Raw genomic sequence first — 111,543 nt, forward strand, 5'->3', positions numbered from 1 at the left:
TATAATAGACTGATTCTCTGAAAGAGGCAAAATAGTATAATTAGTTGCTAAAGATTTAAGGTCTCTTTTGATAACAGACAATGAATAAGCTATGTATTCAGACATTGCCTGTATTGGGAGAAACACGTCCCAAAATCATGCCACTAATATGTCCTGCCCAAAATCACGCCTCTAATCAATGCTACGTCCAAGACACACCCAGGTTACGCCTATGTTACGCCTATGTTACGCCTATGTTACGCCTCTAACCAATATCTTCTTTTTCTAGTATAAAAGTCATTACCCTATGAGTAATAAATGGAGACAAAAGATTTGAAACCTGGCGTGCGTTACGTTTCATTTCTTTCGTATTCCCGGGCCTGTAAGTTCAACAAAAATCGGAGATAACAAGTTGCAGGGCGTGAAAGCTTCCCCGGGAAGTCTGCTGCAATTGGTGCAGAATGTGTATCCAGTCACAAGGCCTTCAGATTTCTTGGCAGAGAAAGGGTTCCTCTCAGTTCTGAAGCCTAGGCGAGGAATAACGGTTTTCCTTCACTTACCTTGATTCAGACGCTCCTGGTGTCACGTTGCCATGACAACGTGACGTCATGATGCCAGGACATCTGAATTGAGGTAAGCGGGGGGGGGGGGTTGAGGAGAGGGGGACAGATGGCAGGGGGGCGCCCCCCTGGTCTAGTCTATCTTATTAATCCACCTCCTAGCAGAGCTAATAAGTACTGTAAGTAGCATGATATATTTATAAATACGAGCATCCAGAGAAGAAGACAGAGCACTGCTGTGAAAAATTGCAGGGGCTGACGCGTTTCAGGCAAGACGCCCTTTATCAAAGAGTATGTCCACGTCTAGATCATACTCACACTATTATAGGCGATCCCCCGCCCCCACGACCGGAGCAACACGCCGAAAAACGGCGCGAAACTGAGGGCACAAATCCCATTGGAGGAACCCATCAACCAATGAGCAACTCCCAGCAGGAGACACATCACGCGCGAGCGGAGGGTCACAAACAGGAGCGCGAGAACTGATCTATGATGTTAACAAAAGAACAAATAGAGTTTATACAAAATTGAAAAAAACTAGAAAAAAAACAAATATGAGAAAAGCAATAATAAATAAAGAACAACGAACTAGTGGATGGGAAGAGGGATAGTAACTAATCGCAACCCCTTCAAAATAGATAGAAAATCATAACTTTTAAATATCAATGCATAGATTATGGCAACAAAACTAATAATAGTATACTGTCAATAGTCTAATCATATAAAAAGTCCAGAGCAGAGAGCAGCAATATTAGTTTTGACAGCTCCCAAATGTGACAGAATCAAAGGGTGCAGAGAACTGATGAATCATTTCCAATATGATCCTAAGAGTATAAGTATCATAAACATATTAACATTTTCAGAGCATGACAATATAACAATTTCAAAATTCATAATGGGACAAGGACTGCATACTCACAAAATTAGTTGATATAATCATATTGAATAAATAATAAAATTTTAAATTGAGAAATATATATATGTGTATATAGAATGTTTAATATTTAATTTTTAATATTTAATTTTAATTTTTGATAAAAATACATGTGCAACTATTTCTATATTCAATAAGGTGAGTTGCATAATTAAATAAAATAATAAAGAGTGTCATGCATCCTTGCCCAAACCAGAAGTGTTCATCTATCCAATGATAACAATTATAACAATTATGATCAATATATTTAAAAAAATGTTTCAATTCCCAATTTAGGTGCATGCCCTTGGGAGCCAATGTATATATTTATAATACACAACCCTATTTCCCCTATTTATTTTGTAAATTGTAATATTATATACACAAGCCACAAGGTCAGGAATGAGGAATGTCACAAAGTAGCTTGAAAATCTTGCGGTTCTAGAGCAGAGTTTAGAACCGTGGCTAGTGCAAAGGAGGCCTCCGAAACCTCCGTGGTTGAGGTAGAGGGGTTAACAGCATCGATCACCCCAGTACAGAGGTCAGTCGCATCTTCCTCTGCTGGTTCTGGCCCTGGAACCAACTCTAGAACCGGATCAGGAACCGCGGTTAGAGTGTTCGAGCCCTCCGAAACGTCTGTGAGGGGGGGTAGGTTGGTTACCTGCATTGACCGGTCCAGTATTGAAGTCGATCGCCTCTTTCTTGGCAGGTTCCGTAGGCTGCAGCAGCACGGGCTTCAGAAACTGTGCGCCGCAGCAAGCACATTTAGGACCCCAAGTCTGTTTGCCACCTGGGAAGTCACACTGGTTACAAACACATCTTATGCACCTCTCTTCATCCACCACTGCCACCCGGTATTCTATTGGTAGCCTAAAGTGGTTAAAGTCCATACCACCAGACAGATTCAAGTCCTTTTGTAGGCACGGGCACACATGAAAGGATACTTCCCTCCTTTTGATCGCCATACTCCATACAACTGAGGGTGCGTTTCTCTGCACCCTGTACTTTCTTTAGTGGGGAACAGAAGTTGCTGATTGCTGCTCAATGTGCTCACTCCCCCTGGTGGAATTTAAAGGACTGGCACGCTCTATCACTGAGTGGTTCTGGCTCTGCCCTGAGTCACTCACATTGCGGGGGCGGGGCCCGGGTTTCCCTCCAGTCCCGGACAGATTTTTGCAACATTTTTCTGTGCAGGCTGGCAGTCAGCAGCACATGTGCTCTCCTGACTTGGCGGGAGACGCCATTTTAGGTGTGACTCACTGGATGAGGTAGCCTCCATTTTGATCACATAGATAAGGGAGTAGCCTTCTGGTGGGGCTTCTGTGGCCTTTAACATCCGAGGGGCCTTTTCCTGGCATATTTCCTGATCTACCGCCCATAGTATGGTACACCAGTAAAAGGTGGGGTCATACTTTTCTCCTATCGCTCGCACTTTGCCTAAGCCCAGAAGTTTCCCTAGGGATTCCTGCTGTGCACTCCCCTCCTCATCCATGGGCACATTCCCTACTGCTACCACGTGACTAGGCAGCTCTCCATCCTGATGGCCCAGGCATGAACCTCCTGGCTTGTGGGTAGTAACATGGTGGACAATTTAGCTGAACAATCTGACACAAAAATAGAATAGGGCACCCCAGGTCTGATCTCAGCAGCGCCTCCAAATGTAACGGGTATTCCCCCTACCCCAATCACATATAGTGTGCATGTGAGGGGGAATCTATATGTTACCAGGTGTGGTGCGTATACCTGCAAGTTCACAGGAGCCCTGAGCCTCGCTGATGGGAACCTGGGGTGCTTCTCTGGAACGTTCTCGTCGGTCAGCGCCTCCACCTATGTAGGATTCTATAGGAACGTAAAATGGCCCTAACATAGGAACCCACCCAGAAACCACATACACAAGGGTTATGGCTAAAAGGTTTACTGGACGAGCAACATAACACAATAGTATCATATATATACAGTGCAACAATATCAGCATACACAACAATATATGACACCCTCTGCCACTAGCTGGCAGCTATAACCTTGCCCCTTAACTGGGCTATAACCTTCTTAGCCCTTAACTGGGCTATACCCTTACAACCCCTTCCCAACCCCGTGTTCAAAGAGTCCAAGCGCACCCAAGTGTGTGAACAGGCCTGTCACATGTGAAGAGCAAGGTAAAGTTGGTGCACGTGTGGAAGGCTGTAAATACCTACCCAAGTGTCCCTGCACCTGGGTGTCTTCGCAAAGGGTCTACCGGCGTCGCTTGGTCCAGCGCTGATCTGTACCTCCGCGTGGGATGGGGTCTAGCCGGACGTCCCACCATAAGGACAGTCTCGGGATCAGCAACACAGCATACAGGAACATGCAGAAAACACTATCACTGAGTCCCTGCACTAAATTAACTGCAGCAGGGCCTCTCTCTGTCCCTGCACTTAAGGAAACGTAGCAGGGCCTCTCTCTGTCCCTGCACTAAGGAACTACAGCTGACTGGGCACAGGTTCCTTACCTAAGGGCCTGTCCCTGTGAATACCCACCCTCACTAGTGGGGAGTCAGAGCCTCAACTCTAGCCCGGGGTACTTCTGGCCTAGGGCAGAAGCTCGCAGCTTTCTGCCCCCTTTCCTTCCCCCACTGTCTCCTCAGCCTGACTGATTCATAGCACATTGCTCATACAATGTATCTACTCTCTGCAGGGAAAACTGCAAACATTAATGGCTGCCTGCAATCATCTTACTCACCAGCCTCTAAGCCTGCTGGGAGTTGTTGTTCCCCAGGAAGCTCTTGCCTATGAAGACCGCATGGGTGCCTCTCTAATGACTGCCTACGCCTGTTTCTGTGCCTGCGCTACCTGTAATGGCCGCCGCAGTTCCTCTCTGCGCCTGCGCGAAATATTGAAGCCTGCTGCGCCGCGCGCGCTCTTCCGCTCCTCTCCTACTGGTACTAAGATGGCCGCCGCGGCTATCTGCGCATGCGCAACCCTTCTTGCATGCGCGAGCATCCCCAACGTGGTGACGCCAACCAACATGGCGGCGCTTGCCAGTGGAGATGCTCCGGACCCTCCCGCCACCTTCAAGATGGCACCCGATGTCGCCCGCGCATGCGCACGCCTTCGCGCATGCGTGAGCACCAGGAACCCGACGGCGCCGGCCAAGATGGCAGCACCAACCGGGAGAAGTCGATGTTCTCTTCCCCCACTGCCACAGGGGTAAGGCAGGGGGCAAGGGAAGATCAAGGGTACCGGTAGTGACCCCCCTTACACAAACAACACATGACATATTACACCGTGTCATGATTTACTGTATTTAACAAAAATAAACCAAAATGGAGAAGCCATGCATGCCTCAAACTGCAGACCGGGGAAAAGTTAAAACACAAACCACATCACAGCCCACACATAATTAACTAGCTAACTTTTGATAGGAAGGTCCTAGCTTTCTAATTTTTGTTATGCAGAGTGCTAGGGGGCAAACATGTCATCAGGTATAGTTATGAGACTCTAACATTTATTTTAAGGCATAAATGAGAAGTAGCTCTGAGGTTAGTATTTTAAAGTTATACGAACTGGGTCATTTACAGAGAGAGTAATCTGGAGGATCACAGCAGAGCACAACTGTAGAAAAGATGGGGGCTAAACACCAGCAATGAAGTTAAAAAATAATCTTTAATCCAAGATACTGTATGGTAGAAGATACGGAACATTTACATTTCAGCCATGACAGGGATGAGTCATACATAATGTAAGTCCGGACTTCTGAGACTCCCTGTGGAGCTGACTCCAGAGTGCCTGCAGTCCGGGGCTTCAAAAGATACCGACCTGGTAAAAGTGCTAAATGTCAGGAAATGTATATAAACAGTTTGCCTAGCAGATGTCCGGGCATCCTGGAGAAAGATAGACATTCTGCCACCGTTCAACGGGGCTTGGTCAGGTATGCTAAGCGGGTTAAGTGTGAGGTTAGTGCATGACCCATAGCATACCGTGAAGCCCTTTGCCCGGCTGCAGGAACAGTTGGCAAACTTGCCATTGGGTGGAAATTTGCTTCCTACACCAAGATTGGCTGTGTATTACCCAGATAGGCTTGGGAGGGTGTTATAAGCCCGTGCAGAAGTCCATCTGAAGGTATAGCGTGCAGTACAGAGACGATTCAATCGCAACCAAGGATTGTACCCCGCTACAAAAGTTCGTTAGAACTAAGGACTTGTAAACTAATTCTGCAAGCGCAGAACGAAGATATTTCTTTCGGCGGAGAATCAGGGTCTGCAAGCGGCGCCCCTAGCCAAAGACGGTTTTGCGTCTCTTGTTTGCGTATCAACCCCGCTCCTGGGAATAGATGCCTAGAGACTGTATTTTGTGGACTTTCGTTCTGGAAACCATCTATTTCGTTCTACATTATTCCGTAAGTGTTATTTCGTGTTATCTTGTAAATTAAGCTGTGTGTGTTTCAATAAATTACAATTTATTTTATCTCACGTTTTGTTCAATCAAAGGATCCAGGTATTTTTCTGTGATAAGCACTGGCCTCCCGTGACTGGGGTGGGAAGTTTTTTTTGGGGGGGAAGGAGTGGGGGAACTGTAGTCCTGGGCCCCGGGAAATCTGTCTGCGGCCCTGATTACAATAGCTGCTGTATGTCAGTGTTACAGTGTGTCTGTGTATTACAATAGCTGTGTGTGTCAGTGTTACAGTGTGTGTCTGTGTATTACAATAGCTGTGTGTATCAGTGTTAGAGTGTGTCTGTGTATTACAATGGCTGCCGTATGTCAGTGTGTATTACAATAGCTGCTGTATGTCAGTGTTACAGTGTGTGTCTGTGTATTACAATAGCTGTGTATGTCAGTGTTACAGTGTGTCTGTGTATTACAATAGCTGTGTATGTCAGTGTTACAGTGTGCCTGTGTATTACAATAGCTGCAGTATATCAGTGTTACAGTGTGTCTGTGTATTACAATAGCTGTGTATGTCAGTGTTACAGTGTGTCTGTGTATTACAATAGCTGTGTATGTCAGTGTTACAGTGTGCCTGTGTATTACAATAGCTGCTGTATGTCAGTGTTACAGTGTGCCTGTGTATTACAATAGCTGCTGTATGTTAGTGTTACAGTGTGTCTGTGTATTACAATAGCTGCTGTATGTCAGTGTTACAGTGTGTCTGTGTATTACAATAGCTGTGTGTGTCTGTGTTACAGTGTGTCTGTGTATTACACTAGCTATGTGTATCAGTGTTACAGTGTGTTTGTGTATTACAATTGCTGCCCTATGTCAGTGTGTGTGTATTACAATAGCTGCTGTATGTCAGTGTTACAGTGTGCCTGTGTATTACAATAGCTGCTGTGTGTCAGTGTTACAGTGTGTCTGTGTATTACAATAGCTGCTGTATGTCAGTGTTACAGTGTGTCTGTGTATTACAAATTGCTGCTGTATGTCAGTGTTACAGTGTGTCTGTGTATTACAATAGCTGCTGTATGTCAGTGTTACAGTGTGTCTGTGTATTACAAATTGCTGCTGTATGTCAGTGTGTGTATTACAATAGCTGTTTTACAGTGTGTCTGTGTATTACAATAGCTGCTATATGTCAGTTTTACAGTGTCTGTGTATTACATGTGACTGTGCCACCCTTCCCCGCAGATAGGGGCCATTACACAGTGTATGTGGTGCATACCTGCTGGCAACAAGAGGGCTGAGTCGTCCACGATGACTTTGAGACACAGGAACAGGCTTCTGGGACCCAGATAATACTTAGCAGTACAACGCCTCCATCTGCAGTAGGCTCCAGGGAAATGGAGGTGATCTCCCACAATAGAACTGGTTACCCCTCCCCCCAGTTAGATTACACACCAGGCCGGAGGTATATTGCAAACAGGAACGGTTTATTACTACAGTCTTGCAGTAATACACAGCTACTCAGCAGTCTTCTGTCGGTTACAGTCTCTTTACTCTCAGTTATCACTGGAGATGGTTCCTGGACTGCCACTACAGGCCAAGGGCACCCGCAGCCGTCCTAGCTCTTCCCCATCTCCCTAGCGGAGGCAGAGGTATAATCACACTCACTCCTCCCCGCAGGGAAGAGCACATGGGTAGGCCCAACTCTCAGGCTCCCAGTCGTGTGACCTTCCTTCCTCAGGGGGAAAGAACAACCTCACTTTTGGGCGGTCCTGCCTTAAGTACAGCCAGAAGGCGGGCACCCCGTTGTCCCAGCTACAACAGGATGTACCACCCCCTGCTGTCACTCAAGTGCAGTACCAAAGGTAAAGGGTAAAAACCCATGATAACTACTGGCAAACCTGGAAATACTAGTGTAGCCAGGTCACCTTTTTCCCCCTGCGACCTCCCAGGGAGCCTCCGTGGTCAGGAGCGATGTTGGGTACTGCCGGAGGCCAGCGGCAGACCCGATGGCCATCCCAAGGGTGGGGGCCATTGCAGGGAGCGGTGCTCTGTCTCCGCGATGCGGCCGGTTGCCGGGGACGCGATCGGGCCGGGGACGCGATCGGGCCTCGTATGTTCCCTTGCACCCCACACTATATCTGCGATTGGGGGGGGGAAACCTGTTACATTTGGAGGCGCTGCTGAGAGAGACCTGGGTTGCCCTGTTTCATTTTTCCAAATTGTCCTGTTTCTATTTTTTGGTCCACCATGTTTGTCAAGTCCGGACGCGAGGTCGTTGCCTGGGCTTTGAGGCAAGATTTTAGTCCCTGCCGTGTGGTGGCCGTCGGAGGCCTTCCCACACATATAGCATGTCAGGAGGTCTGGAAGCATATGCGTGCAATCCCCGGGTGGTCGTACGCTTGTCCAGTAGATGAAGATCAAGACCCCACCTCCCAGTGGCGTTCGATGCTTTTTGAGGTGTCCTCTGAGTGGGATATCTGCCTAAAAACAAACAAACAAAAGATACCTCCTTGAATGCACTCAGAGTGGCTAAGTGGGTGATGTGGTAATCATAGTTAAAAACCTTTTAATCACATAAGAAATTTAAAACCTATTTGTATAGAGGGGTGTGGTATAAATAGTCCAGGACCAGCCCCTTATAAACAAACCAACAGAATCTTCAACATAAGTAGGAAGATAGTAGCAGTACACCGCCCTAAAGTGGGCTTACTCGCTTAGAGAATCCCCTGTATGTAACTCCAGACTGAAAGGCCCATAATGCCTATGGAGTTCCTATTATCAATAATTCAATAAACCTGGGATGATCCAGGTCTAATGAAGCTAAATCTGGAGGGGTGATAAACTAAAAGCCGACTGGACAGATAGTATAAATCTGTGTGTAATCACTAGACCACTTTAAAGGTGGGTATAGAATAACTCCAGAACAGGGTGAAGTCAACAACAGAAAGAAAATAAAGTGAATACATAACCACACATAAAATAATGTATGAATATACAGAATATAATAAAATAATTTGCTAGATGGTGTTAATGCTCTGCAAAGGGCAGGCACAAAATGTGCTCTTATGGATGCCCACAGGCACGGTTCAAGGACCGTATCCAGTTATACAGTAGCCTCATTAACATGCTAATAATTTAGCGCAGAGATCATTAACATAGTCACCTTACTTGAAACCAGTAAAAATCTCTGAGCAAACAGGGTCAATATTGGTTATTGATGAGTACACAGATTGTAGGACTCACTGAATTAGTATTATAACTCCATACATGTGAGCATATATAGACAATGAGTAGCTAATGCTGTACACATTAAGTAAATAGTACCCCTAACTCAGCCCCTTAGTGTAGGGGAGTAAACCATTGATCCCTATGCCCTGCACGGGTGATGTGATGGTAGAATGGTGGCTATATGGGGAAGGAGGCAGAGTATATAGTGCCGTGTAGTCCCAGTTCCCTAGACATAGGCATCTAACAGGCTATTAAAGTATTATACTTAGCTCCTGGATGCTGTCTAAGTTCATAGCCCCTTCGTTGCTTCCCCGAGTGGAAGGGAAAGCAGGCAGGATGCCCAGGAAGAAGTGTCCCGGTTTCACAGTAGCAGCTGCAGCTGCGGAGGCGCCATCTTGGGTGCGGTGACGTCACCACGTTCTGGTCACCTGACGCACGTTTCGCGCGTGATCGCGCTTTCTCAAAGGCCTCTTTGCAGCTGCTACTGTTTATTCACTTTATTTTCTTTCTGTTGTTGTTGACTTCACCCTGTTCTGGAGTTATTCTATACCCACCTTTAAAGTGGTCTAGTGATTACACACAGATTTATACTATCTGTCCAGTCGGCTTTTAGTTTATCACCCCTCCAGATTTAGCTTCGGTAGACCTGGATCATCCCAGGTTTATTGAATTATTGATAATAGGAACTCCATAGGCATTATGGGCCTTTCAGTCTGGAGTTACATACAGGGGATTCTCTAAGCGAGTAAGCCCACTTTAGGGCGGTGTACTGCTACAGCACCGACAATGTTTATTCGACTAAAAACCGCACGGCTGGATGCGTGGCGGCAGCGTGGAGAAGCGTTGGGAAGCGGCTCGTTCGCGTGACGTCGGTGACGTCACAGTGACGTGCGCGCCCGGCTTCCCCGGCTTCCCCGGCTTCCCCGACTCCCCTGAAGGTTTGAAATGAGGTAAGCGGGGGAGCGGGGATGCAGAGGGGCACAGCAGGAGCCGCTAGGGGGTCGGGAAGGTATTTAAATTGCGCGCCGATTGGAGGGGGGGGAAACGGAGGGGACGCGGCTGGATGCGGCTGGCGCACTGACTATTCTCAGCACCAGACGGAGTAAGTCCTGGTCAACCGGCGGCTTTTGCTTCAATAAACATTGTCGGTACTGTACTATCTTCCTACTTATGTTGAAGATTCTGTTGGTTTGTTTATAAGGGGCTGGTCCTGGACTATTTATACCACACCCCTCTATACAAATAGGTTTTAACTTTCTTATGTGATTAAAAGGTTTTTAACTATGATTACCACATCACCCACTTAGCCACTCTGAGTGCATTCAAGGAGGTATCTTTTGTTTGTTTGTTTGTTTATAAGTATCCCTATCCTCTTTTGCACCAGAAACTGGCACTATTTACTTATCATCACTATTGTTACTTTTTGCTGATGCGGGAGCATCCCCCACCCATCTCTCCCCCCCCCTTTTGATATGGGATATCTGCCTGTCAGAGTCCCCCTCCAAGTTGTTTATGCCCGGGTGCCCCCCTGAGGGTTACCCTTTAGTATATGCGGACCCCGCACCCTGGCAACTTCCCCCAAGTGAGCAGCCTGCACGTGGTACCGCGCTCAAGGTGCACAATAACTTTCCAGAAAATTGTCCGGGATTGGTGGGAAATCCTAAGCCCCTCCCCTGCAGCACGAGTGGCTTAGCACCAAGCCAGAATGAGTCCTTGATAGAAAGCGCCCCTCCTTTACCGTCCACCAGGGGGAGCAAGCTCAGTGAGCCCGAACCAGTAACTTCTGTTCACCATAAAGGAGATACCGGGTGCAGTTATATACCCCCTTTGCAGTTTGGAGTCTGGCGGACAAAGGCCGGGAAGGTATCCATGATTTTGTGTCAGTGCTTACAAGATGACGTTATCATGTATGGTGGCAGGCTTGGGATCCGTACCTGTTGACGACGACAAGGGTGAGTTGACTGCCCCAGGGGTGTCGGGTGTGAGCCTCCAGGTGACTGCGGAGCACGATAGCTTCTTAAGTCTGGACACCAGGGCGAATGGCTCCACTCGACATCGCGTCCTGGCGGAGGTGTCCCCCCTAGAAGACAGCTGTCCCGCAGTGCGAGTGGACCAGTACCAACCGCCTATTGTTCCAGAAGAAGAGAAACCCATCGCCAGCCAGATGAGTGGTAAGGAACCCCCTTGCTCCCCACAGGCTCCGATGGAGGTGGCCGTGAAAAAGGCCAGAGTTACGGTTCCTTTACTGTGCGAGCCCGTGCGCTCCAACCCAAATGGTCCCAGGACTGGGATCCAACGCTCCCGAGTTTCAGGACAGTGAGTGGACTGTCCCAGACGTGTTGTGGACAGGCCCCAAAACTGCAGAGGTGGGAACTGACAGCGTCCCCGAGGACCTGTTGGCCACCGTGAATCACCGCAGTGGTAAGGTATCTACCCTTTACCCCCTGCCAGGTGAAGCAGAGACTTTGAGTAAAGAGACATTGTCCATTTCTCGCTTCCCAGTGGAAGCCTCGCCAGTAGGTAGGGACAAGGACTGCGAGGCAAAGGTACTAGTAGGAGTTGCCCCCTTTACGCCCAAAAAGAAGTGGCCCATTCGCCAAGTAGTGGACCGAGGGAAAGGTCCTAGTCGCTTGGCATGCTGCTTCCAGGCCATGGATGACCAGGTAAAGGCCGGTTTGAAGGACACTGTGCTATTCCTTCCACCAGGGGGAGGAAGTAGCACTGAACCAGTGACTGTTACGCCAGAGTGTGCTCTCCGAGAGATTCACACCGTGGAGACTCACGGACGCAAAAGTGAGGTAACCCCATCTGATCAGTTAGGGGCACCCCACAAATGGTCTCAGCAAGCAGCTGATACTCAGCTGGCCTCGGGTAATAATGGGTGTGATGTGTCAGGTTTCATGGATGTTGCGGCCGATCTGTTAAGTGTACGGGTTATGCCATGCCATTTTAAAGTGTGTAAAATTGTGCCATGTGATGTCGTTCCCCAAGCGAGGGCGTTGGGTGTTTCACCAGGGGGAGAGTGTAGCCAGGTCACCTTTTTCCCCCTGCGACCTCCCAGGGAGCCTCCGTGGTCAGGAGCGATGTCGGGTACTGCCGGAGGCCAGCGGCAGACCCGACGGCCATCCCAAGGATGGGGGCCATTGCAGGGAGCGGTGCTCTGTCTCCGCGATGCGGCCGGTTGCCGGGGACGCGATCGGGCCGTTGCTAAGGTCGCGGTCGCGTCGCTAGGGTCCCGGCGGACGGCGAAGAGGGCGCCGCCATTGCCCGGATACTCGCGCATGCGCAGTGATCGCGTATGTGCAGGGACTGTCCCAGAGTTAGGGCAGAGTCGCGCGAGAGTAGGGATAGAGAGGGAGATGTTGTGGCGGCCATTAGGGGTTAGTGCAGGCATAGGGAAGGCGCGCACGCGGCCCCAATGTAAGTACAGCCTCCAAAAAGGGACTGGTCACACACAGTGTCTCACACCATTTTCTTTTATATCACAATAAGAGCCCCCTAGGTTTACGGTGTCAAGCCATTGAGGAGGTGCAGGCGAACCCTCGAGGTGGGAACAGACTCAAGCATGCCAGTATGCGTGAAGCATACTGGATCTATGAATTGAAAACACTCTCACCAAAGGGGTTAAACATAGATTTTGAATTGAAGGCCTTTTTATAATTCATTCTTGTTCCTGTAAGCTTCACTCATTATTTATGTTTTTAGATTTTTTAGTAACTTTTATATGTTTTTAATGTTTTAATGTTTTTGTTGTGTAGGTTTGTGATGATTATGTGTTATGTAGGTCAGCCAGACTTTGTAGCTAGCTACCCTTATTCTGGCACTCATGTGGTTAATGATCACCATGTTTAATTGTTTAATTAATTTTTTGACCAATCAGAAGCATGGACCATGGGTATTTAAACCACCCAGACTTAGGGGCAGAGACATCCCTTGAGAAAGTGCGCGCATGCGCATGAAACGCGTTGGGAATACTGATTTTAGAGTTGAAGATTGTGGTTCCTGGTATTAGCAGCCCAGTATCCTGAATTGTGCTGTGGGGGGACGAGAATCACGAAAGGACAAGATTTCGGCAGAAGGAGGAAGGAGGAAGGAGCGTGACGTCACGTCCGTTTGGTGCTACAACTCCTGCGACTCCTGCAGCCCGTGCGGCTTCACACTGCATCCCCGTCACGTGGGACGCCAGCAAGAAGACTCTGGTTGCCATCTTGGGATCACTAAAGACTGTGTCTTTATCCTCACTGCTTGAAAACTTCCTTATTGCGTGAGTAGGGCAACGATTTTACCCCCCACCCTTGGATTGAGGTCTGCATACCACAGAACCCTACAATTAGTTGCTAATAAATTGCTTTTCATTATTTTATAGTCTGGCTTGTGTTAATGTTAGTTTGTCTAGTGTGTCATGTTTGTACTGTGTTGTTAATGTTATATGTTCTATGGTTTTATATCTGCATTGACTGATATACTGCACCATAATATATTTTCTTTTATTTTCACATATTCCACTACCCCTTGGAGAGTTTCCACAGTCCGGTTGATTACCCACTGACCATCTAAGGACATCAATTGGACTATCACTTATTTGGTTTGGACTTTATCATATCACAATATAATATATATCTAATAGTCACTGTTACGGTTGGCGCCGGCATTCCTCTTTCATCATGTCTTCTCACTGACTGTACTGTCAGTTTTTGTCTGGCTGCCATTATATTATATATTTTTTGATTGTATTTCACGTGTGTCCCATCAGGGTTTTTATTTTTAGCGCTGTTTTGCACCGTCTTTCTTTTGCTTTTGGGTTTTGTTTTGTACAAATTGGTGTTAGCTGCTTTTATTATTTAATATTTATTCATTGTTTACCAAGGGTTTTAGCATGAGTTCTTTATTTCATTTGAGAACACTTAGAAACGTCAATGTAGATCATATTTTTAGTGATCCAAGTTCTGTGCAGTTTGTAGAAAATGCTACAGATGATTTTTATCCAATACTTGCTCGATTAGAGAAAACACTCTTGTCAGAGAGTAAGCAATGGTGGGAAGCCACCACATTGAGCAAGTATCTGGAGAATCATCGTATCCCAAGGGGTCTGAGAGTTCGGAAAAAAACAACCGCCGATGCACAAAATGAACTTTTCATGAAAGAGTGGAATGAAATACTTGACCAGTGTTCATTCGCTCTTATGAAATTATTAGTCCATCAGCGAAGAAAGACCCTGGTGGATTTAGATGACCAAATTTCTGAATTGAAAATTCAATTAGATCCGTATAAGGACAATAATGAATTGCTTGCACTTGAGCCTACTATCAAAAAAAGGCTAGATCAGGCAGAACTGGAACTAGTCCAAATTAAACAACAAAAGTTTTTTAGAGATAAACAGGACTACGATTCAGGCTGCCAGAGAGATTGGGCAAAAAAATCAAAGGATACAAATCAAATTGAACAAAAACATCCTAAGATAATATCAGGCACTATAGAACCTAAAGCTATTAGGAGTAAAAATACAAATAGGGATCCGAAGAATGGTTCTAGGAAACAAAATACCAACTTGTTAATTCCAACACCATTTGTACCTGCCAAATTACCAGTGCATGATAAGAACCTTTACTTACAACAAAAGAGAGCCAAGGAACGTTATGATGCACTGGTATTACCCCAGTCAGTCCCTGTTGCAGTTAGTAATAGATACACAATACTGTCAGAGATAGGCTCCGAGAGTGATGCAGAGAGCACCTCCTTTACACCTCTCCCCACACCTGCCATTAAATCTAATTTTTCTTTTTTAGAATGGAGGAAGGAAAGAGAACACATCTTCCCATAAGTGGAAATTGTGAAACCACCATTAGAATCTCGCCTTCCTCCAAACTACAAAAAAAGAAAGACAGGCCCAGAGGGAGAAGAGGAGGTGCTGGTAGAAATCGGATAAAGAAGAGTACAATCTATCCGAATATATTCAATATCAGCAAATATCCTCTCACCAATATTGAAAAGAAGGTACTCAGTAAGGGTCTTACATTTGCTCCAGTTTGTGGGCCAAATAGTTTTAATGTATTCATAGATGTTCACAAATTTGCACGAAAACTAGCCTTAAAAAAATATTTTGCTAGAGATGCTATTTCTGCCCAAATTATTAAACCTAGTATAACGTGCAGCATAGATAGCCATCCACAACAACAAAATTTTTTTAAAAAACCATCTACTTTCTATCCTAAATTTTCACAGGGACACTTGGTCAGTTCCTTTGTTGAGATGGTTAACACAGATCTTGAAAATTCATGTCGGACATATAAAATCAAGCACGACAATTTTAATATACAAGAGAAGGAAGCTGTTTTTGGTTTGGAAAAGAATGATTCAATAGTCATTAAGTCAGCAGACAAGGGGGGAGGTATTGTGGTTATGGACAAGGATTACTACATTAAAGAATCCATGAGATTATTGGGTGATAGGACCACATACCTCCCACTCGCAGGTGACCCTTTGGTTCAGTTCAAGGCCGAATTAGGTGATTTGTTGGCCACTGGCTTGGAAACTGGGGCTATATGTGAGGATGAATTTAATTTTTTATCTATACAGTTCCCACGCACACCTTTATTTTACTTTATACCTAAAATTCACAAAAATTTGACAGCACCACCTGGGAGACCTATTATTTCGGGTATTTCATCCCTCACTTCTAATTTATCCCAATTTATTGATTATCACCTTCAACCAATTGTCACGAATATCCGGTACTACTTGCGAGACACGACCCATGTATTACAAATTTTAGAAGATCTTACGTGGCAGCCAGGATATATACTAGTTACAGCGGATGTCACATCACTGTATACAGTGATTGACCATCAACTGGGCTGCCAAGCCGTGTCCCGCAAGTTAGAAACAACGGAACATTTTGCACTGAATAAAAGGAATTTTTTGGTAGATGGTATCAAGTTTATTTTAACGCACAATTATTTCACTTTTAATGAGAATTATTATATTCAGCAATGTGGCACCGCCATGGGCACGAGATTTGCTCCTAGTTATGCCAATTTATTCATGGACAGTTGGGAGGAGGAGTTCATTTGGAACAACTGTCCACTAGGGGCAAGTCTCGTTCTCTGGCGGCGCTACATTGACGATGTGTTTTTTGTCTGGTCAGGCAGCCAAACTTCACTTGACGTTTTTTTCACCTATCTTAATCACAATCACCTTAATCTTAAATTCACTTGCAATTCTAGTTTGGAGCATATTGATTTCCTGGATCTTCACATTTACATTAGAGAAAATAAAATACACACTAAGACATTTTTCAAGCCAGTACAGGCCAACAATTATGTGCGTGCAGATAGCCAACATAACCCACAATGGCTGCGGAACATTCCAGAGGGTCAGCTGGTGCGTCTTAAACGCAACTGCACTGATGATGAAACTTTTAAGACACAGGCTAAAGATTTAAAAGATAAATTCATTATGAGAAAGTATCCAGAGGATCTCATCGATAGGGCTTTTGAACAAGTTAATAATCTACCAAGGGATACTTTACTTAAATACAAAAATAAAGAAAAAGATATGGTGGAGAGAAGCACAAAACAGATTGCATTTATAACACAGTACAATGAGATGGCCCCAAAAATTAAACAGATTCTAAATAAACATTGGCCTATTTTACTTAAAGATGAAGTGTTGGTGGATATTCTTCCCAATAAACCAAATATAATATTCACCAAGGCCAATAATTTAAAATCCAAATTAGCCCCCAGCTGTCCCATTAAACAGCACAAACAGAAACAAATAGGGAGTCTAAAGGGTTTCTTTACTTGTACCAAGTGTGTGGCCTGTTCCTTTGGCATAAATGCTAGACAATTTACATCCACAGTCACCTCTAAGAGTTACCCAGTTAAAACATTTATTAACTGCCATTCAACATTTGTCATTTATTTGCTGCAATGCCCTTGTGGCTTGCAATATGTTGGCAGAACTGGGAGGACTTTTCAGAGACGTATTTACGAGCATGTGTATAATATAAAAAAGGGACTGGTCACACACAGTGTCTCACACCATTTTCTTTTATATCACAATAAGAGCCCCCTAGGTTTACGGTGTCAAGCCATTGAGGAGGTGCAGGCGAACCCTCGAGGTGGGAACAGACTCAAGCATGCCAGTATGCGTGAAGCATACTGGATCTATGAATTGAAAACACTCTCACCAAAGGGGTTAAACATAGATTTTGAATTGAAGGCCTTTTTATAATTCATTCTTGTTCCTGTAAGCTTCACTCATTATTTATGTTTTTAGATTTTTTAGTAACTTTTATATGTTTTTAATGTTTTAATGTTTTTGTTGTGTAGGTTTGTGATGATTATGTGTTATGTAGGTCAGCCAGACTTTGTAGCTAGCTACCCTTATTCTGGCACTCATGTGGTTAATGATCACCATGTTTAATTGTTTAATTAATTTTTTGACCAATCAGAAGCATGGACCATGGGTATTTAAACCACCCAGACTTAGGGGCAGAGACATCCCTTGAGAAAGTGCGCGCATGCGCATGAAACGCGTTGGGAATACTGATTTTAGAGTTGAAGATTGTGGTTCCTGGTATTAGCAGCCCAGTATCCTGAATTGTGCTGTGGGGGGACGAGAATCACGAAAGGACAAGATTTCGGCAGAAGGAGGAAGGAGGAAGGAGGAAGGAGCGTGACGTCACGTCCGTTTGGTGCTACAACTCCTGCGACTCCTGCGGCCCGTGCGGCTTCACACTGCATCCCCGTCACGTGGGACGCCAGCAAGAAGACTCCGGTTGCCATCTTGGGATCACTAAAGACTGTGTCTTTATCCTCACTGCTTGAAAACTTCCTTATTGCGTGAGTAGGGCAACGATTTTACCCCCCACCCTTGGATTGAGGTCTGCATACCACAGAACCCTACAATTAGTTGCTAATAAATAGCTTTTCATTATTTTATAGTCTGGCTTGTGTTAATGTTAGTTTGTCTAGTGTGTCATGTTTGTACTGTGTTGTTAATGTTATATGTTCTATGGTTTTATATCTGCATTGACTGATATACTGCACCATAATATATTTTCTTTTATTTTCACATATTCCACTACCCCTTGGAGAGTTTCCACAGTCCGGTTGATTACCCACTGACCATCTAAGGACATCAATTGGACTATCACTTATTTGGTTTGGACTTTATCATATCACAATATAATATATATCTAATAGTCACTGTTACGGTTGGCGCCGGCATTCCTCTTTCATCACAGCCTCCACGGGACTACAACTCCCATGAGGCTTAGGGCCAAGCACACCAGGTGCCTCATAGGAGCCAATAGGGCTGCAGGACTGCCAGGAGAGCATGTGGATACATTTCGCGGGCAGAGAGCCTGCTAGTCAGTCAGAGCAAGGGGCAGACAAGGGAAGGAGGTAGGGTACCGGAGAGAGGGACCCTGTACTAGGCCAGCACCCCCTTGGCCCAAAATAGCTATAAGTTACCCCATGATAGTGAGTGTTGCCAGGGACTGCCCTAGAGTAAGGGACCCTGTCACTCAGGTTAGTCAGTTGTTAGTGGGAGTCAGGACTGGGAACCATTAGGGGAGTAGGTAGGCTATTAACCCCTTAGGTCCCAGATAGGCTCTCACTCCCCAGTTGTGGTGCGACAGGGACAGGCCCTAGGTTAGGTTACCTGTCACGTTAGTGCCTAGGGTAGTTAGGGACTCAGCGGATGCTGTGGTTCCAGTGACGGAGTTCGGACCCACGTTGGGGTCCACCGAGACTTTCGTCAGAATAGGATCGCCCCTTGCGGTCCGCGCGTGCCAGGAGTTCGGTTGGAGGATCAGACGGATTCATCACACGTCTGACCCTTTGTGAAGAGTTGCTGACCCGAGCACCGGAGTGCTCGCCAGGTATTATACATTCTTAAGTGCACCACCGGGCCCTTAGCATAAATAGTGACTGCGCAGTCACCCACGTTCCCTCTGCAAGAGTGCGTGACATTGGGTGGGGGTTCTTTGGACACTGGGTGGGATCACCTAGTGTTGGGGAGCGTCCTGCGAGACGTCGCAGTAAGTGTCTCCTCGTGAGAGGGACACAGGTCATTATGAATGTGATGAGTTGTTATGCATGTTAATAAAGCCCTTAGTTATTATACCCCACTGTGTATGTGATTATTAGTGATTGTCCTGCGAGGAACCACTCCCCCTCTGGTGGGAGCCATCGCAGGTGGAGGCGCTGCATCGTGTAAGTGATCACCCCTAGTATTGTGTTATGTCCCAGGTTCCCGTGGCGGAAGCTCAGCCCTCCTGTGAGCCAACAGGTAATGCACCACACCTATGGTAACATCGTATGTTCCCTTGCACCCCACACTATATCTGCGATTGGGGGGGGGGGGAAACCCGTTACACTAGGGTTTATTGCCAGCCCATAGGGTAGAATAGTAGCCAGGGGGTACCCCGCTACATACAAAGCTGTGTCTGTATTTAATATGAATGACGACCAAACTACTAGAATTCCTATTGCAATGTCTCTTTTGATCCTGATTATTATAACTATTCTGTGCTATCAGCTCTGAGACAAAGTCCCATCTCCTTATTCACAAGGCTCAGCAACCGCTGCAAGGATCCCAGGCTTTATTTATCCCTGAGAGTTACTGGGAGTATGGATGAGAAACTGCTTATGGATGTGACTAATATCTGTGATTAGAGAGAATCATTATACTGAGGGTTTATTAGAAATGTTTCACTTTATATTATTATTTATCTCACAATCACTGATATAAATCTGCAGGAAATGATATGAAGATCCTGTGACTGCAGCCAGAGGCCCCGCCCCCTCTCCCGCCTCTTCCTTTCCCGCCTCTTCCTTTCCCTTTATCTCCTCTACAGCTGCACGCTGATTGGCTGCTACTTGCCATGTGATCTCTCCCTACCTGCCAAAGGTTTCTGGGAGCTGTAGTCCTTCTCTTCCAATATTGTATGTACTGATAAATGAACTACAATTCCCAGAATGCATTGCGACAAAGAAATGGATCATTACTCCCACACATGGCTGCAGGTAATGATCTGATCTTCTCTGTTATTATTCACATTGTATACACACAGCTATTGTAATACACAGACACACTGTAACACACACACACACACACACACACACACACACACTGTAACACTGTAACACTGTAACACTGACACACACACACACACACACACACACACACACACACACACACACACACACACACACACACTGTAACACTGACACACACACACACACACACACACACTGTAACACTGACACACACACACACACACACACACACACACACACACACACACACACACACACACACACTGTAACACTGACACACACACACACACACACACACACACTAACTAACACTGACATACAAAGCTATTGTAATACACAGACACGCTGTAACACTGACACACACACACACACACACACACACACACACACACACACACACACACACACACACTAACACTGACATACACAGCTATTGTTATACACAGACACACTGTAACACTGATATACACACACACACACTGTAACACTGACATACATAGCTATTGTTATACACAGACACACTGTAACACTGACACACACAGCTATTGTAATACACAGACACACGGTAACACTGACACACACAGCTATTGTAATACACAGACACACTGTAACACTGACACACACAGCTATTGTAATACACAGATACACTGTAACACTGACACACACAGCTATTGTAATACACAGACACACTGTAACACTGACACACACAGCTATTGTAATACACAGACACACTGTAACACACACACACACACACACACACACACACACACACACACACACACACACACACACACACACACACTGTAACACTGACACAAACACACACACACACTGTAACACTGACACACACACACACACACACACTGTAACACTGACACACACACACACACACACACACACACACACACACACACACACACACTAACACTGACATACAAAGCTATTGTAATACACAGACACGCTGTAACACTGACACACACACACACACACACACACACACACACACACACACACACACACACACACACACACTAACACTGACATACACAGCTATTGTTATACACAGACACACTGTAACACTGATATACACACACACACACTGTAACACTGACATACATAGCTATTGTTATACACAGACACACTGTAACACTGACACACACAGCTATTGTAATACACAGACACACGGTAACACTGACACACACAGCTATTGTAATACACAGACACACTGTAACACTGACACACACAGCTATTGTAATACACAGATACACTGTAACACTGACACACACAGCTATTGTAATACACAGACACACTGTAACACTGACACACACAGCTATTGTAATACACAGACACACTGTAACACTGACACACACAGCTATTGTAATACACAGGCACACTGTAACACTGACATACAGCAGCTATTGTAATACACAGGCACACTGTAACACTGACACACACAGCTATTGTAATACACAGACACACTGTAACACTGACACACACAGCTATTGTAATACACAGACACACACTGTAACACTGACATACACAGCTATTGTAATACACAGGCACACTGTAACACTGACATACAGCAGCTATTGTAATACACAGGCACACTGTAACACTGACACACACAGCTATTGTAATACACAGGCACAATGTAACACTGACATACAGCAGCTATTGTAATACACAGGCACACTGTAACACTGACACACACAGCTATTGTAATACACAGACACACTGTAACACTGACATACAGCAGCTATTGTAATACACAGACACGGTAACACTGACATACAGCAGCTACTGTAATACACAGACACTGTAACACTGACATACAGCAGCTACTGTAATACACAGGCACACTGTAACACTGACACACAGCAGCTATTGTAATACACAGGCACACTGTAACACTGACATACAGCAGCTATTGTAATACACACACACACTGTAACACTGACACACAGCAGCTATTGTTATACACAGACACGCTGTAACACTGACATACAGCAGTTATTGTAATACACAGACACGCTGTAACACTGACACACAGCAGCTATTGTAATACACAGGCACACTGTAACACTGACACACAGCAGCTATTGTAATACACAGACACACTGTAACACTGACACACAGCAGCTATTGTAATACACAGTCGCACTGTAACACTGACATACATTAGCTATTGTAATACACAGACACACTGTAACACTGACACACAGCAGCTATTGTAATACACAGTCGCACTGTAACACTGACATACATTAGCTATTGTAATACACAGACACACTGTAACACTGACATACAGCAGCTATTGTAATACACAGACACACTGTAACACTGACACACAGCAGCTATTGTAATACACAGACACACTGTAACACTGACATACAGCAGCTATTGTAATACACAGGCACTGTAACACTGACACACACAGCTATTGTAATACACAGACACACACTGTAATACTGACATACAGCAGCTATTGTAATACACAGACACACTGTAACACTGACATACAGCAGCTATTGTAATACACAGACACACTGTAACACTGACACACAGCAGCTATTGTAATACACAGACACACTGTAACACTGACATACAGCAGCTATTGTAATACACAGGCACTGTAACACTGACACACACAGCTATTGTAATACACAGACACACACTGTAATACTGACATACAGCAGCTATTGTAATACACAGACACACTGTAACACTGACATACAGCAGCTATTGTAATACACAGACACACTGTAACACTGACATACAGCAGCTATTGTAATACACAGTCGCACTGTAACACTGACATACATTAGCTATTGTAATACACAGACACACTGTAACACTGACACACAGCAGCTATTGTAATACACAGTCGCACTGTAACACTGACATACATTAGCTATTGTAATACACAGACACACTGTAACACTGACATACAGCAGCTATTGTAATACACAGACACACTGTAACACTGACACACAGCAGCTATTGTAATACACAGACACACTGTAACACTGACATACAGCAGCTATTGTAATACACAGGCACTGTAACACTGACACACACAGCTATTGTAATACACAGACACACACTGTAATACTGACATACAGCAGCTATTGTAATACACAGACACACTGTAACACTGACATACAGCAGCTATTGTAATACACAGACACACTGTAACACTGACACACAGCAGCTATTGTAATACACAGACACACTGTAACACTGACATACAGCAGCTATTGTAATACACAGGCACTGTAACACTGACACACACAGCTATTGTAATACACAGACACACACTGTAATACTGACATACAGCAGCTATTGTAATACACAGACACACTGTAACACTGACATACAGCAGCTATTGTAATACACAGTCGCACTGTAACACTGACATACATTAGCTCGCTCTCTCTCTCTCCCCATGTGTAGGATAATATTACTTTGAAGGAAGTATAATATATATCACTAACTGCAGAGGTCACCATATTGTGAAACACTTCCACATTTTCCATTCTTGGTGCATCTGAATATCTCACTGATAATGAACATGGACAAGAAGCAGATGACTGAGAGGATCTTGGATCACACCCTGGAGATCATCTACCTGCTGACTGGAGAGGTGAGGGCTGCTGGAGAAAGTGATAATGACACCACTCTTATCTCCCTCACTACAGCAGGGACCGGCATAGTGTTATATGGGAGGTACTTGAGAAGCAATATCCAGGGACACATGTAATTAGAGAAAGCAAGAACCCAAGGGCAGGCAAGATGTTTGGGTATATGGAGAGTAAAGGACCACATAAGGACACGATCGGGCAGCAGGAGAGCACAGAGTCTGATAGGATCAGAGAAGGATGGAGTTTGGCAGAGGGGACTGACCCTGTGATAGAAACTACTTGGATCCAGGAAGAGACATGTGTGTGCAGAGGGGGGACTTTGGCATCCTAAATATATTATAACATGGATGTTTTGTGTCTGTGCTACATTATTTTGTAATATCCACAGTGTCGGAAGTCCTGTAATGATTACATACACTTTATAATGTAATATCTGTACAATCCATGATCTTTGTGCTCATATAGGCACATTGGAGACAGTGAGTTTGGTGCAGACATGTCAGTGATACAATAGACAGTTTTGGTGGGGAGGGCATTGAATAGATTGAGTATAGAGCTGTTAAGAAGAGACGTGTCCCTCTTACTGCAAAGCAACAAACCTGCAGGAACATGAGACATATCAACTGTTGTCTCTTACTCTGCACAGTAATATTTATTAAAGTCTCTCAATATGTAGGATTGTATTGTTGTGAAGAAGCACGGTGAGGATGTCACAGACAGCAGCTGTCCCTGTGTGCCAGAAATATTCTGCAGGACCCAGAGACCCATCATGGAGAATCCAACTAACTCCGTAATACAGGAGAGAAACAATGACAAGAAGCGGATGTCTGAGAAGATCCTGGAACACACCAACATCATCATTCACCTGCTGACTGGAGAGGTGAGGGCCGCTGGGCAGCGCTATATATTACCACCATTCACCCTTTTCTTGAGCAAACTGTTCTATGTATCTGTATTCTCCTCTCTACCTTGCTCACCTGACTTTCCATAAGGAAGAGATTCTTACAGGACCAATTATTATATCTGGATCCTGAGTGGGGGATTCTCTGTGTTTCAGGTACCTATAAAGTGTGATGATGTTGCTGTGTATTTCTCCATGGAGGAGTGGGAGTATTTAGAAGGACACAAGGAGCGTTACAAGGACGTGATGATGAAGAATCACCAGAACCTCAGCTCACTGGGTAAGAGGAGATGTTCTGTTATTCTAATAGAGATGTCAGTCATGTTTTTATCCAGAAAACAGGAGCTCAAGTTACACTTTGTGTTTTTGTTGGGAGGTTTATATCTGGAACAAGAAACAAGTTACAGAGCCGGGCAACCAGAGGCTCATCTCTGTCACTCAGGGCGGAATATTTTAGAGCAGAGGATCCCAACCTTTTTTCCTCAAGACTCTGTATTCATAATGCTCAGTTTCCGAAGCCTTTACAATTGTGCGAACAGCACACACACACTAGACAGAGCACTACACACACACAAACACACACACGTGTCACAGAAAAAAGACAGACACACCAGAGAATGAGAGATACACATAGTAAAGAGAGACACACACACTACAGATACATTCCACATAACAGATACACACAGGACAGGAAATTAGATACACACAGGACAAATACACAATATAGGAGGAAAGATACACACAGGACACACACTTATTAACAGATATACACACACACAGTGGAGAACAGATACACATAAGACACACATATATACAACACAGGTCCGATACACCGAACAGAAACACACACTACTGGAGAACAAATACATACAAGAGAACAGGTACACACAGAATAAATACACAACATAGAAGAACAGACACACACAGATGAGAACAGATACCCAGACAGGACAGATACACACACACAAACACACACACACCGGAGGGTACATACAGTGGAGAACACATACACAGACCTAAACCACAGGTCAGATATACACACACACACACACACACACACTAGAACAGATACATCCATGACGCACGCACGCACAAGAAAATATATACATACACAAACACACATGCGAGAACAGATATAGACAGATACACACAGGGCAGAAACACACACACTTGGAAGAACAGATACACATAGGACACCCACCCACACACAGGAGAAAAGACACATACACAATAGAAGACTGAGACACACAGGAGATGATGTGGCAACATATTCCGTAGTGCTGTACAATAAGGTTGGAGGATGAAAATAACAAACATATACACATACATTGTTACAGTTTGTAAGGAGGACCCTGCCCCAAGGAGCTTACAATCTATAAGGGAGGGGCTGACGAAGTCCAGGTCTTTGATGTTGTGTGTCTCTCTTCCTCATGATGTTAACCCTGTCCATGCTGACTTGGCGGACAGGACCAGATAAGGCGTATTGGAGACCCCCCGTTAGGGGGCCGCCTTAGCGAGACTCAGATGTTATATCCAAGAGAGTCTGAGGTAGAGTGAAGGTTCATGCTCCTGGTGCTGCCTCCTGTTGGCTGCTGCTTGGTAATGCAGTTATTCAGAATGGAGGAAACTGCTCAGCCCCCTAACAACTCCGCTGCCCTCTTCCTGCTCCTCGTCCTTTTCATCCTCCCACGGCTCCTGGAGTCGTTCCACATACCAAACACGGGTACCTTTTACCACTGTTACATGTATGGGAATAAGATGAAAAAGGAGGGATTGAAATTCTATTAATTACCCATTTATGTCTGAAAAACAATACAAAACTTTCTGAAAGGTGTAACTCCAGTGGCATTTACAGCACACAAATGCATTGTCAGGGGTTCTCTCACAGTATATATTCTTATCTGATCCCCACCACAAGGAGTCAGGACATCCATTCTGCTTGTTATTTACTCTGTCCTTGGTATTTGATGTTGGCCCCAGGGTACCATTTCTGAGAGTCAGTTATACATCTGGGACTTTTATTTTTTGTATTTTTTTTTTTTTAGCTCAGCTACCTTAAACCATTGTGTTCCACGAAGGACTAGAACATGTCAGTTATCAAAACCTATTTTGAGTGTAAGCTCTTCAGAGCAGGGACTCCTCTTCCCAAATGTTATTTTTTAAGTCTGGTTAGGGGCTGATGGGTCTGGTGTGGCAGGTGGGGAGAAGACCTACAGAAAGAATTCTGGCCTCTGACATGCTGCTTCCCTGCCAGAGCACTGTGCTTCACAGCCCTACAAGCTACTGTCATCATAAAAAGACGGGGCCTGTACATAATCCTTAGAACGTCTCCCACCAGTATAAAAACTTACCTACCTGTGGCTGACACGCAGGACCTGAGGAGTGGAGCGAGGTGGCAATTTTCTCCCCACGGATCCGTTGAGACAGCGCCGGAGTGGAGGAGTGCACTTTCTGGGTGATAGGAACCTCTGCTGAGCTGGGAGGAGTTCCACAGGCGATTGGAGGTGTCATCTGCGGGCAGAGGCGAAGCAGGGGCACCGGTCGGAGCCCGGACATGGTCAGGGTCGGTAGCAGGAGGGCCGAGAAATGCTGCGGTGGATCAAAATGGTAAGCGACGTCGAGTGGGACTGATCCGGAGGCAGCGGCGGATAGCCAGAAACGCAGACCTGTGGAGGAGGTGAAGGGTTGGTACAAGACAGGGGGCTACCGAACCTCGCGTTGCTTGGGGCGGGTGGCCGCCGGCTGTCGGGTGTGCCATGTGGAGACTGTCGGCAACGAGGGACAGCCACCTTGTGCAGGAGCTCCAATGCAGCATCGCCGATGAGTGAGCGAGAGCTGATCCCCCTGCACAACATAATAACCCGGTAGTTCGGAGCCTCCGCCGGATGGGAGGGATCCCACAGTAATCTCCCAAGCAGATGCACACGGGCTTACACAGCAAGACAAGGCGTAAGTTCACACGGGACATTCCCATACCCCAATGTGGGCGCTGTGTGTCCCTGAGCAGTTACAAAACTGAATACCATCCAGACACTGCAGCTAAAAATGAATAATTCTAGACGGACTGTCCCCTCATCCTCACATCCCCCAACCCCACATAAATTAATAAAAAATAATACAATCACCTTCCCCCAGATCCTGGTGCACTGCGAAGAGGCAACAGGAGGTCAGCTTACCCCCCACATACAACAAGTAAAATCAAGCCAAACTTTTATTTATACTATTCCTTGATCATATCTGGAGACACTGGTAGGGAGCTGCTCAGGCAGCTGGGAATGCTTCCCCCACCAGGCAATATTTCCAACCTAGACAGAATCCTACCTGCAGGGATAGAAGTTCTTACAATGACATTATTACATTAAAGTTTCTGGCCGGAGGCACATGCGCGATGGTTAAGGGTATGGAGGGCTAGCTTATGTGCTCTGCTATACCCCAAGACACTTTAAAATAAAACTAACCATTAATAAACACGAAAACACCTAAAAACAGAAGATTCCCCAACAGGAATATATAAAGATGACAATGAGGGCGCAGAAGAAATGAAGAGGCCCGAATTTAAAAGATTACTGTCAAAAAAAGGGGTTGATGCGCAAAGACAGAGCGGGGCATTAGATTCCGAAAACTATTTGGTCATGGACAAAAATGTTGACCTGCTATGCCACATGGTCACTAAAAGTGACATGATGAGACTTATGGGGGACATGAAGGCATTCTTTCAGGGAGAAATGAAGGAACTTAGGAAGGACATTGCCAACATAGGGGAGAGGACAGATACCCTGGGGGAAAAAGCTGGACACAACTATCAAGGCACTGCAAAAAACGAGAAACGGACAAATTACCTGAAAGAGCAGAAGACGTATGGAGGGTTATTCCTGCAGCACACATCTATTGGATTTATTCTGAGGAGCCTTAGAATGCCCACAACATTATTTGCCCAACTACTTAGGTAATGCGCAAAGCATGGCCACAGTGCGCTCCAAATTCAGAACACTATACAGTACTAAGGGAATTGTTGGGAATGACAGTGGAACTGGGAGACAGTAGTGTGTTATCACCCTAGTCTAATGTTTTACTGAATTGCATGGAATGTTCATTTAATAATTATCCACTGTCTCATGCTGTTCTATTATCTCGGCTGTGGGTGATGTCTCAGGAATCCACTAAAGAACACTAAATCTGTGAAGTGCTGAAGGAAAGAGGTGTTTAGAGTGCAGCACGGAAGGACCTACCCCAAGGTCTAGTTTAACTTAGCAAGAAGAGGTGGTTGTGTTGGTGCATAGTTGGGAGTTAACAGTCATACATAAAAATATAGAAATTATATAAATAAAGAAGAGAGGTAAAGGAAAGCAGGTTCTGTTTAATTAAAGCAGGTTTTTGGTGAGCACACAGAGAAATGGAAGAAGGAAGAGAGAGGGATAGTATGGTAGGCCCTAGACACAGACAGACTATCCAGGCTAGGGTAGTGAGGGTATAGACTAAGGAAGGAACAGTTGGCTCTGAAAATGAGGGATCAATCAGAACTGATAACGCTGCTCTGGTTGATTAACAAAAACATACTTAAGATTATATACAGATTAGCAGTTATGCAAAATACAAATAACAACAAACTATTAAGAGTCACACATACTACCCAGGAGAAATTGCTTCAATGTGTGAATTTTAGTTTATATGAAATTGAGGGTCCCCCTAGGTGATTTATTATGTTTCTGGTTAGTCAAGTTCTTATATTCTATGTATTAGTTATGTGTTTTGGGGGGAGGAGAGGAATGGGTGCCCCAGCTGTTCACATGCTTCTTCATGAGTGTCATTGGAGTAACCCAAGACACCAAGTCCTTTGGGTCCCCGTGGGGTTTACCCACCCAGGGACACAGAAATAGCGCCCACACTGTTCCGAGGGGTGAGTCCTACCCAAGGGCATCTGAGTCAGGGTCTCATCCGACCACGACTTGCTCACCTTAGGTTTCTGGTTCAGATTTTTTTTTTTTTCACCAAAGTTTAGGCTTCTTCCCCTATCCCCCACCTACCTCAAAGCTCAGGTCCTCCAACGCAAAAGGAGTGATTGATTGAATACACAAACAACAATAATAATTTATGAACAGATAATATATCGAAAAACGGATAACATATAAAAAATATATATGTATCGAATTAGTAATACTGAGAAGGGAATGAAGTATTGAGGATGATCTAGATGGAGACAAATAAGTATTAGTAAACCGATAGATACTTTGTAGTATGGATCACTTTTTATCTATTATATAGATAAGCATATATACTCATTAAAATATAAATATATATATAAATACAGTACTATACATGAGTATGGATATAATTATAAATATAAAAATACATATATACATATATATTTATAATATCTCCCCCCCCCCCCACAAAATAAATAAAAATAAATCAAGTGTATTTAAAAATACATTAAAAAATATATATATATATAAAAAAATATATATAAAAAAATAGAATGAGCAGTGCAATATTATTTCAAAAAGAAACGAAATCTATATCTATATTCAAACCAAGGGGTTTGAGGGTTTTTAACTTATGTATCCAGAAAGTTTCTTGTTGAGAAACGTCCTGTATACGGTTATAATAAGTCTGTTTCTATGGCGACCACTTACCTTTAAATTCCCAGCTGTCCACCTCTGCAGGTACACCTTTGATAAAGCGGTAACACTATATGCGAAACGTACGTCAGATGATCAGGGCGCTATGATTTCACCCATTGGGGTGGAACAACTGGAGCAGGTCTGAGACCTCATAAATGGACACACTGTAACGCTTGACTGCCCGCAGACCTGACCAGTCCCCAGTACTGAGGTGGGTAAGGGTATAACACGCACCCACAGCAGTGAGGGCGTGAACCGGAGTGTGGTAAGATGCGTTGCCGGGTCTGGTGAGAGAGGGATAGCCAGACACTTGCCGCGTCTGGGGCACCAGAGGTCCAAAGGTATAGATCCGAAAGCCGTAGGTCAAGGGCAGGAGAGAGCAGCGTAGTGAGGTCCAAAGCCGAGTCCAGGGGGTAGCGAGGTACACGAAGTCTAACAAGAGTCTAGATCAAATCCAAGGGTATCAAACGAGGACAGGGACTGGAGCGAGAGCTGCAAAACACAAGAGAGCCAGGCATAGACCTCTTTACTACTAGAGCCACAAGAAAACTATGCAGAGCGAGGAAGGAGAGGGCAGACAGGGACTATATATGTGGGAGAACCAATGGGAGCAAGAGATGGAGCGGGGGCTTGACTGAGCGGCCCCATGGATAGGCTTAGATGCCTAGTGTGGTGTTCACCAGTGGGAATAGCCTCCAGCTGATGGGACGTGGAGCCCAGGCTGCATGAGGAGTGCAGAAGAGAACGGGTGCGTGCGCGCCCTGTAACAGTCCTGCGCGAGCGCCCTGTAACAGTCCTGCGCGCGCCCCGGCAGCATGTCAGCGGAGGCGGCGTGCGCCGCGGAGGACAGGAGCGGCGCCCGACCAGAGCAGGTAAGGAGCCAGCGGGGAGGGGGCCTGGACCGCTCAGCATTGCTGGGAGCCGAGGTGACGGGGACCCACTGTAAGGCGCGTGTCCCCCGATCCTTTACACACACGATACCACACGTGGTTAGGGACGCGCAGCATAAGCACAATACAGCTACAATTTCTTTCAGGCAAGTGCATTTAAACACCGAAGGCAAGGCTGAGACTTTCAGCTGTAGCTATAACTATGTTCTGTAGCCATGTGCTCATGTGGCAATAAGCAAGTACCACATATAATGTGATGTTGTATTCGCCAATCAATTTACTAACAGCTGAGGCAGTAACTCCATGGAGCTTTATCAAAGCTTTGATAACTTTGATAAAGCTGCACGTAGCAAAACATGTCAGTGTAGTTTTCTCCCGGTTTTGCTCTTAATAAATGAGTTTATTTTTCACCCTCTTTGCTCATTTATTGAAAGTGGTTCAGCGCTTTTTGGCTTTTTGACAGTTTTTTCCTCAGGGCTTAGAATTCTTGGAACACACATTGAATCACACCTATGGGATGGTGTCTAGCTGTCTTATACACTTCGGGACACAGTCCCACCAACCCCGTGCGTGGGAATTTCATTGCTGACCAATTACACATGTTGCCAGTTTTGTGAAAGCTGGCCCCTATGGCTTCAGAAAAGTATGAGGGTATGTGCGCAGATCGCCATCTGGCTCACTTACTATTCTAAGCCCCCCGGAGGCTCAATGCCCGAAAGTCTGGGGCAGGTGACAACTGGCCTGGATAGCTTGCCTTCATCACAGGATGCTAGCACTCAACCTAGCTTTCTGGCCCATCTGGCTGCTCACACCTATGGAACAAGTGTTACTTTGATCTATGGGACTTCCAGGAGACTACCTGGCACCAAAACCTGGGGTGGCCAGGAGTTCTCCTTTCATCCCGAGATGAAAAGACCCTGCCTTATGTTACATGCACAAAGCAAAACATATTTTTTTAAACCACTGCTGCTTAATAAAATATACTTCCATACATGCTTCTGTTAAAATAACACTTTAAGACCCCAAAACACAGTTCAAGGGCAACCAAGTGGGCTTAACCTTTCCTGGTGAGCCTGCTTACCCCCTCCCAGTCACAGTAATCAAAGCATGTTTTGATACTCTTTAAATAGCTATATGATGCAGAGTGCTGTCAAGCTGGCTATTTAGTATCAGCATTACAAGGTTTTGACCGGTGCTAGGCATCAGATCAGCACATTTAATACTTTAGATATGGCTGAGGTTTTCAGCCACAGCTACAATTTAACAACACTTTGTTGCAACACACCTAAGTGGCAAGAAGTGAGTATTAAATGTGAGGTGTCCTTCTATTCGTTGTCCGTTTTATTAATGCATGAGGCTGTAATTAGAAAAGGGCATTAGATCCATGTCTTAAAGCAATCTAACATACTTATTGTGACTCTTGTGTAACTGTGGTTTGCAGCTGTCCTTTCCAATTATAGTTCAAATGCTAACCGCCCCATGTGTGTTTGTGACCCTACACCTAAATTCCCTAGGATGTTTATATGCTAAATACAGTTTTTAAGCAAATTTTGTTAATAGTTGTCCTTATCAAGGGATTTAGTGCTCAAGGTTGTTTATTAAATTCTGAGTTTATGAAATTAGTCACTATTTATGTGATTTCTCTGTAAGCCTATTCACACTATATTATGTGGGCTACAAATTATGAGTTGTTCTCTTAAGATATTATTTTAATAGAGAATAATAGGTATTCAATAGAGTCAATGTACTAATATAATTCTAATACTGCATGATTCTGGTATGTTTCAACACTTATGTCGCTAGTTCCCAGAGTTGGTCATGGATTTGAATTTGCCAATTATTTTTTCATTTTTATTGTTCTCAGTATTAAAAGTTATTTTTAATTATATTAATTACCATTACACCTTCACTGATAGTGAGTTCATTCTGGAGGGATCTTCGCTCTTCTGTATGTTGACAATTCTTTGAGTCAGGAAGGAATTTTTGTCCACCTTATGATATCATTAGATGATATTTCACTGGGATTTTTTGTTTGCCTTTCTCTGGATCAATATACTGTAAGTACAAATATTGGATAAAATATCTGTTGTCTAAATTTAGAATAGGTTGAACTTGATGGATGTCTTTTTTCCACCTCAACTATGCATGTTTATGCTAATAATGAACTTCTTTTCACATAGTGCATTTCTTTCCAACAGATAAATCCATGAACAGACGTAAACCTGCAGGATGTCACACTCCTCTTTGCTCACCAGGTTGTGTGAATGAAGATAACAGTGTTGTTAAAAGTGATCAAGGAGCAAATTACTTAAGGCAAAATAACCCAACTAAGAGACAGAGAAAATCTGTGAGAACTATGGCTAAGGAATCAGGCTCACGTGAAGAAAAAGATCCCAAAACCTCCCACATTTATACACAGAGAAAACATACTTTGACTGAACATGCATCTACTGATATTAAGAAGTGCGACAAAGGAAACACTAATGCACAGAAAATTCACAAAAACGTGTCCGTAATGAAGTATGAGTGCAGTGAATGTGGTAATAAGTTTAATAATAAATCCGCTTATACAATTCACCAAAGAACACACACTACAGAAAGGCTGTATAAGTGCTCTGAATGTCAGAAATGCTTTACTAGTAACTCAGCCCTTGTTAGACATCAGAGAATTCACAGAGCCGAGAAACAATTCTCTTGCTCTATATGTGGGAAATATTTTTTCAATAACTCACAACTTGTTAGGCATCACAAATCTCACACAGGAGAGAAGTCATTTGTTTGCTCTGAATGTGGGAAATGTTATTTCACCAAGTCTCATCTTGTTGCACATCAGATTATTCATACAGGAGAGAGACCATTTGTTTGCTCTGAGTGTGGGAAATGTTTTTCCTACAGCTCATCTCTTGTTACACATAAGGCAATTCACACAGGAGTGAAAGCGTTTGTTTGCTCTGAATGCGGGAAATGTTTTTCTTATAGATCAGCTCTTGTTGCACATCAGACAATTCACACAGGAGTGAAAGCATTTGTTTGCTCTAAATGTGGGAAATGTTTTACCAACCGTTCAAATCTTGTTCAACATCAAGTAATTCATACAGGAGAGAAGCCATTTGTTTGCTCTCAATGTGGGAAAATGTTTTCCCATAAGTCAAATCTGATTAAACATCAGGTAATTCACACAGGAGAAAAAGCCTTTGTTTGCTCTGAATGTGGGAAATGTTTTTCTCAGAACTCAAGTCTTGTTAACCATCAGAGATTTCACACAGGAGAGAAACCATTTGGTTGCTCTGAATGTGGGAAATATTTTTCTCAGAGGGCAAGTCTTGATCAACATCAGAGAATTCACACAGGAGAGAAACCATTTGTTTGCACTCAATGTGGGAAAATGTTTTCCTTCAAGTCAAATCTTGTTAAACATCAGGTAATTCACACAGGAGTAAAAGCATCTGACACAGGAGTAAACGCATCTGTTTGCGCTGAATGTGGGAAATGTTTTTTTCAGAGATCAAGTCTTGTTGAACATCAGAGAGTTCACACAGGAGAGAAACCATTTGGTTGCTCTGAATGTGGCAAATGGTTTTCTCAGAGCTCAAGTCTTGCTAAGCATCGGAGAATTCACACGAGAGAGAAAAGATTTGTTTGCTCAGAATGTTGAAAAAGGTTTAACAATGGTTCCAATTTTGTTAGACATCTGAATTCACACATGAAAGAGACTAATTGCTCCTAATGTGGGAAATCGTTTACCGAACATTCAGAGCTTTTTAAACTCAGACACCACAGAAAAAATATATAGTATTAAAAATGTCACTGTGAGAATCATGAACTTTTGCTCTTAGAAAGTTCAAGACGTTAAGGTCCTTAAGTGATGGAAGAGGCCCTTAAAATAAAGGTTATATCTGCATTTTGGAGGGAAATAGAAGTAAAAATGTATTTATAATAGCGTAAAGCTTTGTGGTAGACTGTATACCCACCCCTTCATCACATCCAGCAAAAGCCTCCTGCAGTGTTTCCTGTGTCCTGTAACTGCCGCTGATATTTGAAGCATGACACCTGCTGAGATGGGCTAGGATGTTTGGCCATGACAGATGCTGCTTGCCATTTCTCCATGTGCACTCTGGCCCTGAATGTCCTGCGTGACTACTGCTCATGTGAATGTTCACGCGCAGGGGACGTTGATGAAGGTGTGTGGGACATTCGATAGATTCAAGGGGTTGAACAAAAATATCGTTTAAAACGTTTAGGAATTGCAACCATTTTCATACAGAGATCCCTTATTTCAGGGGCTCAAATGTAATTGGACAAATTAACACAATCATAAATAAAATGTTCATTTTTAATACTTTGTCGAGAATCCTTTGCAGGCAATGACTGCTTGAAGTCTAGAACGCATGGCCATCACCAAACGCTGGGTTTCCTCCTTTGTGGTGCTTTGCCAGGCCTTTACTGCAGCTGTCTTCAGTTGTTGTTTGTTCGTGGGTCTTTCTGCCTTAAGTTTTGTCTTCAGCAAGTGAAATGCATGCTCGATCGGGTTGAGATCAGGTGATTGACTCGGCCATTGCAGAATATTCCACTTCTTTGCCTTAAAAAAACTCCTCGGTTGTTTTCGCAGTATGTTTTGGGTCATTGTCCATCTGTAAAGTGAAGCGCCGTCCAATCAATTTCACTGAATTTGGCTGAATCTGAGCAGACAATATATCCCTATACACTTCAGAATTCATCTGGCTGCTTCTGTCTTCTGTTACATCATCAATAAACACTAGTGACCCAGTGCAATTGGAAGCCATGCATGCCCATGCCATCACACTGCCTCCACCGTGTTTTACAGATGATGTGGTATGGTTTGGATCATGAGCCTTTCCAAGTCTTCTCCATACTTTTTTCTTCCCATCATTCTGGTACAGGTTGATCTTGGTTTCATCTTATGAATGGTTTGCACCTTGTGGTGAACCCTCTGTATTTGCTCTCGTGAAGTCTTCTCTTTATGGTAGACTTGGATAATGATATGCCTACCTCCTGGAGAGTGTTCTTCACTTGGCTGGATGTTCTGAAGGGGTTTTTCTTTACCATGGAAAGGATCCTACGATCATCCACCACTGTTGTCTTCCGTGGACGCTCAGGCCTTTTTGTGTTGCAGAGCTCACCAGTAAGTTTTTTTTTTTTTTTCAGAATGTACCAAACTGTTGATTTGGCCACTCCTAATGTTCCTGCTATCTCTCTGATGGATTTCTTTTCTTTTTTCTCCAGCCTAAGGATGCCCTGTTTCAATTGCATTGAGAGCTCCTTTGATCGCATGTTGTGGGTTCACAGCAACAGCTTCCAAATGCGTATGCCACACATGGAATCAACTCCAGACCTTTTACCTGCTTAATTGATGATGAAATAACGAAGGAATAGCCCACACCTGTCCATGAAACAGCTTTTGAGTCAATTGTCCAATTACTTTTGGTCCCTTGAAAAAGAGGGGGCTACATATTAAAGATATGTAATTCCTAAACCCTTCCTCCAATTTGAATGTGAATACCCTCAAATTAAAGCTGATAGACTGCACCTTAGCCATAGTCATTATTTAACTGTTACTTGAATTTATTTTGGTACACAGGCAAAATAACAAAACTTGTATCAGTGTCTAATTATTTCCAGACCTAACTGTATATAACAGTCCCATAAGAAAGTCTTATCTGTTTCTTGTAGCTGTAGGGGAAGGCCTCTCTGCTCTACTAGGTCAACACCCTTGTGTGCTAAGGCAATGTCTGTCCAGGTATGTCAGGTCCCCTTGTCTTGCTATCAGCATATATTCCAGTCCTTCTGCAGCTCAAGACATCTGTTTCTCTGGTCAGTCCAGTGTGGACTAAGGAAAAATCTGGCCTGTTTTTCCTTGGGTCAGCCCCCAATGGTGAGACTAAGGAATCTTCTCTGTCCTCTCTCCTTTCTCCCCTCTGCAGTCTGTCCATCTCCCCCCCAGCCAGACTCTCTACTCTCTCCCCACTCCAGCCTGTCTCTCTCTGCTCTCTCTCCACTACAGCCTTTCATTCTCTTTATTAATCTCCCCATTCCCCTCCCCCCATGTCTTTTCCCCATCAATTGTCATCCTCCCTGCATTTTCTTTCCCCTTCATGTCTCTCTTTTCCCACTTAAGTATTACTCTTTGTGCTTTATTTTCTCAGTGTATCTCTCTTCCTTTCTGTCTTCTTCCCTTTCAGGTCTGTTTTTCTTCCCCAGATGTAACCCTTCCCTTTCTCTGAAGTTGCAGCTTCACACACCACACTCACGCTGCTGTCCACGAGGTCCCGCCCCCCTGCAGAGACAGGGATTCCCACTCTGTGATCTTCCTGCTGTACCTCAGTGCCTGCTACAGGGCAGGGCCCCTTAAAAACACTGAGTGCGGAACAGCATTCCTGACTGGCCCCTCCCCCTATAGGCGGCCCTGGATGACAGCAGCACTCAGGGACACAAGCCTGAGTATCTGTTGAGCTTCTGTGATATCTCCAAGATCGCACGAGAAACACAATCACAAGGGGAGTTGATGAGTGGAAGATGACACTAGCAGATCCCAACCAGACTCGGCCCTGAATGCTGCTTTTGTGCAACTTTAATCAAGGGCCTAAAGATTGGGCAATATGTCAGTGTGATCCCTACTGGTTTATGTTTTGCTGTATTACACTATACACAGTCTCTCTTTTGCCTGTATGTGGAGCACTCCCTAACAGAGTGATTAAAGATCCAGAGAGAGTGGAGACAGAAAACCCAGCTTCACTTCTACAGGCTGAAAACAAAGACACAGAATTTGTGAGTGTAAACTCAGGAGTCCTCTGACAAAAAGGGCAGCAGGACGGTAACAATGAAGGCTAAGCCCGGTCCTGCTGCCCCTTTCTTCACGGTTACTGCCTGTGACCCTGGCTGGGTGCTTGGCGTCCTTCCTTTGCTTCCTTCCACTCGATCAGCGGCGTGCTTCCGCGTCACGTGCCTCGTGATGTCAGCGTCTGGATCGGGGGTTTGGCTTGTGGAAGACACTAGCTCCCCCTGCAGACCAGACAGGCAGGGACTCTATCTGATTGCGCAAAATTCAAAGTATCCTTAGCACAAACACAGGCAACCTATAGCAGGAACAGCCCTACGCGTTTCAAGGACCTTCAGAAATGTTTCACTTTATATTATTATTGAAGTGAAACTTCTTTAGTGGCACCTCTGATGGGATAAAACTGGATGGATGTGGGGCGAAATGTGAAACGGAAGTGACGTCACGTAATGGACGCCGCTCCGCTCACACCGCCCCTGTCACACTCCTAATCGCTCCTAATCACCCCCCACACCCCCCCGAGCCCCCCACCCCCCACACACCATGACATATGCGGCGGCAATAGCCGCTGCTCCTAACGGCCGCTGCCATGCCGCGCAGCCTCTCCTCCCTACCTCCGCTATCCTGCGTCCCGCTGACTGAGCGCCGCCGGGGTCGGAGGAGGAGAGGAGCCCAGGGATCATGGAGGGTAACCGGGAGGAAGCAGAGCGGTGTGTGCGGATCGGGCGGGCGGGCAGCGCTGGAGGCCGGAGATTGGAAGAGAGAGCCCGGCGCTTCCTGAGTGTGAGGGCATTTGTGGGTGAAAGGGGAGGGAGCTGCTTACCTTATGGCAGACCGCAGCAGCTCCCTCCCGCAGCCCGAGGGGAGGGGGGGAGGAAGGGGAAGAGTAGCGTGTCCCGGGTCCCTTCGCTCAAGCCACGCCCTCCCGCTGACTGAGGGAGCGGGGCCTGATTAGCCTCACGGAGCAGAGCAGGAGGAGGCCGGCGTTCTGCTCTGCCGCCGTGATCTGATGTGCAGGGGTGAGGGGAGGTGATGTGAGGTGAGGTGGTGCAGGGGGGGGATGTAAGGTGCAGGGGGGGTGATGTAAGGTGCAGGGGGGGGATATGTGATGTGCAGGGGGGATGTGTGATGTGCAGGGGGGATGTGTGATGTGCAGGGGGGGGATATGTGATGTGCAGGGGGGATGTGTGATGTGCAAGGGGATATATAAGGTGAAGGAGGGTGATGTGCAGGAGGGGTGATGTGGAGGAGGGGTGATGTGCAGGAGGGGTGATGTGGAGGAGGGGTGATGTGGAGGGGGGGTGATGTGCAGGGGGATATGCAAGGTGCAGGAGGGGTGATGTGCAAGGGGATATGTAAGGTCACACTCAGTCACAGTCGCACGCTCGGTCACACGCGCGCACTCGGTCACACGCGCGCACACTCGGTCACACGCGCGCACACTGGGTCACACGCGCGCACTCTCGTTCACACGCGCGCACTCTCGTTCACACGCGCGCACTCTCGTTCACACCCGCGCACTCTCGGTCACACGCGCGCACTCGGTCACACGCGCGCACACGGTCACACGCGCGCACACGGTCACACGCGAACAATCCGTGCAAATAGCTAATACAGGGGATGTGTGTCGAGCACGCGCATTCTGTCAAATTTATTTGCGCTTTGTCAATGAAATTGTATTTAGATTTTTAATTAAAACATCACCAATACAAATACAATTTCTGTGACAAAAGTCAAAGAAGTTTCACTTACTATGCGCGTGCACAGCACACACAGCTTTTTTTATTTCACAATCACTGATATAAATCTGCAGGAAATGATACGAAGATCCTGTGACTGCAGCCAGAGGCCCCGCCCCCTCTCCCGCCACTTCCTGTCTCCTCCTCTACAGCTGCACGCTGATTGGATGCTAGTTATCATGTGATCTCTCTCTCCGTGCCAAAGCTTTCTGGGAGCTGTAGTTCTGCTCTTCCAATATTATAGTATTTACAGATAGATAAACTACAAGTCCCAGAATTCATTGCATGAAAGGAATCACGAATGGAGCAGCCAATCATTGCAGAGTTTTTCTAACCACACCCCTCCCCCTCATGGCAGCAGCAAGGTCATAATATGATCTTCTGTTATTATTCACATTATATACACACACAGCTATTGTAATACACAGGCACACTGTAACACTGACACACACACAGCTATTGTAATACACAGGCACACTGACACACACACAGCTATTGTAATACACAGGCACACTGTAACAGTGACATACAGCAGCTATTGTAATACACAGACACACACTGTAACACTGACACACAGCAGCTATTGTAATACACAGGCACACTGTAACACTGACATACAGCAGCTATTGTAATACACAGGCACACTGTAACACTGACATACAGCAGCTATTGTAATACACAGACACACACTGTAACACTGACACACAGCAGCTATTGTAATACACAGTCACACTGTAACACTGACATACAGCAGCTATTGTAATACACAGGCACACTGTAACACTGACACACACAGCTATTGTAATACACACACACACTATAACACTGACACACACAGCTATTGTAATACACACACACACTGTAACACTGACATACAGCAGCTATTGTCATACACAGACACACACTGTAACACTGACATACACAGCTATTGTAATACACAGACACACTGTAACACTGACATACACAGCTATTGTAATACACAGACACACTGTAACACTGACACACACAGCTATTGTAATACACAGACACACTGTAACACTGACACACAGCTATTGTAATACACAGGCACACTGTAACACTGACACACACAGCTATTGTAATACACACACACTGTAACACTGACACACACAGCTATTGTAATACACAGACACTGTAACAATGACATAAACAGCTATTGTAATACACAGGCACACTGACACACACACAGCTATTGTAATACACAGGCACACTGTAACAGTGACATACAGCAGCTATTGTAATACACAGACACACACTGTAACACTGACACACAGCAGCTATTGTAATACACAGGCACACTGTAACACTGACATACAGCAGCTATTGTAATACACAGGCACACTGTAACACTGACATACAGCAGCTATTGTAATACACAGACACACACTGTAACACTGACACACAGCAGCTATTGTAATACACAGTCACACTGTAACACTGACATACAGCAGCTATTGTAATACACAGGCACACTGTAACACTGACACACACAGCTATTGTAATACACACACACACTATAACACTGACACACACAGCTATTGTAATACACACACACACTGTAACACTGACATACAGCAGCTATTGTCATACACAGACACACACTGTAACACTGACATACACAGCTATTGTAATACACAGACACACTGTAACACTGACATACACAGCTATTGTAATACACAGACACACTGTAACACTGACACACACAGCTATTGTAATACACAGACACACTGTAACACTGACACACAGCTATTGTAATACACAGGCACACTGTAACACTGGCACACACAGCTATTGTAATACACACACACTGTAACACTGACACACACAGCTATTGTAATACACAGACACTGTAACAATGACATAAACAGCTATTGTAATACACAGGCACACTGTAACACTGACATACAGCAGCTATTGTAATACACAGGCACACTGTAACACTGACACACACACAGCTATTGTAATACACAGACACACACTAACACTGACATACACAGCTATTGTAATACACAGACACACTGTAACACTGACACACACAGCTATTGTAATACACAGACACACTGTAACACTGACACACACAGCTATTGTAATACACAGGCACACTGTAACACTGACATGCACAGCTATTGTAATACACAGGCACACTGTAACACTGACACACAGCAGCTGTTGTAATACACACACACTGTAACACTGACATACAGCAGCTATTGTAATACACAGACACACACTGTAACACTGACATACACAGCTATTGTAATACACAGACACACTGTAACACTGACATACAGAGCTATTGTAATACACAGACACACTGTAACACTGACACACACAGCTATTGTAATACACAGACACACTGTAACACTGACATACAGCTATTGTAATACACAGGCACACTGTAACACTGACACACACAGCTATTGTAATACACAGACACACTGTAACACTGACATACAGCTATTGTAATACACAGGCACACTGTAACACTGACACACACAGATATTGTAATACACAGACACACTGTAACACTGATATACAGCAGCTATTGTAATACACAGGCACACACTGTAACACTGACATACACAGCTATTGTAATACACAGACACACACTGTAACACTGACACACACAGCTATTCTAATACACAGACACACTGTAACACTGACTTACAGCAGCTATTGTAATACACAGACACACTGTAACACTGACACACAGCTATTGTAATACACAGACACACTGTAACACTGACACACACAGCTATTGTAATACACAGGCACACTGTAACACTGACCCACACAGCAGCTATTGTAAGACACAGACACACTGTAACACTGACACACACAGCTATTGTAATACACAGACACACACTGTAACACTGACACACACAGCTATTGTAATACACAGGCACACTGTAACATTGACACACACAGCTATTCTAATACACAGACACACTAACACTGACATACAGCAGCTATTGTAATACACAGACACACTGTAACACTGACACACACAGCTATTGTAATACACAGACACACACTGTAACACTGACACACACAGCTATTGTAATACACAGACACACTGTAACACTGACATACAGCAGCTAATGTAATACACAGACACACTGTAACACTGACACACACAGCTATTGTAATACACAGACACACTGTAATACTGACACACACAGCTATTGTAATACACAGACACACTGTAACACTGACATACAGCAGCTAATGTAATACACAGACACACTGTAACACTGACACACACAGCTATTGTAATACACAGTCACACTGTAACACTGACACAGCAACTATTGTAATACACAGACACACACTAACACTGACACACAGCAGCTATTGTAATACACAGACACACTAACACTGACACACACAGCTATTGTAATACACAGGCACACTGTAACACTGACACACACAGATATTGTAATACACAGACACACTGTAACACTGACACACACAGCTATTGTAATACACAGACACACACTGTAACACTGACATACAGCAGCTATTGTAATACACAGACACACTGTAATACTGACATACAGCAGCTATTGTAATAACCAGACACACACTGTAACACTGACACACAGCAGCTATTGTAATACACAGACACACTAACACTGACACACACAGCTATTGTAATACACAGACACACTAACACTGACATACAGCAGCTATTGTAATACACAGACACACTGTAACACTGACATACAGCAGCTGTTGTAATACACAGGCACACTGTAACACTGACATACACAACTATTGTAATACACAGACACACTGTAACACTGACATACAGCAGCTATTGTAATACACAGGCACACTGTAACACTGACACACACACACAGCAGCTATTGTAATACACACACACACACACACACACACACACACACACACACAGCAGCTATTGTAATTCACACACACACACATATACACACACACACACACACACACACACACACACACTGTAACACTGACATACAGCAGCTATTGTAATACACAGACACGCTGTAACACTGATATACAGTAGTTATTGTAATACACACACACAGCAGCTATTTTAATACCCAGACACACTGTAACACTGACATACAGCAGCTATTGTAATACACAGACACACTGTAACACTGACACACAGCAGCTATTGTAATACCCAGACACACTGTAACACTGACACACACAGCTATTGTAATACACAGACACTGTAACACTGACATCCAGCAGCTATTGTAATACACAGACATACACTGTAACACTGACATACAGCAGCTCTCTCCCCATGTGTAGGAGGATATTACTGTGAAGGAAGTATAATATAGATCACTAACTGCAGATGTCACCACATTGTGAAACACTTCCCCAAGCACCAGAGCCCATTCTTGGTGCATCTGAATATCTCACTGATGATGAATAAAGACAAGAAGCAGACGACTGAGAGGATCTTGAAAAACACCCTGGAGATTATCTACCTGCTGACTGGAGAGGTGAGAGCTGCTGGATAAAGTCATAATGACACCACTCGTATCTCCTTAACTACAGCAGGGACATGCAGAGCGTTAATATGGGAGGTACATGAGAAGCAATATCCAGGGACACATGCAACTAGAGAAAGCAAGAACCCAAGGGCAGGCAAGATGTTTGGGTATATGGAGTGTAAAGGACCACATAAGGACACGTTCGGGCAGCAGGAGAGCACAGAGTCTGATAGGATCAGGGAAGGATGGAGTTTGGCAGAGGGGACTGACCCTGTGATAGAAACTACTTGGATCCAGGAAGAGACATGTTTGTGCAGAGGGGGGACTTTGGCCCCCTAAATATATTATAACATGGATGTTTTGTGTCTGTGCTACATTATTTTGTAATATCCACAGTCAGAAGTCCTGTAATGTTTACATACACTTTAGTGTAATATCTGTACAGTCCATGATCTTTGTGCTGATATAGGCACAGGGGAGTCAGTGTTAGTGTAGACGTGTCGGTGATACAATAGACAGAATTGGTGGGGAGAGCACTGAATAGATTGAGTATAGAGATGTTAACAAGAGACGCGTCCCTCTTACTGCAAAGCAACCAATCTGCAGGAACATGAGACATATCAACTGTGTCTCTTGATCTGCACAGTGATATTTATTACTGTCTCTCATTATGTAGGGTTATATTGTTGTGAAGAAGCACGGTGAGGATGTCCCAGACAGCAGCTGTCCCTGTGTGCCAGAAATATTCTGCAGGACCCAGAAACCCATCATGGAGAATCCAACTAACTCCCTGATACATGAGAGAAACAATGACAAGAAGCTGATGTCTGAGAAGATCCTGGAACACACCAACATCATCATTCACCTGCTGACTGGAGAGGTGAGGGCTGCTGGGCAGCGTTAGATATTACCACCTTTCTGTCTTCATTCAGCCTTTTCTTCAGCTAACTTTGTTCTATGTATCTGTATTTTCCTCTCTGATCACCTGGATTTCCATAAGGAAGAGATTTATTATATCTGGATACTGAGTGGGGGATTCTCTGTGTTTCAGGTACCTATAAAGTGTGAAGATGTTGCTGTGTATTTCTCCATGGAGGAGTGGGAGTATTTAGAAGGACACAAGGAGCGTTACAAGGACGTGATGATGGAGAATCACCAGAACCTCAGCTCACTGGGTAAGAGGAGATGTTCTGTTATTCTCATAGAGATGTCAGTCATGTTTGGATCCAGCAAACAGGAGCTCAAGTTACACTTTGTGTTTTTGTTGGGAGGTTTACAGTATGTCAGGAACAAGGAACAGGTTACAGAGCCGGGCAAACAGAGGCTCACCTGTCACTCAGGACGGAATATTTTAGAGATATTTTTCTCTCAAGGCTCCGTATTCATAATGCTAAGTTATCGAAGCCTTTACAATAGCACACACACACACACACACACACACACTACACACAGTAAAGAGAGACACACACAATACAGATACCACACACACACTCCACATGATAACAGATTCACACAGGACAGGAAATTAGATACAAATTAGATACACACAGGACAATATAGGAGGAAAGATACACACAGGGGACACACACTTATTAACAGATACACACACAGTTGAGAACAGATACACATAAGACACACATACATACAACACAGGTCCGATACACCGAACAGAAACGCACACTTCTGGAGAACAAATATATACAAGAGAACAGGTACACACAGAATAGCTACACAACATAGAAGAACAGGCACACACAGATGAGAACAGATACCCAAACAGGACAGATATACACACACACACAACGGAGGGTATATACAGTGGAGAACACATACACAGACCTAGACCACAGGTCAGATACACACACTAGAACAGATACATCCATGACACACATTCGCATGCACGCACACGAAAATATATACATACACAAACACACATGCGAGAACAGATACAGACAGATACACACAGGGCAGAAACACACACTTGGAAGAACAGATACTCATAGGACAGACCCCCCCCCCGCACACAAACACACACAAGTGAAAAGACTCATACACAGTAGAAGAGATACACACAGACAGAGACACACAGGAGATGACGTGGCAACATATTCCGTAGCGCTGTACAATAAGGTTAGAGGACGAAAATAACAAACATATACACATACATTGTTACAGTTTGTAAGGAGGGCCCTGCCCCAAGGAGCTTACAATCTATAAGGGAGGGGCTGACGAAGTCCAGGTCTTTGATGTTGTGTCTCTCTCTTCCTCATGATGTTAACCCTGTCCATGCTGACTTGGCGGACAGGAGCAGATAAGGCGTATTGGAGACCCCCCGTTAGGGGGCCGCCTTAGGCGGGACTCAGGTGTTATATCCAAGAGAGTCTGAGGTAGAGTGAAGGTTCATGCTCCTGGTGCTGCCTCCTGTTGGCTGCTGCTTGGTAATGCAGTTATTCAGAATGGAGGAAACTGCTCAGCCCCCTAACAACTCCGCTGCTCTCTTCCTGCTCCTCGTCCTTTTCATCCTCCCACGGCTCCTGGAGTCGTTCCACATACCAAACACGGGTACCTTTTACCACTGTTACATGTAAGGGAATAAGATGAAAATGGAGGGATTGAAATATTCTTAATTACACTACAGTGTGTCTGCAGCAGTGTGTATCAGCAGCAGTGTTTGTGTGTGAATGTGTCAGTAGCAGGGTTTGTGAGTGTAAGTGTGGCAGCAGCAGTGTTTGTGTGTGTCAGTAGCAGCAGCAGCAGTGTGTATGTCAGTGTGTCAGCAGCAGCAGTGTTTGTGTCAGTGTTTCAGTAGCAGCAACCATGTTTGTGTCAGTGTGTCAGCAGCAGCAGCAGCATTTGTGTGTTTGTATGTGTCAGTGTGTCAGCGGCAGTGTGTGTGTGTGTCAGAAGCAGCAGCAGCAGCATTTGTTTGTGGTGTGCTGTTGTGTATATGTGTGTGTGTGTGTGTATGTGTAGCAGCAGTTTGTTTTGTGTAGACCTGCTGTGTATGTGTGGAGCTGGTGTATGTGTAGTGCTGCAGTGCGTGTGTTTGTGTGTCAGTAGCAGCGTGTGTGTGTGTGGTGTGCTGTTGTGTTGTATGGGTGTAGCAGCAGCAGCAGAGTTTGCATGTAGCAGTAGTTTGTGTGTGTGTGTAGACCTGCTGTGTTGTGTTGTGTGTAGAGCTGCAGTGTGTGTGTGTGTGTGTGTGTACATGCACACAGAGGGGGCGGCAGTGGGTGGATATAGATAGCTGTAGTGTAAGGCTAAGGCCCCGGTAACTCCGCTGCATGCGCGCCCGAGAGACTGGCGGCGCGTGCAGCCAATTCCCCGGTCTGCAGGGAGCTACAGACCAAAAGACAGGGGGGGGCGTGACGCGGGAGGGACGGGGGCGCTGCCGTGACGTCACCCGGCAGGTTCACCCTCATTGGCTGAACCGCCGGGGGGCGTGGCTTAGCGCTCCGTCGCGAGCCCTGCTCTCAATTCTATTGAGAGCAGGAGCAACTCGCGCCACAGCGCTGCGGCCCCCCCTCGCAGCGGGTCCGGCGCTATTGAGGGGAGAGCTTTCGTCCCTGCAGCGTCCGCCACAGCGGGCGCTGCAGTTGCCAGCGGGGTCCAGGCCTTAGTATTTATAGAGGTGCTTTAATGTATTTACCATTTTATTTTATTTAAAAAATCTATATAACTATTCAAAAGTGTCTATTATTTATGAAAAAGCCTACATTTAGCCTATAATAGCAATAATCCCCTCAGCACTGGGCATTACTGGCCAATAATGCCCTGGCTGGGTTAAATTCCCTCGGCTTGGCCTCGGGCCAACTTAGGTAATGCACAAAGCATGGCCACTGAACGCTCCAAATTCAGAACACTAGAAATCAACACAAAGGGAATTGTTGGGAATGACAGTGGAACTGGGAGACAGCAGTGTGTTATCACCCTAGTCTAATGTTTTACTGAATTGCATGGAATGTTCATTTAATAATTATCCACTGCCTCATGCTGTTCTATTATCTCGGCTGTGAGTGATGTCTCAGGAATCCACTAAAGAACACTAAGGGCCTCATGCAGAGAGCAGCGCTATTTTAAATCTCGCCATTTTTTGGAGAAATTCGCGCAGAAAACAGCAGAAAATGGCGAGTTACGAAAAACGCGCCAATTTTTTTTTCTATTTCTAAAACTCGCCTCGCGGCTGGCGAGAACCTCCATCTCGCCAGTTTTAAAATTATCCTAATGCAGAGAGGCGCGAACGGCATCTAGCGGCTGTTCGCGCCAATAAAATGGCGCGATTTTCTACTATTTGCCTCGCCAGGAAAAGTTGGCAAGAAGCTGGCGCTCGCGGCCATAGGAAAGGAAAAAAAAAAGGCGCGATTTTTTTTAACACATTTCTGCAGCGCGCATCTCTCCAATTTAAACTCGCCACACGCATTCATGCTATACATTGCAGAATTCGCACTTTTCTGCATATGGAGAATAAACTCTCCAATTTTTAAATTCGCTGCTCTCTGCATGAGGCCCTAAATCTGTGAAGTGCTGAAGGAAAGAGGCGTTTAGAGTGCAGCACAGAAGGACCTACCCAAAGGTCTAGTTTAACTTAGCAAGAAGAGGTGGTTGTGTTGGTGCATAGTTGGAGTTAACAGTCATACATAAAAATATAGAAATTATATAAACAAAGAAGAGAGGTAAAGGAAAGCAGGTTCTGTTTAATTAAAGCAGGTTTTTGGTAAGCACACAGAGAAATGGAAACAGGAAGAGAGAGGGGTGGTATGGTAGGCCCTAGACACACAGGCTATCCAGGCTAGGGTAGTGAGGGTATAGACTAAGGAAGGAACAGTTGGCTCTGAAAATGAGGTAAGGGATAAGTCAGCTAGTAACTATGGATGCGTAATGCTAAAGACCAGTAACAGAAAAATGATATGCATATAAATGGATACCTGTAAGATGACCCCTTGATAATACTTGATTGAAGACAGTTACTGGGTGTAGGGTCCTGGATGGTAAAATCACAACTCCTTGATAAGAATGTGTACACCATTAGTCCAGAGACCATGACAATATAATTCACCCTAGATTGTACCAAATGTCCTTAGATTCATATAGGGAAACATGTAGCAAGCAAAAAAACTCAGTGTTATGCTGCAGCGTCCATGTATATCCAGATTCCAAGGGATCTTGGTGTGCCTCCGTCCGAATGAAGCAGAATGTAAAAACAGAAAAAAGTGGCAGAGCACAACAAACAGTATCTAAGGTTGAATAAAGAGGAAAGTGCGTTATCCATAAAAAAATGATTTATTTATCATAGTGGACAAAAAGAGCAAGGCGTAGCCCTACCAACGTTTCACGCTTCCAAGAGCGCTTTGTCAAGGTATTTTATATTATATATTATATTATGTATTATATATTTGTTTTACGGATAACACACTTTCCTCAACTTTGGATACTGTTTGTTGTGCTCTCCCACGTTTTTCTGTTTTTACAAGGGATAAATCAGAACTGATAAAGCTGCTCTGGTAGATTAACAAAAACATACTTAAGATTATATACAGATTAGCAGTTATGCAAAATACAAATAACAACAAACTATTAAGAGTCACACATACTACCCAGGAGACATCGCTTCAATGTGTGTACTGTATTTTAGTTTATATGAAATTGAGGGTCCCCCTAGGTAATTTATTATGTTGCTGGTTAGTCAAGTTCTTATATTCTATGTATTCAAATGTATATGTGTTTTGGGGGGGAAGAGAGGAGTGGGTGCCCCAGCTATTCACATGCTTCCTCATGGGAGGAACCCAAGACACCAACCATGTCCCCACTCGGGGACACGGAAATAGCACCCACGCTTTTCCGAGGGGTGTCATACCCAAGGGCACCTGTGTCAGGGTCTAATCCAACCACAAGGAAGAGAACTGGCCGAGCACTACTATGAGTATCCAGAAAAAAGTAGAGAGGAAAGTGGGTATCCCATAAAGAATTATTTATTGGTCGTGGAAAAAAGGGCACAGGAGAGCCCCAGCAACGTTTCACGCTTCTCAGAGCGCTTTCTCACGGTATACATATCACAACTTATATATATATATATATATATATATATATATATATATATATATATATATATATATATATATATATATATATATATATATATATATATGTGTGTGTACAGGATAACATAATCAACCAATACTCACAGCCTCAATGTGGTCCGTCCTCTCTAATTGCTAATACTCTCCTGGTGTATGTATGTATGTATATATATATATATGAGGAGTGCGCTTGCGCAAAACCAACCTTGACGCACTCCTCCTATGGTCCGCGGCTCGCTCCGGCTGCGGGGAGGGATTAATGCTTAGGTAATATCGGAGCCCCAGTGACGTGCGCACTTAGGATATTATGATTACGCACTTCCCTCGCGTCCCGCAGCCTCCATTGACATAGAGGACTTCCCCTTATTTGATTACTGCGCATGCGCGTACCACGGGGGGTTGATAGACCTCATATGCCTCCGGATTGGTAGCTCGGGGCGGGGCTAGCCATCATCAACCTTGTGCACGGACACAGGATATATATATATATCCTAATGTATATGTTAATAAAGTTGTGATGTGTATACCTTGAGAAAGCGCTCTGAGAAGCGTGAAACGTTGCTGGGGCTCTCCTTTGCTCTTTTTTAGATGACGATAAATAATTCTTTATGGGATACGCACTTTCCTCTCTACTTTTTTCTGGATACTTATAGTAGTGTTCGGCCAGTTCTCTTCCTTATTCAGCTTACCATTCGGACGGAGGCACACCTGGGGACCCCTTACTTGCGGATCGCCTGGACGTTGCAGCACTCAGAGTGAGTTAACCGCTTGCTACATGTTTTCCTGTTCAGGACTTTATTTTGACACTTGGTACATCATAGGGTGTGATTATACAGTACTCATTGTTCCTGGTTTTATTGTTCACATCAGCGTCACTTATTAGTGAGCTTACTATCCAGGATCTGCAACCCAGTACCTGTCTCCTATCAAGTTTATATTTAGGGGTCCCCCCACGATTATCTGGTTATTCATTCATTTACCCATCTCACTGTTGTGGTCTTTAGCATTACGCACTCACATGGTCTAATCCAACCATGACTGGCTCAGGTTTCTGGTTCAGTTTTTTCACCAAAGTTTAGTCTACCACCCGCCTACCTCAAAGCTCAGGACCTCTGAAGTGCCCGATGTATCTCTAAGTGAAGGGGCGAGTCCCCTGTGGGGTCATATAAGGTGGTCTGCTACATTATGTGGGAAATTATTTAATGCAGGATTTCGGTAACCATTTCATCACATAATGTGAAAGGTTTTAATATCCCGGTAAGAGGCGGGTAGCCCTGAGGGACTATAAACGTAAAAATGTAGATATTATTCTGTTACATGAGACGCATTTCAGCGCGAAAAGTTTCCCTAAATATATAGATAAGCATTTCCGCCAATGTTTCTTTGCCTCAGCCAAGGTCAAAAAAAGAGGAGTAGCCATCCTATTTCATAATAGAAACCGATTTGTGGTGGAACTGGCCAAAAAGGATAAAGAAGTTAGATTTCTGATCTTGATTGGCACTATACAGGGTCAATATCGATCGATCGCAAACTTATATGCCCCGTGTGAGCATGAACCTGTGTTCTTCTCTTCATTCTTCAATACATTAAGCAAGGAATCTAAGGGTCACGTGATTCTTACAGGGGACTTTAATACAGTGATTGATCCTGCTCTAGACAAGTCAGCCCAACCTAAGCCCCTGAAGAAAAAGAAAGGTACGGCGGCTCTCCTTAAAGGGTTAAAATAAGATGTCGGACATCTGGAGAGAGTTGCACTCCAATGAAAAATGTTACACGTTTTTTTTCTCATCCCCACTCACGTTATAGTAGAATAGATTACTTCTTTATATAAAACAGATTGGTTACAAAGATCTCCTCTACGAGAATCCATGATATCTCATGGTCAGATCATGCACTTCTAGAACTACGGTGTACTCAATTGAACCTAGACAAACCTGGAGCAAACTGGAAATTGAATGGATCCATTATTAAAGTCCTGCAGATAACTCAAACAATTAACAATGATATTCTTTAACAATTCTTTAGTATTAATCAAGGCAGTGTAGATTCCCAAACCACACTATTGGAAGCCCATAAGGAAGGCCAGCACAACATACGGCCCGCCCGGCCTCTCTGTGCGGCCCGCGATGAGATTTAAATTTATTAATTTTTTTAAATAAAAAAAAATGGCGGCGATTCTTCGCGGTCCCGGGGGTGAGGTGAGGTACATGGGAGATGAGGTGCAGGAAGGGTGATGTGAGGTGCAGGGGGGTGATTGGAGGTGCAAGGGGGAGAGTGATGTGAGGTGCAGGGAGGGGAGAGTGATGTGAGGTGCAGGGAGGAGAGTGATGTGAAGTGCAGGGGGGGAGAGTGATGTGAGGTGCAGGGGGGGAGAGTGATGTGAGGTGCAGGGGGGGAGAATGATGTGAGGTGCAGGGGGGGAGAATGATGTGAGGTGCAGGGGGGGTGGGATGTGTGTGGTGTGCAGGGGGGTATTGTGTGTTTGATGTGGAGAGGGAGTATTATGTGTGTGGGTGAGGGGGAGAGATGGGGGTATGAGAGATAGATGGGGAGTATCGCAAAGGTTGATAGTGAGGGGTTCTGGGGGAGATTTGAGGATGATGATGAGAGGTGCTGGAGGAGAGATGATGATGGTGATGATGATTTTACCCGTGCGGCCCAAATTTTTTTTCCTTGGAGCAGTTCGGCCCTTCTCGCTTTACGAGTTGTGCAGGCCTGCCATAAGGCAACACTTGGAGGTTCTCTTATTAGCATTGCTGGCAGGAAGAAAAAAAGCAAAAGAAGCAAAAATTGTGCAACTGCAAGCAAAGCTGGCAGCAATTTCTGACCTTCACAAAAGTAATGGTGGAACAGACACGTTAAAAAAGCTAAAGGATGGGGCGTGTCCGGCACGCCAGAGAAGATGGACGTGTGAGAGCTGAGCTCCGCCGACCTGCGCGCATAAACCAATATACAAGCGCCCTTCACCCCCCCCCCCTGACCCCAAAAAAACATACCCCTAGCAGGATAAATACCCCGCAATGGCTGCGAAGCAAAAAGCGCCGCCCGGCCAGGGCTCAATAAACTTTTTTTCGCCATCTCAGCGGAGCTCGGAGCTCACCCCGAGAAACCAAGATGGCGCCGGGCCAACAAATACACGAGGCCCTAAGCAGCAGGCCGCGGCCCGAGAACAAAGGGAGCGAGTGCAAAGACCAGAGACTATCCCAACAAGGGAATTCATGCAAGACTTGATGAAGGGCATGTTAGACAAACTGCACTCTTCAATACAGCAAGACCTGAAGGCAGCCGTAACAGAACTGAGGCACGAAATAGGCGGCCTCGCGGAACGGACGACAACACTTGAAACTAAAATGGAGGAATCTCTACAGATACAAACAACTGCAGACAATGAAATCTTCCGGCTAGGAATGGAGATAAGATATCTGAAAGATAACCTCGAGGACCAAGAAAACCGCGAGAGACGACAGAACCTGCGGATCCGCGGAATTCCAGAGGCGATCCAGGCAGACCAACTACAGCCATACCTCCTGGGGCTCTTCTCCTCGCTGTGCGCAGACCTGGACAAAAAGGACTTTGAGATGGATAGGGCCCATCGCGCCCTCGGGCCAAGGTCAGCCGACCCAAATAAGAACAGGGACACCATAGTCCGGCTGCACCACTACACCACCAAAGAGAAGCTTATGGCAGCCTGCAGGAAAAAAGATCCGCTCACCTATCAAGATGACCATCTGCAAATCTACAACGATTTAGCAAAGCAAACTATCAACAAGAGGATGGACTTAAAACCCCTGACCACCCTCCTCAGAGACAACGGGATCAAGTACTGTACAAATGGGGGTTCCCATTTAAACTAATAATCATCAGAAATGGGAAGACATGTCATTAGACACCCTGCTGAGATGTCCAGACTGGCGAAAGCAGTGGGCCTGTCTCCCCCCCCCCCCCCCCCGTCGTGGGATGCTGATCCACCCGACTCCCACGAACAGGAGAGTGAGGGTCCCTCAGTGAGGACCTCAGAGTGCCTCGCAGGTCGAAAACAAAGAAAATAAAGACATACAAAACGAATCTTTCTGTTTTCTGTTCTCCCAGTTTCAGCGCAATAGTGTCACAAAAACGCCACACGAGGACTCAGCAAGATTCCTTGCCATAAGCCAAAGCGACTACTAGACAGCCAGCCACAACGAGGACCATGCATAACAGAGGGAGATGCCGTACCTACCTGCAGTAGCGAACAAAGAAGACCGCCTGCCAGGCCGGAGTGTCCACAGTGAGAGGCTGCCCATCCGCCCAAGAGGAGCCGACCGCAAGATCGACACAAAGCTGCCAGCCGGAGCTGTATTAAAGAGGCCTTCTATTTGGGAAGGGGGGGGGCTCACTGTTGCGGGAGGGGGGAGGGATGAGAATCCCACATGAGGAGCAAGATCGATGGGGAACCCCATGGCCCCCTCTGCCCCCGACGCCCCCACTCCTCACCAACCCCCGAGTAACAGCAGCAAGCACCTCAGGGCAATAAATCCTATGAGAAGCTGGCAAACAGGTCCACACCAGGTATGGCATTGCCCCCCCCCCGAAACTGTAAGTACACTACCCTTACAAGTGCGGCATCCGCATCCCCTGGAACAACGCCCCATGCGCAGGCAATCCCTGAGTCCCCAGAGTCCTTAAAACCTAGCCAATGACACTAAGCTGTGCGTAAGGACTGAAGCGAGAGTGACACTAGCTGTCCCCCATCCCCACAAGTTCAAAATTGCTAGGAGTTTATAGTAGCGCACCCCCTATCCCACCCCTATCCGTTTCCCTCCTGTCCCCAATCCCCCCACCCAGCCCCCTACATCTCCCCCCCTCCCCAAGTCTAACCATAACCCCCCCCTTCCCCTCCCCTCCCCCGTACTCCCTCACTCAACCCCCCCCCTCCCTATCCCCCCCCCTTACTAACCTTAAACGGAATCACTGCAAGAATCGCTGAATCCGGAGCTTGCCTCCAACCCCTGCCATTCCAACAGACAGACTGAGAACAGAGATGAAACGAAGCAGCAGGTTCCAGTGACATCCGTTGCGGTCTGTGTCTTGCCTGAATGTCACTATATTATCATATGCATACCATATGTCAAAAGACAGACATCGGCTATGCTGACCTAATTGTACTCACCGTCAGCCACTTCCCCTCTCTCCTCCCCCTTCCTTGTCCCCCCCACCCCCCCCACCCTCACCGGTTCCCCACCCCACCTGAGTTCCCCCCCGCGCACCCACTACTAACCCGCGAAAGGTAATAAAACATACAGCCTAACAAAGGGAATACGTGGGGCCGTGACAACCGCCAGGAACCACGGGGTGATAAAAGCAAAGCGTTATACCAATGGCATACCATCTACGTAAATCAATGTACCCACACTGAAATGATAAGTGCATGTATTACCAGAAACGTACCCAGGCAGAAGGTTCCCTCCCCCCCTCCCCCCCCTCACCTTCCCCGGTCACCCCACCCCCCCCTCCACCCGCCGGAGACACCCCCCCCCCGACCTGCCCAGAGGTGCACCCGGGTTCCCCCCCGCGCTTCCACTGCTAACCCGCGGACGATAATAAAACACACAGCCTAACAGAGGGAATACGTGCGGCCATGACAACCGCCAGGAATCACGTGGCGATAAAAACAAAGCGTTATACCAAAGGCATTCCATGTCCGTAAATCAATGTACTCACACTGAAATGACAAGCGCATGCATTACCAGAAACGTACCAGGCAGTAGGTTCCCTCCCACCCCCCCCCCCCACCTTCTCTCCGGGCCCCCCCCCCACCTCCACCCGCCAGAGACACCTCCCCCCCCCGCCTCCAATCCCCGGAGTGGCAGAGCCCAAACACCACGAAAGGGACAGTACCTGAGAACCATTACGATCCCACACAAACAACTTCGATGTGACTCACTGTCCCCATACTGAAGACATAAATATAGGCACTACTTGAAACCAACCCCCCCTCCCCCACCCGTCACTCCCCTTCCCCCCCTTCTCCCCCCCCCCTTTTTTTTCCACCCCCTCCTCCCCCCCCCCCACACCTTTACCTTGACCCCCTTCCCTTGGTCCCCCCCCCATTCCTCTCCCCCCCCCTCCACATATCCACCCGTAACCAAGGGTCGAGGGGTCGAAGGGCAACATACGCAGCAGAGGGCCAGGACCTCCCTGTTGCACTCCGGCCTCGGGCTCCGGACCCACCCCAGAACGGGCAAACTTGTCCGAATGCCGGTCTCCAGGAGACATGGCAATATCACTTTAGGACCTGTACAAGGCCTAATCCTACTTCTCTTCCATCTGCTGACCCAGCCCCAGCAGACCTTCCCCCTCCCTCCCCCCCCTCCTCTACCCCCCCTCCCCTTGGCAGCTCAACAGCAAGCCACAAAAGACCAATAAAGAAGTCACACCTTTCACCCACCAAGCCCATAGACGAAACTATGTCACACGCCCAGGAAACAGGAGCAAGGTCTCAACTAGTGGGAAAGATGAGACCCCGAGTCCACGACCCACAAAAATAAGATATTACAATGGCAAATACAGCCCCGATTAAAGTGAGATCCCTAAACGTCAAAGGGTTGCAGAACAACAGGAAGCGGAGATTGGCCCTTCAGGACATGAAAAAATCAGGGGGGGACATCATATTCTTACAGGAGACACACTTCACATCTCAAGACCCCCCAAATTTATTCAAAAAAACATTCCCAACAAGCTTTTTTGCTTCATTTAGTAGTAAAAAGAGGGGTGTGGCTATCCTAATCAGACAAGGCACCCCATTCAATCATATCAAAACGACAGCAGACCCAGAGGGTAGATTCCTTGTGGTGTATGGCTCCTTAGCGGGCTCGACAATTGCCCTGATCAATGTATACGCACCAAACGAGAACCAAACAGAATTTCTCCAAACTGTTCTCGAGGGCGTAGACCCGGGATATCTATCATCGATGATAGTAGGGGGTGACCTAAATATGGTCTTAAACCCTACCGAGGATAGATCAACCACGATGGGTCCCCCCCGTACAACCTACTCCCAGATCAAGGGGAAAAGGTTTAGGGGAATCCTAAATTAATTTTTACTAGTGGACATGTGGAGATCCCAACATCAAGGCCAGAAAGACTATACCTTTTTCTCAGCACCTCACCAGACTTACTCTCGAATAGGCTATTTCTTGACCACAAAAAACGTGATGGCGGCAGCCATTGAATCAGACATTGGCTCAATCACCTGGTCGGATCATGCCCCAATCACCTTAACACTATCACTCCCCTTCGAAAAAACAACAAGCTATTCCTGGAGACTTAATGACTCGCTATTAAACCACCCAGAGATAGAAATAGAAATTAGAACCTCACTTAAGGACTATTTCTTTTTCAACGCGGGCACAGTCTCCTCTCCAGCAATCCTATGGGAAGCCCATAAGGCAAACATCAGAGGGAAATTCATTTCCATCGCCTCCCATAAGAAAAAAGCCCACCTAACACAAATCAAGGAACTTACAGATAGCATTAAAACCATAGAACAAGCCCACAAGGCCAACCCTACAAAGAAATTATATAAAACGCTGGTTACAGCTAGAACAAAACTTAGGCAGATTCAGCTGGAGGAGGTAGAAAAAGCCCTTAAATGGACGAACCAACTCTATTACGACAAGGGAAACAAGGCTGATAGACTCTTAGCAAGTAAACTAAGAGGGGTGCAAAAGAGATCTCAAATAACAGCTATCAAAAGTAAATCTGGTGAGATACAATATAGTGACAAGAAAATTGCAGAGGAATTTACAAAATACTACACTGGGTTATATAATTTAAGATCTAAAAATGACCGCCCCGCACCAATAGCCATAGAGGCCATAACACAATATTTGAACAAATGTCAGCTCCCCACTTTAACGGAGGAGGAAAACACAGTCCTCAATGCTGAGATCACAAAAGAGGAACTGGAGGAGGCGGTCAAATCACTAAAGATCACTAAGTCTCCTGGCCCTGACGGTTTCACCAACGTCTACTATAAAAGATTCTTGCCCACACTTTCTAAGCATCTTCTAAAAACATTTAACTATTTCATGGAAGGGAACCATATCCCCACATCAATGTCTTTAGCCAACCTGGCCATTATACATAAGGAAGGCAGAGACCAGATGCAGTGTGGAAGCTATCGTCCAATCTCCCTCCTCAACAGTGATCTCAAATTATATAGTAAAATTTTAGCAAACAGTTTAAATCCCATCTTGTCGAGATTAATTAATATTGACCAAGTCGGATTTGTCAAGGGCATACAAGCCTCGGATAACATTCGGAAGATAATTAACATCATCGAACATGTACACCTCACAGGGACCAAAGCACTTTTGTTAAGCCTAGATGCAGAGAAGGCGTTCGATAGAATAAACTGGCAATTCCTGGACCAAACTATGCGCAAATTTGGCTTCAAAGACGCATATCTAGAGGGGGTCCGTAGATTATACCAAAACCCATCGGCAACGGTTAAACTACCAGGGGGCAATAACCAGAGGTTTGAGATCACCAATGGTACTCGACAGGGATGCCCCTTATCTCCTCTCCTCTTTGCACTAACCATAGAACCGCTGGCATCAGCAATACGACTCAATAGAGACATCCAAGGAATAGAAATTGGACACAGGCAGCACAAAATATCCCTATTCACGGACGATGTCATTCTCACCCTTTCCAAACCCCAAATCTCCCTGCCCAACCTCCAAAAAGAGCTCCGAGACTTTGGACAAATCTCGGGATATAAGATAAATAACGACAAATCGGAGGCCCTGAACCTTAGCCTGCCGGAGCCAGAGGTGGAACTCCTCAAATTAAATTTTAACTACCGTTGAAGCTCCTCTTGTATAAAATACTTGGGAGTTAAGATATCGAGGACCTACCAAACACTATACCAATATAACTATCCGACCCTGTTCAAAAAAATTAAACAAGACTTAGATAAATGGGGAGGATACCAGATATCATGGATCGGGAGGATGGTCTCGGTTAAAATGAACATACTCCCTAGGTTACTATACTACTTCCAGACCCTCCTGGTTCCCATCCCTGGCTCAGAATTAAAAAACCTTCAAAAACTAATCTTCCACTTTATCTGGCAAGGCAAAAAGCCTAGAGTCGCCAAAACGGTTCTTTTGGCCTCAAGGGGGAGAGGAGGACTAGGAGTTCCAGACGTAACAAGATACTACCTAGCCGCACAACTACGGCAAGTAGTGGTATGGAACGCCAGCCCAAAACAATATTGTTGGCTAGGTATAGAAACACACTATGCCGGGACGCCTTCACTACCAGCTTGCCTTTGGTCCATGAGCAGGGAAGACATGCTAAGCAACAAATTCAAACTAGGCCCGATGAGACACACTTGGGAGACCTGGACGAAATGCAGATATAAATTTAAGCTCACGACACCTCGCTCCCAACTCACACCAATCTACAAAAACCCAAAATTTCCACCTGGATGTGAGCCCAGACAATTCGATCAATTTGAAACCAAAAATATTAGAGCAATTGTCAACCTCCTGAGCTTCGGGGAGATCCTGAGCGACCAAAACTTGCAAACCAAATATGAGATAGTAGGGCTGAATGTCTTCAAATACCTACAAATTCGGCACTTTACCCAAACATTATCCCCAACGTTGGAATTTCCCCCTCTCACTGGCTTTGAAAGGCTCTGCAGGGAGTCCGGCCATCAGAAAGGTCTAATAACTCAAATCTGTGCAGAACTGGAGAGGGCCTCAGAAGCCCCCCACACATGACTATATGCTGCATTGGGCAGCAGAATTGGACATCGTTATAAACCGAGAGGACTGGGAAAGTATTTGGGAAACAGCTTCAGGAACTTCCATATGTACCACAAACAAAAAAGAGAATATATATAAAATAATGTTTCGCTGGTATCTCACCCCAGCCAAAATTAACCAAATCTACCCCCTGGCCTCGGATCTGTGCTGGAGAGGCTGCGGTCAAAAGGGGGACATGGCCCACATCTGGTGGTCATGTCCAGAAATTCAGAAATACTGGGAAACTATACACAATCTTATAAAAGAGGTCACAGACCTCACAATCCCGGTTGAACCGCTGACCTACCTATTGGCCAGGCCCCTAGAAACACTGGACCGACCAACAGGCAAATTGAACTCCTTTATTCTCACTGCGGCGAGATGTGCGGTGGCAGCCGCCTGGAAGAAGGTGCCCCCCCCCTCCAAACAGACAGTAATAAAGAGAATTAACGAAGTAAAGGAAATGGAGAGGCTGTCAGCGTTTCTGAAACGGTCCACCACTGCCTTCTACAATATATGGGACCCGTGGTTCACTAGAATGGCCCTGACACCAGGAACGCCACTTAAGGATAGAAGTAAGAGCCACAATGGGTGACGGAGACTAAATGCACATGCCAAGGAGAGGGGGTGGTACAACTACTCCCCCCCCTCCCCCCGCTCTCTCTTTTCCCCTCCTGCTCTTCCCTTTTCTATTTCAACTCTCGCATCACCCCGACAGACCCTGGAGGAACAGGGGGACGCCGAGACTTTTCTTTAATATGTTAAAAATTGTGTTAGGCCACAAATGGACTGTCATAGAAAATATGTTGACTGTTATAACTGCCTAAATAAAAAAATTGAAACAAAAAAAAAAGCTAAAGGATATTTGAATAGCGAATAATATGCTCCTAACCTCCCAGGCTGAGAATGCCTTGAGTTGGTCAAAGAGGACATTTTTTTGAAAAAGCAAACAAACCAGATACACTTATAGCTAACAAAATTAGAAATATGCAACTAAGTTACAATATACAGTACAAGCTATTTGTAATGAAACGGGGGACACGGCCCCAGCAGCGTGCCCCCCCCTACCTGGACGGACTCCCGCAGCTGCCACCCCCGCATGTCTCTATCGGGTCTCCGCTTCCGACTGCGGCGTGCCGCCATTCTCTCCCTCTTCGGCAGCACACGCTACCGCGCTTCCGGGTCGCGCACGCACAGGGCTTACAGGGCGCGCACACACCCAGCCTCCTATCTCCCAGCCCCACACAGGTGGCCCCGCCCCCCACCTCTTACGGAACACCACACCTCCCATTCCAGGCACTCAACTGGCATCCTCCTCTTCTCGGCCCCTGAACCTATCCCTGTATCCGCCTGGACGCACCTCCACTCCGCCTCTGCCCTCTATTGGTCAGCTGCACTTTATTACCCCAGTTCTTCCTCTCCTTCCTCGCTCTGCATAGCTTCTTCTAGCCTTGTGCTATTCGGAGTTCTGTGCCTGGCTTTCCTCTCTGTTTCAATTCGTGTCTCTGATCCTGCTCGTCTGCGTACCCCCTCTGGATTTGGAACCTGGTTTCCCTCTGACTGACGTGTACCTCTCTGACCCGTGGACTTGGTTACGGACTACGACCTTGCTGCTCTTTCCTTCCTTTGACCCACGGCTTATGGACTCACTATTCGGACCTCTGGCGCCCAGGACTCGGCAAGTATCTAACCATCCTTCTCTGACCCGACCCGGCAACACACCCTACTACACTCCGGGCACGCCCTCACTGCTGTGGGTTTGGGGTAAACTCCCTTCCCACCTCAGTACTGGGGACTGGTCTGGTCTGCGGGCAGCACAGCGTTACATTATGCAGAGTCCACCAACAGCAGACTCCCCTGCCCAAGCAGTGACTACGGAGCACTGGCAGTAACTGAGCAACCAAGTATCAGCCGTGGTGCAGCAGCTTTCCAATCTCTCTCTCCAGGAATCCCAGGCGAGGACCCTTCCTGCCCAGGAAGGGTCGTCCGCCTAGGAACCACGCATTCCCACGCCTAACCGATACGCTGGAGATTCACTCTCTTGCCGAGGATTCTTGAATCAGTGCGACATCCAGTTCGAGTTTTCCCCATCTCGTTTTCCCATGGACCGCTCCATGGTGGCCTACATCTACGCCCTTCTGACCGGTAATGTACTTGCCTGGGCCTCACCTATATGGGAACTCAGACCTGAAATTACCCAAGACTTTCCTAGGTTCTGGCGTGAGTTTTAACAGGTCTTCGACACTCCAGCCTGTAAGGAGACCGCTGCCTCCTCCCTGTTCCATCTTTCTCAAGGCTGCAGGTCCGTAGCAAGATACGCGCTAGAGTTCCGCACCATTGCCGCGGAGACTCGCTGGAGCGATGAAGCCCTTTCGGCAGCCTAAACCCCTAAAGGATGATCTGGCAGCCCAAACACGACCCTCCTCGCTGGAGGACCTTATAGCTCTGAGCATTCGTGTTGACCACTGGCTCTAGGAGAGATGCCAGGAACGCCAGCGTCCCAGGTTCATGATGCCCATCTCCGCTCCTTCAAGGCCTCTTTCCACTGCCATGCTGGCTCTTGATGCCCCGGAGCCTAGGCAGATTGGTAGTCAACAGCCCCGGTCCGCTGAAAGAATTCGCCGTTGGAACAAAGGTCTCTGCTATTATTGCGGCTCTCCCGACCACCTAGTACGACTCTGTCCCCTGAGACCGGGAAACGAGAACGCCCAGTGAGATCTGAGAGGCTTCCCGTGGGTACCATCTCTTCTCGCCCCTCCTTCCAAGAAGAACTTCCCAAGAGAATATTACTCCCCATAGTCCTCGAAGCCCCCAACGTCTGGTTATCGGTCCCCGCATTCATTGATTCCGGGTCTGGCGGCAATTTCGTGGATCAGGAGTTCACGGGCAAGAATCATATTCCCTTCATCAAGAAGAGGGTACCCATCAGGATTGAGGCCATAGACGGTCGACCTCTACAACCGGCATTCCTCTCCTTGGAGACCCCCTTCTCAAACTTTCGACCACGGACGGCCACTCGGAGCAAATCTCCTTTGACGTCTTCCTCTCCCCCACAACCCAGGTCTGGGATTGCCTTGGCTCCAGCTTCACAATCCACGCATTGACTGGATGGACCGATTGCCCATTCAGTAGACTTCCCCCTTGAAGGGTTCTGTGGGGCCTTCCGTGACTACTCTCGCGGGTCTAGAAACCTCCGTTCCGTCTTCCTCTTCCCTCCCTGAAGTATACTCCGATTTCAGGGATGTCTTCAACAAGACAGTCTGAGGTACTTCCGCCACAACGCACATTTGACTGTCCCATTGAGCTGATCCCCGGAGCCACTCTTCCTAAGTCTAAATCATACCCACTCTCCTTGCGTGAAACTGAAGCCATGTCTTCATATATTCAAGAGAATCTCAAGAAGGGATTCGTCTGGAATTCTACCTCCCCGGCCGGGGCCGGATTCTTTTTCGTAAAGAAAAAAGATGGTTCTTTGAGACCCTGCATTGACTACCGGGGACTCAACAAAATCACTATTAAGAACCGGTATCCTCTTCCCCTCATCTCGGAACTGTTCGACAGGCTTCAGGGAGCCACAATATTTTCCAAACTAGACCTCAGAGGGGCGTACAATCTGATTCGAATCAGGGAGGGCGATGACTGGAAGAACGCCTTCAACATGCGCAGCGGTCATTATGAATATCTTGTGATGGCCTTGGCCTCTGTAACACTCCGGCTATATCCCATGACCTCATGAATGAGATCTTTCGGGACGTTTTGAATATCATCGTTATTGTGTATCTGGATGACATTCTTATCTTCTCCCGGAACATGCAAGAACATATCCGCCACACCAAGGTGGTACTTTCTCGCCTCCGCGCTAACAAGCTCTATGCTAAAATGGAGTAGTGCCTCTTCCACCAATCTTCCACAGCCTTCCTTGGCTACATTATTTCTAATAAGGGGTTCACCATGGATCCGGAGAAACTGAAGGCAGTTCTGGATTGGCCGCAAGCCAACTCCCTGAAAGCTATTCAATGTTTTCTCGTGTTTGCGAATTATTACCGGAAGTTCATCCGCAATTTTTCTACTTCAGTCGCACCCATTACCGCCATTACAAAGAAGGGGCCAATCATTCCACATGTACCCCCGAGGCTACTAACGCCTTTGTGGTACTCAAAAAGGCTTTAGTTTATGCCCCTATTCTCTGCCACCCGGACACTTCCCTTCACTCTCGAGGTCGACGCCTCCGACACAGGAGCCGGTGCAGTACTGTCACAAAGGTTCTCCCCCAAGACAAGCTCCACCCCTGTGGTTTCTTTTCCAAGAAATTCTCCCCGGCCGAGAGCAATTTTGACGTCGGTAATAGGGAGCTCTTGGCTATTAAGTTAGCTCTACAAGAATGGAGGCACCTCCTTGAAGGCACGAGAGAGCCAGTAGCCATACCCACTGACCATAAGAACTTGTTATACGTCGAGGGGGCCCGCCGTCTGGGGGTCCCGCCAAGCTCGCTGGGCATTATTTTTTTCTCGCTTCAATTACACTATCTCATACATTCAAGGCACCAAGAATGTTAAGGCCGATGCCCTTTCACGTCAGTTCATTACTGAGGAGAAGTCGATGAAGTCTCCGAAACTATTTTAGCCTCTAAGTGCATAACACCTGCCAATTCATTTAACATCTTGGATAAAGTCGTCAAAGCCCAGTCTCGCATCCCCTGCGGGTTAGAGGTTCCAGAGGGACTCCTGTATGCCGTCCCACACTTTCATCACAAGAACCTGAAATGGGGTCACTCTTCTAGATCGGCTGGTCACCCGGGTTTCAAGAGGACTCTGGATTTGATCAGATGTACCTTCTGGTGGCCAAATATGAACAGGGATATTCAAGACTTCACGAAAGCCTGTCCGGTATGTGCACAGAGTAAGTCCGCTCGACAGAAGCCGTCGGGTCTTCTTTTGCCCCTCCCCATCCCTGAACGCCGTGGACACATATATCGATGGACTTTATAGTGGAACTCCCACCCTCCAAGGGTATGAATATGATTCTCGTAGAAGTGGATAGATTCTCAAAAACAGACACACTTCATCCCCATCAAGGGTCTTGCTAATTCCTCCACTTTGGCCGATGTATTCACGAAAGAGATCTTCAGGCTTCACAGTATCCCTCATTCTATTGTTTCGGACAGAGGCACACAATTCATCTCAAAGTTCTGGCGGGCATTCTCCCAAAGGCTCGGCATCTCCCTCCTGTTTTCCTCGGGCTATCACCCTCAGACCAACGGGCAAACTGAGAGAATGAACCAGTCATTGGAACAATATCTGAGGTGTTTCGTGTCGGAATCTCAAGACAATTGGATGGAATTATTACCATGGGCAAAGTTCGCTATCAATTCCCTCAGGAACGAGTCTACTCAGGAGTCCCACTTTTTCGTTAATTACGGTTTTCACTCCAGCCGCCTTCCCCTCTCCCCCACCTCATCTGGTGTTCCAGCGGTTGATGCTCTGGTTGCTAACTATAAGCTTCCTGGAGAAGGATTCAAAGGGCTTTGCGTGGCGCTGTTCAGAGACAGAAGATTCAAGCAGATCGGCGTCACCAAAAGGAACTGGAATATAGGTCAGGGGACAGAGTCTGGTTTTCCTCCAGGAATATCAAGGTTAAGTCACCTTCCCCCAAATTGGCACCCCGATTCTTGGGACCTTTCAAGATCCTTGAACAGGTTAACCCGGTAGCTTTTCGTCTCCAGTTACCTCCATCCATGAAAATATTCACAGTCTTTCACGTTTCCCTTCTGAAACCCTTCGTTCAGAGTGCTCACTTTCCTGATCGCCCCCTCAGACCCAATCCTGTCACCATACAGGGACAGCAAGAGTTCATGATACAGTCCATCCTCGATTCCCGACTCTAAAGAGGCAAGCTTCAGTTTCTCGTGCACTGGAAGGGTTACGGACCTGAGGACCGATCTTGGGTGCCTCTTCACCACATTCCCACTCCAGCTTTACTCAAGCTCTTCCACTAGAAGTTTCCCCACAAGCCATGGGAGGATCGTCCTGAGTTCGATCCTCAGGGGAGGGGGGGGGGGGTACTGTAAGGAAATGGGGAACATGGCCCCGCGGTGTGTTTCCCCCCCCCCCCCCTACCTGGACGGACTCCCGCAGGTGCCGTACCCCCGCATGTCTCCATTGGGTCTCCGCTCCCAACTGCTGCGTGCCGCCATTCTCTTTGGCAGCACACGCTACCGTGCTTCCGGGTCGCGCGCGCAGGGCTTACAGGGCGCGCGCACAACCAGCCTCCTATCTCCCAGCCCCACACGGGTGGCCCCGCCCCCGCCTTTTACCTCAAATTAATTGTAGAAGAATTTAAGAAATACTATGAGAATCTTTATAACGGAGAAAAGGTTAAGCCTAATGCAAACACGAGTCAGGCCATAAGGGATTTTCTGACAGACTCTGACTTACTTAGCATACAAAACCCGGAAGTGACGTATCGGCATCCAGTTTGCAGCACAGACAAGATACTGGTGGAGAGGGCGGACGCGCTGGAGGTTCACGAGGTCGCGACTCGGTGTATCATCTTTAACCTGTACCAACGCCCGTTATACTCTGGTATCTTGTAAGCCAATCTTTTTAATATCTAAATTCATATGGAACTACAAAAGACCGAAGGTAAAGAAGGGGATCCTAGGTTGACTGACACTGGTGGATGGCTTAGCAGTAACTTGTTGTCCTATTACAAAGTGGCCCAATTATGTTAAATTGCTCAATGGCATATAGACCCTAATTTGAAAAGATAGGTAGAAGTGGAAAAAGAATCCTGCTTTCCGCTAGAATTACACAATCTAATTTGGTTACCAAAAGTGAAAGTCAAAATTGACTGTAAACCGCTTTCCTCAATGACCAATTCCTTATCAATCTGGGAGGCCGCAAAATTTAGAGGTGCTTTAACCACTAAAAAAATCCTTGATGTCCCCCCTATTGGACAATCCGGATTTTGCTCCAAGTATGGATAGTAAAGATTTTACAATTTGGAAGCAGCAACGCATTACGAGATTTGAAAGATCTGCAGGGTAGAAATAACATTAAAACATTTGAACAAATTAGGTCAGAAAAGGACATACCCCATTCTGAATTCTTTAGATACCTCCAGATAAGAGCATTTTATAACAAATTTAGATCCCGGCCCCATTAACACATTTTGAAAAGATCTGTATTTTAGAAAGAGACACTAGCGGACTTGCATCTCAAATGTATAAGGAAGTAACCTGTTCTAGACCTTAGTACTCCCGAAAAATGAAGTATGTCTCAGTGGGAAGCAGACATAGGGGAATTATGGAAGAAGAAGAGTGGGATGATGGGGGAGGGGTGCCAAGCGAGTAATAAAGGGGTCACCCCCATTAGGTACCCCCTCCCACCGTCTGGGAAGTGAGGGGTTAACCCAAAATGTACTTACAATACATATGTTCCCCTGCTTCACAACCAAAAGGTACGTCCCTTGGTTATCCTATTCCCACATTTAGAGGGAATTAATGTATTTTTATTCCCCTGCGTCATGGCAAACTGTTTTATTTGCTAGATGTGTATATTGGTACAATTATTGGCGTTTGCTGCATACACTGCAAAGGTACAACCACATACACTGGGATCCAGGTGGGAGGGAAATGGTTAATGTTAATTTGGTGTTTATAGCCCTTTGTTCCTTTTCCCGTCTTTGCAGGCTCCATTTTGCAGTCTCTCCATAGGTCGCCATTGTAGCCCCATGTAACCCTATGGAGATTCCGGCAATTTGGGCCTGATATCGTAGAAGACCTGCAGGTTGCGCCAAAGAGGAGGCGCGGCGATTCCCCATTGAAAGTGAATGGAGTAATGCATTTCAATGGGGATTCCTGGAAGCCGACCTCCGGAGACGAGCTGGCAGCCAGCCAGACTGTAAGAGCGGAAACAATCCCTAAAAAGAGCTTTGATCAGGTCTCGGTCAAGTTCACGTCCAATTGGCGTGGGAACTTTTGTTCCCGGGTACCCAGAAATAAAATTCGTTTTGCCCCTGGCCCCTAAGAACACCCTCACTCGACCCCAACTGGGTCCGACAGTTAATGGCGACAAGAAAGGGTCCCGCCGGCCATGAGGGTCCTACCATTGACCGTAATGTCGGAGAAAACCACATGGCTTTCAAACACTCAGTGGAAAAAAGGGTAAACTGAAAACCCATAACTCTGGTTCCGTGGGGACCAGAGGGCTGGGATTTGGCCAGGATGTAGTCACTGCGCCGACATGACTGCTTAGCAATTTCCAACCCTCTCCCCTCAACTGAACGGAGTAGGGTTAACTGTAAAAAAGTGTGGGTTCCCCATTGACTTCAATGGTAGCGGAGGTCCCATTGAATCCTATGGCGGCGCCGGCCCATGCATTTCCTATGGAGGCGCCGGCCCTATTGATTCTAATGGAGGAAAGCTGCGTGGCTTTGAAACGGCTAAGTCAAAATGGTCAGAAACATGAAACCCATAACTCCGGTTCTGTTCAGCCTAGATTTGGCCACCATGTAGTCATAGTTCCGTCATGACTGCATGGCAAATACCGACCCTCTTGGGGCAATAGGACGGAGTTAGGGTAATGGTAAATTTTAGCTTTCTGCCATTGACTTGCATGGCAGAAAAAAGTCACTTTTGTAAATGTGCTTTTAAAACTGTATTTGTGTATCTCCTGTTCTGGGGGTCGTGGAAGGCTGATATTTGGCCACTATGGCAAGGGTCCTCCGGCATGAGGACCTGGCAAATTTCAGTCTCCACAGAACAGATTATTTTAATATGTGTTTAATATTAAAATGTTACTCGGCATCCCTGGTATTTTGAAGCCGGGGAAAGCTAGAGCCCATATGGTATGTTTTTTTTGTTTCAATTTTATTACATCTTATAACAAGTTTTAACAAATAACTGAAACACCTTCAACCTTTACAGCAAGAATCCTTAATAAACATTCCATTACAACATCTATTGTTTTTTGCTCTCTTCATTTCTTACTTTTTTAATTTTTGAGCGTTGTATCTTACAGAACTTTTTTTCTTTTCTTTACTGCCTATTAGGGAAGCAGCCGCTTCCAGTCATTTCTCTCTTAACGAGATCCAAGGATAGTAGAGAGAAAAGTAAGAAAGAATAGGGGGGGGGGGGGGAGAGGTGGGGAGTGGGCAGAGGGGGGGGGGGGGTAGGTTCTTATTTCCAAATTTATATGACCCATTTGTGCCTCTGCTAATTGTCTGGCCATACTGACCAAACCTTGTGGAACTTATCTACCTTTTGACTTAACTGCGCTGAGAGGAGTTCCATTACTCTTACCTCTCTGATGTGTCTCAGCACTGTCTGTCTGGAAGGGGCGTTTATTTTTTTCCATGCTGCGGCAATCGAGCATCTGGCTGCTGTTAGGACGTGGCTTATCATTTTCTTCTCGTGGGATTGTAGGTCCTCTATTGGTTTAGACAGCACCAGGATCAGTGGTTCAACCTCTATCTCCACCCCCAGGAGTTCTCGTATCATTGTTTGTATCATGATCCAGAACCCCTGAATTTTTGGGCATTCCCACCAGATGTGAGCCATATCTCATCTGTGTCCACATCCTCTCCAGCACAAATCTGAGGATCCGGGGAAAATCTGACTCAGCCTACTCGGGGTTAGGTACCAATGGAAAATAATTTTATATATGTTTTCTTTTGTTGTGGTGCAAATTGACGTTTGAGAAGCTGCTTCCCAAATATCCTCCCAGTCATCCCTATCTATATCCAGGTTTAAATCTGCTGCCCATTTTTGCATATAGCTGTGGTTAGAGTGTGTAGCTTTAATCGCCAGTCCCAGATAGATCTCCGAAATCAGGCCTTTACAATAATAGCCTCTTCTGCATATTTTCTCAAATCTTGTTAGTGACGAGAAAGCTGAATTTTTTGTAATTGTTTGTAAGTAATGGCGAATTTGCAAGAAGCCGAAGATTGGGAGGTTAGTGATTTGATATTTCTTCTGAATCTCATTGAATGGTAAGATCTTACCTTCAGCTACAAAATCGTCGGCCATTACCATATTTAGCTCTTTGTATCTCTCAAGGCCCCTTGGAGTACAGCCTGGGGGGAACTCTGGGTTATTGATTAAAGGGGTCAATAGAGAGGGAAGAGGAGATGATAACTCATGCTTCCCCTTGTTTCTAGACCATAGCCTCCATGTACATCTCATTGCTCCCAGTTTTAATTTTCCCGCTAGGGTCTCTTCCCCCCCTCTCGGTCCATAACGCGGCCAGCAGAGAGAGAGGACTCGCATAGGTAGACTCAATCCCAAGCCAGCAACACATGGCCGGATTATTGTTCCACATTATGGCTTGCTTTAGTTGGGCCGCCAGATAGTATTTAATGATATCCGGGGCTCCCAGACCTCTGCATCCTTTTGGTGCTAGCAAGATTGATCTAGCCACCCATGGTCTTTTATTTCTCCAAATAAATTGGAAGATCCTGTTTTGGATATTTTTAAGTTCATTTAGTGGAATGTCTATTGGTAGAGTTTGGAAGTAATATAGAAGTCTTGGTAGAATATTCATTTTAATTGTGGCTATTCTTCCTAACCAAGAAATCTGATATTCATTCCAGCTTTGAAGGTCTTTTTTAATCTTCTCAAATAATGGGGGGTAATTATACTGGTATAGGGTTTTGTAGGAGCTAGATATCTGTATTCCCAGATACTTAATTCTTGTTGCGCTCCATTTGTAGTTAAAATTTATTTGTAATAATTTTACTTCGGGTCTTGTCAGTGTAAGATTTAATGCCTCCGACTTATCCGTATTGATTTTGTAGCCCGATATTTTGCTAAATTGATCCAATTGATGTTGTAAGTTTGGGAGGGAGGTCAAGGTGTTGGCCAGGGTTAGAATAATATCATCTGCAAAGAGAGATATTTTGTAATTTGTCTCTCCTATTCTTATTCCTTTAATGTTTTCTTCATCTATAAGTGTAGCCGCCAAGGGTTCTATGGAGAGGGCGAACAGGAGCGGAGATAAGGGGCACCCCTGACGAGTACCATTTTTAATTTGTATAGGGGTTGAATCTCCTCCTGGGAGTTCATGACTGCCGTGGGAGTTTTATAGAGGGCTCTTACTCCCTCCAAAAACTGGCCCTTAAATCCAAATTTAGTCAATGTTTGGTCTAAAAAATCCCCCCTTATTCTGTCAAATGCTTTTTCAGCATCCAGACTCAATAAGATAGCTTTCGTGCTTGAGAGATGTACATGTTCGATAATATCAATGATCTTTCTAGTGTTATCAGAGGCCTGTCTTCCCGAGACAAACCCTACCTGATCTATGTGTATTAGGCTGGGGAGAATTGGAGTGAGTCTATTTGCTAGTATTTTGCTAAAAAGTTTTAGGTCCGAATTAAGACGGGCTATAGGGCGATAGCTACCACATTGTAATGGGTCTCTCCCGTCCTTGTGGATGACGGCTAGGTTTGCCTTGGACATAGATGACGGAATGGTCTCTCCATCTAGGAACGAGTTAAATACATCCAGCAAATATGGTGATAATATCCTCTTAAATTTCTTATAATACTGATTTGAGAAACCGTCTGGGCCTGGCGTTTTACTCGCCTTCAATTGGGCAATAGCATCTAATAGTTCCTCTTGAGTTATGTCTTTATTCAATTCCGTAACATTTCCTTCTGACAGTTCAGGGAGCTTACATTTTTCTAGATATTTAGAAATGGCTTCCAAACGTGATGCTTGGTTCTTCGGGAAATTCAAGTTATATAATTTATAGTAAAAATCTGAAAACTCTTTTGCTATTTGCTTCTCGTCAAATGTTTTTCTCCAGCCTTAGTTCGGATGGCTGAAATCTGAGATTTGGTTCTGAGACCTATTAATTTAGATGCTAATAGGCGATCTGCTTTGTTTCCCTTAACATAGTATTTCTGCTTTGTCCACCTTAACGCTCTCTCCACCTCGTCCAGTTGGACCTGTTTAAGTTCAGATCTTGTTTTATCCAATAGCTTGAATACTTTTTTAGAGGGATTATTTTTATGCTTTTGTTCCAGGAGCTGTACTTTCTCCGTCAATTCGTTATATAATTTTTGTTTAGCTTTTTTCTTATATGATGCTATGGAGATAATCGTTCCTCTTATTGTCGCCTTATGGGCTTCCCATAACATAGCTGGTGACTCTACTGTGCCCTTATTCAGCCTGAAATAATCTCTTTGTTTTTGTTTAACATCCTTCACTATGTCTGCTTGATTTAATAATGAGTCGTTTAATTTCCAATTGTACTGAGTAGTTTTAGAGAAGGAGAGAGAGAGTATCAGTGAGACAGGAGCATGATCTGACCATGATATTGTCCCTATATCCGACTGGGAGGATGCTTGTAGAATGTCTTTGGTACCTAATAAATAGTCAATCCTCGAGTAGGTCTGGTGCGGGGGCGAGTAAAATGTGTAATCCCTCTGTCCCTGGTGCTGTGCCCTCCAGATGTCAGTTAGTGAAAATTCTTTTAGTGTATTTTTAAATTCCTTGGCATTTTACACTGTGGTGCGTGTGTGCGGGGTACCTGTTACGCTTGCTCTATCCTGCTCTGGAGATACTACCATGTTCATATCTCCTGCCAGGAGTAGTGTGGTGTTGGACTGCGCAGGCAGGCTCTCACATATGTCTCTCAGGAATTTTGGCTGGCCTTCATTCGGTGCATTGACGTTGATCAGAGTAATTTTAACTCCTGAAAGAGAACCATACAGGATTAGATATCTACCCTCTGGGTCCGCCACTTTTTTATCCAAAATAAACAGGATGTTGTGTTTAAAAAGTATTGCTACTCCTCTTTTTTTAGCTGAATATGAGGCGTAGTGCGCTTGTGGGAAAATTCTAGCAAACGTATTATTGGGCGATGAGGTGTTGAAATGGGTCTCTTGTAGAAATAATATGTCTCCATTCGTTTTTTTTAAGCTCTTGCAGGGCTAGCTTTCTCTTTACTACTGAATTTAACCCCTTAACGTTTAGGGACACTATTTTTAAAGTTGTTTTACTGGCCATTATTTTCTTTTGTTTTTGAGGAGGATAGTTCTACTTCCCTTCACTTTCCCAAGGTGAAAGGGGATCCTACTCTTTTCCTTGCTGGGATTTCCTAGATTCAACTTTTGTGGGGAACAGGAACTCTTTAATGCTCTAGGTCTTCCGGGTCTTACTCGGATGTTGTTAATTTGGATAGAAGGGGCGGTGGGGACAGGGGATGACATGGGGAGGGTAGGGGAGAGAATAGGTAAGAGGAAAAAGAAAAGAAAAGGTGGACTACAAACGAGCCCTAAAGTAGAGACCTCCACCACGCTAAGGGTGAGAGAGTTGGGCATATTGCCCTCTGGAGACTTTCCAATTTGTCACGTCCTGGCAACCGCCGGGGCAAGCCCAGAGCCCTCTGATAGGGCTAACAACATCAAACCATACATATAAAGCATAGCTTTTAACGCCTAGTGGTACACTAATTTGGCCCGTCGCAAACTCTGTGAACCCCCCAGGGCCTCTAAGCCCCTGGAAGCTATCCCTCCATTCCTCCGTATCTCTTTACTTGTAGAGACCTGGGTATACCACTTCCTCCGTTTGGCCACGGGGTGGTGCCAGAGTGTCAGGGATAATCAACCTGTTGAAAAAAACACACTGAAGAGATATAACTTTGCATTAACATAGCAAATTTTGTCCCCTTCTGTTTTTAAAAGACATAAACATTTTAACGTTTTAACTTTAAACTTGCTTTGAAACCTAAGCACCCCGGCCTTAGCTGTCCTTATTTTCCCCGTTCTCCCTCCCTCCTCCCTGTTCATCTTCTCCCTTGTCCCCCTCCGGGAGTTTTTTCTCCTCCTTGTCCAAGTCTCTTTGCTCACCAAGAGTCCTAATGTCCAGAGCTTGCTCAGGCTCTGTACTCTGAGGCTTGGATGCTGTCCTGGGAAGAGGGTTCTGCTTAGTCTGGAGCTAGTCAGGCTGTAAACTGTGTAAGGGGATTCTTTAGTTCTGTGGGACACAAGATAAGAAAAAGTAGAAGCTGCTCCGCTGGTTGTCCTCACTCTTCTTCCGTTAGGGTCTTCTGGGAAGCCAAGCATTGCGAGGCCCTTGGGGTTTTCGCCTGCATCCGGCTGCTCTGTCCCTCCTCAGGTCTGTCGGGCTCCGCTTCCTCCTCTTCTTCTTCTCTGTGCTGCAAACCGAGACCCCTCAAGAATCGGGGACCATCCTCCATGTAAGATACCGCATGGAACTTCCCTCCTCTCTGCACCACCAATTTGAAAGGAAACCCCCACCTGTACCTCACTTTATGATTCTGCAGAGTCTGCGTCAGGGGTTTCATTTCCTTTCGTCTGTCCACTGTGGTTTTAGACAGGTCGCTGTCAATTTCCAGTTGGGAATTGTGGAACTGTATGGTCCCCCTTTCTCTGCTAGCTGTGAGGATTTTTTCTTTTGTCATGTAAGAGTGAAATCGGATTATTACGTCCTTGGCTCTTTTGGGATCTTCCGATTTTTGACCCAGAGTCCTGTGTACCCGATCCAACTGGTCCGGAGTGAGATCAGGGACCAGGTCTGTGAACAGTTCTTTGAGGTAGGGCTGTAGTTGGCTCGGCTCAACCGACTCCGGGATGTACCACTCTCGGAGATTTTGGCGTCGGTCCCTATTCTCCTGTTCCTCCGCATTTTCTTTTAGGGCCCGGATCTCACAGTTTAGTCTGTTTATCTCGTCCTCCGCGAGAGAATAAGACTGCTCCACATCCTCCACCTTTTTCTGGATAGTGTCTGTTTTTTCCTTTAAGGTATTCATTTCAGACTTGAGCTCTGTAATAGCTCTGGCCAGATCTTCCTGAAACCCCGTACGCATTCTTATGAATAGTTCTTCCAGATACGCTTTCGTTGCGTCCAGAAGCATGTCATGCGCCTCCTTCTCACCGCTGCGTTCTGATCTTTCTGGGGTGCCTGCTGGGCTTCGCTGTGGGCCTCCACTTTTACTCATTTCGGCTCTAGCAGGGGGTTTATTTGCCACCTTGAAATAACTACCCACACTCTGCTGGGCAGGAGCTTGCCTTCTTGCTCATAGCCGAGTAGGGGGGGCTCCGCTTTATTCCCCCTGACTTTGAATGGGGTTCACAGTTCCTTTATTAGAGGCTCTTTAGGCACCCCTATGGGACTCTGGGGCCTCCACGTGCTGACTCTCCAAGATGGCCGCTCCCTCCCTCTTCACCTTGCCTCTGGGGCCTGTGCCTTCTTCCCCTGCTTTCTTCACCCCTCCCCCCCCCTGGCAGGGCTCTGAGTCTGGGTATTTAGGTATTACCTTTTTGCCTCCTGCCGTCCTTGTGGGGAGGAGATGGGTTTGTTTCTGGGGGGGTCCGCGTGTCCTCCACTTAGCCTCCGGCAGCTGCAGCTGGGAGTCCCCGCACTCCACAGGAAGGGGGGGGGGCGCCGCACGTGGACACCGCCGCCTCCTCTCTTCTCCCAAGTCCTCGGGGCTATTGGAGGCTCCCTCCTCGCTTCTCCGGACACTCCGGGAAGCTATGCGCCGCGATCGTCGATTCAATGCGCTCCGCTCTCTTCAGGGCGCCGGACCAGACCCAAAGTGAAACCGGAGCCAGCCCACAACACTGCGCTACGGTATTCTTCCTTTTTTTCCGCTTTTTATTGATTTATTGCCTTTCTATGCATATATTCTATCCGGAGGGCTCAGGAGCTCTTTCCCTAAGCCGCCATTAGCGCTGATGTCACCTGAAGTCTCCGCCCATATGGTATGTTAATGCTCAGGGGGGCGACAAGCGGTCTACAATAAGCCCCCTGATCAAAGGCTCCCCCACCCTGCTTGTGTATGCTGGAACAAAGCAGAGCAGGACGTGGGTAGTTGGGATAAGTGTTGTGTTTCACACCTTGAGACAAAGGTTTTCCTGTCCCAAGCAGACTAGGCGATGCCAGTCTTGTGGGAGGGGGGCTAGAGAAATGAGCCCCTGATTAGAATAATGCCCATCCTGTGGGCAGGTACTACCTTGCTTCTCACGTGAGGTGGCAAGGGGTGATTGGGTGCAGGTAATTGTTAACCAATACCAGGCACCCAATGTTGGGATATAGGGCTGAAACTCCATATAAATAAGTGTAAGCTGTATGCCCAGTGTCTTCGTTTTTGGTCGTCATTGTGACTTCGTTTTGTATCCTGAATGAATTGTCAATCCTGTACCTGATTGCTTCATTGTCCAACCCATAAGTAAGTGTCCATATTCTGTGTGTTATTTGTATATTTTGTGTGTTCACCTTATTTAAGGAATAAACTATATTTATCATATCATATAGTCGTGTTCAATTCAACCCAGATATTTTGGTGTATATTATAACCCTTCACAAGTTACCGTGACAGATGAGATTTTTGTTTTGGTAGCCAAAAGCTCAATCTGCACAATGTTAAGGGAGAACGCTTATAAGGTAATGATGAGGTGGTATCTCACCTCACTAAAATTATCACAATTTGTTGCAGGTTACTCCCCATTGTTTAGGGCACAATGTGGAGAGATAGCAGACATGTTACATATGCTGTGGTCCTGCTCTCGGATTGCCCCACTTTGTGGAAAAATCAGAGATTGGCTACAGAGGATTTTGGGCCTCACCATTCCATTAGACCCCTGGCTGTTTCTATTAAATAGAAAACTCCCAGGCATCTCCAGGTCTGAAAGTAAATTAATTGCACATTTTGCAACAGCAACAAGGTGCGAGATCGCAGCATTATGGAAACAGTTGGAGATTCCAAACATTCCCAAGATTCGGAACAGAATTTGGTTTGTCTGCCAGATGGATAAGTTGACGACTCTGGCACTACATTTCTTAAAGTGTGGCTACCATGCCCATCCAGATATGCCTGGGGTGAGTATAGCTACAATTAGCTTTAATAGAACAAATTGTGTTCTCCCTTCAGGGAGGTGAAGATGATGTGTGATATATGTTAGTAAGTCAATATGAGATTATGTTGGTCATGTAAACAGAGGTTAGGGAAGAGCCCATACTGGGGACAAGATCCTGGGCATATCTGAAGATGATCTAGCTTGTTCTAGAAGATACTGTCAGTGTTCCAAATTGAGAAACGGGGTTCAATTGATAAGTAGTTTATTGTACAGTATCATAATACTCATTCAAAATTCTACAAGACTCTCTGCCAGGGAGTGTCCAGGCAGCAACCTTTATACATGTTTGGTTCCTTCGTCTAAAACTGTTACTAGGCAGATTATACTAACCACTCCTTAATTCTTAAACCAATCATCTTACAGCTCATTAAACCTGGTTAAAACTGGCCTCAAAACAGCTATGAATAGGTACCTGGTACACACTATCACAAAAATGTGGGCGTTACTTTAGGCACAGTCGTAAATAAACTTAGGAGCGAAATCTCTCATTCACACCAGACACATTCTTAGTCAAAAACTCCAGGATCAACTTGACAAGTTTGAAAGCATGCCTAATTTTGTCAGCAATGACAAACTTCTTTATCAAAACATAAGCAAACTTGACAAAGAGATCATGGAAAAGAAACAAATAAAATTTGATCGGGACCGTTTGGATTATGAAGGGGGACAGGTTTATGTTTGGCAGAAACCACCTCGCCCCATTAGGAGTGCAAATACACCACACAAGACCCAAACAAAAGAATTAACAACATAATTCACAGGCACCCAAAGAAAAATCCACTCCACGTCCCTCTATATTGAAAAAGAAGTCAGAGGACCAGTCCAGTTTCTCAGATGCCTCAGATAGCGATTACCGTTCTCACTGAGTTTCTTTCACTACAAATAACGTTTCTAATCAATATGACCACTCCAGTGATCATGAAACTGAATATGGACAAGGGACACAAAGGGAACAGAGATATGTACCTTCACTTTTTGGTAAACAACAACAAAAAAACGATCAAGGACTAGTCGCTCAAAGAGACGAGGGCACAGTCCCCAAAAGAAAGAAATACACTTAGAGCAACCAGATAATGTCATTAATATCTCGGGGGTCCCCTTCTCAGGAAGTGAGATATCATTACTCAACAACGGACTGAATTTTGCTCCCTTTGAAAATTTCAAACTGTTCAATACAATAATTGATTTGCAATGTTTTGTTAGAAAATTGGTATTGAAAAAGTTTTTCCATAGAGATGATGTAATTGGAAATCTGGAGATAAATAATTCTCTTACTAATATATCTTCTGAGACTGCACAGAACTTGGATCTATCTTCTGTGGAATTTAATCCCATAGCAGATGATTTAACTTCATTCCGTGAACTATGTACCCTACAAGATATGAATAGCTTATTGGATGAGCAAATTATAGGGGAGGAGGTTGATTCCGTTTATTCATTTCTGGTAGGCTCCAGAGAGCCAGGATTGAAGAATAGATCCAATTTCTATCCATTATACATGAAGGGCCCACATATATAGTAGCGACGTTTGAAAAGTTGGTTGAGAGAGAGCTTTTATTGTTGGCAAAGGGTTACAATTTCACCCCCAATCTCGGCAAAAATCTGACCAAGGAGGAACGGTCCAGTATTCAAAGTTTGATGAATAATAAACATTTGATTATAAAAAATGCCGATAAGGGGGGTGCCATTGTCATCCAAAATAGTGTTACATACAAAAAAGAGGCCCTTAGACAATTACAAGACAGGGGTTCATATACAATTTTGAAATCTGACCCTACAGATATGTTTCTGGCACAAATTAAAAACATCTTAGATTTTGGTGTAATTCTGCAAGTGCTGAGTGAAAAAAAAAAAGCTTCCTTTACGTCAATTATCCGGTGATCACCATTTTTCACCATCTCCCAAAGATCCATAAATCTCTGGTTGACCCTCCTGGTTGACCAATAAAATCGAGTATTGGATCTTTGGGAGATGGTCTGTCCAGATATATTGATATTTTTTTACAGCCATTAGTCCACAAACTTCCGTCATACCTCCGGGACTCTACTGATTTACTTAATTCACTTTTAGAGTTTACTTGGTCTCCTAAATTTCTTTGGATTACCCTTGAGTCACATCCCTTTACACAATTATTGATCACACACATGGTATCACTGCAGTTCAACACTTTCTTAATAAATCACAATTATCACGTGCACAATCCACATTTATTATTGAATCCATTTTATTTTTATTAACACATAATTATTTTTTGTTTGATTCACTTTATTATTTACAAACACGCGGCACCGCAATGGGCACTTCATTTGCACCATCATACGCAAACTTATTTATGGGCTATTGGGAGTTTTTGCACATTTTTAGTCATGTAAATAATTTCCGTAATAATATTATTTTTTATCGTAGATTTATAGATGACCTGTTTATGATTTGGGAAGGTGACACGAGGTCCCTGACGGAGTTTATGGACTATTTAAATAACAACAATTATAATTTACATTTTACATTTGCATATGATGCTAAAAAGATTGAATATTTGGACTTGTTATTATACATTGATTCAAATCAACGTATTCAATCAGACATTTTCAGGAAATTAAACTCAAGAAACACATTTTTGAAGGCGGATAGTGGTCATCCGAAACCACTAATTAGAGGTATCCCAAAAGCACAATTTTTAAGACTCCAACGTATATGCTCAGAAAAAGAACATTTTTTACAACAATCTAAACAATTAGCTTCTAGATTCCGCCAGAGGGGATACACTGAATCGGACCTACAGAAGGCTTTTGAATATGCTTATCATACTCCACGCACGGATTTGCTAAAAAAAACGGAATAAAACTAGAGGAGATAATATCAAGACACCACTATATTTTATCATTCAGCACAGCAGACAAGCAAACTCGATCCGTACCATTGTGGCTAGACATTGGAATATCTTGAGTCTAGACAATAGGTTAAAACCATATATCGAAAAATTACCCAAATTTGTCTTTAAGAAGGCAAAAACATTGTCAGGCTATGTTTCACCAAGCATGTTTGTAAAACCCTCAGTAAAAACTAGGGGTTTTGTTCACCTATAGGTTTCTTTAAATGTGGTTTTTGCAAGGTATGCACCTATGCAAAACCCATTATAGTAATGTATTCAAAAATGAACAAAGATAAAATAAAACTTAAGAGTTTTATCACTTGTAACACCAACCACGTAGTCTATATTTTAACATGTGGTTGCGGTAAGAGCTGTATAGGTAGAACAATACGCACATTAAAAAATCGTATATTGGAGCATATTAGAAGGATAAAAAATAAGGATCAGAGATTTCCGGTGGCGAGACATTTCTCAGAATGCCCTATGGGCAAATTAGAAATGTTCACTTTTAGTGGGATAGAATATATTCCACCCCCAGTCAGACGCGGTGACCGACAGAACATCCTTAATCAAAAGGAAATGTTCTGGATATTTACAATGGACACATTGTCACCAGGAGGAATCAACGTTGACTGGGAGTTAAAACACTTTCTTTGATATGTCTCCCCACTTGTAATCTCTGTCTTGCATATCGTCATCCTATTTAGCTCTGTAAATAATATCTGTGGTATAAGACTATTATGTTTATTATTAAGGATATCTATTGTCAGAGCCTCTATTAATTAATCTTATCCTCCATATATTTGGGTCACTCTCCAATATTAAAATTAATATATGATTATTTATGTGCATAATCTAGACATTACCCAGGTTGCTCTTTATAGTGGTTTCCACTCTTGAGACCTTGATGGCTAAATATTGATGAACATCTACATGCAACCAGTAATGATTGAAATGTTCAATACACACAAATAATCCAAGGATTATAAATGGCCCCCTATAATTGCACTCAAGGTAGGTGACAAAAAAATCTATTGTCTACTAATAACTGGCTAGATAGTAGCCAAATCCTAGCATAGGATACACCGCCAAAAGGTCACACTCAGAAATAAAAATAAAAAAGACTTTAATAGTTATACTGTAAAAAACGACGAAACACTATAAAAATGCACAACAGTGCATAGATAAAATCCCCAAATGTGTCTGGTCATGGTACTATATGAACAGATAGTGTTCCAAACATATCGCTGGTAGTGAGTCAAATGCTATACACAGAGCTGCACTATTGCATAGACTGTTGTAGTGAATGGTAAATGGATATTGAGGGAAGATAGCAGTGGGCTCAATGCAACTACTATGTGGTAGAAGATCTAACCTGCAAAACCACTGTGTAGGGTACTCAGTAAACTCAGCTATCTAGCCAGTTATTAGTAGACAATAGATTTTTTTGTCACCTACCTTGAGTGCAATTATAGGGGGCTATTTATAATCCTTGGATTATTTGTGTGTATTGATTTGGGCTTTCTCCCTTGCACCAGGTAGACTGTTTTTTGTTAAAGTGTATGTGTGTTTGGTGTAGCGACGTGCCCTCTCCGTGTATATTTAATGATTGAAATGTTACAAGTATTGTGTTTTGAAAGAAGAACCAATTCATGTTGTTGTACATTATTGTTTATTCATCATTGTTCTTTCTTGCTCTCCTCCCCTTTTCCCCCTCCCCTCCCTTTTGTTTTCCTCTTCTTCTCTTCATTCCAAGGGAATCTGTAACCAAAAAAAGCTGTCTTTAATACTGTGGTTTGTGACATATTGAAAGTGTGTCACATAACCCTTTAAAATCTAGACACAAATAACTAGGTAACAAAAAAGTGTTACAAGCACATACACAGTGTTCGACAAATCACCCAAAAATCTACTCGCCCAACCAAAAAATCTACTCGCCACCTAGTCCTGCCCCCAACTCCGCCCCTAGTCCCGCCCCTAGTCCCGCCCCCAACCCCGCTTTAAAATAAAATATATAAATAAAATACATTTAATAAATTCCTAGTCAGAACATATTAGTTTTTGACATAAATGTATTTATTGTATTACATTATACTACAATTAGTCCTTGTTACGTGTGTGTGTGTGTGTGTGTGTGTGTGTGTGTGTGTGTGTGTGTGTGTGTGTGTGTGTGTGTGTGTGAATGTTGGATCTAGAAATAAAAGCCAGGTGTGAATGACTAGTTTCCTGAACCCCTTAACCAGTGTCTGGACGTCCCGCTTCACAATATCTAAAGCAGCAATCCCGCCTGGGATCTTACCTGATCTGCAGTCCCTCAATGTCCAGGTACCCTCATTCCCGCAATGTTATACATTGGAGGGAATGTGTTCCCTACCTGTCTTCTGGGTTAGGGGGGGTTCCGATGTCTTCCGTGTGAAGCTTGAATCAGATCTGGAAGAAAGCAGTATAGGTTATTTCGGTAGATACTAGGAAACAGCGTTCCTAGAACACCGTGCTCAGCTGTAGGAAATCCCTAGATACCAATCTAGTATGGAGCCACTGAATAAGAAAGACAGGGAAACACCACTCTCTGCAAACATATGTGTGGTCTGTGTCTCATAGCATATCTCCTAATGTGAGGGGAACCTGTGCAGTAGGGTGAGTGTCAGTCAAAAATCTCTGACCTCCCAATGACACAATCAATAATGTCCCCCTGGAGAAAAGACACCAATAAAATATAACCTCCAGCCCGTAGTGAACGGACTGGGGTACTCACAGTTGAGAGTTGTCCTGTTTGGGTGAATCCCACGGCGTGCGTCACGTAGAAATGAACAGCAGAAGTATCCTCACGGGAAAAACGGAGCACAGCAAGTGAAAAATGAGGGGGCTAGATACCAATAATTAAAAGTCCTTTAATCCATGGTAGACATCATGGCACGGGATATGTAAAAACCTCGAACGCGTTTCGGGCCGTCGCCCTTTGTCAACGAGAATGTTTCACAGACTGCGGCTGCCGCAGCTGATATAGGAGTTCCCCTGCCTCCAGCTGATTAGTGACGTTTTAGACCAATGGCGCGAAATCGTCAAAGTACGATCTAGGATAGGGATCCTATTGGTCCAGGGCTTGGGCCAATCAGATCGTACTTTGACGATTTCGCGCCATTGGTCTAAAGGACTTTTAATTATCGGTATCTAGCCCCCTCATTTTTCACTTGCTGTGCTCCGTGTTTCCCGTGAGGATACTTCTGTAGGTTATTTCGGTGTAGTATAGAGAGAGAGTGGGGAGAGAGAGAGAGAGTGGGGAGAGAGAGAGAGAGTGGGGAGAGAGAGAGAGAGAGTGGGGAGAGAGAGAGAGAGAGTGGGGAGAGAGAGAGAGAGAGAGAGAGAGAGAGAGAGAGTGGGGAGAGAGAGAGAGAGAGTGGGGAGAGAGAGAGAGAGAGTGGGGAGAGAGAGAGAGAGAGTGGGGAGAGAGAGAGTGGGGAGAGAGAGAGAGAGTGGGGAGAGAGAGAGAGTGGGGAGAGAGAGAGAGAGAGAGAGAGAGAGGAGAGAGAGAGAGAGAGAGGGAGAGAGAGAGTGGGGAGAGAGAGAGTGGGGAGAGAGAGAGTGGGGGAGAGAGAGAGTGGGGGAGAGAGAGAGTGGGGGAGAGAGAGAGTGGGGGAGAGAGAGAGTGGGGGAGAGAGAGATAGTGTGTGGGGGGAGAGAGCTAGTGTGTGTGGGGGAGAGAGAGATATAGTGTGGGGGGGGAGAGAGAGATATAGTGTGGGGGGGAGAGAGAGAGAGTGTGGGGGGAGAGAGAGAGTGTGGGGGTGAGAGAGAGTGGAGAGACACAGAGGGGAGAAACGGTGGGTGATACACAGAGAGAGAGAGGGTGGGTGACTGACTGGTGCGGGGGTGACTGACTGGTGCGGGGGTGACTGACTGGGGCGGGGGAGACTGACTGGGGCGGGGGAGACTGACTGGGGCGGGGGTGACTGACTGGTGCGGGGGTGACTGACTGGGGCGGGGGAGACTGACTGGGGCGGGGGAGACTGACTGGGGCGGGGGAGACTGACTGGGGCGGGAGAGACTGACGGGGCGGGGGAGACTGACTGGGGCGGGGGAGACTGACTGGGGCGGGGGAGACTGACTGGGGCGGGAAAGACTGACGGGGCGGGGGAGACTGACTGGGGCGGGGGAGACTGACTGGGGCGGGGGAGACTGACTGGGGCGGGGGAGACTGACTGGGGCGGGGGAGACTGACTGGGGCAGGGGTGACTGACTAGCTGACTGACTGGGGCGGGGGTGACTGACTGGCTGACTTGGGTGGGGGTGACTGACTGGCTGGGTGACTGACTGGGGGGGTGACTGACTGGGGGTGGGGTGACTGACTGGGGGTGGGGTGACTGACTGGGGGTGGGGTGACTGGGGGTGGGGTGACTGGGGGTGGGGTGACTGACTGGGGGTGGGGTGACTGACTGGGGGTGGGGTGACTGACTGGGGGTGGGGTGACTGACTGGGGTGACTGGGTGACTGACTGGGGTGACTGGGTTACTGACTGGGGTGACTGGGGTGGGGTGACGGGGTGACTGGGGTGACTGGGGTGACTGGGGTGACTGGGTGGGGTGACTGGGTGGGGTGACTGGGTGGGGTGACGGGGTGATTGGGTGGGGTGGCGATTGGGGGGTTGGGTGATGTGACACTTCTGGTATCCCACCCACACACACCCATGCACACAAATACTCTCCCATGCATGCACACACACACTCCCATGCATGCACACACACACTCCCATGCATGCACACACACTCTCCCATGCATGCACATGCACACACACTCCCATGCATGCACACACACTTTCCCATGCATGCACACACACACTCTCCCATGCATGCACACACACTCTCCCATGCATGCACACACACTCTCCCATGCATACACACACACTCTCCCATGCACACACACACACACACACACACACACACACACACACACACACACACACACACACACACACACACACACACACACACACACACACACACACACACACACACACACACACACACACACACACACACACTCCCATGCATACACACACTCCCATGTATGCATGCATGCACACACATGCGCGCGCACACACACACTCTCCCATGCATGCACACACACACACACTCCCATACACACACACACTCTCCCATGCATGCACACACACACACACACACTCTCCCATACACACACACACGACAGGGGGAAGAAGAGGAAAGGCCGCGCGACCGAGCACCACCACCACTGCCCCGCTCACCCCCCCCCCCCACCGCGACCAACTTCCGCCCTGCGCAACAGCCACGGGACAGTGGAGAAGCGAAGACAAAGTAGCTAAACCCCCGCTACCATCTCCAGCCCCGCGCGGGGATCAGGGGAAGCGGCGCGGGAAGCCGGGGTAAGCGGGGAACACCCCCACTACCATCACCAGCCCCCCAAGGATATCGCGGGAAGCCGGGGTAAGCGGGGAACACCCCCACTACCATCACCAGCCCCGCGCGGGTATCGCGGGAAGCCGGGGAACACCCACAAGCGGTAAGTGTCGCGGGAAGCCGGGGGGGGGGGAGAAGGAGGGGGACACTTCCGCCCTGCGCGGGAAGCCGGGGTAAGCGGGGCCGGGGAGAGAAGGGGGAACACCCACGCTACCATATCCAGCCACGCGCGGGTATCGGGGGTGGGGGGGAGTAAGGGGGAACTGCAGGAGGCAGGGAAGGAGCAGAGGGGATGGAGGATTGGAGAGTACTTACTCTCGTACTCTCCAACAGATCTCCGGCCTGAAAAAATGGCCATTCGTTGGGGGACGGCTCATATAGAGCCTGGCCGCGCGCCCACAAAGCCTGGGAGCGCGCGCCATTCAGCAGTCAAATAGGGGGAGTTTTTTTTGTTTTTGTTTCAGGCAGCGCGAGCAGGGAAAATTTCAGCGCGAGCAGGGAAATTTAAAAAAACAAACACGTGTGCTGCTTGGGCCAATATTTACTCGCCCGGGGGTTAAATTCACACGCCCCGGGCGTGTAAATGTATAGGATTGTCGAACACTGCACATACATATGTTGTTTAGTTACTTTTATAACACTTGTGTCGTATGTATTACATTTTGTAACTGATTAATAGTTTGAATAACATTTCATATGAATATACTACATATGACACGTAGTTATCAAAATGAACAAAAGTACATATATTCCTCATATATTCCATTCCCCCGTTATTACTTGATTTTATTCATAGTTGCATTTTTTGTGCAATGTTTCATTTTTATTCATTCTTTCTAATCCAATAAGGTTGAGGTTTATCATGTTCGTTTATCATACATTATTACCAACTCACCTCCCTTAAAGGTTTATGTGAATAAGTATTAAGAGAAATGTATAAGTGTTTTTAAATTGTTGTTTCATTGGCAAATCAATTGCCATTAATGCCCGCAGTTCTATAACTGACTTATCATGAAGGTGGCGTCACTCACCGGGTGTGTAGGCTCCCTCCATACAATTCTTGGGAGATCCTACAAGCACTGGTTGAGTGACGTCACTTCCGGGTTTTAGTCGGTATATCAGGAAGTGTGGCAGCAAGTAATTTTAACTCTTTGAGAAAGACCCAAGTGGGTGAAACGCGTAAGAGTTGCGGGGGGTGTTATCCCCTCTCTCTTTTTTAATACATGCATAAATAAAGTACCTTACAGCACAGTCCAGCCTTCGCTTTATTGCTGCACGGTTGTGCCCGCTGTTTCTCTCTCCTCCCCGGTGAGGACATCCCTCCTGTACCTTCGCATCAGCTGGAGCACGCCAAGCAAAGACAAAGAATAAGAAAGACTGGAAGAATTTAAGACACAGTGAGTAATTCATTTATTGTTGGAGCTTCCCCAGGCGATATGGTTGATACATAGAAGCGGGACTTATGTATGGGGTCTGGGTGGGTCCTAGGACTTCCTCCAGACAACCCTTCACAGTCGCCGCCAGACCATATCCCTATTAGGGGTCATTCATTACTCAGCTCCTTTACTCCTGTCTCCATCCGGATAAGCAGCTTTTACATTATTTACTGTATGTGGACTGATATACACTGCAGCACTGGTCAATTGAGGGGGTCATTTACCTCAATATTCCCTCCATATGGATACTAGACATAACTGACTTTACAAAATGTAAATGGAACATCACTTTCAATCCTTCTCCAGAGACCCCCCCAGTCCATTTCAGTAATATATCAGCAGTATCTTCATTTTAGAAATATTTTTTCGTCAATACTATACATATTCCAAACAGTTAGGTATTTTTCCTTTTCTTAAGTGAAGATGTTGAAAAAAGCATACATAAATATTGTGATATGGAATTTTTGTATGTTGTGCCAAAAAATCAATAAAATGTTGAATTATAAAAATAAATAAAGTCAAGTAACCCCTTAGTTGCTTTCAATTTTGCCAAAGTACTTATTTAGCTTACAGTATAGACCAAATGCAATTTGGGACGTGTTTTTTTTTCTCAAACAATTTTTATTTGTTTTTTGAATAACATAAAAATAGGGAGGTGGTACAAAAGAAAAAAGGGGAAATGGTGGGGGGGTACGGAAAAAAACCCCCAACATAATCAAATCAACAACATACTTGACAAAATAGTAACTTTAACAATACTAATAGTAAGGTAAAAAAGAGAGATATGGGTAGGAGATGAGGAAGGGGGGAGGAGGCAAGAGATACTAGTGGTAATAACCTTAATAATTTTCTTAATTTTTTGGGGTTTTTTTGGTAAAGTTTGGTTTACCATGTTTGAACAATTTATCCATTAAACAAACACATTTTTAATGATTAATTTTAGTATCTTCCAATTTGTTTCAATTTGTAAATCTTGTATTGATGCTATATCTTCTGGAAACCCATTCAACCAGGGATTCCATATTTGTTCAAATCTCTCCATAGTGTTATTCATAAATGCCGTCAGTTTTCCATTTCTAAAACATGTTGCACCTTTTCCTGAAAAACTTGATAGGATGGTATATTTGTTTGCTTCCATTGAAGTGCTATTGTACATCTAGCTGCTGTCAACAGATGTGCAATTGATTTATTTGTATCATATGACACATTGAGCACAGGTTTCCCCAGAATCAATGTTACAGAGTCCATTGGTATAGCTACACCATATACCCCAGTAATCTCTCTCTTGATTTTACTCCAGAAAGGAACAACCTTTGGACAAGTTTGGGACGTGTTTTATACTAATTGAAATGTTCAACTAGTAATGTTACATTATGTTTAAATCAGAGCAGGCTGTAATTTTTCTCCAGAATGACTTGGATAGACTGGAAACTTGAGCAGGTTAATGACAGATGAGGTTTAATACAGATAAATGTAAGGTTACGCATTTGGGAAACAAGAATAAAAAGGCAATTTACAAATTAAATGGTGATAAATTGGGGGAATCCTTGATGGAGAAGGATTTAGGAGTGATTGTAGACAGCAGGCTTAGCAATAGTGCCCAAAGTCATGCAGTAGCTGCAAAGGCAAACAAGATCTTATCTTCCATTAAACAGGAAGGGAAGTAAACATAATGATGCCTCTTTATAAAGCTTTGGTAAGACCAAAGCATGAACATGGAGTATAATTTTGGGCACCACTCCATGGAAAAGACATTACGGAACTGGAAAAAAGAGCCAACAAATTAATAAAGGAGATTTTTGAGGAGAGGCTAGCTAAATTAGATTTGTTTACATTCGAAAAGAGGTGTCTAAGGCTAAGGCCCCGCTCCCTCCGTCAGCGCTCCCGCACTGCAGAAAGGCGGGGCGCTGACAGACACAGACCGCGATATGTGGTCTGTAGGGAGCGGGAGGTGGGCGGGAGTGGGAGGTTTGAGCAGGAGGGGGGGCGTGGCTTGAGCGGAGGGACCCGCTACTCTCCCCCCCTCCCTCCCTCTACGGGCTCGGGCTGGCACTCATACACACACGCAGACACACAGACACACACATACACACACACGCAGGCACTCTCACACACGCACGCACGCATACACATACACACACACACACAGAGGCAGGCACTCGGGCACACACATACACACACACAGAGGCAGGCACTCACGCTGCTTTCCCCTGGTGGGGAACTCGTGTGTGGCTGCCCGCGCCGCCGGCCGCACCGAGTCCCAGGCATAAGAGGGGATATGATAACTATATACAAATATATTTGAGGACAATACAAATGGGCTTTCAAAAGAACTATTCATTCCTAGGGCTGTGCAAACGACACAGATTACATTGTGGAATTAATTACCGATGGAGACACTTATGGCAAATACATCAGATATCTTTAAAGAAAAAAAAAAAAAAAAAAAAGGTCTGACATCTTCTTAGAAAGGAAAGATATACAGGGATATACCAAATAAGTAAATATGGGATGGATGTTGATCCAGGGAGTAATCTGATTGACAGTTCTTTGAGTCAGGAAGGAATTTATTTGTCCCATTTTGAGATAATTAGATGATATTTCACTGGGATTTTTTTGTTTGTCTTCCTCTATCAATATACTGTAAGTAAAAATATAGGATAAAGTATCTGTTGTCTAAATTTAGAATAGGTTGAACTTGATGGATGGATGTCTTTTTTTCAACCTCATCTACTATGTGAAAATGCATGTTTATGCTATTAATTAACTTCTTTTCACACAGTGCATTTCTTTCCAACAGATACATCCATGAACAGACGTACACCTGCAGGATGTCACACTCCTCTTTGCTCACCAGATTTTGTAAAGGAAGATAACAATGTTGTTAAAAGTGATCAAAGAGAAAATTACTTAAGGCAAAATAAACCAACTAAGAGACAGAGAAAATCTGTGAGAACTATGGCTAAGGAATCAGGTACACATGAAGAAAAAGACCCCACAACCTCCCACATTTATACACTGAGAGAACAAACTTCGACTGAACATGCATCTGCTGATATTAAGAAGTGTGACAAAGGAAACACTAATGCACAGAAAATTCACAAAAACGTGTCCGTAATGAAGTATCAGTGCAGTGAATGTGGTAATAACTTAAATAATAAATCAGATTATACAATTCACCAAAGAACACACAATACAGAAAGGCTGCATAAGTGCTCTGAATGTCAGAACTGCTTTACTAGTAACTCGGCTCTTGTTAAACATCAGAGAATTCACAGTTCTGAGAAACAATTCTCTTGCTCTATATGTGAGAAAAGTTTTTACAAGAACTCACAACTTATTAGGCATCAAAAATCTCACACAGGAGAGAAGTCATTTGTTTGCTCTGAATGTGGGAAATGTTATTTCACCAAGTCTCATCTTGTTGCACATCAAAGAATTCATTCAGGAGAGAAACCATTTGTTTGCTGTGAATGTGGGAAATGTTTTTCCCACAGTTCATCTCTTGCTACACATCAGGCAATTCACAAAGGAGTGAAAGCATTTGTTTGCTCTGAATGTGGGAAATGTTTTTCCAACCGTTCAAATCTTGTTCAACATCAAGTAATTCATACAGTAGACAAGCCATTTGTTTGCACTCAATGTGGGAAAATGTTTTCCTTTAAGTCAACTCTGATTAAACATCAGGCAATTCACACAGGTGTGAAAGCATTTGTTTGCTCTGAATGTGGGAAATGCTTTTCCAGCCGTTCAAATCTTGTTCAACATCAAGTAATTCATACAGGAGAGAAGCAATTTGTTTGCACTCAATGTGGGAAAATGTTTTCCTTTAAGTCAAATCTGATTAAACATCAGGTAATTCACACAGGAGTAAAAGCATTTGTTTGCTCTGAATGTGGGAAATGTTTTTCTCAGAGCTCAAATCTTGTTAATCATCAGAAAACTCTCACAGGAGAGAAACCATTTGGTTGCTCTGAATGTGGGAAATGTTTTCCTCAGAGGTCAAGTCTTGCTCAACATCAGAGAACTCACACAGAAGAGAAACCATTTGTTTGTACTCAATGTGGGAAAATGTTTTCCTTTAAGTCAAATCTTGTTAAACATCAGGTAGTTCACACAGGAGAGAAACCATTTGGTTGCTCTGAATGTGGGAAATGGTTTTCTCAGAGCTCAAGTCTTGCTAAACATCAGAGAATTCACACAAGAGAGAAACGATTTGTTAGCTCTGAATGTGGAGAAAGGTTTAACGATAGCTCCAATTTTGAATTTCACAAATGAGAGACTAATTGCTCCTAATGTGGGAAATCTTTTACTGAAATTTCAGAGCTTATTAAACATCAGAAACCACAGAAAAAATAGTATTAAAATGTCACTGTGAGAATCATTACTTTTTGCTCTTAGAAAGTTCAAGACCTGAAAGTCCTTAAGTGATTGAAGAGGCCCTTAAAATAAATCTGCATTTTGGAGGGAAATAGAAGTAAAAATTTATTTATAATAGCGTATAGCTTTGTGGTAGACTGTATACCATTCCTTAATCACATCCAGCAAAAGCCTCCTGCAGTTTTTCCTCTGTCCTGTAACTGTGCCGCTGATATTTGAAGCATGACACCTGCTGAGATGGGCTAGGATGTTTGGCCATGACAGATACTGCTCGACATTTCTCTGTGCACTCTGACCCTGAATGTCCTGCACGACTACTGCTCATGTGATCGTCCGCATACAGGGGACCTTGACCAATGTGTGTGGGACATTCGGCAGGTGTAAGCGTGGAAAAATATCAAGCAGCAAACTGCCCAGCAGTGAGTTGTATCAGCAGCGGACCGCTGGCGCTACTGTGGCCGCAGCCAAATGTCCCATTCGTGAAATGTCCCATTCTACTGATTGGGGCATTTCATGCTTTGTGGATCTCAGACAAAGTGGCACCCTTTGTTAGGAAATCATCTCCTTCCGGCCTGCATTCCCTCTTTTTTTCAAATGTATGTTGTATGCTGGCAAACCCTATGTGTAGCTGAAGATTATCAACTACCCCGAAAAGCCCATAGGGAACAATGGGGCAGAACATCTTTAAAATTCCCTTCCTGGCAGTTTTGCTTTCAAACTTAGTTGGGGAAGCCATTCAATGCTGTTTTGTTTCTTCTTGGACATACTGGACCATGCAGTAACCCCCTACCTCAGCACCTCTCCCACCAGCTCCACGGATTAATTTCTCTTATACTGTAAATTGTAGGAATTTTTACTACCCTCCCATTTATATTACTGCTGCTTGCTGTTGAATATGTATGTTAACCCTTTGTGGTCTGTACCTCCCTTTATTAAATCTATTGTCGTGACTGAGTGTTAGCGTATGTGGTTGCTTATTTTGTTGTATACTGTATTGTGTGGTATTTGCTTACTGTGAACCATGTGACTGGCGGTGGCTTGAGTCCCATTATCCCCAATAACTGTTTAAGGATTGTAGAGACAGATGCTGATCTTTCGAGTGGGACTGACTCCTTGTGTGATTCAGGGATTATCGAGAGTGGGTTCTAGTGTGCCCTGTATTAGGTGGGTTCCCCCTCATAGCCTGATTGGTAGCAACCTGCAAGTGAGTTTATACTAGGATTGTTACATTGTATGCAGTGTGTTATTGCCTAATTTTGCAGTGTAGGAGCCTTGAGACTTCTTGCAATCGCAAAGGACCCATTACCCACAGAAACCACCAGGGCATATTAGTAGGCTTTTAACTCCCACTGAGAGCCTGCGGTTTACAGAAGTGGTTGGGACGTACTGTACCCCAGTGTTAATAGAACATACTGTAGCTCCATGTGTCAGTGTCACGATGGACGGAACTTATAAACAATTTTATATTTTGGGGAACGAGATTGAGCACACAATTTGAGCAAAATAAATTGACATTTATTTCCTTGATAGATAGACACACAACAACCTTAGAATACACTTAATAAAAACAATTACTGATGAAGAGAACGGGATAGAATGTCCAGAGATAAAACAATGTGCCGGAATATTGTCCGTTAAAGCGCAGTCCTGTTGCGAGGGGCGGCCTTTGCCAATCCAATATGTCCTTGAATAACACAAAGTTCGTTCTGGTCCTAACCCCCAGCACTAACGAAATCCTGGAGCAGAGTTCTGTACTTGGTTCCGATGTAAATATTTTGTTGCATTCTGGATTCGTTGCTCCTGCTCTTATCCGCTGTTAGAAGCGTGATGGAAGTCCGCTCACATTGTAGAATGAAAAATGAAAGACAACGGGGAGAGCTCAGGGAGCATGTATATAGGGTCTGAGAACCTATCTCCAACATACCCACCCAATCGCTCTTGTGGGAATTCTCCCATTCACCAATCCCCGAATTTGCCCACAGTTTGCAGAGTGGGCACTATAGGGATTTCCTGTTAGCACAGCATCTGTGCCACATGGCCAACTTGGCTACTTAGCATAGGTGCACTCCCCTTTTTACCTGGCATCGTCCAGGCTAGGGTTTGCCCACAAGGTGTGAACTAGCCCAGGATCTCTCATTGAGCAACCATCCTGGCTGCTTCACACTTGCGGCTCTGGGGTCTTTCAACTGCAAAGCTTCCCCAGACCCATAGGCGTCGCCTCAACGGGGGGGGGTCTGTGAAGTTTAAGTAGGAAGTGACCTCCAGCTCATGTATGGAAACATTTGGTCACTAGTTGCATTTCAAAGACAAATAGAAAAAACGCATCCTGCCTGTCCTTTTAAATCTGCAACCAAAAAATACACTTTGTTAAAAATATATGTTCTGCTTATGTCAAAGTTATAATTTTAATATGTGTCTGCTTGGTGTTACTCTGGGGCTGCACACCAAATTTCAGGTTGCTAGCCCTTTCCGTTCCCAAGTTATAGCTTCTCCTTGAACTGGCAATGCTGGGCTATGGGCTTCTCACGTCAATTGTCTTGCGGTTACGGAGTTCTCACGCCAATTGATCGAGTTCCCATGCCAATTGTCTGCCGCCATTCAAGTTACGCTATTAACCGGGACGGAGATACATTGTATCCGAGAATCACTTGAGATGAAAACCGCAGCCCTTTGATTCAATTGACTCTGCGGTTACGGCTTCCAGTCTCAGTAATGGATACCTATACTTGGCAATGGAACAAAGAGACTGCGCCACGCTTATCCAATTAACTCGTGGTTTAGCGCTTGCGGCGGCCTCGTGTCCAAAACCAGTAATGTCAGTATACTATTGAATCCACTACTGCAGACAGATATAATTCTGCAAAATGGGGACAACAAGGGACAGAGGGAAAAATAATACATGTACAGGGCATATAAAATTAACCCCTTCATTCCCAATACGAAATAGGGGTAACCAACCGATTAATGCGCTGATTACTCTCAATTTTGTTACAGTCAGAATCCATTCCACAGCACCGAAGCAGGTAAACAGTGTGTGTGTGAGAGCTGCCAGGGAACCACGTGACCGGAGCAGGAGACTGAGTGTTCCTATGGGAAAGATGGCTGTCTAATAGAAATGCTCCGTCTTCTGCTCTGGTCACGTGGTTCCCCGGCGGCTCTCACACACACTGCTTACCTGCTGCGGTACTGTGGAATGGATTCCTGCTGTCCCACGCCGGCTGAAGACACACTTCTGATGCTGCCACAGGTAAGTGATGTGATTATTTTCGGCTACCCTGATATTACCCGGCGCCGGGCCCACTTCTCAGTTGCCGGGTCTGGGTAATGGTCGGGAACTCGGCACATCACTAATCTGCATATATTAATGAGGAGTGAAGTGGTTAAAGTAATTAATAATGGCAGGTGTTTAAGAGGGTGCAGTAGCTCATTAAGCCCAATAACCGTGAGGAGGCAACCAGAAGTTGTAAAACACGTTGGGTGGAGCCAGGGCCACCAACAGAATTTTTGGGGCCCAGGACAGACTGGAAGAATGGGGCCCCTGCAAATGTTACAACATAATCACATACAGTCTACTTTGCCCCCTCATGTCTCTCCCTCCCTCCCCAGTGTCTCTCTCACCCATTTGTCATTCCATCTTTTTCCTTCCTCTTTTGTGTCCCTCCTTTAGGTGTCTCTCCCCCCCCCCTCCTCTCTCGCATGTCTCTCTCTCCTCTCTCCCACACCCAGCCTGTCTCTGTCCTCCATCCCCAGCCTGTCTCTCTCCTCTTCCCCCCCCCCCCCCCAAGCCTGTCTCTCTCCTCTTCCCCCCCCCCAAGCCTGTCTCTCCTCTCCCCAGCCTGTCTCTCCTCTACCCCCCAGCCAATCTCTCTCCCCACCACAACCTGTCTCTCTGCTCTCTCCCCACACCAGCTTGTCTCTTTCTCTGCTCTCACCACCCCAGTCTGTCTCTTTCTCTGCTCTGTCCACCCTAACCTGTTTCTCTCTCTAGCCTCTCTCCCCACCCCTGCTGTCTCTGCTGTCTCCCCGCCCCAGCCTCTCTCTCTCCCCACCCCAGCATCTCTCTCTGCTCTCTCCCCACCCCAGCCTCTCTCTCTGCTCTCTCCCCACCCCAGCCTCTCTCTCCCCACTCCAGCTTCTCTCTCCCCACCCCAGCCTCTCTCTCTCTCTCTGTTCACCCCACTACAGCCTCTCTCTCTGCTCTTTCCCCAGCCTGTCTCTCTTTCTGCTCTCTCCCAACTCCAACCTGTCTCTCTTTCTGTTGTCTCCCCACTCCAGCCTGTCTCTTTCTGTTTTCTCCCCACTCCAGCCTCTCTTCTCATCTCTCCCCACTCCAGTCTGTCTCTATCGCTCTGCTCTCTCCACACCAGCCAGTCTCTCTCTGTTCTCTCCCCACCCCAGCCTGTCTGTCCGATCTCTCCCCACCCCAGCCTCTCTCCCCACCCCAGTCCGTCACTCTCTGCTCTCCCTACTCCAGCCTGTCTCTCTCTGCTTACCCCACTTCAGCCTGTCTCTGCTCTCTCCCCAGCATGTCTCTCTGCTCTCTCCCCACTCCAGCCTGTCTCTCTCTGCTCTCTTCGTACTCCAGCCTGTCTATCTGATCTCTCCACCCCAGCCTCTCTTCCTCTGCTCTCCCCACCCCAGCCTATCTCTCTCTCTGCCCATCCCAGCCTGTCTCTCTCTCTCTCTGCCCATCCCAGATGAGTGTAGATATACACACCCCACTCTGCCTATTACCAAAGAATAGAGGTGCACAAGGGTAAATATATAACTTGTAAACAAAAAAAGAGTGGTGAGTGTTGCACAACGATTGTGCTATCCCTCCACTAAAGTACCCCTTTTAAGTGCACTTGTGGCGATGAGAGGGTTAATCAGGCCTAAATAAAGGTATTATACCCGGCTGATTAACCCCAACTTGTATTGGGAAGGAAGGGGTTAAAAGTATTTGCACTGCACTGCTGTATTTGCTCTGTCCCAGCCTTCTTAACCCCAGTTTGCAGGCTATTGTAATAGCAATACATGTAAACTGTGCTATCTGATATTCAGGCACAAGATGGCGTAGTGAGCACCAAAGCCAGTTCTGAGTATGGGAGGTCTGCTGTATAGTATGGGTATCGATTTCAAGCTCTTGACTCCGTAACCGCAAATCAAATAAGTGGCTTGCGGTTAGACTTGAAGTGCTTTACCGATACAATGTATCCGTATCGTGTTCACTCGCAGAACTTGAAAGGCGGAAAGTCAATGGCCGTGAGAAGTAGGTCAATTGACGTGGGAACTGGGTGAACTGGAGTTCACTCAAGAAAGCCTTTTCAATGAAGCGGGATAACTCGCGAACGGAGACAGCCAGCACTCTGATTTTTGGTGTGCAAGTGTAAATAAATAAAACACTCGCATACAAATTACACTTGTGGTACACCCAGAACATGATGTTTTAATAAAGTGTGTAATACTGTGAATTTAAAATGTACAGGCAGGAACGGTTTTCTGTAAGCCCAGGAAGAAATCCTTTGGCATGTAAATATGCTAAGGGTGCATGAGCTGAGGGTATTTTCCTTCCTGCATTTCAAAGAGGTCCCGCTAAGTGGGAGCCTCTAATTCAAGGGAAAATGCAGGGATGAAAAGCCTCAGATCCAAGGTGTGAAAATGGCTGGGATGTTGCTGAGTGCTAGATCCCGGCACCCCGCATGAGCGATTCGCACCTTGGAGCAAAACTCCAGACCCAGGGTCGCCAGGGAAGGAGTGTATTCCAGGTATGCTAAACCGCATGGGTGTCAAGTGAGCACATGCGCTTTGCAGACCGGAAAGCCTTTTTTGCCCGTTTTGCAAACTATGGACAAATCAGTGATTGGTGGGTTAAATGTTGGATTGGGTGTACATGTTAAGGATAGGCTTGTGAACCCTATAACTGTGCCGCCGGATTATCCCCAGTGTGATCCAGATGTGATTCATGATGTGACTATGCTTTACGCAGGATTTCGTTCAAGTACAGTGGAGCGGTTCCAGGACGCAAGGGGTTAATAACATCTCTCTCACTCTCTCAGACACACTCTCTCTCTCAGACACACTTTCTCTCTGACACACTTTCTCTCTCACGCTCACACTCTCTCAGACACTCTCTCAGACACACACACGAACTCAGCCACACACACACACACAGCCAGAGTCACTGATACACACACACAGTCACTGATACACACATGCACACACAGATATGCACACACACACAGATACACACACACACATATACACACACAGTCACTGATACAAACACACACACAGTCACTAATACACACACACACACACACACAGTCACTGATACACACACACACACACAGTCACTGATACACACACACACACTGATACACACACACACTGATACACACACACACACACTGATACACACACACACACTGATACACAAACACACACACTGATACACACACGCAGTGGAGAGGAGAGGCAGCGACGGATGTGAGTTAGAATTCTTCTGCGAGAATTGTTTTTTCAACATTCGTCTGGATAGGGTTAATTTTGTCCTTTATTTTTGACAACATATAATCAAATGTTGCTGGTGTCATTCGAATATATTTTAAAAAATTGCGTTCATGCTGACGCAATTTCACATGTCTCATATTCTCCCATTTTTGCGTGGTTTCTATTAATAGGATGGCGCTTCATCTGTCTTCTAGACATAAGAGCATATTTAAAGTAAACATTGTACATGCAACACAACAATGCCATCCTTGCTTTAATCGGAACCTCCATCTTTGCCACATGCTATATGATTCGGCACTTGTTTCCTTTCTGTCTGTGTTGTGTTATTTTTATACCGCAGTCTGGAGACAGCAGCTCGGCTCACACAGTCAGCTGAATGATTCAGCACTTGTTTCCTTCCTGTCTGTGAAGGATATGATGTACACGGGACACAGGATGTCGCCTTGTGTCGGATCATTCCGTCTGCTGGGGATGATCACACATTACCATATTCCTCCCAACCACTGCAGCCCTCTCCCTGCCGGCTGCGAGAACCATTGCACTGACCATAGCTTAGCGCTGTCAGTGAGGGAGGCACCAGTCACTTTACAGGTCAGTGTCAGAGTCTCTGCTGGCTTCACAACCCCAGGACCAGACTCCACCAGGGAGATTTGGGAGGTGACACCTGCAAACAGAGGGAAATGTTACAGAGATCCAGCTGTGTTACTATGATCTTACTCACAGACTTCAGACTGAACCCCTGAAAGAGACACACAGTGACACATAAGGACACTTCTACACACGTGTCACCTCAGGGACATTAATCATTTAAATGATGTTATTCTGATCTTGTGGGAAATGTCTCCTATGAAATGTTACCTGTTAAACAAGACACTAATAATCCCAGTTAATCACTGGTGAATAAATCGCTCAATACCATCTGAATGAACACAGCCAGGTGCACAGGGGAAAATATATATAAGAGCGCAGAAGAAAAAGTGACCGAGGTCACCAAAGGCCCCTTAATATGTACTCATGGTTGAAACAATAGTTATATACAGAGGGCTAACTAGTGCGAACAAACCAAATATCTAAGGCAAATAATGGTAGCGCATAACTGCTAAAATCAAAAAATAATTGTGACGATCAAGAGGATTTGGCCCGGGATTAAAGGGGTTACACCCCAATTTGCCACCCTCTACCCTCACCTGGAAAGCAAGGGGTTAACTGGACTGAGGTCCAGTAATGTGTTTTTACCTCGCTTCAAAATTCAAATGCTTAGTCCCCTGTGTAACTGTATTGTGTTACCCTAGTGTTTGCACCCACACATACACTAGGGTTGCTGCGGGAGGGAAAGGGTTAATGTTAAAACAGTGATTCTAGCCCCTTGTTTAAATTACCCTCAAAGATGCCTGCCTACTAAATGCAAATGGTCAGGAGAGCGACCAAATGGTCAGGAAGCTGGAGTGGGTTGTGAGCGTTATAACTCACACTTCCAAACGCCTCTGATTTAGGAGATCAGAATGAGTGACCTTATTAAATATAAGAATATTATGAGATGTCCTTGGCTGAACATGCTAAGAGTTACATATGTGTATTTGTGGGACCAAGCCCCAACTAACGAATACAGACACCTGAGGTTTAACAGATACTAAGAGGCAGATATTAATATCTCTCTTAATTTTAGTATTACACGGTAATATTTAGTCTCATTGGGAGCGTCATGCGTGACGGAATGTATTAATATGTTTCGCGTGCCAGTAAGTATTACTGAACTGAAGTTATGAAGTTATTTACAGTGTATATGGAATTTTGGTTCTGTTCTGGAAACTTCAGACTCCTCTGTTATGTTAATGAGCAGGAAGGACATCCTGCTAGAATTTACATAGCCTGGTGATCAAAGGCTAAATTGCCTAATTGTTTATGCTGGGCCCAGGAACTGACTAGTTTAAGTGTGATACTAAACAATGGAAGCCCAAAATCTGCTTCAAAAAGCTTCAAAAGGATTTTTCCTAGACAGCGCGGCATCTTGATTGTAAGAGAAGGGTTAAAATGGTATATAAGCCAGAGTCCTCCCTTACTCATTGTCTTCATGCAAAATTCCTCATGTCTTCATGTCTGCATGTCTTCATGCAAAGTCCTTCATGTGTCTTCATGAGCTGCAAGTCTTGCTGTGATGTCAACTGAAATATGGAAGAAATGGCCCATCCTGTATCCTGATGGCCTTCTTGTCATAATCTTTAAGTAAGTGTCTATATTTTGCCTGTTATTTGTATATCTTGTGTGTTCACCTTTATCAAGGAATAAATTATATTTTATCATATCTAAGTCTCGTCCCAGTTCAACCCAGTTATATATATTTTGGTGTATTATTAATAGCCTGTCACAAAGCTCCCGTCACAGGCTTATTAATAAAACTGGTGGCAAGCGGCGGGATTGATTTGACCTGGATTACAGTATTCTGCGGGGTACTGTGATACAGTGGGAACTCGATGGTAATTGCGAGTTCCTGGGACTAAAGATATTGAACACACAGTGTACAACATATAACACAAGATATGGCACCTCCTCACTGTTCCCCTACTTGTGAGAAGCATTGCCTCCAGAACCAAAGTGCCGGCCATCCGTCTGACTGGAGCCGGGCACCGAGACCGGAGGAGTGCATCAAGTCGGCGCGGGGACCAGCAGCCGGCAAGGCTGAGAGAGAGACAGCGATCGGTGAGCATGAAACCCGGCAGGTTGAGCAAAGATTCACAGCTGCAGCCGCTGTAACCATCAAACCGCCCGGAGAGCAGGGAATGGACCCAGCTCCGGGACGGCAGAGACTTGTGGAGGGAGCGGGTGGTCTCGGAGACCACAGAAGTCTTGCACCAGGAGAGGTAATGGCCGTTGCGGTGGCACGTCCATTTTCCCTGAAAGAGCTAGCACTGGTGTGTGCGTTGGGCAAGACGTGGTTCCCGGCGAAGTGGACCCAGTTCCTGGCGTCGGTACCACACCGACCCACTTATTCCCTCCCAGAGCCCGGCGCTCAAGCAACTCCGCTCTGGACTCCGTTGCCCCTTGCTGGGGTTAGTCCACCGGCGGCGGAGAAGCTCTGGAATGAGCCCGGCATCCAGCATTTCCGCTCTGGACTACGTTGCCCCTTGCTGGGGTTAGTCCACCGGTGGCAGAGAAGCACCGGCAGCCGCTGCGGCACTGCCAACAAATGGGCCACAATAATGCCTGGTGCCCGGACCGTGCGCGGTCGGGCAAAGAAGCCCCTCAGGGCCAGGGCTCACGAGCTGCAGAAAAGATGCCCCAGTTAGCGACATCCTTCTTCTGGGCTCCCGCCCAGCCGGGGCGACAACCCTCCTCGGGACGTCTCCTGGAGAACCTGGACGATCTGCATCAGCAACAGCGGCGGAGAGCAGCGGCCATCCACCTGATCCCGGCGGAGAACCAGCGGCGGCGGCAGAGAAGACGCCGCCACTCCGGCATCCTGCCGGCGGCAGTTTTAATTGGGGGGAGGGACAGGGTTTGCGGGAGGGGGTTATTTTACCAAGTTTGCATGGAGCTGTGTTCCTCCACAAAGACCTGGGACCCTTGTCCTGCACCGTTGTACCTGTACCCAACCCGGGCGCTGTCGCGGCAGCGGCCCATTGCTGCCCAGCCCAGCTAAGTCTCATCCCAGTTCAACCCAGTTACATATATTTTGATGTATTATTAATAGCCTGTCACAAAGCTCCCGTCACAATAATACATTTTTAATAATATACAATAATTACGCTGAAACACAAGAAGTGATAAGTAAATAAGGTGAATATAAAAATGGATTAAAATAATTCCCCAGGTGTGGGACAGGTGGTGGATGCTGAACGGTGAGATGGAAACACAGTATAAAAGGTGTGCAAATAGACCTCTGCATAAAACAGTTATACAATCTTAGTGTCTTAGACCATTTCCATGTTCCTGATCACACAGGCATATTGTCCAGTATACACTATGTATAACGGAGCTCAGGCAATACCCATGCAGCATCGTAAGGCACAAGGTCAAGAAATCCAGGCTAACAGTTAGGCCTCGTCCATGCTTCTTGCTTGCTGGCGGAGGCGCGCTGAGGCGCGCTTCCGCTCAGCACTGAGCCCCTACAGCTGCAATTAGAGCGGCTTTAGTAGGGGCTCGCCTACGCTTCTGCAAGCGGCGGAAGTGTAGGTCTTAGGCCCAGGACATAGTGAACTCAGCGTAGCTGAGCTGGGCTGAGCCACGCTGAGCAGATGCACAAAGCCCTTGCATCTGTAATCAGCGCGGCTATAGTTTCTCCCTCCGCATGCACGCTGATGCGTGCGGAGGCTGATAAACTTCCCAGAGACAGGCAAGTTTGAAATTTGCCGCTCGGGGAAGCGGAGGAGCGGTCACGTGACCGCTACCATCCAATGGGGCTGCAGCCGGTCCGGCATTACTACAGAGCCACCAGACCAGCAGAGGTGTGTGTGTGTATGTATGTGTGTGTGTGTGTATGTGTGTGTGTATGGTTCTCCAGGTACCATCTGATCAGCGCTTCTCCCACACACACCATAAGCCCCACTGCCTCACACCGCCCTGCCGAGCCCCCCACCCCTCGCGTCCGCCTCAGGTTTATGGCCAGCTACCGGACTCTTCTCTTCTTGGTGATACTTATGTTCTGGCCGCCTTCGTCTCTCTGGGGCCCGCATCCTGCACTTTCTGCCTTCTGATTGGCTACTTGCTGTATGCCAAAGCTCTGACTCTGCTGGCCGACAGGTGGAAACCGCACCGGAACTGACCCGAAAAAATAACTATCACTTGTTTATATTTTTAATGCTTTTGATACTGTCAATATTTTAATGTAAGATCAACTCTGGCTGAAAATGTTTTGGATTAAATAGTGCCATTTGTTAGTGTGTATTTGTGGTGTGTGATGTATGATGTGTGGTGTGTGGTGTGTGGTGTGTGTGTGTGTGATGTATGTGCGTGAATATATTTATCAAAGTTGCACAATGTTAATAAATAATTTATTCTCACAAATTTTTCTTTTTTATTAATTTTAAAATATTATATAATATACACAAACACACACACATATATATACACACACACACACAGGTTCCCCAGTGACACACAAACACACAGACCACTTCAAAGTGACACACAAACACACACACTGACAGCTACCAAGTGTAGAGTGACCATTCGTCCCGGTTTTGCCGGCACAGTCCCGTTTTTTTCTGTGCTGTCCCGGTTGACAGTCCGTCCCGGAAATGTCCCGGGTTTTGCCCCTGGTGACTGGTACCGTGCGCGAGTCGGCGGTGGTGCGCGGAGGCGGCGGCATGAGGAGGATGCGGCGGCCGTATTTATTTTTTTTCCCCAATAGCAGGATGCCGGGGGCGGGGCTTTAGAGTAGAAGCAGGGGATTGCTTGGAGGTCAGGATTTGCCGGGGGCGGGGCTTAGTATTGGGGACGTGTGTGTGTGTGTGTGTGTGTGTTCACCAGAAGGAAGGCTCACAGCTGGCAACTGAAACTGCTGGCAGACTGGAAAAAAACCTCACTACTTCTGGCTCCCTACAGTGGCATTACAGGTAAGCCCCATGTCGCCTGTGTGTGTGTGTGTCTGCCCTCTTCCCAGTCTGTGTGTGTGTGTCTGCCCCCTTCCCAGTCTGTGTGTGTGTGTCTGCCCCCCTCCCAGTCTGTGTGTGTGTGTATGACTGCCCCCCTTTCCAGTCTGTGTGTGTGACTGCCCGCCTCCCAGTCTGTGTGTGTGTGACTGCTCCCCTTTCCAGTCTGTGCAAGTGTGACTGCCCGCCTCCCAGTCTGTGTGTGTGACTGCCTCCCCTCCCAGTTTGTGTGTGTATGACTGCCCGCCTCCCAGTCTGTGTGTGTGACTGCCTCCCCTCCCAGTTTGTGTGTGTATGACTGCCCCCCTCCCAGTCTGTGTGTGTGTGACTGCCCCACCTCCCAGTGTGTGTGTGACTGCCCCCCCTCCCAGTGTGTGTGACTGCCCCCCTCCCAGTGTGTGTGTGACTGCCCCCCCTCCCAGTGTGTGTGTGACTGCCCCCTCCCAGTGTGTGTGTGACTGCCCCCCCTCCCAGTGTGTGTGACTGCCCCCCTCCCAGTCTCTGTGTGACTGCCCCCCTCCCAGTGTGTGTGACTGCCTCCCCTCCCAGTGTGTGTGTGACTGCCCCCCCACCCAGTGTGGGTGTGTGACTGCCCCCCACCCAGTGTGGGTGTGTGACTGCCCCCCACCTAGTGTGGGTGTGTGACTGCCCCCCACCCAGTGTGGGTGTGTGACTGCCCCCCTCCCAGTGTGTGTGTGACTGCCCCCGCTCCCAGTGTGTGTGTGTGTGTGTGACTGCCCCCTCCAAGTCTGTGTGTGTGTGACTGCCCCTCCCTCCCAGTGTGTGTGTGACTGCCCCCCTCCCAGTGTGTGTGTGACTACCCCCTCCCAGTCTGTGTGTGTGTGTGACTGCCCCCCCTCCCAGTCTATGTGTGTGTGACTGCCCCCCCTCCCAGTCTGTTTGTGTGTGTGACTGCCCTCCCCTTCCCAGTCTGTGTGGGTGTGACTGCCCCTCTCCCAGTCTGTGTGTGTGTGACTGCCCCCCCTCCCAGTCTGTGTGTGTGTGACTGCCCCCCCTCCCAGTGTATGTTTGACTGCCCCGCTCCCAGTCTGTGTGTATGTGTGACTGCCCCTCCCTCCCAGTGTGTGTGTGTGACTGCCCCTCTCCCAGTGTATGTTTGACTGCCCCCCTCCCAGTCTGTGTGTATGTGTGACTGCCCCCTCCCAGTCTGTGTGTCTGTGTGTGTGTCTGTCTGCCCCCTCCCACTGTGTGATGCCCCTCTCCCAGTGTGTGTAAGTGCCCCCTCCAAGTCTGTGTGTGTGTCTGCCCCCCTCCCATTCTCTGTGTGTGTGTGTCTGCCCCCCTCCCATTCTGTGTGTGTGTGTGTCTGCCCCCCTCCCATTCTGTGTTTGTGTGTGACTGCCCCCCCAGTGTGTGTGTGACTGCCCCCTCCCAGTGTCTGTGTGTATCAGTGACAGAATGTATACAGACACCAACCCACTCACCCACTCACCCACGTGTCAGTCAGTCACCCACGTGTCAGTCAGTCACCCACCCATATGTCAGGCAGTCAGTCACCCACGTGCCAGGCACCCACCCACGTGCCAGGCAGTCTAACGTGTCAGGCAGTCACCCACCCACGTGTCAGTCAGTCACCCACCCACGTGTCAGGCAGTCAGTCACCCACCCACGTGTCAGGCAGTCAACCCAAGTGTCAGGCAGTCACCCACCCAAGTGTCAGGCAGTCTCCCACCCACCCCCCCAAGTTTCAGGCAGTCTCCCACCCACCCAAGTGTCAGGCAGTCTCCCTCCCACCCACCCAAGTGTCAGGCAGTCAGTCACCCACCCACGTGTCAGGCAGTCAGTCACCCACCCACGTGTCAGGCAGTCAACCCAAGTGTCAGGCAGTCACCCACCCAAGTGTCAGGCAGTCTCCCACCCACCCCCCCAAGTTTCAGGCAGTCTCCCACCCACCCAAGTGTCAGGCAGTCTCCCTCCCACCCACCCAAGTGTCAGGCAGTCAGTCACCCACCCAAGTGTCAGGCAGTCACCCACCCACCCACCCACCCAAGTGTCAGGCAGTCACACACCCACCCACCCAAGTGTCAGGCAGTCTAAGTGTCAGGCAGTCAAAGTGTCAGGCAGTCAACCCAAGTGTCAGACAGTCTCCCACCCACCCAAGTGTCAGGCAGACTCCCATAACCCACCCAAGTGTCAGCAGTCTCCCATAAAAGTGTCAGGCAGTCTCCCATACCCTAGAGAAAGTGCAGCGCACCATGATCCAGAGAAGAGGCAGGTATGGCAAAAATCTATCTTTATTAGAAAGTCATAAAAACAAGGGATGCAACCCCACCCCACTCTGCCACATAACCAGGATGCTGACGCCCACCTGATGACATCAGAGCTACCATATGGCGCCCCCTAGTGACGTCAGACGTCTAGGTCTAAATCCCTGGCAATACAGCATAGAGCTGCCTTGGAGGACTGCAGCCACAGCCACACCTCTCCCCAGACTGAACACTCCCCCATGTGTGGCTGTGGCTGCAGTCCTCCAAGACAGCTCTATGCTGTATTGCCAGGGATTTAGACCTAGACGTCTGACGTCACTAGGGGGCGCCATATGGTAGCTCTGACGTCATCAGGTGGGCGTCAGCATCCTGGTTATGTGGCAGAGCCGGGAGGGGTGAGTATCAGGGGGGGGTGGTATATATTTTGACTGTTTTCTTGTGTTTGGTAGCCTTCACCTTGAGAAAGGCAGTATTTGACTGCCGAAACGTTGGACTTTATGGCATATTAAACCTCCTTTGAGTAAGAACGTGTGCCTGCTTCTTCTTCTTTGTCCGGCTACAGGAAGGGTCAGGAGACAGGGAGGACAGAGGCAGGAGAACCCATCTGGCTCCGGCCTTGCCTGTCCCTACGAATACAAACATACAACCCCTCACTGAATAACATAGCCCTAACCCCATGTAATAATCCTGGGTGTAAACAAAATAATGGTTTTATGAATATTGTAATGGTTTAATAGGGACCTAGAAGGTGGCCAGTGGGGCTGTTATGTGTGTTTGTGTTTATTGTGGGTAGCGGGGGTGGGTGAACGGGCTATTGGCCCCAAGGATGGGTGTTTAGGCCTACCGGGTGGGGGGGTAGTGGGAGGGGTTAACTCCTTCATTACCGTAGCGGTATTAACCGCTAAGTTAAAGAAGAGGTTAAGTCATCCCCCAACCCCCTGGCAAGGCCTAAACACCCACCCAGGGCCAAATACCACCTTCTCCCACCCCCGCTACCCACAATAAGCCTGGCACGGGTGTATAACCCCTTCATTGCCTTGGCGGTAATGAAGTTGCCTGTAAATGCATTTTTTATGCATCGGATTCATGCCGGGGGTCTCTGGTGCTGATATTAATGGATATCAGCTCTGGGACACATGCATGTTATTTTCATCGCAGCTTCACCCCACCTTCTTGCCAACTTTTGTGGCGGGACAAATTGGAGAAGAAACAGCAATTTTAAAGTGGCAATCAGCCGCAATAAGCTGATCAGAGCTTATAGAATTGAGCGTGTTTGAAAAACTGGCGATCAGTGCCGAAAAGTGGCTTATCACCGCGCGTCTGCCGATTTTATTTATTTATTTTCCGGCAAAAAAAAAAAACGGTTATTTTTGCTCTAATCGCCAGCTTCTCTGGGCTTACTGAATCGCTGTAGGCGATTACTGCATGAGGGCCTTAGGGAGGATTTGTTCCTGTAAAGTACACCTAGTTTGGCATAGGATTTGGATGTCAGGGTATCAATGTGCAACCCAAATGTTAAATGAGAGTTGAACTATATGCCCAGATATTTCAAACAAGTAACAGGGGCTAGGATGGTATTAGAGCTGGTTTTTATCTGAAGCTCTGTCATTGGCAGCTTTAGCAATTTAGCTCTGGTCCCAAATACCATTGTTACAGTCTTGTCAGTGTTTAAAATCAGTTTGTTTTGGGAAATCCAGTTTCAAGTCTCAAAAAATCAGATTGAAGTATGTGTTCAAGGTCAGAGAGGCGAGGGCTGCGTGCATATAGGATAAGATCTAAGGCCTCTCACAATAACCCGTTAGGAATATTAATTCCTCATCTATCCGACATAAGTATAAAATATACTCTACCAAGACCCCTAATACAGAGTTACCCACTTATACGGGAGCAGCTGCCAGACGAGTACCGTAAATGTATCTTATTTCTTTTACCACTGGAGGGCAGCGTGGAGTTACATGGAGTGGCGCCCGTAAGGACGACGTGCCAGTTAGGCGGAAGGAGACGCGCACACACTTTTATGTGAAACGGATATATTTGGGGAGGGATTTTGTAGTCTGAGTGAGAAAATTGATATTTTGTCACAATGGAAAAATGGAAAAATGAACCATTTAAATATGCACAGATTTTATCCCACTTTTGGAAATTAGGGATGTTGCCTAAAAGTTTGAGAATGCACAAAGTGCCACCCATGGGCTTTAATGAAGCAGCATTTGTGGGATAAAGGGAACAGCATTCTGTATAAAGGTATTTTGGGCTCGATATAAATAATTGAAGCCAAAAACTAATATTAAGGGGCCTATGCAGAGAGCAGCGCGAACGGAAATTTCGGCGTTTTTTAGCGCTATATGGCTATAATAAGGTTGGAAATGGCGAGTTGAGTAAAAAGCGCCATTTTTTTTTTTTTTTTAGTAGAACTCGCCGCACGGCTGGCGAGAATCAAAATCTCGCCAGTTTTGAAAAGGGCCGTATGCAGAAAGGCACGATCGCCATCTAGCGGCTGTTCGCGCCATTAAAATGGAGAGAAATTCTACAATTAGCTCCGCCAACAAAAGTTGGCAGGAAACTGGAGCTCACCGGCGAGAGTGAAAAGAAAAAAAAAACGCGCTTTTTTTCAAACATGTTTCACCAGCGCGCATCTCGCCGGTTGAAACTCTCCATAATCAAGCATGATTTTAAATGCAGTTTTCTGACCTTTCTGCATATGGAGATAAAATCACGCCATTACAGGTACAATTTATTACCAATTCCAATTATTTCCAGCGCTGCTCTCTGCAAAGGCCCCTAAGTAAATTGAGAATGGAAAAATATTCAGCACAAACGTACAGAATGTGATGTTCTGAGAGATCTTACAGATGTTATCAAATCCCACAATGAATGTATAGAAAATGTCTGTATAGAACGAGTCAAACAAGAATATGCCAATAAAACGTTTAATTGGGAGATACAGGGGCCACAATTCAGGTCAGTTAGCTGGAAGAAGGGAAGCCGGTCAGCCGGTAGAGCCGGTCAGCCGGTAGAGCAGGTCAGCCGGTCAGCCAGAAGAGCAGGTCAGCCGGTCAGCCAGTAGAGCAGATCAGCCGGTCAGCCGGTAGAGCAGGTCAGCCGGTCAGCTCTGAGATCAGCATTACTTATATCCCCTAAACGTTGTCCCCTGCATGTAATGCGCAGAACAGCCTGCACTGCATATACTGTACATGAGATACTTAACCCTTTCTTTTCGCTCGACTCTAATCTGAATGATTTGCTAATTGGTTTGTAATTAGAGAGATATTTGTAGCAGAATCCCGTGTATGTTCTTTATACCTTTTTAGATACCGTTTTGTGTTATAAAAGATATGAGATCAGAGGGGCTCCCTGTTTGCACTCGTGTTTTGGCAGAAGTGTATATGTGACCCTATAAATCTCCCTCACACCCGGCTTGGCAGTGTGACACTAGTGCAGTGACCTGGGGAAGAATCACTGAGCTGTTAGCAATAGATACAACGGATAGAAAAGACACTACACATAGGTTGGATTAAAGAGAGTATTTTATTTAAATAATTAATCTCTTTGCTGGTAGGGGCCTGCAGCACATTGCAGAGCGATATAGTAACACGCAGAGCAATGCACTGCAGGCCCCTCCGGCAGCAAAGGAGTGAAGACCAATGCAGGGTGTATAAAGATCTCACTGATAATTCATGCACAAAGGGCAGTTTGTTGCTGTGATCCAGAGGAAGGCGAAACATAACCCCTGCTGTGCAATGGGGGAAAAAAATTCCTTCCTGACCCCATTAAATGGCGATCGGATGGTCCCTGGATCACTGCGCAGTGAGATCAGATGGAACAGCACAGATCAGCGTTGTTATACATAGGGGCACACTCAGTATATAGAGATGCGGGTGATGGGGCCCTTGTGCCCCTGTGTATAACTCACCTGCTCCCCCATCCCCCTGCATATCTATCCCATTCACCCCTTTTCCTCCCGCATACCTCGCAGGGCCGGCCGGCCATTAGGCGGTCGCCTAGCGCGCAAAGGTCCTAGGGGCGCATTAATAATCATTATTATTTTTTCCTCTTATTATTTCTAATTTATTTATCTTTTTTTAAAAATTATTATTCTTTTTTTTATCCAGTATTTTGGCGCCCTTTTATTTTTATTTTGCGTCGCGCTGGGGTGCGGTCGCACCCCCTGCAGCCCCGATAGCTACGCCACTGTTTATTTTATTATTTTATTTATCTTATTATTTTTTATACAACTGGGGCACAAATTTTAAGTTTTGCCTCGTGCGCATGAAACCCGTGCTCCGGCCCTGCTCCTTGTTCTCTCTCACCCTCTCACGCCCAATATCCCAATCTCCCTCTAGTACCTGCCCCTCCCGCAGCCTTCCTGATCTTATCTGCCTCTCCTGCGGTCAAACCAACTTCTCAGGGCCCCTAGAATACCCCTGTATCTACGCCCTGGCTCCTCTGCTACCTGCTCCCGGGGTCTGCTGCTCCGCCTAAAAAAGGTGAAGCAGCAGATCTGTCCGCACCTCTCGTATTCTGCTACCTGCTCCCGGGGTCTTCTCCTCCGCCTAAAAAAGGTGAAGCAGCAGATCCGTCCACACCTCTCGTATTCTCCTAGGCCATCGTCCACCACGTCGCCAGACTTGACATCCGCTTCGTCGTCTGCCTCATCGGCCGCCTTGTAGCCCACCTCTTCGCACCACTTGACGCCCGCTTTATCGTATGCCTCGTCGTCTGCCTCGTAGCCCGCCTCGTCGTCTGGTGGCACAAAGGGCACCACCTTCGTGCGTGTCCTGATCTGCAGGAGACATGAAGTGTTTGTAACCAGGGACAGTGATACTCTGTATCGCAAGAGCTCCTGTGCCACTTATACCCCCTCCCCAATACCACGTTATACCGCCCTCCACAGGGCAAATACCCGTTATACCCACCTCCCCAGGCTCAGTACCCAGTTATACAACCCTCCCAAGGCCCAGTACCCAGTTATACAACCCTCCCAAGGCCCAGTACCCTGCTATACGCCCCTCCCCAGGCCCAGTACCCGTTATACCCACCTCACCAGGCCCAGAACCCGTTATACCCACCTCACCAGGCCCAGTACCCATTATATACCTCTCCCCAGAAGGTCATGTTTCTATTTATCAAAAATACATTGAGTTACCTCTGGTTTTCAAGCATGTCCTGGGGGAGTTATCACAGAGACACAGAAACGTCGCTGAGTTTGGTGAGTAACTCCCTTAAACTCTCAGCAGTTGAATTCCCCATTAGGCGCTTAATGCGTTAAAAACAAGCGTTGCTATTTCTTTGCATGAAGTTGCAGGTAATTGGAAGAGTTACACAGTGACGGCTATTTCATCACTCACCTTCTTCCATCGAATCGGTCTTAGCGGTAGTGATTGCAGTATTATTTCCTCCTTCACATCGGATATCCATATCCATTCTTCGCCTCTGATCTGTATGCAAGACAATGCTTTAAGACAGGGTTGCGCAACCTTTTTCCCCTGCTCCCCCCTCCACCCTCCCCACCTTGTCTCCGACGTTCTGATGTAACGACGTCATGTGATATCACGTTGCTATGGCAATGCCACATCATGTGACGCCACGTTGCTGTCTCCAGAAGCCGCCGGAGACAAGGAAAGGGAACTTACAGAGGCCTTGCGCGTGATTTCCAGCATTTAATTTAAATGCTGTGGGGAAGAGCGAGGGGCCACTGTAAGCGCCGAGCCCCTCCTCCCCAAGAAAATGTCGCACCCCTCGATTTGCGCACCCCTGCTTTAAGAGATATTCTGGGACCCTCCAACTCCTCCATCGGACCCTTCCTGATATTGACTGACCTTGCAGTGCTCTGCACTGACTTGCACTGACCTGCTATGATGCCTCTCAAAATACCATGCTAACTCATTCTGAACATACATGTGTCCTTTCTACATGTTACTCAGCTTGTATGGGCCACAAACAGCTTTCCCGGGGTCCAGGACTAGTTGCCACCGGGGACACTCACCCATGGGTCGGCGACCTTGCGAGAACCCACCCCCCCAACCTGTTTTCTCTTGCATTGCCATAGACAACAACATTTCAGCCTGCTGGCCTTTCTCAGGTAAAGTGGCTAAACCCACTAAAGCCAGTAAAGAAAGGCCAGCAGCCGAAACATTGTAGTCTGTGGCACAAT

The 111,543-nt window shown here is 46.0% G+C and overlaps 2 protein-coding genes across 2 annotated transcripts; both read left to right on the plus strand.

Moving 5' to 3' along the window:
- Positions 1 to 20,009: 20,009 nt before the first annotated feature.
- On the plus strand, positions 20,010 to 36,625 carry LOC142465253 (uncharacterized). The gene is made up of 5 exons (XM_075569256.1): positions 20,010 to 20,074; positions 23,561 to 23,750; positions 24,425 to 24,628; positions 24,806 to 24,929; positions 33,359 to 36,625. Exons 2-5 carry the CDS (start codon positions 23,673 to 23,675, stop codon positions 34,813 to 34,815), a joined length of 1,863 nt encoding a protein of 620 aa, XP_075425371.1. The 5' UTR covers positions 20,010 to 20,074; positions 23,561 to 23,672; the 3' UTR covers positions 34,816 to 36,625.
- Positions 36,626 to 44,001: 7,376 nt separating this feature from the next.
- Positions 44,002 to 91,998, plus strand: LOC142464643 (uncharacterized). Its single transcript, XM_075568009.1, has 6 exons — positions 44,002 to 44,212; positions 44,880 to 45,083; positions 45,255 to 45,378; positions 76,763 to 76,923; positions 77,485 to 77,668; positions 89,502 to 91,998. Exons 1-6 carry the CDS (start codon positions 44,132 to 44,134, stop codon positions 90,977 to 90,979), a joined length of 2,232 nt encoding a protein of 743 aa, XP_075424124.1. The 5' UTR covers positions 44,002 to 44,131; the 3' UTR covers positions 90,980 to 91,998.
- Positions 91,999 to 111,543: the final 19,545 nt, after the last annotated feature.

This window comes from Ascaphus truei, chromosome 13 (genome assembly GCF_040206685.1).
Source record: "Ascaphus truei isolate aAscTru1 chromosome 13, aAscTru1.hap1, whole genome shotgun sequence".
Classification (NCBI taxonomy): domain Eukaryota; kingdom Metazoa; phylum Chordata; class Amphibia; order Anura; family Ascaphidae; genus Ascaphus; species Ascaphus truei.

Excerpts from the sequence above, each read along its gene's own strand:
- LOC142465253 (XM_075569256.1), top strand. The coding sequence starts at position 23,673 with ATGAACATGGACAAGAAGCAGATGACTGAGAGGATCTTGGATCACACC. Across the intron at positions 23,751-24,424 it reads TCTACCTGCTGACTGGAGAG|GATTGTATTGTTGTGAAGAA; the intron begins GTGAGGGCTGCT and ends CTCAATATGTAG. Across the intron at positions 24,930-33,358 it reads CCAGAACCTCAGCTCACTGG|ATAAATCCATGAACAGACGT; the intron begins GTAAGAGGAGAT and ends TCTTTCCAACAG.
- LOC142464643 (XM_075568009.1), top strand. The coding sequence starts at position 44,132 with ATGATGAATAAAGACAAGAAGCAGACGACTGAGAGGATCTTGAAAAAC. Across the intron at positions 44,213-44,879 it reads TCTACCTGCTGACTGGAGAG|GGTTATATTGTTGTGAAGAA; the intron begins GTGAGAGCTGCT and ends CTCATTATGTAG. Across the intron at positions 76,924-77,484 it reads CCCATCCAGATATGCCTGGG|GATCAACTTGACAAGTTTGA; the intron begins GTGAGTATAGCT and ends CAAAAACTCCAG.